Here is a 144,179-nt window from a genome sequence, read left to right as displayed (position 1 = left end):
ATACTTCTTTACTTTTTTTTAAAAAATTATTTTTTGAACTATTTTAAAATACATATATAAATTATACATATGTATTTTAAATTTATTTATTTGGCTGCACTGGATCTTGTTGCAGCTTGTGAGATCTTTTGATTGTGGGGTGGCTCAGATGATAAAGCATCTACCTCCAATGCAGAAGACCTGAGTTTGATCCCTGAGTCAGGAAGATCCCCTGGAGAAGGGAATGCCAACCCACTCCAGTATTCTTGCCTGGAGAATTCCATGGACAGAGGAGCCAAGTGGGATACAGTTTATGGGGTCGCAAAGAGTTGGACACGACTGATTGACTAACACTTCCACTTTCTATGGGATCTAGTTCTCTGACCAGGGATTGAACCTGGACCCTCTGCATTGGGATCATGGAGTCTTAACTGCTGGACCACCAGGGAAATCCTTTTTTTTTTTTTTTTTTTTCTGGTAGGGAGAGCAGAACTATTGGGAGATGATGCCATGGTAGCAGTTAATAAAGCAGAGCCTGGTTAAGTCATTGTAGCCCCCCAACCACAGGCATAGAGGCAGCACAGTTGAAATGAAGAACACAGGTCTGAATGGGAACTACAGTTCTTCTCTGCCCGCCCAACCTAGCAGCCCAGTACCAATGCTCACTTTGCACTTGTATATAGGACTGGTGACTCTGCTTTGAGACACTGTGAGATACTGTCCTTGCCTCACACCAGTAATATCCTGAGTCTTCTATCCATATTTCTGAGATCCAAAACTCTGGTGAGTCCCAGTCTGACCTCAGGGTGTAGCCACCCCTGTAGAAGGAGTAGCGAAGTTGGGTTTCTGATCTGTCTGCAGGGAGCTGGGTACCACAGAACAGGGTTACTGAGGCTCCCTCAGTGGGTTGCGAGGGTCTGGTTGTCAGTTGAGGTGTTGGAAACAGCTCTGGAGGGAAGAATTAAACAGAGGCCACCAGTCAGTGAGGTATAGAGTTCCTGTAGAGAAGTGCCTTTTCAGCCCCAGTGAGCAGGAAACAGGCCCAGACTCTAGGACACACAGCCGCCCACCATTTCTCCCTTCCTGGGTGGTCTTCTCTGCTCTGCACCCTGCTCCTTCCACACAGGCCCTACTCCTTCCCAGTCTCATCCACTTAAAAAGTGAGACCCTCACCTCGGACAGTGAGCCATACAGATCTTGTTTGTTCCGTGTCATCTATAAATAAGAACACTCTCCTTTTTGCCTTACAATAATAGGAGCCACTGTCACTGGGTCTTGCATTTGAAATGATATAGGTGTTATAATAAGCGGGTAGCCAAGCTCCATCTTTGTAGAACGTCAGTCTCTTTATTTTATTATTGTCTCTGCCAGAGCACCTCACCACCACCTGGTCTCCTTCATAGGCATAGTATGGCATATCGATAGTCAGCCAGTCTGCAAAAGATGCAAAAATATCTATGATTCCAAGGCTCCCCACTCCCATCCCAGCCCTCTAGATTCTGTTTATAAGGCAGAGGGATAATGCAAACTCATATACAGGAAGCTGGGCAGCCATAGGTCCCTTGGGACCTACTGGCTCTCTTGGCTTCTTTGCTCAGCAAAGGTGAGCTCTGTTTCACTTAGTGACATATTTTGTCTTCCATACATCCTAATAGCTTTATGTCTATTAAAAATATTTAATCCCTTTTTTTTTTCCTGGGTGCCAATACTTTTCTGGAAAATACGGATTTAAAACAGTTCCACTTAACATCCCCTAATATCCATTCAAGGTGACCTCATATCCCTGTGGCAGCCATAAATAACCTTTGCTTTTGTCATTCCTTAGAGGCTCAGCCCAGGAGTATAATTCAAAAAGCTTCCCTTTGTCATTCTCCTTGGATGAAACAGTCTGGGTCACTGAGATATCAGCCCTGGGATCTACAGCTTCAATATTCATAATTCCTCACTTGGATGCTTTTTTCAGAGGCATCTGGATGATCCCTAAGAAGAGAAATGGGCTCCTCTTCTATTCAGGTCATTGCCTCCTCATAAAAGAGAGTGGTCACTAGAGAGTGCACGAACAGCTCGGTGTTTTGGATCTGCCCCAGGAGGGAAAGAAAACAGTACAGTGGAGAGGAGCAAGAGACTATTGCCTGAAAGTTTGTGCAGAAAGAAGGGGGAGTCAACCACAACAGTGCTCTGTGACTTAACCCTGCAGCCTTGGGCCTCTTTGGGGGAAAATTTTTTGGTTGACAGTGGAACTAGAAATTCAGGTTTAAAAATCAATTTGGAATTGTAGTTCAGTTCAGTTGCTCAGTCGTGTCCAACTCTGTGAGCCCATGGATTGCAGCACTCCGGGCCTCCCTGTTCATCACCAACTCCTGGAGTTTATTCAAACTCATGTCCATTGAGTTGGTGATGCCATCCAACCATCTCATCCTCTGTCATCCCTTTCTCCTCCTGCCTTCAATCTTTCCCAGCATCAGGGTCTTTTCAAATGAGTCGGTTCTTCACATCAGGTGGCCAAAGTACTGAAATTTCAGCTTCAACATCAAGCCTTACAATGAATATTCAGGACTGATTTCCTTTAGGATGGACTGGTTGGATCTCCTTGCTGTCCAAGGGACTCTCAAGAGTCTTCTCCAGCACCACGGTTCAAAAGCATCAATTCTTCAGCATAGTACATTGGGGTATTGTAGTACATTGGGATAAACTGCAGGGAAAATATTTGTTGTTCTGATGTAAAATCTAATCCCTGGTCCGAACTTTGGATCATTCTCCTTCAGTGTCAAGAGAGGCAGTGCCAGAGATGAAGGAACAGAGTGGGAAAAGAGACTGCCCTTGAGAGGGGCTGTCTGCCCAGCTCACCCCTTCAGCCATGAGTTTACGGTGGAGGGAAAGAGTGCTAGGTCTCAGTGTCTTGTCTCGTGATGTCAAGATCGAGTCTTCAAAGTGGGATCAATGAAAACTCCAAAAAGACCCTTGCACCCCAATGTTTACAGTAGCACTATTTGCAGTGGAAGCGGCCTAGATGTTCATTGACAGATGAATGGATAAAGAACATGTATATGTATATTAATATGGATGTACACGCACAATGGAATACCATAGCTGTTGTTGTTCAGTCGCTAAGCTGTGTCTGACTCTTTGCAACCCCATGGAATGTAGCACACCAGACTTCCCTGTCCTCCACTAATAAGTGGAATACTACTCAGTCATACAAGAGTGAAATAATGCCATTTGCAGCAATGTGGATGGACCCAGAGATTATCATACCAAGTGAAATAAGTCAGAGAAAGGCAAATACTATATCCCACCTATATGTAGACTCTAAAATATGATACAAATGTACTTATTTATAAAACAGAAACAGACAGACATAGAAAGCAAATTTATGGTTATCAAAGGCAAAAGGGGAAAAAGGATAAATTAGGAGTTTGGGATTAGTAGATACAAACTATTATATATAAAATAAACAACAAGTGTTTATAGCACAGGGAAACAAATGAAAAAGAATGTATATATATATAACTGAATCACTCTGCTGAAAACCAGAATCTCACAAATATGTAAGCCAGCTATACTTCAATTAAAAAAATGCAAAGTGGGATTCGTAAGGAGGTGGAGAGAAAGCTTTCATATTATGATAAACATTTTCTCATCTTTTAAATTTTCTGTTTTTGTTGTATTTTACAACATTCACACTCAATATAGGGATCTATACTTATATAATTGGAGAAGTAAAAGGTGACCCATCCCAGTATTCTTGCCTGGGAAATCCCATGGACAGAGGAGCCTGGTGGACTACAGTCCATGGGGTTGCAAGAGTAGGACAAAACTTAGGGACTAAACCACCACCACCACCATATATATAATACATTAAAGGTACATGCTCAAATTTTTTTCCTGATAGAACAAAATGATCAAATAATTTCAGAGATGACTACTCCATATTTTTTTAGCTACTTCAAAAGCCCCACCATTAGGCTAGGAGGTTGGAGTGGATGGTGGGAGTCATAAGTATTGATAAAGAAAAAGAAGTCTTAAGTCCTTCTGGAGACCTAAAGTTTTCTTCCTCAACATTGGGCAAGGTTTTGCTTCCCTGATAGCTCAGTTGGTAAAGAATCCACCTGCAATGCAGGAGACTTCGCTTTGATTCCTGGATCTTCCTGGGTCGGGAAGATCCACTGGAGAAGGATAGGCTACCCACTCCAGTATTCTTGGGCTTCCCCTGTGGCTCAGCTGGTAAAGAATCCATCTGCAATTCGAGAGACTTCAGTTCGATCCCTGGGTTGGAAAGATCCCCTGGAGGAGGGAAAGGCTACCCACTCCAGTATTCTGGCCTGGAGAATTCCATGGACTGTATAGTCAATGGGGTTGCAAAGAGTCGAACATGAGCAACTTTTACTTTCACTTCACTTTCAGTGAAGATTACAGAAATTAAAACTTAATTAAAGAAATATTTGAAAAATAAGATTTATATGACCAACTTGGTAATATTGACAAGGGCTGGAGTTAGATAAGAAATGTGACTACAGGTTACACAGAGTCTGGAACAAAGATTGGACCCTTTTCCCTGTGTACTTACAGATCCATTCCTTTGAGGGCTTCCCAGATGGTGCTAGTGGTAAAGAACCAGCCTGCCAGTGCAGGAGACATAAGCAACTTGGGTTCAGTCCCTGGGTCAGGAAGATCCCCTGGAGGAGGGCATGGCAACCCACTCCAATATTCTTGCCTGGAGAATCCCATGGACAAAGGAGCTTGGTGGGCTACAGTCCATAGGGTCACACAGAGTCAGACACAACTGAAGTGACTTAGCATGCATGCATGCCATTCCCTTGAGGAACGTACAATTGTACATATGTACACATTATACTACAATTTCAGGGAGTTCACTGGATCCTATGAAGCTGATTCAGAGACTCTCTAATGTGTTAAGAACATTTTTGCTTAAAATAACAAAATGTAATGTAATTTAGATCACCAGATATAAAAGTACTAGATTTATAAGTATCACTTTCCATGCCTATAGCAGGATAAATACTCTCTCCAAGGAATCATTAAAGAAGAAAGTGTAACTTTCCAGGTTAATATAAAAGCAAACTTTCTTTTTCATTACATTAGAATTTTAATTAAAAAAAAGAAAGAAAAGTTAGACATGGGTAGTTTGCAATCCAAATATAAGATTGAGGGAAGTTCTTGTTTTTTACACAGCCTCTCCCTAGCCCACTGGTTTTCTATTATAAATATTTTCCATCACTGTCTCTAGTGCTTCTGGTGGAGGCAACTGAGCTCCTGTGGATGAAACCAGGAGAACATTTTCCCGATACTACATTGCATGATTTGCTTTCTCTTCATAAGTTAAATTCTTTCCTGTCCCAGGGCTTAGTAGTAAAGGTGGAGGAATTCATTGCCTTGGAGTGTCAGGGTAGGGTCTTTTGCCCATCAAGCAGGCAGGTAGCAAAGATGAATGTGACGTCAGAGCACTCCTGCCCCGGCTATGACCAAGGTGAGACACTGGCCTCCTGCTCTCTTCACCCCAGTCCAAGCCCTGATCTCCAAAACCCTCACCTAAGAGGCTGGGGGAAGTGGTATCTTCCTTGCATAGCAGAATAACTATGGTTCCTAGAGGTCTAGAAGAACACCACCACCAAAAGAGTAACTCACCTGACTGCACGCTGATAGGAGCTGTAGGGGAACAGAGTCAGAGAGGTTACTACAAGACTAGAATAAATATCTTTTTTAAAAAGGTTATAACTCTCTAAAAATATTTCCAGCAATTCTCTTTTCCCCTTTCCTCTACCCCTTCTTCCCTCTACCCCTACCCTCCCTTCCCTTCCATCCTTCTTCCCTCAGTTCCTCTATTTTCCCTCCTATCTCCCCTTCCTACCTTCACAACATTCCTGTAGAACTGAATGTTTGTTTTGTAAGACAAAACACTCTGTAAACATAAACCATCTCCTTTACCAGAAGTTGGTTATTTTGCAAGTAAATTCTCAGAAGTTTCATGACTTACTATCTCCTCTCCCACCTTCTCTCTTTAAGACTGATTTTTGTTTGTTTTGTTTTATTTTGAGATACATTGCCTGCCTGGTGGCAACACACAAACCAGGAAGGGTCGGGAAGGAAATGGAGGTGTCCTTTTGACACTGTTTCTTCTTTTCCCCCTATTTAGATCTAGTATTATATTTGCATCCATATACAAGAGCCATGGCTTGGCTCAGAGGTAAGTGCCTGCAATGCAAGAGACAGGAAATGGTGGTTTAGTCCCTGGGTGGGAAAGATCCCCTGGAGAAGGGCATGGCAACCCACTCCCAGTATTCTTGCCTGGAGAATCACGTGGACAGAGGAGCCTGTGGGCTACAGTCCATGGGTTCTCAAAGAGTTGGACATGACTGAGTGACTGAGCATGCATACGCACAAGAGTCATATTAATCAGCAAAAAACACAGTCTCATCTCTGGGTAGCAAGTATTGAAGCCTCTCCAAAACCTAAGTCTAGGAAAGTTGGAGTTTAACCAAAAATGTGGTAATTTGAAGTGGAAGTGGGGTTGGTGGCAGAGGAGGATTTAAATGGGTTAGAAATAAAATTTATCCTAACAAAATTCCTTTGATGTCCTTTTAAGAAGCTTTCCAATTTTGTTAGAGATCAAAGTAGAAATGGTTATTAAACAAAGGGAGAAGGCAGTAGTATTTAGAAAAGAAACTCACAGTCCTTTGTTTTTCCTGGGAACCCTGCTCATCAGTACTCATTTGCATATTACCTATTATTGGTCCTGAGTTATTAGAAACTGAAGCCCATTGCTACTAATCCTAGCAGAAAAAGAAGAGATTCTGGGTGCCCAGGTATAGGTGATTCTGCCGTGTGTGTGTGTGTGTGTGTGTGTGTGCGTGTGTGTGTGTGTGTGTGTTAGTCACTCAGTTAGTCACCCAGCTCTTTGCTACCCCATGAACTGTAGCCCATAGACTCCTCTGTCCATGGGATTCTTCAGGCAAGAATACTGGAGTGGGTAGCCATTCCCTTCTCCAGGGAATCTTCCTGACCCAGGGATCGAACCCAGGTCTCCTGCATTGGCAAGCAGATTCTTTACCCTCTGAGCCATGAGGGAAGCCCAGTTCTGCCCCGGCTGTCCCCAAATCCTGCTGTAGCATCCTACCCACCAAGGACCAGAAGCAAAGGCCACAGGAACATGAGGCTAGAGGTGAGAAGTTCTCCCAGTGACTGGTGCAGCTCAGGTCCCAAAGCAGAATCCACAGTCTATCTCCATGGACTGTGAAGCCAGGATTGGGCACTGTGTGGTTCAGGTTTTATTTTATAGAAATTAAAAAAAAAGGAAGTAGGAAATCTCTCTGTTTGACAATCAGCATTGTCCTCACCCCCAGCCCCACATATGCTGAGAAAGTAAATGTTGTTCTTCTGGTTTTTTTTTTTTTTGTGTGTGTGTGTTTTTTTTTTTGAGAGGAGTGGAGGCTGTGCTGGGTCTTGGTTGTGGTGTGTGGGCTCTAGAACACTCAGGCTCAATAGTTTCTGTGTGCAGGCTGAGTTGCCCTGCAATATGGGGGATCTTAGTTCCCTGACCAGGGATCAAACCCATGTCTCCCGCACTGAAAGGCAGATTCTTAACCACTGGGCCACCAGGGAAGTCTCTAAATATTCTTCTTTACAGACTTGCTCAGATATGTGTGTTTTGATTAGAAATGCTCCTTAAAATGTAAGATGCCTTCTCCATGTAGCTAAGGTCCCTCTAGAGAAGCTGTCTAACTTGTTTTGACTCTGCAGTGACTGTTGATTTAATTCTGGGCCTACTAAAATTCATATTACCTTCATGGTCTTTTTGAAAGAGAAATCCCTTTTACCGCTCAGAATGCATGGTCTGTTATGGAATTCCTAATATTGTGACACCATGCTAACACCACATGGATGCTGCTCTTTGGAGATCTGCTTTACCATATGAAGAAATAATAAGCATTTGTTAAAAATGATGGTGGATTAGAATGGTATTAGATGGTATTATGTAGTCCAGGAACTCAGGAGGATACAAATTCAGCCCAACCCAAGTCATCTCTGCCCATGAGATGTTCCAGACAGATACAAGCAGAATGGAAAAAGTAATACACTCTGTGGCATTAACCTTGAGGTATTAGCCCCAAATTACTTTACAGTGATCTGAAGGGCTTTAACACCCACAGGACAGGTCACATCTGTCTCCTCACATTCCAAAGGTCAAGAATCAATTTTGGAAGAGAGCTCTTGTATCAGGCTGGAAATAGACTCAAACTAGTCTTGAAAGAAAACGCTTTAATGAAAGGACTGACTTATAGAGATGTGGACAGGGTTGAAATAACAAACTAAAGATGATGAGTCACCTCAAGGCCAATCACAGTGGGACACTGTTTCAGCCCCTGTACTGAAGAAGCAAGGGGAGGAAGGAGAGTTACAAAAGCCCAATGTGAACTGGAGTCACCAAGGAGGGGCCACCAGGCAGAGCTGTGACTGTGGAGGATGCAGCTACTGCTGGAGATGAGGCACTGAGGCTGAGAGGGAGAGGGGATGCCCTGACCGCTCCCTGCTGCCCTGTCTTCCTTAGCATTCTCTCTTCTACTGATGGAGTCCAACTGCAAATTGGTGGGGCTGACTGATGTAGTGTGCAGGGGTCAGCAAGCCAGGGCACAGAGCAGCCAAGAAAGGCAGAGAACGAATCAGGGTGGGATAAAAGTGGTTCAAGTGGAGAATAACTTGTAGAGACCTAAATGGTGGGTGGGATTATACAAGCATTAGAAGCTCCCTCTCAGTAAAAACCTTTCTTTTTCCATGTTCCCCACTTGATGCTATCAGTGTGTGCATTGTTGAGATGAGACCAAAAACACATTTAGGTGGGGGCAAAACCTAAATATTATTATCTTGTAAGCCATACCAGGAAGGAATATTGACAATGGAATAAACATGGCGAATGAACACTTCACTAGGAATTTGTTGGTTCCTCCAAATGGCCCTCACACATAGAAGGCAAGGATAGATGAAGACCACTCCAGATTGGTATGTGGCAGGTTTAATAAGCAAGGGAACTTATGAGGTTTGTCTTGAGTGGCCACAAGTAAGTGATTTTTGCACTCACCTATGACCTGCCTTTTGAGAAACCTACAGCTCAGGAAGCAACAGTTAGAACTGGACATGGAACAACAGACTGGTTCCAAATAGGAAAAGGAGTATGTCAAGTCTGTATATTGCCACCCTGCTTATTTAACTTATATGCAGAGTACATAATGAGAAATGCTGGGCTGGAAGTAGCACAAGCTGGAATCAAGATTGCTGGGAGAAGTATCAATAACCTCAGATATGCAGATGACACCACCCTTATGGCAGAAAGTGAAGAGGAACTAAAAAACCTCTTGATGAAAGTGAAATAGGAGAGTGAAAAAGTTGGCTTAAAGCTCAACATTCAGAAAATGAAGATCATGACATCTGGTCCCATCACTTCATGGAAAATAGATGGAGAGATAGTGGAAACAGTGCCAGATTTTATTTTTGGGGCTCCAAAATCACTGTAAATGGTGATTGCAGCCATGAAATTAAAGGATGCTTACTCCTTGGAAAGAAAGTTATGACCAACCTAGATAGCATATTGAAAAGCAGAGACATTACTTTACCAACAAATGTCTGCCTAGTCAAGGCTATGGTTTTTTCAGTGGTCATGTATGGATGTGAGAGTTGGACTGTGAAGAAAGCTGAGCACCGAAGAATTGATGATTTTGAACTGTGGTGTTGGAGAGGACTCTTTGAGAGTCCCTTGGACTGCAAGGAGATCCAACCAGTCCATCCTAAAGGAGACCAGTCCTGGGTGTTCATTGGAAGGACTGATGCTGAAACTCCAATAATTTGGCCACCTTGTGCGAAGAGTTGACTCATTGGAAAAGACCCTGATGCTGGGAGGGATTGCGGGCAGGAGGAGAAGGGGACAACAGAGGATGAGATGGCTGGATGGCATCACTGACTCGATGTACATGAGTTTGAGTGAACTCCGGGAACTGGTGATGGACAGGGAGGCCTGCTGTGCTGCGATTCATGGGGTTGCAAAGAGTCGGACACGACTGAGTGACTGAACTGAACTGAACCACATTTTAAGAGTTTATTTAGAGGCTTTAGCTGGGTTCAGACATGTACCCTGTCCATATGATCTCAGTAATGCACTTCTATCTCAAGGCTGTGTCCTTGAAAGTGGCTCCCACTGTGGGAACACAGAGGAGTGATGAGCCTATAATTGTCTGAGTCCAGTTCTTGGGTCATTGACAGTCATGTGCTCTGATTACTTCCATTAACACTTTGCCTTTGGAGATTGACTCTTACAATCTCATACAGCCTTTCTTGCACAGTGTGCCCTGAGTAGTCAGCAAGGGGTCTCACCAGCCTGGAGGTGGTTTGTTTGGCCGTTATCTAGCTGCACCAGAGTCAGATACCATGGCAGTAATAGAGGTACCTGTAAGAGAAAACACAAATCAAGATAATGATTACTAACGTAAGTAACAGTTTTTTCCACTAACAAGTCTATGATCCAAGTCATGGATTTACTAAGTCCCCCAGGGTAGGGTCAGATCACTCAGAGTGTTTACTTGTGTTTTTATATGGTTTAAAGATGATCACATTAGCATATCAGCTATGAACATACAACACTGTGGATCATGGCACAACTTTCGCCTTGTGAGGCAATAATGATGTCCAAGACCATTTTATCTTGGAGCACAGCTTTTCTCTTCTATTGAGAGCATTTCAGGGTTCTGTAAGGACAGGCTTTGCTGGCTGTCATTTAAGACTTGCTGGGTGAAGTTTGTAAGGAGTTATATATATGCTGTAATGTCCTCCAGACCAATGGAGGGAACAGACAGTGCCCACATGATTACAAAATGGAAAACAGAACCTGGCCACCCGACCTTGAGGAGAATGAAATTGGTATCTAGGAACTTGACTTGGTTGTGCGCTGGGGGAGGTGGTAGTCAGGCCTGAGGAGATGGTCTGAGGGAAAAATACGCCGGAACAGAACTCTTGCCTTCTCTCCTTTCTCAATAGGGTGTATCCCATTCCAGGTATAATGTGTTTCAACAAGTCCTGTTTGTAGTGGGGCAATAGGATCCCAGTGGAGACTGAGTAGGTCCCCCTCACCCAAGTCTGCAAAGTAACTCACTCATCCTGGTGGGACTGAGACAGAAAGACAGGAGTACAGCCATTTTGGAAAAAGACCAGGGAATGCCTTGACCCAAACAGGCCTTATAAACTAAAGAACAAAGGCCCTGGGGACCCAAGTCCTAGAGACAAAAAGCTAGGTTTGCAGGAATAAAAAAAAAATTAGCTTTATCTCTGTTGCACTAATAAGTATACTTAGCTGCCATAAAACAGGAAGTTCAACTATAGATTTTAACCTTATCTGTTCCTGTACTCTTACAGTAAAGTCTCATGTATTTCTTTCCCCTCATAGAAGTGTTGCTCCCTATTCCTGAAAGCCACCCTGGTATCACCTGCTTCAGATCAAAGAAATCCGATGATTTCTGGAAAGCACCAGTGTTCATGAGACAGATTCTCCCTTTTGTTATAAAAAGGAGCTTGCCCTTTCTACTGGGGGAGCTGGTTCTCTTATCTTTCTTCTGCCTTCTCTGTTCTGCTTAAGTTATTTCTTTTAAGAAAAAGCTTTGCATGCCTAGGAATCTTGTGGAGACCATATTCATTTCTATGATATTGCTGTCCAAGATTCTGGAAAGGGCCCAGTAACAGATGTCCCATGGAAAATTCCAGAAGACAATTCCTTGCCCAGGTGTCATGGGGCTTGGTGTTCTCAGCAGCATAGCTCATTGATCCGGTGTCTGTTTCCCATGATTTCTGTACCTTCAGAGTATTTGGTGCCTCAGCAGGGCTCCTCAGTCTAGTGTATGGGGGCAGCAGGCCCTGCTGGTTGAGCATTCAAATGTATTAAAGCCTGGGACATGACTTTAGTCTTCCTGGCCGAGGTGGTTTTACCTGTTAGTAATTTAATCTGCTGTTTTAATATCCTCTCTCTCTCTTTTAAAATTAACCTGCAACTTGCAGGTGATAGGGGAGATGGAACCTCCATTTAATGTCAAATTCTTTTTCTCAATCTTCCATACCATGATTTTTGAAATGTACCCTAAAGGTCTGTTTGACAAGTGTGCCTGTATATGGTGCTGTTTCTTCAGTCTTCTAATGGTAGCCTGGTTTGCTTGGCAATAGAAAAGAGCTTGAGTTAAGCCAGACACAGTTGCCAAACAAACCAAGGCATATTTAGAATCTTTGCTCAGAGGGAGGAGGGCAACATGACCAGTTTGTCAGTCCATTACCAGTTGGGAACTCTGGGGGATGGCTCCAGACTGCTTTGGCAGTTGTCTCGGATACTTTTCAGAGCACACAAAAAATGCTGTTACTGTATTAGCCAAGTTGCTGTATTTTAAAGGCAACCTGGCATCTTTGGCACTATGCCACCCTACCCAGACATTGTGGTGGGCACCCTTTTTTATGCACTAAATCTGCTGTATCTACTGAAGGGGCAGTTGCTAGGGCTTGTACCTAAGCTAGAGCATCAGCTTCCTAATCATCAGGGGGTGTCAGCCTCTTATGAGTTGGGATGTGGAAGACAGTGAGGATGGCCTAGGCTCTTGCGAACCTAAACATCTTTCCCTTTCCAAATCCCCTGACCAAGAAGGGCATATTTATGATCATCCATCCCTGAGCTCTCTGTTATTCAAACCAAGGGTTAATCCCTATAGAAAAGCCTAACTGTCAGTAATAGGGGTTAACAGCCTGGGTTCATGAGTGATCATCAATCAAACTGCTCAAGGCTGGCCCATTGGCTGCTGTGGTCTGTGTCTGTTTCCAGGCATCTGAGTAACAGGCATGGCGGGAATTTTTTTCATTCTCTCTTTATAGGCTGCAGGGGCTACCACAGACATAGACAGTGTGGTATTTGGAGAATCTATAGTCACTAGTTTTCATTTCAGTCCCAAAGAAGGGCAATGCCAAAGAATGTTCAAACTACCACACAATTGTAGTCATCTCACACATGCAAAGTAATGCTCAAAATTCTCCAAGCCAGACTTCAACAATATGTGAACTGTGAACTTCCAGATGTTCAAGCTTGATTTAGAAAAGCCAGAGGAACCAGAGATCAAATTGCCAACATCCATTGGATCCAAGAAAAAGCACGAGAATTCCAGAAAATTATCTACTTCTGCTTCATTGACTATACCAAAGCCTTGGACTGTGTGAATCCCAAAACTAGAAAATTCTTCAAGAGATGGGAATACCAGACCATGTCACCTGCCTCCTAAGAAATCTGTATTCAGGTCAGGAAGCAAAAGTTGGAACTGGACATGGAACAACAGACTGGTTCCTAATTGGAAAAGGAGTACATCAAGGATGTATATTGTCACCCTGCTTATTTAACTTCTATACAGAGTACATCATGAGAAACACCAGGCTGGATGAAGCACAAGCTGGAATCAAGACTGCCAAGAGAAATATCAATAACCTCAGATATGCAGATGACACCACCCTTATGGCAAAAAGAAAAGGGGAACTAAAAATTCTCTTGACGAAGGTGCAAGAAGAGAGTGAAAAAGTTAACTTGAAACTCAACATTCAAAAAACAAAGATCATGGCATCTGGTCCCATCATTTCATGGCAAATAGATGGGGAAACAATGGAAACAGTGACAGACTTTATTTTCTTGGGTTCCAAAATCACTGCAGATGGTGACTGCACTCATAAAATTAAAAGATGCTTGCTCCTTGGAAGAAAAGTTATGACAGACCTAGACAGCATATTAAAAAGCAGAGGCATTACTTTACCAACAAAAGTCCATCTAGTCAAGGCTATGGTTTTTCTAGTAGTCATGTATGGATGTGAGAGTTGGACCATAAAGAAAGCTGAGTGTCAAAGAATTGATGCTTTTGAACTGTGGTGTTGCAAAAGACTCTTGAGAGTCCCTTGGACTGCAAGGAGATCCAACCAGTCAATCCTAAAGGAAATCAGTCCTGAATATTCATTGGAAGGACTGATGTTGAAGGTGAAACTCCAATACTTTGGCCACCTGATGTGAAGAACCAACTCATTTGAAAAGACCCTGATGCTGGGAGGGATTGAGGGCTGGAGGAGAAGGGGACGACAGAGGATGAGATGGTTGGATGGCACCACTGACTCGATGGACTTGAGTAAGCTCTGGAAGTTGGTGATGGACAGGGAGGCCTGGTGTGCTGCAGTCCATGGGGTCACAAAGCGTCAGACATGACTGAGAGACTGAAATGAACTGAACTGAATATCCACCACAAGGCCTGGTATCACCTGCGTTTTTAGAGACAGTGGACTGGCAGGTAGGGTGCTCCTTGGCTGAAAATAGGCTCCGTGTGTGTGTGTGCAAGTGCTTAGTTGTGTCCGACTCTGTGCTACCCTGCCAGAGCTCTGTAGCCAGCCAGGCTCCTCTGTCCATGGAATTATCCAAGCAAGAGTACTGAAGAGTGTTGCCATTTACTACTCCAGAGGTTCTTCCTGAACCAGGGATTGAACTTATGTCTCTTGCGTCTCCTGCATTGGCAGGCAAATTCTTTGCCATTGCACCATCCAGAAAATAGGCTGCTGTTTAGTTGAAGTGCAGGTTTGAGTCATGGCAGAGGTGGGTTGATGAAACATGTTTTTAATCCACCCCTTGATAGGAAGGGAAGTTCTTACTGTGTTCCTTTGTGAGCTGCTGTACCTTGAAGATTGCTGTGTACACTGCTAGGAGCTGTTGCTCTGTGGAAGTCAGTCCGGTTCTTGTTCCCTTCCAGAGTCCTAGGGGCACTCTCTCCTGTTGTCTCTGCCGCAGCTTCCAGAGTCAGAGATACATCTGTTTCAGTAGCCTTGTTTGGGAGATGCCCAGAGCTTTAATTTGTTTCAGTGAGTATTTTTGCCTTCTCAAAAATGGCTTGCTGGGACTTGCATGGTGGTCCAGTGGCTAGGACTCCAAGCTCCCAATGCAGGGGGCCTGGGTTGGATCCCTGGTCAGAGAACTAGATCCCACATGCTGCAACTAAAGATCCCTTGTGCCACAACTAAGACCCAGTGCGGCCAAATAAATAACTGAAAATTTTTTTTAGAAAGGTAGCTTACTGTTCTGACCTCCAGCTCCCCATGTGTTTCTCTTTACTATGCAGTATAAGTGACAGAGACACTGGCCAGAGAGGAGTAAAAACTTTCCCCAAACCCCAAATCTCTGCAAAAATTTGCATTTCTTTTACATTCTTAGAGGTTTGATAGGCTTGCATCTTATCAATAATAGCCCCTGGACAGTATGCATGTTAACAGAGCAAACAACTCCTCAGAACATCATGGTAGTGCCTGGGCAATGAATTTTTTGCAGCTTTACTGCTAGTCTCTGTCTTGCAGGTGTTTCAGCAAAATTTTCAGGGTGTCCTGCAGCATATGTTTGTCTTCACATGTGTTAACATTACATCATTAATATAATGGGCCGATTTTATTGACATGAGGAAGAAAAGGAGGGACTGATCTAGGGTTATCGGTCCATGACATGTTGTGGGGAAGTGCAGGTAACCTTGGGGAAGTACTTGAAAAGTCTGTTGTTGTCCCTTCCACGTTAAGGCAAATTGGTTGCACTGTACATGACATGTGGGGTCTTACCTCCCCTACCAGGAATCAAACCGGCACCCTCTGCCGGAGTGGAGTCACTGGAAGCGCAGAATCTTAACCACTGGACCACCAGGGAAGTCCTGTATAAAATAATTTTCGCATTATTCTTCAGAGATAGAAAAATATCACATATACATAACATATAGTCATATATAAATGTAACCATACACAGAAATTTAAACATAGACCCCACATTTTTTATTCAGAAACTTTAGCCATGAATCAGATACCCACTTATATGACAAATGCTTTTTATTAGTATTTTGGGGAAAGACTTTTAAGATTGATGAATAGTCTTATGGAGTCTGTGAATTATATTTTGGGCAAGGGAGCTTCTGTAGCAGTCTGTATTTCAAAAATTCTGTCCGCCTCTTTTTTTTCAGTCTTTGGATTGTGTTGGGCAGTGTTTTAGTTATCTCCTGAGATATTTATATTAATATTCAAAAGACAAGATAATGTTTACAACTTCAAGTGGATAGAGAAAGAATGCAAGTTTTCCTCCTACATATTTTGGACTATATTTGTTTATTATCAGAAGTCTAGGGTACTTGTTATTTAAAATTTTCCTTTGTATGAGGGCTCAGATGGCAAGAGGAGCTCCATCCATTTTATTGTCAATCATCATAATATCCTCCCCTTTGTTCTGATCACTTTCACAGAGATTTTTACCTCTTAGCATCCTAATCAGGCTTTGTCATGAGCACTCGGACCTTAATCTGTGGCAACGTGTGCCCTTTTAGCTTTGTAAAGCAGCATGCTAAGGTCTCCAGCTGATTATGCTTTTCTTCTGCCCTGTCTGCCAGCCCCAGGTTAGCGGGGCAGTGAACAGGAGCACATCTTTTCCTAACTTCAGCTCGCATCCCAGCTTCCTAACTCAGGCTTCCTAACTCTAGTTGGGCATTGGTGGGCATAGAACTGCCCAAGTAGAGCCCATTCTACAGCAGCAGCCATTCATTTCTCTTCTTTGCCACAGTGTACTCACTACATGTAGTTTCTCAAATGTGTTAAAGCAGCTGGCATTTTCTGGGGACCCCTCTACTCTGTTTGCAGTCCACACAACACCTAACACAGGAGCCACCCTTCCACACATAGAGGTCGTTGGCCAACTCAGGATTTCCCCCATGGATGTCTATTTCCCAAGGCCACTTACATTGATGTCCTGGCTGGCTCATCAACTGCTGGTACACAAACTGGCCCCCATACACAGAAGGCAAGGAGAGACAGAGGAAAGAGGCAGATCACTCCAGATTGGTAGGCAGCAGGTTTAACAAGCAAGAGAACTTACTTATAAGGCTTGTCTTGGGTGGCTACAAGATGAGTAAATTTCTGCACCCTTCCCCCAAATCTTTTTTTTTTTTTTTTTTAATAAACACACCATAACTGGGTTTAGTCTCTATACTGTCCAGATGCTCTCAACAACACATTGTTCTGTCAAGGCTACGTCCTGAAAACAGCTCTCACTCTAAGGACAGTGGGGAGGAGGGACACTTCAAACACAGAGGAGGGCGTGAAGAGCTTCTGATTGCCCAGGGCCAGGTCCTCGGCTCAACTGCTGGTCACGTTCTTTTGATTACTTCCTTCAATACAATTTCAGATCCAGAAGAAATTCCGTCCCTATAGATACATATACATTCTACTTTATGTGTCTTTGACATTTCAGCCTCCAGGAGGCTGGCAAATAATTGTTCTGGGTAAGCTTTCATTCAGAAGTAGATATATGAAGGTGGGTTGAAGTGAAGTGAAGTCACTCAGTCGTGTCCAACTCTTTGCAACCCTGTGGACTGTATCCCTCCAGGCTCCTCTGTCCATGGGATTCTCCAGGCAAGAATACCGGAGTGGGTTGCCATTTCCTTCTCCAGGGGATCTTCCTGACCCAGGGATCGAACCCAGGCCTCCCACATTGTAGGCAGACGCTTTAACATCTGAGCCACCAGGGAAGCCCTAAGGTAGGTTAAGTCAAAGCAATGTTTGAGAAAGAACAAGATTATGTGACAAAGATAGGAATAAATGACAGAATCAGAGTCAGAGAAGAAATGTGCCACTGGAATATTCCAACCATGAATCAAGGATTTAATAATAAGACATGACAGTTAAGCAGCAGATGAACTGCAAACTTGATGGATATTCATTATTACATATACTTCTTTGAGATCTTGCTATAATATACATGCAACTTATCCTCTCAAATGTACAAAGACACAAAGGTACAAGCTTTTTCAGACAATTTGGGAGCCTCAAAACTTTCATAAAAGATCCAGGAACATCAGATTAAGAGCCACTAGCCTACTGCTATGCAGCACAAAGGCTTGGGAAAAGAAAGATGGACTATTATACAAAGGATTAGTTCCTGAAAAATACAGTTTTCATAGTGGGTGGTAAAAGCTGCTCTTCTCTTTGTGAATTAGAATTTTGAGACATGAAAGGAAACCTGGTTTGCTTTTGCCAGGTTTGCTTTATCCAAATAAGAGAACATAGGACTTCTAAGGTTTCAGAGTTGCCATGGTTCCTGTTCTCCAGAGCATCCTTCATCCTTCCTGTTGAGGATGCCCAGATGGGAAAAAGAGATTTTTAAGCATATCTTAGCTGCATATCCTCCAGCTCCACATGCATCCTTTACTCTATGGATGTCTTAATCCTCCCAGGTTGGATGAGGAAAGCCTCACTTAAAACCAGGAGAATAGGCAAAGGTCAGAGGCAGTGACTAGTATGACCTCACAACAGTCATAATTAGAGAACAGGAGAGCTCATGTCTGTAACCTTTGGCAAAAGGTACTGGACAGTCAATGGCCACGGAAAGAGGCATCTGATAGCTCTCTGTCTTATGGTACCACAGTACCCAGAGGTTTATAAGAACCAAGAGGAGGGGAACTCATGAAACTGTATGAACACTGGGAGTTGAAGCTTGTGCAATTGGTATGAAAGTGTTAATATTTCAGTCATGTCTGACTCTGAGATCCCATGGACTGTAGCCCACCAGGCCCCTCTGTCTATGGGATTCTTAAGGCATGAAAACTGGAGTGGGCTGCCCTTTCCTTCTCCAGAGGATCTTCCCAATCCAGGGATCGAACCTAGGTCTCCTGCATTGTAGGCTGATTTGTTACTGCCTGAGCCACCATGACAATTAGTGCAGGCAGGACTTTTCAAAAGTTAAATCTTGCAACACTCTGAGAAATTTTGTAAATGTTTACTTGTCTTGCCTCTACGTCTCTAGTATGGAGGAGATTGCCAGGAAAATGAAGAGTCATGAAGGCAGTGAGTCAATTCTTGTGACAGGGAACCTTATTTGGCAGGTCTGTCACACCTACTATAGCAGAGAGACTGTGGATCTTCAGGGAAAAGATCCAATTAAATGTGAAATAATCTGCTCTCATGTTCTAGGGAAATTTGAGTGGGAAGTAATCTTTCCCAGAATCTTTAGGAATACCGTAGGCAACAGACTTTATGTCTGATATGTGTAGTCTCTAATGGTGCATTCCCTGCAATGGTCTCCTGTCTTCCACCTAACCCATATCCCTGATGCTAATATAGAAATATTTTCAAAGTCTTTCTTTTTCCTTTGGAGTGGTGTCTCAAGGTCTAGTCCAGTCTGTAAAGGGTCAGCTTGGACTCTGTAGTACATTTGACTGGTAGTTGACTGCCATGATGTATTCTAGGTTATAGTCTAGATTTGACCATTAGCCTGAAATAAACATGGAGAGAGACGTGTGCTCAGTGACTACGACAGGGTCATATTTATAGTAATATTCAATTTCTTCAACATTCTGATGTTCTTGCACTAATAGAAATTCCTGTCTTTCTCCAGGACTGAGGATGATCAGAAAAGGGTGCAGGGACAAAGACAAATGCTCTGAGTCAGGTTCCAGAAGCAGGTGTCATATTCATGCTGTCCAAGAAGATGAGACCATGTTGAACTATGGGATAGCAAAGCCCCAATTCTAAGAGTAGAGATACCAAAATCAAATTTAAACTAATGTTCAGGCCCCAACTAGAAATGAAAAAATTATGAAAGAAAAAAATCTCATTGGTTAAGGCAAAACATATAGTAAAAATAGTAAATTAATCACATATAAATCTAGTAGGAAGATGAAAAAAGTCATAAAATCATCTATATCCATAATAAGTGGTTAAGAGATACACAAAATAAAAAGATATAGAATGTGATGTCAAAAACAATAAGTGTGTGTGTGTCAGGAAGTAAAAATGCAGGGTTGTTAAAATGCATTTGAACTTAAGAGAACAGCAACTTAAAATAATTATATTTGCTATATATAAACTTCATGGTAACCACAACCCAAAGATCTATAATGATACTCAAATAAACAAGAGGAAGGAAGCCAAATAGAACACTAAAGACAGTCATTAAACCACAAACAAACAAACAAAAACCCACAAAAACAATCCCCAAACATTAACGGAGTAGCAATAGGTGCATAGCATGTGTTTTAAATTTTTATTTCTACCTGTTTGCTGTCAGTATATAGAAATGCACTTGGCTTTTACACATTGACCTTGTATCCATTGACTGTACAGAACTCATTTATTAAATGTAGGAGGTTTTTTTGTTTGCTTGTTTTTGCTTTTTTTGTTTTGGTATATTCTTGGGGTTTTCCTTCCCAGATAGCTTCCCAGGCAGCTCAGTGGTAAAGAATCTGCCTGCCAAGTAGGAGACCTGGGTTTGATCCCTGGTTTGGGAAGATCCCATGGAGAAGGGAAAGGCTACCCACTCCAGTATTCTGGCCTGGAGAATTCCATGGACTACATAGCCCATGGGTCGCAAAGAGTTGGACACGATTGAGCGACTTTCACTTGGGGATTTTCTATGTAGACAATCATATCATTCATAAATAGAGACAGTTTTTTTTTTTTCCTTTCCAATTTGCATGTTCTTCCACCTTGTCTTATTGCAGTGGTTAGAGCTTCCGGTATTCTTGAATGAGAGTGATGTTTTTGTTCCCAGTCTTGGGAGAGAAATACTGTTTTTTACTGTAGGGATTTGTAGATGCTCTTTATGAGGCCAAGTCAAATATGTTGTTTAATTTCAATTTGTTTATAAAGATTGTGGTCTTTCTTTTCTGTTATTGACTTCTAGTTTTATTCTATTATGGTTAGAAAACCTATCATGTGTGATTTAGTCATTTCTGATTTGTTATGGTTTGTTTAATAACCCAGGAAATGGGCTATATGGTGAATGTTACATGAGTGTTTGGGAAATCTGTGCATTCTGTTGTTGGATGGAGAATTCTATAAATGCTACTGAGATCCTATTTGTTGGTGGTGTCAACCAGTTCTTCTTTATCTTTGTTTGTTTTCTGTCTAATAGTTCTATCAGTTGCTGAGAGTAGATTTTTCAATTCTTCAAGTTATTGTGGATTAATTCTTATTAAAAAAAAACCAAATTTATTTACTTTTCACTGTGCTGGGTCTGCGCTGCTGTGCACAGGCTTTCTCTAGTTGCAGTGAGAAGGTTTCTCATTGTGGTGGCTCCTCATCACAGAGCACAGGCTCTAGGCTCAGTAATTGCTGTGCTTGGGCTTAGCTGCCCCACAACATGTGGGATCTTCCCAGACCAGGGATCAAACCTGTGTCCTCTGCATTGGCAGATGGATTCTTAACCGCTCGACAACCAAGGAAGTCTCCCATGGTCTTAATATTTATTGATATTTATTTATTCACTTATTCATCTCAATAATTTCTATGCTTTTAAAATGCTCTTTCACATGTCATAGGCTTATACCTTTTACTGCTCTTTTAAAATTTCTCTGACCATCGTTATAGGTTTATGTCTTCATATGAACTTAGAATGAGATTGTCTAGTACAAAAGACAAAATAATTTTTTCATTTTTATTGGTATTATATTAAACTTACATATGAATTATAAATGAATAACTGCATAAATAATATATGAAAAGCATAAATAATTAAAATACATAAATAATTAAAATTATGATATTGAGGCCCTGAGAATAGGGTTTGCATTATTATTTACATCTTATGTTACCTTACTCGTTAGATTTGAAGATTTCTTTACATGTGTTCTGCTATTTTTTTGCTTGGCTTATTCCTAGGTATATTATCATCACTTTTTCTATTTGTGAATGGGATCTTTCCTTCCATTTAAAGAAAGTCTGGCTTCCCCGTCTTCATTGTGGCACATGGCTCCTCACTGTTGTGTGCAGTCTTTCTCTACTTGTGGCACAGGGACTTCTCTTGTTGCAGAACATGGGCTCTAGAGCACAGGCTCTCTAGCTGTGGCACATGGGCTTAGTTGCCCTGTGACATCTTAGTTACCCAAATAGGGATTGAACCCACATCCCTTGCACTGAAAGGTGAATTTCTAACCAATGGACCACCAGGGAAGTCATTCTATTTTCTCACTAATGGTAGGCCCAAACTATTTCAAGGCTCTTGATTCATATTGTCAAATTACTTAATAGAACAAATATTTGTTTAATTACATGTTCACTATCAAACAACTGAACTTGGAGTGAGAATCATTACATTAGTTTTCTTTTAAAATACTCTCAGTGATTTTTCATCTCAAAGTAAAGAGTACAAAGGCTTTTGCAGTGTTCTTAGCCCCTACCAACATGATCTAGTGATCCAGATATACTTTTCTGACCTCATCTCCTAATGCTTTTCCCTCATGCTCTCAACTTTAGCCACAGAAGACTTCTTGTTATTCTGTGAAACTACTCAACACACTGTTGTCTCAGGGTCTTTGCATTGGCTATTCCCTCTTCTTAAAACATTGCCCCCTAGATAACCCATCCCTTCATTTTCTCACTTCTCTGCTTACAGGGCACCTTATCAGTGAGGCCTTGACTAACCAGCTCACAAAGAATTGCAACTCTCTCCTCCATCTGGGTCTTTTAAAAATAAAATTTATCAATATATGAAATACTATATGTTATATTTGTTTACTTTTTCTCTCCCGACTAGAATGTAAGTTCCACAAAGGCAAAGACCGTCTTTTGTTTCCTCTTATATCAGTCAGTTCAATCCCTCAGTCGTGTCTGACTCTTTGCGACCCCATGGACTGCAGTACACCAGGTTTCCTTGTCCATCACCAACTTCCGGAGCTTGTTCAAACTCATGTCCGCTGAGTCGGTGATGCCTTCCAACCATCTTATTCTCTGTTGTCCCCTTCTCTTCCTGCCTTGTACCGTACATGCCTAATAGTGCTTCCTAAGTGTAAATATTCAGCATCTGTGGAGAGAATGAATAATATTAATGTATGAAAGTGGCAGACTTTATTTTCTAGGGGCTCCAAAATCACTGCAGATGGTGATTGCAGCCATGAAATTAAAAGATGTTTACTCCTTGGAAGGAAAGCTATGACAGACCTAGACAGCATATTAAAAAGCAGAGACATGACTTTGCTGACTAAGGTCCATCTAGTCAATGCTATGGTTTTTCCAGTAGTCATGTATGGATGTGAGAGTTGGACTGTGAAGAAAGCTGAGTGCCGAAGTATTGATGCTTCTAAACTGTGGTGTTGGAGAAGACTCTTGAGAGTCCTTTGGACTGCAAAGAGATCCAACCAGTCAATCCTAATGGAAATCAGTCCTGAATATTCATTGGAAGGCCTGAAGTTGAAGCTGAAACTCCAATACTTTGGCCACCTGATGTAAAGAACTGACTCATTAGAAAAGACCCTGATGCTGGGAAAGATTGAAGGTGGGAGGAGAAGGGGACAACAGAGGATGAGTGGTTGGATGGCATCACCAACTCAATGGACATGAGTTTGGGTGAACTCTGGAAGTTGGTGATGGACAGGGAGGCCTGGCGTGCTGTAGTTCATGGGGTCACAAAGAGTCGGACTCGACTAAGCGACTGACTGAATGAAAGTTTAGTTTTATTGCGCTCTCAGTTTACTGACTTGGAAAGGAATTACACTTCAGCTTATCTCAAACTCCATGTGTTACTTCAGATGGCCCTATACAGGGTGTCTGCTTTTTTCTTTCTATCAGGGTGGTGTTCTCTGCCTAGAAAGGAGAAGAAAGTGCAGTGCATTTGAATTGCTAGCAGAGAACAGAGTAGCAAGGGCGGAGTAAATTGGACTGGAGCCACAGATGTCAGGAGGCACTGCTGAAATAACTTCCTTTTTTCTACCCCCCAGGAAGCAAATGTCTGGATACAGAACAAGTGCATGACTTCCGTGTTTCTGAATAAAGCTGCTGTCGCTTCCCAGAAGGAAGAAGGGCATTTCTCATTTGGGAGAGGCCACGTGTGAAGGGGGAAGCTCAGGGACCCTGCAACCCCTCCACTTGTTCCCTCTGTGAACTGGAACAGAAAGTAGTCATGGTGATCTTGGAGCCAGGGTTGTTGTTGGGTCAGGAATGATAAATTACCAAAGCTGTCATCTAGAGACAGAAGCCACGGTTGTACCTTTTCCTAGAATATACTTTTCATCAGGCAATTATCATTGCTTTCCCTTCATGGAAAAATATGGATTAAAAATTTGATGCTGAATACAGTGTCTTTATGTTTGCAAATTCCTAACTTAAGACATCTAAACTACTGCACTCCATCCAAATTAAAATATCCAAAATATATCAAGCTTCAGTTCAGTTCAGTTCAGTTCAGTTCAGTCGCTCAGTCGTGTCTGACTAGACAGACCTTTGTTGGCAAAGTAATGTCTGTCTCTGCTTTTGAATATGCTATCTAGGTTGGTCATAACTTTTCTTCCAAGGAGTAAGCGTCTTTTAATTTCATGGCTGCAGTCACCATCTGCAGTGATTTTGGAGCCCAAAAACATAAAGTCTGACACTTCTTCCACTGTTTCCCCACCTATTTCCCATGAAGTGATGCACCAGATACCATAATCTTTGTTTTCTGAATGTTGAGCTTTAAGCCAACTTTTTCACTTTCATCAAGAGGAAAGTGAAGTTCCTCTTCACTTTCTGCCATAAGGGTGGTGTCATCTGCATATCTGACGTTATTGATATTTCTCCTGGCAATCTTGATTCCAGCTTGTGCTTCTTCCAGCCCAGCTTTTTTCATGATGTACTCTGAATATAAGTTAAATAGGCAGGGTGACAATATACAGCCTTGACATACTCCTTTTCCTATTTGGAGCCAGTCTGTTGTTCCATGTCCAGTTCTAACTGTTGCTTCCTGACCTGCATACAGGTTTCTCAAGAGGCAGGTCAGGTGGTCTGGTATTCCCATCTATTTCAGAATTTTCCACAGTTTCTTGTGATCCACACAGTCAAAGGCTTTGGCATAGTCAATAAAGCAGAAATAGATGTTTTCTGGAACTCTCTTGCTTTTTCTGTGATCCAGCAGATGTTGGCAATTTGATCTCTGGTTCCTCTGCCTTTTCTAAAACCAGCTTGAACATCTGGAAATTCATAGTTCACGTATTGCTGAAGCCTGGCTTGGAGAATTTTGAGCATTATTTTACTAGCGTGTGAGATGAGTGCAATTGTGTGGTAGTTTGAGCATTCTTTGGCATTGCCTTTCTTTGGGATTGGAATGAAAACTGACCTTTTCCAGTCCTGTGGCCACTGCTGACTGTTCCAAATTTGCTGGCATATTGAGTATAGCACTTTCACAGCATCATCTTTCAGGATTTGAAACAGCTCAACTGGAATTCTATTACTTCCACTAGCTTTGTTCGTAGTGATGCTTTCTAAGGCCCACTTGACTTCACATTCCAGGATGTCTGGCTCTAGGTGAGTGATCACACCATCGTGATTATCTTGGTCATGAAGATCTTTTTTGTACAGTTCCTCTGTGTGTTCTAGCCACATCTTCTTAATATCTTCTGCTTCTGTAGGTCCATACCATTTCTGTCCTTTATCGAGCCCATCTTTGCATGAAATGTTCCCTTGGTATCTCTAATTTTCCTGAAGAGATCTCTAGTCTTTCCCATTCTGTTGTTTTCCTCTATTTCTTTGCATTGATCGCTGAAGAAGGCATTCTTATCTCTCCTTGCTATTCTTTTGGAACTCTGCATTCAGATGCTTATATCTTTCCTTTTCTCCTTTGCTTTTTGCCTCTCTTCTTTTCACAGCTATTTGTAAGCCCTCCCCAGACAGCCATTTTGCTTTTTTGCATTTCTTTTCCATGGGGATGGTATTGATCCCTGTCTCCTGTACAATGTCATGAACCTCCATCCATAGTTTATCAGGCACTCTATGTATCAGATCTAGGCCGTTAAATCTATTTCTCACTTCCACTGTATAATCATAAGGGATTTGATTTAGGTCATACCTGAATGGTCTAGTGGTTTTCCCTACTTTCTTCAGTTTAAGTCTGAATTTGGCCATCGGGATTTCATGATCTGAGCCACAGTCAGCTCCCGGTCTTGTTTTTGCTGACTGTATAGAGGTTCTCCATCTTTGGCTGCAAAGAATATAATCAATGTGATTTCGGTGTTGACCATCTGATGACGTCCATGTGTAGAGTCTTCTCTTGTGTTTTTGGAAGAGGGTGTTTGCTATGACCAGTGCATCCTCTTGGCAGAACTCTATTAGCCTTTGCCCTGCTTCATTCTGCATTCCAAGGCCAAATTTGCCTGTTACTCCAGGTGTTTATTGACTTCCTGCTTTTGCATTCCAGTCCCCTATAATGAAAAGAACATCTTTTTTGGGTGTTAGTTCTAAAGGTCTTGTAGGTCTTCATAGAACTGTTCAACTTCAGCTTCTTCAGCGTTACTGGTTGGGGCATAGGCTTGGATTACTGTAATATTGAATGGTTTGCCCTGGAAACAAACAGAGATCATTCTGTTGTTTTTGAAATTGCATCCAAGTACTGCATTTGGACTCTTTTGTTGACCATGATGGTTACTCCATTTCTTCTAAGGGATTCCTGCCCACAGTAGTAGGTATAATGGTCATCTGAGTATACAAAACTATATGACCCTTATTCCTATGATGCTTAGAGTCTAAGGCAGGAAGACAGGTATTAAAAATTGTGATAAAGTGATTAAAGAGACAATATAGGGTGTTAAGAACAAATCCAATCTTGTAAAAATTTTTGCTGGGCTTATAGTTTGCTGGGTTCTTGATTCCAAGTGACAAAAAATCCACCTCAAGTTGGCTAAGATAAAAAGAGAGAACACATAAAAAAGGGTATAATGGCTGTTTTAGCTTGAGTTTTCTAGAAAATGGAACTGGAGGCAAGGATTAAATTGTTGACACTATTTGGGCAGTGAAAACCGAAGTGGACAAGGGCCTGGAAGAAGGGCATGAGAGCAGTGGAGATCTGAGATCTGGCAGTGGTCTAGTTCTAGTGAGATTCTGTCTCTGATTGGAGCAAATGATATCAACTAAAAGTATTAAGGTGGTTCATCCACCTCTGTACAACTGACTCAGATTCATTCCTTTTTATGGCTGAGTGGTATTCCATTGTATATATGTACTACATCTTCTTTATCCATTCATCTGTCAATGGACATTTAGGCTGCTTCCATGTCCTGGCTATTGTAAATAGTGCTACAATGAACACTGGGTACATGTGTCTTTTTGAATTGTGGTTTTCTCAGGGTATATATACCCAATAGTGGAATTTCTGGGTCATATTGTAGTTTTGAGGCTTTAGAGACAGGGGATCAGTTCAGTTCAGTTCAGTTCAGTTGCTCAGTCATGTCCGACTCTCTGTGACCCCACGAATCACAGCACGCCAGGCCTCCCTGTCCATCACCATCTCCCGGAGTTCACTCAAACTCAGGTCCATGGAGTCAGTGATGTCATCCAGCCATCTCATCCTCTGTCGTCCCCTTTTCCTTTTGTCCCTAATCCCTCCCAGCATCAGAGTCTTTTCCAATGAGTCAGCTCTTCACAGAGAAAGGGGATATATGTACGTAATTATGACTGATTTACATTGTTGTATGGCAGAAACCAGACTTCCCTGGTGGCTCAGATGGTAAAGCATCTGTCTACAATGTAGGAGACCTGGGTTCTATCTCTGGGTTGGGAAGATCCCCTGGAGATGGAAACGGCAATCCACTCCAGTACTATTGTCTGGAAAATCCCATGGACAGAGGAGCCTGGTAAGCTACAGTCCATGCGGTCACAAAGAGTCGGACATGACTGAGCGACCTCACTTTCTCACTTTTCACTTTCTATGGCAGAAACCAACACAACATTGTAAAGCGAGTATCCCCAAATTTAAAAAAAAAATGGTTGAGAAGTATTGCTAGTTGATCCTGATATTTTACTTAATATTGTGGTTTCCAATATTATAGCTCACTGACAGCTTTTTGGGAACTGGGAACTGCCAAGTCTTATCAAAACAAATCTACAAATGATTCTTTTGGACTCCTATTGAGAAGAACTAGGCCATGGCATATTCCTTCTATTATATGTTGAATCTTGTTTGCTTACATCTCACATCATGAGAGCACTTTATTTTTAGTCAAATTCTGGGCCTGGATCCTTTATAGGCAGCTCCTATTATTATTTTGATTGTGAATCAGGTATAGTGTTTATGACACCCTCTGTTACCTCCCTTCACAGTGCACGGCTTCAAACATCTTTATACATTTTGATGCTTGCTTTCCTCTTGGGGGCATATTTCTGAAATGGAATTACTGAATCAGAAAGAATTTGAATGGATCTTTTCACATATTGTAAAATGACTTTCTGAAAAACTACCATTTTCCAATGCCACTCGTAATATACTCATTTCCAAACAATCTACTATCACTGCAATGTATCTTTATGTTGATTTTTGTTCATTTAACTGTATTGTGCCTGGAAAGATATTGAAATATAAATATCATGCCCTTCCTCTGGTTCCTCTTTCTATGCAGAATTCATTGCTTGCTTTGCTCAGTGTCCAGGCCTGATCAAGGTAACAGGAACTGGGAGAAGCTGAGAAAGGAGTGATTGATTTCCAGAGAAAGAAAACAGCAGAAAAAAAAAAATTCTGAGCAAAAGAGAGCAGAAAGCTAAAGATAAGCGAAAAGGAGATGAAAGAGGAGAGCTAGGGAAAACAGAGTGTTGAAAGAGATTTTTGAAAAGTATTGGAAGGAATAGCTGTTACGCTGAGTGCAATTTTGAGGAAGAAAGATATAGAAAAAAGATATGGAAGAAAAGTTCGCTTTGTGTTGTGCAATGAGGTTTCTTTTTAAATGTAGTTGGAAAAGTGATAACCTTCACCATGACACCGCCACTCTTTGGCTTATGGCACAAATAAGTAGAAATATATTCCCATTGAATTATAATGGTCTCCAGAATACACCCTCAAATCTAAAAGGATACTGTAGAGAAAATTGTAGTACCTTGATAGTACTTACTGAGGAATTAAAGCAGTCTAGATCTGGGTATATTAGATAGCTCACCAGAATTGCAGTGTTCAGTGAGTTCTTTCGTATGAAGTCTTTGCGACCCATGGACTATTGCCTGCTAGGCTCCTTAGTTCATGGAGTTCTCCAGGCAAGAACACTGGAGTGGTAACTATTACCTTCACCAGGGGATCTTCCTGACCCAGGGATCAAACTGGGCTCTCCTGCATAGAAGGCAGATCTGAGCTACCAGGGAAGCCCTCATATGAAGTCTAAGCAACTCACATTACAGGTCAGACTTTTTTTAACCCAACTTTCTTCTAAATACAATTTTCTAATAAATTAGAGTCTTTCCTAGAAGGAGAAGTGTTTTAGTAGCCCTTTGCCCTCCTCCACCATGTAAGACAAAGCCTTCTGGGGACTGAATGGCTGTTATGTGCACCATTAAACAAATATTAGAAACACGATTAAAGGACGTGTGCTACCATAAACAAGAGAAACTCATGGTAGAGGAATACATTAAGTAGTGGTAAAAGCAAGAGCCTGAAGTTTACATGTTGACCAGTCTGCAATCTGCAATACTGCACATTGAGTGAGATTTCTGCAAGGCCCAATAGATGCTTGCAATGCCTCCCATGAGTGGCACAAACTTGGCAACAAGTCCAGGACGGCCCAGGATTTGGGAAGCTAAAGGTACTTCGTTGTTGTTTGGTTGGTAAGTTGTGTCAAACTCTTTGCGACCCCATTGGACTGCAGCGCCAGGCTTCCCTGCTCTTCACTATCTCCTGGAGTTTGCTCAGACTCATGTCTATTGAGTCGGTGATGCTATCCAAACATCTTATTCTCTGTTACCCACTTCTCTTGCCTTCAATCTTTTCCAGCATCAGGATCTTTCCAAAAGACACTGATGCTTTTCCATTTCCTACTTACTGTTCTTGGAGTCCTCAAGGCAAGCATACTGGAGCGGTTTGCCATTCCCTCCTCCTGTGGACCACATTTTGTCAGAACTCTCCACTGTGACCTGTCTGTCTTGGGTGGCCCTGCACTACATGACTTATAGCTTCATTGAGTTACTCTAAGCCCCTTCGCCACTGTAGGCTGTGATCCATGAAGAAGAAGGGTACTTACCTTAGCACTGATCTAAGTTTTGGAGAACAGTGACACCTGGTGGCATCCATGAAGAAAAACGAACACAACATTTCCTCACTCACCAAGAGGCACAATACTGTCAGACATTCCCGGTAATGCATTTTCTTCAGGACGGTTGCAAATCTCCAAAATATAAAATTTTCTAAGATGGATTTTGACAGACAAATCTGGGCTGAGCCAGACAAAACCACCCCTAAAGATGGTTAGAGAAGGAGAAGAAGAAGCCACAAGAGCACAGTAAGAGCAGCATAATATTACAGACGAGGATGAACTGTGAAAATGAAGGGACTGTAACAGAGTCAGTGAGATTTTTAAAACCTCTTTTAAAAGATCACAGTAATTTTCCAGAGTAGAAAATTTGTGGGGACAAAAACTAAAATGTTGAGTTTTCAGCATTTTCCTCATCCTTGCCTTTTGTGAAAAATTCCTTGTTTGCACTGCTCTGTTGAGCTGGTCAATATAATCCAAGGAGGACTTACCTGCTAGTACAGTGGATAAGAATCTGCCTGCCAATGCAGGGAACAGGGGTTCGATCCCTGGTCCAGGAGGATTCCACATGCCACAGAGCGACTAATCCCGTGTGCCACAACTACTGGAGCCCGAGAGCCACAACTGTGGAGCGCATGTGTTGCAACTGCTGAAGCCCATGCGCCCAGAGGCCGTGCTCTGCAGCAAGAGAAGCTGCCGAGTGAGAAGCCCACGCGCCACAATGAAAATTAGCCCCTGCATAGCAGCAAAGACTCGGCGCAGCCAAAAAATAAGTAGATAATTTAGAAGAATAATCCAAGGACAGTGTTAATGTGAATTCTGGAATTTATTGAAAGTGGCTTGAGGACTCATAAAATACTTTGTATATATTTACAATTAGATATTTTTAACGCATTGAGTAATAGCAACAATAAAACCCCAAACAACAGAAGAAAAATCACAGAAAGAAAAAAGGTACTTCATAATGTAACTTTATATTACTGAAAATTTAGCAAGTATTTTAAAGGGGATTTTTATAGCTTAGTTAATTAAATTTCCTAGAAATTTTCAACTGCATTTATAAATTTAATGTACAATTTTCTATTTCCTTTCCTAGTAAGTTGTCAGTCTAACAAAGCTTCTCATATATGTAAGTAATCACAAATCAAATAAATGGCTCTTAAAAGTATGGTGATTATAATGTTCTCCTCCATGATGCTTACAAACAGTAAAATTCTCTTATAACTTTCAACTTAAAGCAACAATTCTATTAGACAAATTTCCCCTTAACCATCTAGTGGCTTGGCTTATTTAACTGGTCTTCCAGAAGGTCTGACCAAGGAACTAGATGGTTGTGCTGTGGTTTCTCTTAATCCAGAGCATTATCGAGCTGGGCTGGTTAGATCCCATGCTGCCACTTATCATGCTTGCCCTATGTTTGCCTGAAGAATCTTTCTATTAGAGGTTTGGTGCTCTGACACACTTGGTTATGCTACTTGTTTCTGTAACAGTTCCCTGATTCCCCTGCATTGAGTCTATCTGGCAAGTTGGTTGCTGGTTGTATTCCACTAGGTACTCTTATAAATTCAGACATAAGGTTTATGCTCTTGATGAATTTGGCTGTTCTATGGATTCTGTTCTTTATGATATAAAACAGAAAAATGACAGCTTATATAGATTATTAAATGAAGAGAACAATTAGAACAATGAAAAAACACACACGAGTCATCACTTTCAGATTATCGGATTAAACCCATGGAGTATTAGAAAAAAGGTGCTATCTTCAAGAAAATATGCCAGTTATTTGTGATATTTGAAGCTGTTTCCTAAGATTATAATGAAAACATTTTCTTAATTAGGAAATGTTTAGAGAATTAGGTGCTAAACACATATTAAAACTCAAATAAATACTGATTTTTTCTCATTACTCCCAATTCAAAATCATTTACTTATTACACATTTAAAAAATTGAAACCTCATAGCTAAGTTATTAGGCATTCAATATCCATATTATCTTTTTACATATTATAAATATTTTAAACACAAAATATTTAAAGATCATTTTTCAACATAGTAGAGAAATATTAATAATATATATTTGAACTTTACCACATCAATTCTTACTTCTTTTTTTTACTGGAATAAAGCCCTTTAAAGAAACAATTTAACATTTTGATATAAGTTGGAATGACTAAATATTAGGAATTTGATTAATTGCCGTCACAGAAACCTAAGTGAGATGGTTTAAAAATGTTAGAAATTTGTTTTTGTTTCATCTAAAAGCAAAAATTGAGTCTTTTCAAAGAGATTCACAAAATTTAATTGAATCATGCAGAGTCCCTACCACTTCAAGTTCTACCCTTCACTCATGATATTATCTTCCTCCGGTTGAATTTGACATTAATTTTTTTTTCAGTGTTTTGGGTTCCTTCTGGCTTTCTTTTCTGTCATGCTTAGCACGTAGATTGCACCCTAACAGTTGTCTCAATGTTGTAGCAACAATGTTCCCATTTGAAGTAGGCAGAAAGAACAGAAAGCCTTCCCTGCTGAGTCAGCCTCATCCTCTCTGAGTTCTCCCAGAAGCACCACCACCCAACAACTTCTGCCTGCATACCATTGCCCAAAATGCAGTCACATGCCTACCTTTATCTAGGGATAAAGGGAGTGGCTGCAGAATCTGGGTGATCACGCGGTCACATTATTGCCTCCTGTTGTTACTCAAGGAGAGAGTGACTGTTTGGTGAGCATCCTGCAGTCTCTGGCACACCCTGTCAATCACCTTGGCTTTATGGTGCAGATGAACTGATATTGCCTATGGAACAAAGATTTTGTTTGAGGTGTGGGGTCTTGAGCTGCAGACCTCTAGGTTAAGTTTTCTCAAAACCATGAAGAATAAGTCAAACCTTGTTTTGCACACTCCATTCCAATAAATATTTCAAATCTATGCCCTATAAATGGGATAGTCTTGTAGCTCACTGTCCTTGAATTTATCCCGACAAAATTTCAAGCCTAATTTGAGCTTAGGCTCACCCCTCAGCCACTGGTTCCCCATCAGATCTCTTTGCCATTAGATTGGATTCAACTAATTTCATTCCAAGTTCTCTTCATATTTTTAACTGGCAGGAATACAATTTTAATTGATATTTGCAATGCACAGGATTATAATCAGCATATCTTACATGTCAGCTTCTGGACCTAAAGCCATAGTTACTTGGGTCTTCCTAAGGAAAAGAGGAGACTTGAAGACACACAAAGGTAAGATATAGAAAAAAGCTCAAGAAGGTAGGATGAGGGGCAAGAGAAGTAAGGAGATTGGAAAAGGCAGTTGGGAAAGAGATCAGGAAACTGGAGATCTAGGAAAAATAAAAAAATTGGGGGGTAGGCAGATGCTGTGGTTAATGCAGTTTGTGGAGAGACATCTCTAAAGGGGAACTTTGGAAAGTTTTACTGTGTGCTGTATGTTACAATATCCATCATGCCTTATCACTCCCCACTCTTGCCACCTCCTTATCTATCTATAAAGGTCTGTATTATCTATAAAGGTCTGTATTATTGTTTACTATTTTGGAGGGTTAAATTTCTGTATTTTTTGAAAGTGCCAAATTGCCAAGATGGATTTTGAGAGATATTAGAGACCTAGTTTATTGGGGTTCACTAGTGTCCTGACTTGTAGTATCCAACATCTCTTCTAGGAGTTTAGTGAGGACACAATTATGGGGTAGATTACATAAATCTCCAGATAAGTTGTGGGAAATCTAATACTCATGGCTGATTCATGGCCAGATATATAGGCATTAGTAATATGATAGAAATTCTCTATTTTACCAAAACATGGAAGTGAGTTAAAGATGACTGTGTAGATGTCAAGAAATAAAAGTCCCTGTCAACAAACATTTATTGAACATGTATTTTATTTGAGATGCTATTCTATACACAGAACAAGAATGAACAAGATAGAGAGCGTTTCTTCTCCTAAAGAGCTTGAGGCAGAACCCCAAGTCTCCTGCCAGGGCTGTGCTTAAGACAAGGAAGTAAGGACATGGAATGTTGCTCTCAGACTTAGAGAAGTATGGAAGCCTTAAGAGATGCCAACAAGCAGAGGGATGATCTTGCCTGTAGGCCAGATGCATGACCAGATGTCTGCATGGAAAGAAAGGAACTTCTGAGGACCAGATATCCAACATACGCCTTTCTGCACTGTGTCCCCCACACAGCCGATCCTGAAATTACTCTCAGAGATAGGTGGAAAGGGGAAATATTGGATAGAGTGAGAAAATTCTGATACATCTGAAATTAATCTGAGTTGGCAAAATTAAGACTATTATTTGGCTGGTTAATAGGCAGAATGGAGATTAGGGATATAAATTAAATTATAAAAAAAATGAGAAAACTACCATTTCTGTACATTTCAGTTTGTGGCTTATTCTTATTTTATTCCATACATCCAGTTACAATCTAATTGATCAGATTAGAAATCACTTTGGTGTGGTGTCAGTATGTTTCAAGTATTGTCATCCTGCTTATTTGACTTATATGCAGAGTATATCATGAGAAACGCTGGTCTGGAAGAAGCACAAGCTGGAATCAAGATTGCTGGGAGAAATATCAATAACCTCAGATATGCAGATGACACCATCCTTATGGCAGAAGTGAAGAGGAACTAAAAGCCTCTTGATGAACGTGAAAGAGGACAGTGGAAAAGTTGGCTTAAAGCTCAACATTCAGAAAACGAAGATCATGGCCTCTGGTCCTGTCATTTCCTGGCAAATAGATAGGGAAACAGTGTAAACAGTGTCAGACTTTATTTTTTCTGGGCTCCAAAATCACTGCAGATGGTGATTACAGCCATGAAATTAAAAGACACTTACTCCTTGGAAGAAAAGTTATGACCAACCTAGATAGCATATTGAAAAGCAGAGACATTACTTTGCCAACAAAGGTCCCTCTACTCAAGACTATGGTTTTTCCAGTAGTCATGTATGGATGTCATGTTGGACTGTGAAGAAAGCTGAGCGCTGAAGAATTGAGGCTTTTGAACCATGGTGTTGGAGAAGACTCTTGAGAGTCCCTTGGACTGCAAGGAGATCCAACCAGTCCATTCTAAAGGAGATCAGAGAGATGTTATGGGGAGGGAGGTGGGAGGGGGGTTCATGTTTGGGAACACATGTAAGAATTAAGGATTTAAAATTAAAAAAATAAAATAAATAAAGGAGATCAGTCCTGGGTGTTCTTTGGAAGGAATGATGCTAAAGCTGAAACTCCAGTACTTTAGCCACCTCATGTGAAGAGTTGACTCATTGAAAAGACTCTGATCCTGGGAGGGATTGGGGGCAGGAGAAGGAAAAAGGGATGACAGAGGATGAGATGGCTGGATGGCATCACCAACTCGATGGACGTGAGTTTGAGTGAACTCTGGGAGTTGGTGATGGACCGGGAGGCCTGGCGTGCTGCAATTCATGGGATCACAAAGAGTCGGACATGACTGAGCGACTGAACTGAACTGAATTGAAGATTAGCATTTGGATTGGCATCAAAATATATTCTAAAAGATATTAATAACCAGGATCATTAGAAAGTTTTCCACATGATTTTGAATTAAGTGCTTCTAGTATTAAACTCACTTTTATGTTGCTGACAATTTAAGGATTGCTGCAGATGTAAGAATGGAGTTTCAGTTTTTCAGTGAGATTCACGTAAGCTCGGGTAAAAGAGTGAGGATTGCATCTGTGGCAGTTTTAGAGTTATAACCAAGTGTAGTGTAGGAAATGTCAATTATATCCTTGCTTTAGGATTGATATCTTGAGATGTGAGTATATATGAGATGGTTGGATGGCATCACCGACTCGATGGACCTGAGTTTGAGTAAGCTCCAGGAGTTGGTGATGGACAGGGAAGCCTGGCGTGCTGCAGTCCATGGGGTTGCAAAGAGTCAGACACAACTGAGCAACTGAACTGAACTGAACTGAGTATATATGAAACACTTGCCTCCAATTTAAGGGTAGGAATGATGAGTGAGTGCCAGGTTTGAGCTCCATCAGGGTTTGAATCAAGAGAAAAAGAGTCTAGGACTTTCCTGGTGGCACAGTGAATAAGAATTTGCCTGCCAATGCAGGTGATATGGGTTCAGTTCCTGGCCCAGGAAGATTCCACATGCCTTGGAGCAGCTAAATCCATGTGCCACAGCTACTCAGGCCAGCTACGAGGGCCTGTGAGCCACAACTAATGAGCCGCTACGCCGGAACTACTGAAGTCCACAGACCTAGAGCCTGTGCTCCGCAATAAGAGAAGCCAGCACAATGCGAAGCCCATGCGCTGTAACTAGAGAGAGTAGCCCCCTGCTTGCTGCAACTAGAGAAAGACTGCATGCAGCAGCAAAGACCCAGCACAGCCAAAAATAAGAAAATGAAAAATAAAAAATAAACATAGTGGTGTGTATATAAAAAAAAGTAAAAAAGTACAGATGCATATGTTTACTTTATTGTCTTCTTGAGGATGTTAAAAGGCAGGATGCCACATAATTAAATACCCAATAAGTTGGAATCAAGTCGAGAGAGCAACTCAAGTTGCCTACTGTGGGTTCAGGCTTAGAAGATCAGGAAATGGACTGATGAAAAATGGAAAAAGAAACAAGTCATGGGATAAAGGACCTCAATGAGAAATAGTTGGAGGAGAAGAAGGAGTTTCAGGAACTGGAAACTGTGTCAGAGGTTTGGGTGGTGGCATTTAATATTTTAGAGGAGAAACAGTTCTGAGGAGTGACAAGGCTCACGGCATAAGACTGCAAGAGAGAAAAGGGGGAAGTTTCAGAAGATGAGGAGTTTAGGGAACTGAGGTGAGGTTATCAGTAAGAGGCTTATCCAGAAGGGGGAGATGGGATGAGATTCAGGGGGTGGGGAAGCCAAAGCTGGGCAGAGATAGACAGTTGTGTGGAGAATATTGATATCTGACATATATCAGAGGCTGCAAGGTATTCTTTGGAGGTACTCCAATGAGGGATGAGCTTCAGTTAATGTTTGGCATCAAAGTGGACCTTCCTGTCCTTACCTCAGCCTGATTGAGTAGGTCCCAAAGTTCCAGTCTACAGGGGCTCACCCTGGCCCACACTTGGGATGAGATGATGTTATTGCTCTTCTGCCAGTAACCTAAAGGGATGGGAGTCTCACAGTCTCCATAGCACTCTTCCTTTCACCAGAATGTCTATGGACTGTTACTAAGCTATGGACTTTATAAAAGGAGAGAACCATCTGGATTGCTCACCATTACATTCTCAGTGTTTGGTGTGCAACTGGTTGTTGTATCAGCAGTTAAATGAGTGAATGGACGATTGTATTGGCTGCCAAAACCCATCAGTGAGCCTTTAGACTCACCAAAAATTCCATCTTTTGACTCTACTCCTTGTTCACATTGCCTTGTATGGGCTGCAGGATAGTGGCTGTAGGATTTCCAAGAGGGGTAACTAGCAGAAAATATATGCTCTGTCAATCTGTGCTTTGCACAGTCAAAGGGAGATCTAAAGAGCTAAGAGGATAGCAGATCATTCAGGAGAATCATAGGCATAGTTATGGAATACAGGGATACCTAATTTCCTGGTGCTTCCCTTTCCTGCACTTTGTAGATGCAGCACTTATTACAAATTGCAGGTCTGTGGAAACCCTGAGTGGAGCAAGACTATCCATGCCATTTCTCCAACAGCATTTGCTCACTTCACGTCTTTGTGTCACATTTTGGTAATTCTCATAATATTTCAAGATTTTCAACTGTTAGTATATTTATTATGATATGTGATCAGTGATTTTTGATGTTACTATTAAAGTTGTTTTAGGGTTCCCATATAAGACTGTAACATTCAATAAATGTTGTGTGTGTTCCGACTGCTCCACCGATCAGTGTTCCCCCCTATCTCTTTTCCTCTTTTGGGGCTTCCCTATCCCTTGAGACACACAACATTGAAATTAGGTCAGTTAATAACCTTACCATGCTGTCAATTGTTCAAGTGAAAGGAAGAGTCTTATATCTCTCAGTTTAATCTTAATCTTTAGTCTTATAGCTCTCAGAAATGAGGAAGGTATGTCTAAAGCCAAGGAAAGCATGTCTAAAGCCAAGCAAAGCATGTCTAAAGCCAAGGAAAGCATGTCTAAAATGAAGAAAGGCTGAAAACTAGGTCTTTTGTGCAGAAATTAGCAGGGTTGTGAATGCAGAAGAAAGCTTCTTAAAGAAAAAAGTGTTACTCCAGTGAACACACAAATGATAAGAAACTGAAACATATTCTCCATATTATTGCTGATACAGAGAGAGTTTCAGTGGTCTGGCAGAACATTGAACCAACTATAATTTTCCCTTAAGCCAAAACCTAATCCAGAGCAAGGCCCTAACTGTATTCAATTCTATAAGGCTGAGAGAGGTGAGAAAGCTGCAGACACTGTCTGAAAGCTGGCAGAAGTTGGTTCATTAGGTTTAAGGAAAGAAACCATCTCAGTAACATAAAGTATACAGTAAAGTAGCAAATGTTATTGTAACAACTGCAGCAAGTTATCCAGAAGATCTAGCTAAAATAATTAATGAAGGTAGCTACATCAAACAACAGAATTTTTAAAATGTAAAAAAATTACCATATTAAAAAATTGAAGTTTAGTTGATTTACAGTGTTGCAGGGATATAGGTTTTTGTTGTATAGTAGTGTGTATTTGTTAATCCCCAAATCCTAATTTATCCCTTCTCCTGCCCCACTATTCCATTTGGTAACCATAGTTTGTTTTCTGTGAGCCTATGTCTGTTTTGTAAATAAGTTTATTTGTAGGTTCCAAACATCATAATATATGATATCAATAATATATTTGTCTTTTTCTGTCCGAATTACTTCACTTAGTATGCTAATCTCTAGATCCATCCATGTTGCTGCAAATAGCATTATTTCATTATTTTTTTGGTTGAGAAATAATCCATTATCTATATATATATAGATAGAGAGAGAGAGAGAGAGAAAGAGAGAGAGAGAGAGAGAGAGAGAGAGACAGACAGACAGACAGACAGAGACAGAGACAGAGAGACAAAGAGAGAAAAGACATATATAACATATCTTCTTTATCTTTTCATCTGCTGATGGACATTTAGGTTGCTTCCACGTTTTAGCTATTGTAAATAGTGCTGCCATGAACTTTGGGGTGCAGATTTCTTTTCAAATTAGTTTTATCCAGATACATGCCCAGAGTGGGACTGCTGGATCATATAGTCTTGAGTCTTGCGTCCAGCTCTGTGACTCCCTGGACTGTAGCCCAGCAGGCTTCTCTGTTCATGGGATTTCCCAGGTAAGAACAATGGGGTGAATTACCACTTTCTTCTCCAGGGGATCTTCCTGACTCAGGGATTGAACCCAAATGTCCTGCTTGGCAGGCAGGAGATTCTTTACCACTGAGCCACCAGGTAAGCTCCTTCTCCCTCCTTTTTAAGCACAGTTAGTGGATCATTTGGTAACTTTATTTTTAGCCAAACAGATTTTTGACGTAGATGAAACAGCCTTATATTAAAAGAAGATGCCATCAAGGAATTTCATAACTAGAGAGGAGAAGTCAATGGCTGGCTTCAGAATGTCAAAGAACAGGCTGACTCTTTTGTTAGAGGCTAATGTAACAGATGATTTTAAGTTGAAACCAATGCTCATTTACCATTCCAAAATCCTAGGGCCTTTAAGAATTGTGATGAATCTATTCTTCCTATGTTCTGTAAATAAAACAACAAAACCTGAATGACAGCATATCTGTTTACAGTATGGTTTACTGATTATTTTAAGTCCACTGCTGAGACTTATTGTTCAGAAAAAAAAGAGTCATTTCCAAACATTATTGCATATTGGCAATACACCTGGTCAATCAAGAGCTGTCATGGAAATGTACACTAAGATTAACATTGTTTTCATGCCTGCTAATACAACATCCATTCTGCATCCCATGGATTTAGAATTAATTTTTACTTCCAAGTCTTATTCTTATAGAAATACATTTTTGAATGATATAACTACCATAGATAGTTATTCCTTTTATAGATCTTGGCAAAGTAAATTGAAAACATTCTGGAAAGAATTCATCATTCTAGATACTATTGAAACGTTCATGATTCAAAGAAGGAGGTCACAATTTCAACACTAGTAGGAGTTTGGAAGAAGCTGATTCCACCTTTCATGGATGACTTAGAGGAATGCAAGACTTCTGCAGAGGAAGTAACTGTAGATATGATAGAAAGAGCAAGAGAACTAGAATTGAAACTGGAGCCTGAAGATATGACTGAACTGCCACAATCTCATGATAAAAGTTGAGATGGCTGCCTATTGGTGAACAAAGAAAGCGGTATCTTGAGATGATATCTACTCCTGCTACAGATTCTGTGAAGATTGTTGGAATGACAACACAGGATTTAGAATATTACACAAACTTAACTGATAAAGCAGTAATAGTATCTCCAATTTTGAATGAAGTTCTATTGTGAGTAAAATGCTATCAAAGACATAATGCTACTGTACACTTAATAGATTAAATTGTAGTATAAATATAACTCTTATATACACTGCTGCTGCTGCTGCTAAGTCGCTTCAGTCGTGTCCAACTCTGTGACCCCATATACAGCAGCCCACCAGGCTCCTCTGTCCCTGGGATTCTCCAGGCAAGAACACTGGAGTGGGTTGCCATTTCCTTCTCCAATGCATGAAAGTGAAAAGTGAAAGTGAAGTCGCTCAGTCGTGTCCGACCCTCAGCGACCCCATGGACTGCAGCCTACCAGGCTCCTCCGTCCATGGGATTTTCCAGGCAAGAGTACTGGAGTGGGGTGCCATCGCCTTCTCCTTATATACACTAGAAAGCTAAAAACTCCTGTGACTTGCTTTATCACAATGTCTGTTTATAGCAGTGTCTGGAGCCAAACCAACAGTATCTCTGAGGTATGCCTGTAGATCATTTGGTCAGGAAGACTCATTCCAGTCACTTTTTGCTGAGACAAGGATTTTCAATGTGCACCTATGTTATACAGGATTGCCTTTAGAGCTGGGAGGTACTGAAGCCACAAGATAAGTCACTGGGGTGTGCTTCCTGGATGAGAGAAGGTGAAGACTGACATTCTGAGTTGATTGTCAGAATGACTGGGGCTCTCTCAGGCTGCCTTTCTATAGTAATTGATCTACACGTTAGGATCCTGGTGGGATTGGCTGTGTACATCTGTGCTGCTGTGCTATGCTTAGTCACTCAGTTGTGTCCTATCCTTTGTGACCCCAGGCTCCTCTGTCCATGGGATTCTTCAGGCAAGAATCCTGGAGTGAGTTGCCATGCCTTCCTCCAGGTTATCTTCTCAACCTAGGGTCGAACCCACGTCTCCTGCATTGCAGGCAGATTCTTTACCATTTGAGCCACCAAGGAAACCCAAGAATACTGGAGTGAGTAGTCTATCCCTTCTCCCTTCTTCCTGATTCAGGAATTGAACTGGAGTCTCCTGCATTGTAGGCAGACTGTTTACCAGCTGAGCTATCAGGGAAGCCCATGTTCATCTGTAAACACCTGTAAATATAATAACATGGTGGATTCCTTCTGTTGCTTTTATTTGTTTACCTGCCTCCTCTCCCCATAGTGACCAGGATGAAGAGGAGCTCAGAATAAGGAAGATCCAGGACTTGGGATTCAGGAAATGTTAGCATAGTCTTCAGGTATTAAAAAACAAAACAAAACAAAACTATTTTGTGGTACTCCTGAGGGGATAATAAGACTTACATATGGACACTTCCTGAAAGCATTTATTTTCAACTCATCATGCGAAAAATCTGAAGACAAAGTAAGTTGTTTCAGAAGACCTATAATTGCAGGTGTTTTTTAATATGGTCTCTTAATAGATTCCATTATTTATGGTTAGATGATTATTATTAATTATTTTCTTGTCACCAAGTCTCAAAATTGCAAAAAACATTCTAAAAACAGACAGGAAAAAGATCCTAAGACTTTCTTAAAATATCAGTGTTGCCTCTGTCAGGCTGAGGACGGTTGTGCATGCTAAGGGACAGGGAGGAAACCAGGGCTGTGTCCTCCCTCAGGACATGACAAAGAAGTCTTTTTTAAAAAATATAAATTTATTTACTTTAATTGGAGGCTAATTACTTTACAATATTGTATTGGTTTGTCATACATCAACATGAATCTGCCACGGGTGTACACGTGTTCCCCATCCTGAACCCCCCTCCCACCTCCCTCCCCATCCCATCCCTCTGGGTCATCCCAGCGCACCAGCCCTGAGCATCCTGTGTCCTGCATTGAATCTGGACTGGCGATTCATTTCATATATGATATTATACATGTTTCAGTGCCATTTTCCCAAATCATCCCACCTTCTCCCTCTCCCACAGAGTCCAAAAGAGTGTTCTATGCATCTGTGTCTCTTTTACTGTCTCGCATACAGGGTTATCATTACCATCTCTCTAAATTCCATATATATGCATTAGTATACTATCTTAATGGCCTCTCACTCCCCAGGTGCCTGAAGTGAGAAATCCAAGAGAGAGGAGAATGGGTGATGGCAGTCCATAGAGTAGAGTGCACAGGGAGGAAACCCAGTAAACTTGACTCTCCTGTGTGCATCCTTCCTGGCTGTCCATGTCCTGCTGGTAGAAGACTGGCCCTGGCTGTCCTTATGGCCTTGATATGCTATCTGCCCAGGGTACTTAAACCTGCTTTTCTGGACTTTCCTGGAATTGTCTTACAACAGGGAATCACAGTGCAGAGGCCAAGAAGGTGTGCTCTGGAGGCAAGTAAACTTTGTCACAATTCCAACTCAGTCACTTACTTAAAAGCCATGTGATCTTGATCAAGATATTTTGGCCTTTGGGAAACAGTTGTTTTTCCTTCTTTCACTGAAGTATAGTTGCTGTACCATATAAGTTACAGGTGTACAATACAGTGCTTCACAATTTTTAAAGGTTATACTCCATTTATAGTTATTAGGAAATAACTATATTCCCCTTGTTGTACAATATATTCTTGTAGCTTATTTTATACCTAAGGGTTTGTACCTCTTAATCCCCTACTTATATATTGTTCCTCTGCCCTCCCTTGTCCCCAGTGGAAATCAATAATTTGTTCTCTGTAATTGAGTCTGCTTCTTTTTATGTTATATTCACCAGTTTGTTGTACTTTCAGATTCCACATATAAGTGATATTATACAGTATTTGTCTTTCTCTGTCTGACTAGTTTCACTTAGCACAGTACCCTCCAAATCTATTCATGTTGCTGCAAATGGCCGCATTCTGTTCCTTTTCATGACTGAGTAATGTTCCATTGTATAGATATATCACATCTTTTTTCACCCATTCATTTGCTGATGGACACAATTGTTTCCATGTCTTGGAAATAGTAAATAATGCTGCTATGAATATTGGGGTGTGTGTATTTTTTCGAATTAGTGTTTTTGATTTTTTTTTCTGGTATATACCCAGGAGTGGAATTGCTGAATCATATGATAATTCTGAGAGAATCTATTCAAGAAAATTAGACATACCAAGGGAATATTTCATGCAAAGATGGACTTGATAAAAGACAGAAATGGTATGGACATAACAGAAGCAGAAGATATTAAGAAGAGGTGGCTAGAATACACAGAAGAACTATACAAAGGAGATCTTCATGACCAAGATAATTACGATGCTATGGTCACTCACCTAGAGCCAGACATCCTGGAGTGTGAAGTCAAGTGGGCCTTAGAAAGCATCACTATGAACAAAGCTAGTGGAAGTGATGGAATTCCAGTTGAGCTGTTTCAAATCCTGAAAGATGATGCTGTAAAAGTGCTGCACTCAATATGTCAGCAAATTTGGAAAACTCAGCAGTGGCTACAGGACTGGAAAAGGTCAGTTTTCATTCCAATCCCAAAGAAAGGCAATGCCAAAGAATGCTCAAACTGCCACACAATTGCACTCATGTCACATGCTAGTAAAGTAATGCTCAAAATTCTCCAAGCCAGGCTTCAGCAATATGTGAACTGTGAACTTCCAGATGTTCAAGCTGGACTTAGAGAAGGCAGAGGAACCAGAGATCAAATTGCCAACATCCGCTGGATCATCAAGAAAGCAAGAGAGTTCCAGAAAAACATCTATTTCTGCTTTATTGACTATGCCAAAGCCTTTGACTATGTGGGTCACAATAAACTGTGGAAAATTCTGAAAGAGATGGGAATACCAAACCACCTGACCTGCCTCTTGAGAAATCTGTATGCAGGTCAGAAAGCAACAGTTAGAACTGGACATGGAACAACAGACTGGTTCCAAATAGAAAAAGGAGTATGTCAAGGCTGTATATTGTCACCCTGCTTATTTAACTTCTATGCAGAGTACATCATGAGAAACGCTGGACTGGAAGAAACACAAGCTGGAATCAGGATTGCTGGGAGAAATATCAATAACCTCAGATATGCAGATGACACCACCCTTATGGCAGAAATTGAAGAGGAACTCAAAAGCCTCTTGATGAAAGTGAAAGAGGAGAGTGAAAAAGGTTGCTTAAAGCACAACATTCAGAAAACGAAGATCATGGCATCTGGTGCCATCACTTCATGGGAAATAGATGGGGAAACAGTAGAAACAGTGTCAGTTTATTTTTGGGGTTCCAAAATCACTGCAGATGGTGATTGCAGCTATGAAATTAAAAGATGCTTACTCCTTGGAAGAAAAGTTATGACCAACCTAGATAGCATATTGAAAAGCAGAGACATTACTTTGCCAACAAAGATCTGTCTAGTCAAGGTTATGGTTTTTCCTGTGGTCATGTATGGATGTGAGAGTTGGACTGTGAAGAAAGCTGAGTGCCGAAGAATTGATGCTTTTAAACTGTGGTGTTGGAGAGGACGCTTGAGAGTCCCTTGGACTGCAAGGAGATCCAACCAGTCCATTCTGAAGGAGATCAGCCCTGGGTGTTCTTTGGAAGGAATGATGCTAAAGCTGAAACTCCAGTACTTTGGCCACCTCATGTGAAGAGTTAACTCACTGGCAAAGACTCTGATGCTGGGAGGGATTGGCGGCAGGAGGAAAAGGGGACGACAGAGGATGAGATGGCTGAATGGCATCACTGACTCGATGGACGTGAGTCTGAGTGAACTCTGGGAGGTACTGATGGACAGGGAAGCCTGGCGTGCTGCTATTCATGGGGTGGCAAAGAGTTGGACATGACTGAGCGACTGAACTAATCTGAACTGATGATAATTCTATTTTTAATTTTTTTGAGGAAACTCCATACTGTTTTCCACAGTGGTTGCACCAATTTGCATTCTCGCCAACAGTGTTTGAGGGCTCTCTTTTCTTCATATCCTTGCTAACATTTGTTATTTGTGTTCTTTTCGATGATAGTCATTCTGATAGGTGTAAGGTGATATTTCATTGTGTTTTTGATTCATATTACCCTCATGATTAGTGATATTGATTGTCTTTTTATATACTTGTTTGTCTTTTGCATATATTTGGAGAAATGTTTATTCAAGTCTTTAGCCCATATTTTGACTGGGTTGTTAGGTTTTGTTTTTTACTACTAAATTGTAGGGCATTCTTATATGTTTTGGAGGTAACCCTTTATCAAATATACAGTTTGCAAATTTTCTCTGTCATTCCAGAGGTGGCTTTAAAATTTGGTTGATTGTTTTCTTTGTTGTACTGAAGTTTTCCAGTTTGAGGTAGTTCCATTTATTTTATTTTGATTTTGTTGCTTGTGTTTTGGTGTAATACCCATGAAATCATTAGCAAGACAGATGTCATGAAGATTTTCCCCTGTGTTTTCATTTAGGGGTTTTACAGTTTGGGGTGTTTAAATATTTTAACTCATTTTGAGTTTATAAGCATCCAATTCATCTCTCTCTTTTTCTTTCTTTCTTTTTAAACGTAGATATTCAATTTTCCCAACATCATTTACTGAAAGGACTTTCCTTTCCCCATTGTGTATTCCTGGCATCCTCATTGAAATCAGTTGACTGTGTATGTGTGGAGCTACTTCTGGACTATCTATGCTGTTCCATTGATCTACATGTCTGTCTTCATAGAAGTACTATGCTGTTACACTTACTATCAGTTCAGCTCAGTTCAGTTCAGTCGCTCTGTTGTGTCCGACTCTTTGCGACCCCATGAATCGCATAGCTTTTGTAATATATTTTTCAATTAGGATGTGTGATGCCTCCAGTTTTATTCTTCTTTCTCAAAATTGCTTTGGCTATTTGTGGTTTTTTGTGTTCCCACATGAAATTCAGAATTGTTTTTTCCTAATTCTATTTCTGAAAAATTGCCATTGGAATTTTGCTAGTGATTACATTGAATCTGTAGATCACCTTGAGTAGTAAGGACATTTTAACTCTATTGTCTTTCAGTTCATGAACATGATGAAATAGGTTTCCATCTGTTTATGTCTTAATTTATTTCACCAATACTTTGTAGCTTTCTGTAGAAAGTTTTTCACCTTTTAAAAGTTAAATTCCATGTGTTTTATTTCTTTTGTTGCTATTTTAAGTTGGATTGTTTTCCTAATTGCATTTTCAGATAGTTTATTCTTAGACTACAGAAATGCAACTGATTTTTGTATGTTGACTTTGTATACTACAACTGTGCTGAATTGGTGTATTAGTTTTAACATGTATGTTGATAGCTGATATATCTTCAGTGTCCACAGTAGTACTTGTGGACATGTAGTAGATAATAAATAAACATTTGTGGAATTAATTTATTATTTCAGATATAAATTATAAGTCTATCTATAAAATGAATTTTCCTAAGAGAAATTGTTGGGGTAAATATATATCTTAAAATGAATATTAGCTCTTTCTGCCATCTTTCCATGTCACCAGAATGGTGTACATGAATGTCCTGGCTAATGCTCTCAAAAGTATCAGCAATGCCAAAAAGAGAGGCAAACACCAGGTTCTTATTAGACCATGCTCCAAAGTCATCATCAGCTTTCTAACTGTAATGATGAAGCATGGTTACATTGGCAAATTTGAAATCACTGATGATCACAGGGCTGGGAAAACTGTTGTGAACCTCACAGGCAGGTTAAATAAGTGTGGAGTGATCAGTCCCAGATATGATGTGCAACTCAAAGATCTAGAAAAATGGCAGAATAACCTGCTTGCATCCTGTCAGTTTGGTTTCATTGTACTGACAACCTTAGCTGGCATCACGGACAGTGAAGAAGCAAGACAAAAACACACAGGAGGGAAAATCCTTGGATTCTTTTTCTAGGGATGTAATACATGCAAATAAAATGCCTCAAAGGACAAAATAAAATGAATACTAGAATATCATCCATGGAGCTGTACAATTTATGGGAATACTCTTTCCTCCCACAGCCTTAGCAAAATATTGTTATCTTTGCAAATCTGATTTCAGTGTATTTTAATTCACCTTTTTCCTAATATGAGTAAAGCTGAGTGCCATCGATATTTTTATTTTTTAAACTGTCTCCTAATATTTGTTGCTCCCCCTACCCTGTTTAGACCCGATTTTATTCTTTCCAGGTCTCCATTAAATTTTCCAGTCCGACTAGTTGAGCAATCCTTCTTTCCCCCATTAATATTTATCTTATTACCATGTACTAAATTCTCATGTATTTGATTACTTACTTTGTAATTAGTGACATTTATATATCAACACAGTTCCGTTTTAGTGATGAGAAACTACAAAAACTCCTTTAGATTGAAGTCTTATTAGAAAAGAATAAGATGAGCAGATTTTGAATGTTCAGTTTGATGTATTTTCACAACTGTATTTACTTAATTATTATCTCCCCTCCAACATAGAACATATACATCACCCCAAGAAATTCCCATAAATTTCTTTCTGATCAGTGTGCAATACCCACCTTAAACAAATCTCTTTCTGATTTACCACTTCTAATTACTTTTGCCTGATACTGGATATCATACAAATAGAATCATACATTATCTCCTCTTTTGTTCCTTTTTTAAAAAAACTTGACACAATATTTTTGAGAATAAATGAATAAATTTTGCTTATACACTACTTTGTGTTTTTTAATTGCTGAGTATTTTACCACTATATGAACATATTATAATTTATTTCTTCATCCTAAGTACCTCATGAGAAACGCTGGGCTGGAAGAAACACAAGCTGGAATCAAGATTGCTGGGATCAATAACCTCAGATATGCAGATAACACCAGCCTTATGGCAGAAAGTGAAGAGGAACTAAAAAGCCTCTTGATGAAAGTGAAAGAGGAGAGTGAAAAAGTTGGCTTAAAGCTTAACATTCAGAAAACTAAGATCATGGCATCTGGTCCCATCACTTCATGTGAAATAGATGGGGAAATAGTGGAAACAGTGTCAGACTTTATTTTTTTGGGCTCCAAAATCACTGCAGATGGTGATTGCAGCCATGAAATTAAAAGATGCTTACTCCTTGGAAAAAAAGTTATGACCAACCTAGATAACATATTCAAAAGCAGAGACATTACTTTGCCGACTAAGGTCCGTCTAGTCAAGGCTATAGTTTTTCCAGTAGTCATGTATGGATGTGAGAGTTGGACTGTAAAGAAAGCTGAGTGCCAAAGAATTGATGCTTTCGAACTGTGGTGTTGGAGAAGACTCTTGTGAGTCCCTTGGACTACAAGGAGATCCAACCAGTCCATCCTAAAGGAGATCAGTCCTGGGTGTTCATTGGAACGACTGAGGCTAAAGCTGAAACTCCAGTACTTTGGCCAGCTCATGTGAAGGGCTGACTCATTGGAAAAGACTCTGATGCTGGGAGTGACTCGGGGCAGGAGGAGAAGGGGACGACAGAGAATGAGATGGCTGGATGGCATCACCGACTCGATGGACATGAGTTTGAGTGAACTCTAGGAGTTGGTGATGGAAAGGGAGGCCTGGGGTGCTGCAATTCATGGGGTTGCAAAGAGTCGGACATGACTGAGTGGCTGAACTGAACTGAACTGATTGACAAACATTTGGGTTGTTGTTAGTTTTTGGCTATTATGAATAGATCATTAAAAACATTCTTGTACAAGTCTTTTTGAGGACTTTTTTTTATGGGTTATAGGATAAATATCTAGGAATGTAAATTCTGGATCACCAGGTAGATGTGTTTGTAAATTTAGAAACTCCTGAGGAGTCCTTTGAAGTGATTATACCAATTTATACTATCACTAGCAATGTATGCAAGTTCCAGTTGCTTCACATCCTTACCACCATTTAATATTACCAGTTTTTAAAAACTATGAGCATTCTGATAATCATCTCATTACGTGCTTTACTGTGGTCTTAGTTTACTAGATGATTAACGAATAGTCTTGAGCATATTTTCATGTCTATATTGATCATTTGTATATTTTCTTTTGTCAAAGCATGCTCAAAGATTTTGCTCAGTTTTAATTGGATAGCTCATTTTAATTTTTTTTGTAAACATTCTTCATGAGTCTAGGTACATTTTCCCCCTATTCTGCTCTCTCTAGTTTTTCTTAATTGTGTCTTTTTGCAAACAAAAAATTAACTTTGACAAGGTCTAATTTATCAGATTTTTAAATAAGCAAAGCATTTTGTGTCCTGAGAAGTCTCTTAGCAGATATTAGATCATGAATATATTTTCCTGAGTTTTCATTCAGAAGTTGGACAGACTGTACTTTCTGTTTAGGCGTGTGACATATCTCAAGTTTTTATTTCTTTATGAAGAATAGGCATCTTAACAGTGTTAAGCCTATACTTCCACTTTCTAATTCTATTTACTTAGTCTTTAATTTCCTTTAGCAATACTCTGTAGCTTTCGGTATACAGGTATTGTATGTATGATGTATGTATTTCATTAGATGAAATGTACGTATGTATGTACGAAATGATGTATGTATTTCACTAGGTACTTAATGTATTTTGATATTGTAAACGATGTTGTTAAAAAAATTTTTTTTCCTTTCTGTTGTGTTGAGCCACTTGCAGGATCTTAGTTCCATGACCAGGCTTTGTACCTGGACCGACAGTGGTGAAAGTGCTGAGTTCTAACCACTGGACCTAACCACTCCGTGAAATTTTATTTTCTGTTTTTTGGTTCCCAGTATATTGAAGAGCAACTGACTTTGTATTTTGACCTTGAATCCCCAGTATTGCTAAATTGTTAGTTCTAATAGTTTACATAGGGTTACTATGGACACAATCATGTTGTAAAAAATAACATAAGTTTTACTGATTTATTTTTTAAAATGTGCATACCTTTTATCATTTTTGTCATATTGCACAAAGGCTAGGACAATGGTACAATGTAGAATATAAGTGGTGAGGGTAGACTGTAAGAACAGCCTTCTGTACTTCTTCAAAGTTATTGTTTATCAGCTTAAGGAACTTTTCTTTCATTTCTAGTTTACTGAGAATTTTTTGTATATTTTGAATCAGGTATTCAGATTAAATGGAGCTCTTGAGAGGCTTCCACTCTCTGGGTCTTAGTCTCTTAGAGTTAGTGGGAATAAAGTTTCTATAGTTTGTGGGAATAAAGAGTACTTGAATTATGTTCCCTGAACCCCATATGGGTCATTCATGTGAGAGATTTGACTGGAGGAGAGAAGTGAACAGACCTTGGCAGAGAGAAGCTTCAAGAACTTTTCTGTTTGTATTAGTTGTCATTTTTTTTTTTTTAAATGAGAAAACTAAGGTCCAAAGAGATCCTCTAACTTGTTCAAGATCATACATGTTAACATAATAGCTGTTAATAGTTGATATGGCTTTAGAAGAAGGAGTGTAAAGGCAAGATTTTAATGCACAGAGAAAAGTCAAAAGTGGGCATTTGTGGTTGCTACCTGACAAATCTACATAAAAGTGCACCCTGACCCAGAACTTTCCCTCCGTGTTAGGATCATTACTTTGGGCCAGTTCATGAAAATCTGGGGAAGACCCACCTCAGTTATGTGCTGTGACAGGGTGTGTGGAACAGGTACCACAGTGTGCTAGAAGAAATCAGGATCCAGTGTTCTCCTGGCAACTCTGCCATTGCTGCATTATGTGACCCCTGCCACTGTTATTTCACATCTATGGCTTTCAGTTTCCATTTGAAGAGAAGGGGCTTGCATTAGACCAGGAAGGAGACCTTAATGGATGGTTTCTTTATAGGCTAAAAGCCACCATATGGTCCCCCTCAAAGAAGTAAAACAAAAATGTATAAGCAACGGGAAGAGCTCTCTGACTCAAAAATCTCTTCTATTCTTCCCTTCTTTCTTTGCCTACTTCCAAAATATAAACAGTGCTTTCTTACCTACAAGACTAAACTTGGTCATTTTTTGTACAGTAGGATAAAACCCCTGGACCTCTTGGTTTCTAAGTTTCCTTCAAGCTCCAGTATTCAAATGATCTTCTCTTTGGTCTTAGGTTTGAAATTCTTTCATCTAATTAAGGTTTGTTAGTCACTACACCAAGTTTGCTTATCAATGGGTAATAAAATGACCCATATGAGTTAGTTCATACAGAACTCCTAGAAAACTGTCTGGCATTTGTTAAGGGCTCTGCAACTGTGGCAGGAACGGGGACCCCTTCCAGGACCCAAGAGTGGGCTCTTGTCTAACACTCGGAAATGAGGTGTCCAATGAGACACATTAGCTGACAAAGCAAAAGACTTTGCTGGGAAAGGGTTTCCGATAGGATCATATGATTAACTGCTTAATAGAGGGTATAATAAACTTACAGTAAAATTTATGAAATTATGAAAATTATGAAAAGGTCAAAGAGGTACAACAGGGACAGGATGAAAATACTGCACTCTTCCAAAGAGATTAGTGGAGACTTTTAGGAAGTATATAAGCATGGATCCCTCCTCCCTTGAGGGACAGGCCCTTTGGCTATGCATTTCTTAGCCCAGTCTGCCCTAGACATCAGGTGAAAAATTCAGAAAGCAACTGCTGGGACTCAAAGTCCAATGAATGATTTGCTCCAATTGGCGTATTTGGTTTTCAGTAATAGGGATATGGCCCAAAAGGCTGAATACAGAGAAATATGCAAAAGACCCAAATGATTAAAATGCCTTTGTCCCTCAAAGACCACCAATTAGGAGGCTGCCCTCTGGGCCTGGCAGACAAGGCCCATGGGTACCCGTACAAGGCCAGTGTATCCTGTGTGGACAAAAGGGGGTGCTGGAGGAAGGATTGTGATTGATGTGTCCTTTGCAAACAGCCAAGGCATTGGCAGAGGGAATGCCCCAGATGCCAGGGAGCAATGGGGGCCCCTCAGCCATTGATAGTTTCACAATCAAAAGAAGATTAATGGGGCCTGAGGCTTAAAGTGGCTCTGCCTACAAATATTATCTACATAACTAATGTCCAGCCTCAAGCCATCATTGATGTGGCTGGCCATTTGATAGAATTTCTTATAGACATGGGTGTAGCCTTCTCAGTCTTAACCAAAAGGACTGGAAACCGTAGCAATCATAAGGAATATGTAATACAGTTGTCAGAAAGAAACAGGGGCCCAGTTTTCTGGAGCCCATTTTGTGCAATGCTAATGGTCAGTTTTTACATTTGCTTCTGTTTGTGCCTGATTGTCCCATTCCTTTAATGGGAAGAAATTTATTAACTAAGTTAGACGCCACTGTTTCTTGAGGGGCAAAGGAACCATCCTCCTTTCCAAATAGTTCTTATAGAAAGGGACAGATTGCATTTGAAGTTGAGATATACCTTAGTATACCCTGGAATATGTAATATCAAGGTTCCAGGCCTGGTCAAAGGTATCCAATGGTTACGAAACAAGATTCTTAAAAAAAAAAAAAAAAAAATAGCTGTAGTTCACCATAGGGGACATCAGTCTCAGATTCCCAGGTCCAAATTGAAAAAAAAAAAAAAAAAATTGCTGAGCTGACCAAAAAGCAAAGAAAGCAGCTCAAATACCAACAGATAAAATACAAGCAGTTTTAATAGTCCCAGACTTGATAGAGGAAATGCCACAACCTTGCTATACCAAGGAGACTGGGGTAAAAATAGGTTAATAACTCAAGAGAGAAGCCATAGGATTATTTGGTATGCTATGTTAAACATAATCATTTGTAATTCTGATTACTGTAACCAATCTTTATTGATTACATTAGCCATGTCTTTTAAGGCTTTTGACATTTATACATATTTTTTGTACCCTGGTGCTGGTTCAAAAAGTGCTTTATCATCAAGAAGATTCATAAGAAAGCTAAGAAACAGTTACAACAGTTTCACATCAAGATGATGGCTATGTGGGGATTCCAGCCCATATGGATTAAAACAAGGAGCTGCCCTGCCCTTGGGGCCCCTGGATCAGGTATCAGAGATTTTTATTCCCTGACAGACAGGGTTGATGCCCCTACTCAGCCTTGAAGCAATTACAGAAAATGAATCATCCCCCTTCTGCTTCCCATAAGAATATGGGAGTAAAATCTCTGAGGTGGGGATTGAAACAGAGGTAAGGGGGCAGGGTACAACTTTTGAAAGAATGACATAGCCCAAGGATACAACATAAACAGATTAGAATCAAATGGGTCCAAAATGGCAGACAAATCAATTTAGACTAGACCTTGATCCTCAATCAGCAAGCTAAATGACACACCCAGAGGTGCCATGACAGTTCCAAGGCACAATCAAAAGACAAAAAGTGGGCAGAGGCCCAACTTCTGGAGATCTCCACCTATTCCTCAAAATAGTTGGAATAATTCTCCCACTCATTAGCCTATGAAATTACCCAGCCCATAAAAGCGAACCACAACACATTTTGGGGCTGCCGTAGTTGCTCTCTGAGATGGGCTAAGCTCTGTCTTTGGAGTGCGTTCTCGCTAAAAAATCCACTTCTTCAGTTCAGTTCAGTTGCTCAGTCGTGTCCGAGTCTTGGTGACCCCATGAATCACAGCACGCCAGGCCTCCCTGTCCATCACCGATGCCCGGAATTCACTCAGACTCACGTCCATCGAGTCAGTGATGCCATCCAGCCATCCCATCCTCCGTCGTACCCCTTCCTCCTGCCCCAAATCCATCCCAGCATCAGAGTCTTTTCCAATGAGTCAACACTTCGCATGAGGTGGCCAAAGTACTGGAGCTTCAGCTTTAGCATCATTCCCTCCAAAAAATCCCAGGGCTGATCTCCTTCAGAATGGACTGGTTGGATCTCCTTGCAGTTCAAGGGACTGTCAAGAGTCTTCTCCAACACCACAGTTCAAAATCATCAATTCTTTAGCGCTCAGGTTTCTTCACGGTCCAAATCTCACATCCACACATGACCACAGGAAAAACCAAAGCCTTGACTAGATGGACCTTTGTTGGCAAAGTAATGTCTCTGCTTTTCAATATGCTATCTAGGTTGGTCATAACTTTTCTTCCAAGGAGTAAGCATCTTTTAATTTCATGGCTGCAGTCAGCACCTGCAGTGATTTTGAAGCCCCCTAAAATAAAGTCTGACACTGTTTCCACTATTTCCCCATCTATTTCCCATGAAGTGATGGCACCAGATGCCATGATCTTCGTTTTCTGAATGTTGAGCTTTAAGCAACCTTTTTCACTCTCCTCTGTCACTTTCATCAAGAGGCTTTTGAGTTCCTCTTCACTTTCTGCCATAAGGGTGGTGTCATCTTCATATCTGAGGTTATTGATATTTCTCCTGGCAAGCTTGATTCCAGCTTGTGCTTCTTCCAGTCCAGCGTTTCTCATGATGTACTCTGCATATAAGTTAAATAAGCAGGGTGACAATATACAGCCTTGACGTACTCCTTTTCCTATTTGGAACCAGTCTGTTGTTCCATGTCCAGTTCTAACTGTTGCTTCCTGACCTGCATACAGATTTCTCAAGAGGCAGGTCAGGTGGTCTAGTATTCCCATCTCTTTCAGAATTTTCCACAGTTTCTTGTGATCCACACAGTCAAAGGCTTTGGCATAGTCAATAAAGCAGAAATAGATGTTTTTCTGGAACTCTCTTGCCTTTTCCATTATCCAGCAGATGTTGGCAATTTGATCTCTGGTTCCTCTGCTTTTTCTAAAACCAGCTTGAACATCAGGGAGTTCACAGTTCACGTATTGCTTAAGCCTGGCTTGGAGAATTTTGAGCATTACTTTACTAGCGTGTGAGATAAGTGCAATTGTGCGGTAGTTTGAGCATTCTTTGGCATTGCCTTTCTTAGGGATTGGAATGATAACTGACCTTTTCCAGGCCTGTGGCCACTGATGAGTTTTCCAAATTTGCTGGCATATTGAGTGTAGCAATTTCACAGCATCATCTTTCAGGATTTGAAATAGCTCAACTGGAATTCCATCACTTCCACTAGCTTTGTTCATAGTGATGCTTTCCAAGGCCCACTTGACTTCACATTTCAGGATGTCTGGCTCTAGGTGAGTGATCACACCATCATGATTGTCTTGGTCATGAAGATCTTTTTTGTATAGTGTTTCTCTGTATTCTTGCCACCTCTTCTTAATATCTTCTGCTTCTGTTATGTCCATACCATTTCTGTCTTTTATCGAGCCCATCTTTGCATGAAATGTTCCCTTGGTATCTCTAATTTTCTTGAAGAGATCTCTAGTCTTTCCCATTCTGTTGTTTTCCTCTATTTCTTTGCACTGATCCCTGAAGGAGGCTATCTTATTTCTTCTTGCTATTCTTTGGAACTCTGCATTCAGATGCTTATATCTTTCCTTTTCTCCTTTGCTTTTCACCTCTCTTCTTTTCACAGCTATTTGTAAGGCCTCCTCAGACAGCCATTTTGCTTTTTTGCATTTCTTTTCCATGGGGATTGTCTTGATCCCTGTCTCCTGTACAATGTCACGGACCTCATTCCACAGTTCATCAGGCACTCTATCTATCGGATCCAGTCCCTTAAATCTATTTCTCACTTCCACTGTGTAATCATAAGCGATTTGATTTAGGTTATACCTGAATGGTCTAGTGGTTTTCCCTACTTTTTCAGTTTAAATCTGAATTTGGCAATAAGGAGTTCATGATCTGAGACATAGTCAGCTTCTGGTCTTGTTTTTGTTGACTATATAGAGGTTCTCCATCTTTGGCTGCAAAGAATATAATCAATCTGATTTCAGTGTTGACCATCTGGTGATGTCCATGTGTAGAGTCTTCACTTGTGTTGTTGGAAGAGGGTGTTTGCTATGACCAGTGCATTTTCTTGGCAAAACTCTATTAGTCTTTGCCCTGCTTCATTCCGTATTCCAAGGCCAAATTTTCCTGTTACCCCAGGTGTTTCTTGACTTCCTACTTTTGCATTCCAGTCCCTTATAATGAAAAGGACATCTTTTTTGGGTGTTAGTTCTAACAGGTCTTGTAGGTCTTCATAGAACCATTCAATTTCAGCTTCTTCAGTGTTACTGTTTGGGGCATAGACTTGGATTACCGTGATATTAAATGGTTTGCCTTGGAAACGAACAGAGATCACTCTGTCATTTTTAAGATTGCATCCAAGTACTGCTTACTCCTTGGAAGAAAAGTTATGACCAACCTAGATAGCATATTCAAAAGCAGAGACATTACTTTGCCAACAAAGATCTATCTAGTCAAGGCTATGGTTTTTCCTGTGGTCATGTATGGATGTGAGAGTTGGACTGTGAAGAAGGCTGAGCACTGAAGAATTGATGCTTTTGAACTGTGGTGTTGGAGAAGACTCTTGAGAGTCCCTTGGACTGCAAGGAGATCCATCCAGTCCATTCTGAAGATCAACCTTGGGATTTCTTTGGAAGGACTGAGGCTAAAGCTGAAACTCCAGTACTTTGGCCACCTCATACGAAAAGTTGACTCATTGGAAAAGACTCTGATGCTGGAAGGGATTGGGGGCAGGAGGACAAGGGGATGACAGAGGATGAGATGGCTGGCTGGCATCAGTGACTTGATGGATGTTAGTCTGAGTGGACTCCGGGAGTTGGTGATGGACAGGGAGGCCTGCCGTGCTGCGATTCATGGCATCGCAAACATTTGGACACGACTGAGTTACTGAACTGAACTGAACTGCATTTTGGACTCTTTTGTTGACCATGATGGCTACTCCATTTCTTCTAAGGGATTCCTGCCCGCAGAAGTAGATATAATGGTTATCTGAGTTAAATTCACCCATTCCAGTGCATTTTAGTTCACTGATTCCTAGAATGTCGACCTTCACTCTTGCCATCTCCTGTTTGACCACTTCCAATTTGCCTTGATTCATGGACCTGACATTCCAGGTTCCTATGCAATATTGGTCTTTACAGCATTGGACCTTGCTTCTATCACCAGTCACACCCACAGCTGGGTATTGTTTTTGCTTTGGCTCCATCCCCTCATTCTTTCTGGAGTTAGAAAACTCTGTCTTTGGAGTGTATTTCTCTCTAAAAAAAATCCACTTCTTAGCTATCAGTTTGTCTTTCACTGAATTCTTTCTGCAATGAGACATCAAGAACCTGAACTTTATTAGGTCCTCATACCAGGTACTATGGGTTTTGGCTGGGTTTGAGTCCCAACAATGTGGATTAGAGTCCCAAGTAGGGTTTTAGCTAGTTTTGAGTCCCAGATACATGGGTTAGAGTCCCAAACTGGGTTTTGGCTGGGTTCAAATTCCTGCCATATGGGTTTGAACCTACTGGGACTTGAGTCCCAGTTGAAGGTAAACAGTTTCACAGCTATAAGTTATTTCCAGTAATATTTCTTTCACTGTGGCAGAAATTTATGGAGAGTTGTCCAAGTGTTGCACAAATTTGTAGAATTGTTCATGTTGCACAACATCTGGGGAAAAGATCCAAAGGAGAGAAGTCTCATGGTGTGGGTGGGGACTTGGTCAGTTCTTAGAAACAGTCTTCTGGGGGTTCACAGTTGGATCCTGCCCTGGGTGTGGTTCTTATTAATACATTGGTATTTTTCACTTTGAGTGAGATTTGAGCCTTAAATGGACTTTGGCAGTTCCAGTTGTTAATATCAGAGCCTCCAAGATTGGATAGAAGTTTTCAGATTTGAACCCCCATTGTTTGCTGAATAACCTGAAGGCAGGCAGCAGGGAGGCTTTGTAGTTTTCCATACAAATGAGGTAAAAACAATTACCCTTTGTTACCAGCTGAAAGCTGCAACAAAAATATCTCCATTATCTCCCGTGGATCTACAAGTCACATCAAGCCCTAATGGGGTGAAAATGTATTGAATTTCTTTCAGTAGAAATTTCTCCCAAGATTTCCCTAGTAGCCATTTGCTTTGCTTAATTGCAGAAACATGTAAATCTTTAGAAGACAGTGTTCACTGTAGGCTTATTCTCACCAAACCACACTGACTTTCAGATCAAACACAATTTTTTTTCTTATGAATCAGCAAGGGTCAGAACTCAAAATTAAGATGTGATTGGTTATGAAGATAAAAAAGAAAGTTTAAATTCTTTCACATCTGAGTTGTGGCATGAAAGTTTAATGTATCCTTCACATATGTCTGATATTGAAATATAAAGTACCCAATATCAGACCATTCGTGTTTTCAAAACAAACATTCATTGGCATAAACCAGAGTTTTCATTTTGAATGGGAATCACATTATGATCAGCATGCCCTTTGTACCCTGTCCTTTTCTCCCCTGTGACCTGGATAGTGTTTTGGTCACCAGTATTTTGGTCTCCTAATGCAAACAGCCCACTCATTGGAAAAGTCCCTGATTCTGGGAAAGATTGAGGGCAGAAGGAGAAGAGGGCATCAGAGGATGAGACGGCTGGATGGCATCATCAATGCAATGGACATGAACTTGGGCAAGCTCCAGGAGATGGTGAGGGACAGCGAGGCCTGGCATGCTGCCGTCCATGGAGTTGCAAAGAGTTGGACATGACTGAGTGACTGAACAGCAACAACCTGGATAGTAGTCATCTCTGCTGCAAACTTTGTTCTCCCAATGCCCAATTTTATAGTACTCATCTCTTCTTATTTCCAAAGTGAACCTCTCTTCACAAAGCATTATTGAGTTGTTAAAGTTCAGTTTATTAGGTTTCTTCTTTTTCTGAAATTAATTTTATTATTTTTAGTAACTTACCCTTTATTGAATCTTTTTGCTTTTTACCATTAAAAGGAATCTGTAGGACATCATCTAAAATTTCCAGTCACTTTTATGTAGCAATAAGTAGTCATCAACTCAAATAAAGAAAAAAGAAAGGAAAGAAAATGATAGGGAATTCCCTGGAAGTCCAGGGAACACAGAGTCTTAGCCATTGTAGCACCAGCAAAGTCCCTGTGTCATTTCGTTTCTGCGTTGTATCACATTTATTGATTTGTGTAAGGTTGTGCTATCTTGCACCCCAAGAATAACTTCCACTTGATTGTGGTTTATGATCTTCTAATATGCTGTTGAATTCTGTTTGCTAGTATATATTGTCGAGGATTTTTGCATCTATGTTTATCTGGGTTAAGCGTGTACTTGTGTGCTCAGTCGTGTCTCGGATATCGGCTGGTAATTTTCTTTTCTTTTAATTTCCTTGTCTGTCTTTAGTCCAAGGGTAAAGTGAAGTTACTCAGTTGTGTCACACTCTTTGTGACCCCATGGACTGTAGTCTACCAGGCTCCTCTGTCCATGGGATTTTTCAGCAAGAGTACTGGTATGAGTTGCCATTTCCTTCTCTAGGGGATCTTCCATGCTGGTATTATAAAATGAATTTGAAAGAGTTCCTGCCTCTTTGATCTTTTGGAAGATTTTGGGGAGGATTGGTATTAATTCATCCTTAAATGTTTGGAAGCATTTTCCTATAAATCCATCTGGTCCTCAACTTTTCTTCTTGGGGAGTTTTGATTACTGATTCAATCTTTTCCACTGTTGATTTTTTAAGGGTTTCTGTTTCTTCATGATTCAGTCTTTATAGCTTGTGTGTTTCAGGAATTTATCCATTTCTTCTGGGTTTCCTAATCCATGCATGCATACTAAGTCTCTTCAGTCATGTCCGACTCTGTGCAATCCTATGGACTGCAGCCTGCCAGGCTCCTCTGTCCATGGGATTCGCCAGGCAAGTGTACTGGCGTGGGTTCCCATGCCTTACTCTGGGGGATCTTCCCAACCCAGGAATGGAACCCATGTCTCTCACATCTACCTGCACTGGCAGGCAGGTTCTCTACCACTAGCTCCAATCCATTGTCATGTTATTGTTCATAGTAGTTTCTTATGATCCTTAGTATTTCTGTGATATTAATTGTAATGTCTTCTCTTTCATTTGTGTTTTTATTTATTTGAACCCTCTCTTTTCCTAGTCTAACTAAAGTTTTGTCAGGTTTTGTTTATCTTTTTATAAAGCTAGCTCTTAGTTTCACTGATCTTTTCTATTACCTTGCTAATCTCTATTTCATTGATTTTTTTTTTTTTTTTTTTTTGCCGTGATCTTTGTTATTCACTTCCTTCTACTAACTTTGGGTTTAATTTGTTCTTTTTCCAGTTCTTTAAGTCCTAATATATGTTCTATTCAGGAGAACAATCTATATGCACTTGAGAAGAAAATATTTTTTTTCCCTCTGTTAGGTTTGGTTTATTTGGTCTAATGTGTAGTTTCATCCAATATTTCCATATTGTTTTTCTTTATTGATGATTATCCACAGTTGAAAGTGGGATATTGAAGTTTATTATTATTATTAGTTATCATTGGCTGTGCTGTGCTGCATGGGGGATTTTAGCTCCCTGTCCACAGATCAGACCTGTGCTCCCTGCCATGGAAGTGCAGAATGCTAACCACTGGACTCCTGGGGAATTTCTATTATGGTTCTGCTGTCTAATCCTTCTTTTGTATCTGTTGATATTTACATTATGTATTTAGGTGCTCTGATGTTGGCTGCATAGATATTTACAATTTCTATGAGTTGGACACGACTGAGTGACTTCGCTTCACTTCACTTCATACACTTAAAAAATTTATTGTTTTATTGAAGCATTGTAATGAGGCAGCATAGTGCAGTGACATCCAGTAACCCCTGGGAAACTTTCCAATCTGGGGTTGGTTCATCAGACAGCTCCTCTTGCTCTCTTCTCAGAGGTCACATCAGTTCAGTTCAGTTCAGTTGCTCAGTCATGTCCGACTCTTTGCAACCCCATGAATCACAGCACACCAGGCCTCCCTGTCCATCACCAACTCCTGGAGTTCACTCAGACTCATGTCCATTGAGTTGGTGATGCCATCCAGCCATCTCATCCTCTGTCATCTCCTTCTCCTCCTGCCCCCAATCCCTCCCAGCATCAAGGTCTTTTCCAATAAGTCACATACTTTTATTTCTGCATTACCAGAATAGGGTCTTTTTAAACATGGGAATGTCTGTCTTTACGAAGGACTAGATTTAGGATCAGGGATGTCCAGCCAACTTTGGAGCACAGAAAAACTAATGAAGGCATTAAGAAATGAGCTGGCTTATCTGAGGAATCACTCTATAAGCTACTTGCTTTGCTGTCATTTTTGATTTCCCATTTTAAAAAGGAACATGAAAGTGGATTAAGCAAGATTAAACTAGTTAAATATTTATTCAATAAAAGGCAGAAATGAAAATTGATCATTCTAGCAAAAAGGTATAAATACTCTTTAACAGAACTACCCAAAGTAACTTGCTTAAGGTCATATGGCTATTAAGTGACTGAACTGGAATTGTAATGAGGTTAGCTTCCCTCCAAAGCACAAGCACTTAGCCTTCACACTGTAATGCCTGTTTGTAAGTAGAGCTGTAGGGATGTCCAGAAAAGCAGGTTTAAGTACCCTGGGCAGACAGCGTATCAAGGCCATAAGGACAGCCAGGGCCAATCTTCTACCAGCAGGACATGGACAGCCAGGAAGGATGCACACAGGAGAGAGAGTCAAGTTTACTGGGTTTCCTCCCTGTGCACTCTACTCTATGGGCTGCCATCACCCATTCTCCTCTCTCTTGGATTTCTCACTTCAGGTACCTGGGGAGTGAGAGGCCATTAAGACTTTGTCATGTCCTGAGGCAATGCTGATATTTTAAGAAAGCCTTAGGATATTTTTCCTGACCATTTTTAGAATGTTTTTGCAATTTTGAGACTTGGTGACAAGAAAATAATTATCTAACCATAAGTACGGAGAAGGCAGTGGCACCCCACTCCAGTACTCTTGCCTGGAAAATCCCATGGACGGAGGAGCCTGGTAGGTTGCAGTCCATGGGGTCGCTATGAGTCGGACACGACTGAGAGACTTCACTTTTACTTTTCACTTTCATGCATTGGAGAAGGAAATGGCAACCCACTCCAGTGTTCTTGCCTGGAGAATCCCAGGGACGGGGGAGCCTGGTGGGCTGCTGTCTCTGGGGTCGCACAGAGTTGGACACGACTGAGGTGACTTAGCAGCAGCAGCAGCAACCATAAGTAATGGAATCTATTAAGATACCACATGAAAAAACACCTGCAATTATAGGTCTTCTGAAACAACTTACTTTGTCTTCAGATTTTTCTCATGGCGGGTTGAAAATAAATGCTTTTAGGAAGTGTCCATATGTAAGCCTTTTTATCTCCTCAGGAATACCATAAAATAATTATCTTCTAAATATCTGAAGACTGCGCTAACATTCCCTGAATCCCAAGTCCTGGATCTTCCTTATTCTGAGCTCCTCTTCATCCTGGTCACTATGGGGAAGGGAGGCAGGTAAACAAATGAGAGCAACAGAAGGAATCCACCATGTTATTATATTTACAGGTGTTTACAGATGAACACAGGAAAGAGCAGCCAATCCCACCAGGATCCTGTTTTCTAGATCAAAAAAAAAAAAAAAAAATCATATGACCTGCCTTACTATAGAAAGGCAGCTTGAGAGAGCCCCAGTCATTCTGACAACAATCTCAGAATGTCAGTCCTCACCTTTTCTCACCCAGGTAGCAGACCACAGTGGCTCTTACATGTGAGTTCAGTCCCACCCAGCTCTAAAGGCAATTCTGTGTAAGATACGTGCATGTTAAAAACCTTGTCCCAGCAAAAGTGACGGGAATGAGTCTTCCTGGAAAAAGAGCCTATCCCGTTATTATGGTTGTGGATACCTGATTGACTTAGTATCCTATTAGCTGTTCAGATTGTCTTTTCATAATACACAAACCCCAGATAGACAGAATACTTATTTCCTGTCAGGTTTTTCCTCTTAGAGACCCTAAAGCCCCTGTCTCCCAGCCCATGTAAAGACAGCGTGGACATGATGGACAAGAGATGATGTTTCTTATGATTTTAAAGGCTCACTGATCTTCTTTGGTTGTCAGTATAATCGTTTATTCATTCACAGAGTCAACAATAATTTATTGCATGTCAAACATTGGGAATTCCTGGGCAACAGCTCAGGTGATTTCCTGTTCTCATAGAGGCCACTAATAATTGACAGACTCAGTTATATTTCAGAGGGATTTCACCTTGATGCTAAACCAGCTGAACTTGTAGCTTATCCTTCACTAGAGTACTCAGAGAGAGTCTTCTGTATTCTTATGTTGTTATATACTGATGTTCTCCTGACAATTATCTACTTCCACATAGGCTTACCACTCCCTGCATCCCACTCCATCTCCCTCACCTGGGTAGACCTCACATTGATAACCCTTTCTCAATTCCGTAAACTCCTCAGCTTCTGAAACTTCTGCTTTCACTCTCTTTCAGTCTCCTGACTGGAAACTTGTCATTGCCTGGAACTGCTTCTCCTCTAAAACCATAAACACCACTCTCCAAATCTCTGAAAACTTTCCATGCCTTGAACTTTCTAACATTTTCCTTTCCCCAGCCCCCCTTAGTGAGATCCTCTCTCCTACCACTTATTTTTGTTCTCACTTTTCATCAGCCCATTTCCTGATATCTAAGTCTTGCAGGCCGCTTAAGTTGCTTCCTCATTTCAAACTCCCTGACTGTGTCAGACTCCCAACATACTTTTCTTATACAGCTCCAACTCTGAATCAGGCAGGCTGATAATCTCTCACCACCCCTCTGACTGCTGCTTCAAAGGACCTTGCAGCAGGGCATATTGATGCCTCTTAACAAATGCAAGTTTTCGGTCCAATGCTTGTATTTACCCAGGGCCTCCTTTCCTCACAGGTGATTATATTCAGAAGCTTACCAACCTTCAGAAGCTTCCTGTCCAATCCAAGCTCTCTGGCTCCTGTTAAGCAACTCATCCTCCATTTCACCCCCAAAACACTAGCAGATGTAGTGTCTAGATTCTACCTACTATTGCTGATATTTATCTTTATTTTCACCTCTGTCACATTTCTTTTCCTTTCAGAAATCTGAAAATCATCTTAAATGATCATTTACTCCTCAAAGAGCAAAGTCTTCTTGTAGATTTTATAATGAACTCTCTCTCTTATCCATCCCTTCCCCTGGACACCCCTTACCATCCTGTTGGTTTAGACTCTCTTCTGTAGTTTCTGGACTGGTGCAGTGGTTTCTTCATGAATCTTCCCGGCTCCAGACATTCCCCATCCCAATTCCTCCTCTACATTACAGTCAGAATGAATGTTCTAAAATGCATGCTGCTGTGCTGTGCTAAGTCACTTCAGTAGTGTCCAACTCTTTGGGACTCAATGGACTGTAGCCTGCCAGGTTCCTTTGCTCATGGTGAGAATATGGGAGTGGGTTGCCACGCTCTCCTTCAAGGGATCTTCCCAACCCAGGGACTGAACCTACATCTCTTATGTCTCTTGCATTGGTGGGTGAGTTCTTTATCATTAGCACAACCTGGGAAGCCCTTTAAAATGCATATCATCCTTCATTTTCTTTGTGTGTGTGTGTGTGTGTGTGTGTGTCCTTAGCATAGTGCTCTTTCTGGCCAAAAAAAGCTTCGTTTTTCTTTCTTCATGTTCTTGACTCTGTTAATAAAATACTATAGTCTGGAGAAAACTTTATCTTTAGTTTTCTCTCCTTTTCTTTCACTTAATTTTCTGTATGAGTTGGGGAGAAATATATCTCAGTCTTGAAGCTTGAGCTCTCTGGTGGATTTGTCTGCCCACAGGATATATGAAGTCTTTTCTCCTTCATGTGTGATCAGTAGGGCAGGTGTGACCCCTGAAGGATAAAGATAAATGCATAGGGTCTTGGATCCCAGTTGCAACCTAATGTAGATTCCTCAACAGTAAAGCTAATATTCTGAGCCTTTTCTGAATTCTGCGTCTGTTACTGCATCATTTCAGAATCTGCAGAAGACAGAATGTGAGTAATAGGCATTTATAAAGCTATTTATAACATTTCATCATCCGGATCCTACTAATACTTTTATATCATCTAGTGTTTTTAAAATTCAACATCAGTGTCTCCTGACATCTGACCACCACACAGGCTGTGATTCAGTCATTCCATAGTAGTTCTTATTGCTTAAACAGGTAATGCTCTTTCATTTGTCTGCATATGTACAACAAAGTTTTTCTCATTCTGATTCTCCATTCTATTTATTCTTTAATTCCTGTTCATCATCTCTCTGAAGTCTATTATTAGCTCCAAGTAAAGGTGATCATTTCTTCAATTGTGTTCCCAAAGTTTCTTATACTTTCCTTTCTTATATCTGTGTTTACATGCTATTGCAATTAGTTCAATTCAGTTCAGTTGCTCAGTCATGTCTGACCCTCTGCAACCCCATGGATTGCAGCACACCAGGTTTCCCTGTCCATCACCAACTCCCGGAGCTTGCTCAAACTCATGTCCATCAAGTCAGTGATGACATCCAACCATCTCATCCTCTGTCATCCTCTTCTCCTCCTGCCTTCAATCTTTCCCAGCATCAGGGTCTTTTCCAATGAGTCAGTTCTTTGCATCAGGTGGCCAAAGTGTTGGAGTTTCAGCTTCATCATCAGTCCTTCCAATGAATATTCAGGACTGATTTCCCTTAGGATGCTCCAGTTTGATCTTCTTGAAGTCCAAGGGACTCTCAAGAGTCTTCTCTAGCACCACAGTTTTAAAGCATCAGTTCTTTGGGGCTCAGCCTTCTTTATGGTCCAACTCTCACATGCCTACTGGAAAAACCGTAGCTTTGAATATAAGAACCTTTGTTAGCAAAGTGATGTCTCTGCTCTTCAATATGCTGTCTAGGTTTGTCACAGCTTTTCTTCCAAGGAGCAGTTCAGTTCAGTTCAGTTCAGTTGCTCAGTCATGTCTGACTCTGCAACCCCATGAGCTGCAGCATGCCAGGCCTGTTCATCACCAACTCCCAGAGCCCACCCAAACTCATGTCCATTGAGTTGGTGATGCCATCCAACCATCTCATCCTCTGTCTTCCCCTTCTCCTCCTGCCCTCAATCTTTCCCAGCATCAAGGTCTTTTCAAATGAGCCAGTTCTTCACATCAGGTGGCCAAAATATTGGAGATTCAGCTTCAGCATCAGACCTTCCAATGAACACCCAGGACTGATCTCCTTTAGGATGGACTGGTTGGATTTCCTTGCAGTGCAAGGGACTCTCAAGAGTCTTCTCCAACACCACAGTTCAAAAGCATCAATTCTTCAGTGCTCAGCTTTCTTTATAGTCCGACTCTCACATCCATACATGACTACTGGAAAAATCATAGCCTTGACTAGATGGACCTTTGTCGTCAAGGTAATGTCTCTGCTTTTTAATATGCTGTCTAGGTTGGTCATAATCTTCCTTCCAAGGAGCAAGCGTCTTTTAATTTCATAGCTTCAGTCACCACCCACAGTGATTCTGGAGCCCAAGAAAATAAAATCTGTCACTGTTTCCACTGTTTCCTCATCTATTTGTAATGAAATGATGAGGCCGGATGCTATATTAGTTTTTTTAAAGTTGAATTTCAAGCCAGCTTTTTCACTCTCCTTGTTCACCCTCATCAAGAGGCTGTTTAGTTTTTTCTTTCCACCATTATTATTATTGAAGTATAGTTGATTTACAATGTTGTGTTAGTTTTCACTGTATAGCAAAGCGATTCGGTTATACACACACATATATTTTCAGATCCTTTTCCCTTATAGGTTATTACAAATGTTGAATATAGCTCCCTGTCCTATACTAACTGTTCCTTCTTGACCTGGATACAAGATTCTCAGGAGACAGGTAAGGTGGTCTGGTACTTGCACTTCCGAATTTTCCAGTTTGTTGTAATCCACACAAAGGTGTTAGCATAGTCAATGAAACAGAAGTAAATGTTTTTCTGGAACTTCCTGTCCATCATATCTTAGACTTAAGAACAACCTGATTTCGTTATGACAAGAATATGCTTCCATTCAGTTTCCAAAGATGGGCATAATCCAGGAAAAACACAGAAGAGCAGATCCATGTATTAGGCCCTCTACTTAGCACTGGAGAAGCTGGTTTGAGAGAAATACATCAAGCCATATTTGCAAAGATTGGCACCTTGACTCTGGATTGCCCTCTTGATTCTGAATTATGGTGACTTCAACTTTGGAATTGTTCTATGATCTTTGGCCTCTATATTTTCTAGTCACTTCCATCTGGAAGGAAAGAATTGAAATTGGCTAATTAACCCCCACAAACCATACATGAGGATCAAGTATTGCTTGATCTTCTAATGTGAAATGGCCATTATTCTTGGTACTTGCCTTTCCTTATGTGCATTGTTTTCCTTGTTTACATAGTGAGGGGACTAAAGCAGAGCTCGATGGAGCTGGGATTACAGCAGAACCAAAGCATAGCAGCTTGGGGTTTTTTGTTTTGTTTGTTTGTTTTCTTTTGTTTTCATCATCTTTCTGCCAGTTCCGGCCACCTCCCTTCCTCTGGGGCATGCTGATTTCAGCAAGTCCAGCTCTATCAGTCCTGACCTCTGAGCCCATTGGTTTCTAGTCATCTGATAAAGCCTCTGCTGCAGACAAAACCTGCCTCTTTCCCTCCTCACAGCACACTTGAAACCAAAGCTGCATATTCCTGTTGCGGGGCCTCCTTCCAGCCTTACATTTCAGTTCACTATCTTCAGCCATCTGGGACATGGCTCTGTTTTTCTTCTTGATCTTTGGTGAGTATTTCTGCTCCTTTGGGTCCAGGCTTCAGAGTACTCTGGAACTTTGATTGGGGGAAGCCTTTCCTTGCCCATCTGGTACAGATCTAGGTATCTTTCAAGGAAAGTCTCTACTCTCCTTTCTCTATATCTGGTAATTATTCTAAATCCCCAAAGCCACTTAATCTATACTCAGTTTATAATCCACCTTGATTACCAGAAAACTTTCTATTTCCCTATATTCACATTATCAATTCAGTAATAATTTATACTATTGCTTTTTCACACAAATTTTCCTAAATGCACTATTTATAATAAGACAAATAAATGGACCATGGGTAACAGCAAGAAAAGGAAGTAGAACTGCAGCACAATCACCTTTCATTGATCATATTGATTCTTCTCAAATGTATTTCATGTGTTTCCCTAGTTTTTCCCAGTTTCTTATTACTCAGATTAATTTAGAGTATTTGAGGATTTTGGAATCAAAGAGATATGGATTTCAATTTTTGCTCTTTGATTTCTTAGCTATCTGAATTTTAAAGTTATCATAGCCCTCCAAAATCTCATTCTCATATCTATGAAGTAATGTTATGTTCCTCAGAGGTTTGTTAAGAGCCTTTCCATAAGATAAAAGAGCCTGCTAGGTCCCTCCCTTAATCAGTCACATCCATTTTAATTTTCTTGATGATCTAGTATACCACTGAAACCTACCGGTCTCTCAGTTGGGCATTTGTGTGTTCTATGCACAGTGCTGGTCACATTTCTAAACACCCATACACCCCTTATGTTACCTAGCAGATAGTTCCCCACCTCCTCTTGTGAAGTTACTATTGAATCTCTTAGGCTTATCTTCAGTTGCATCTCCTTCATGAGTCTTTCTGACCTGTGATACTCATGGTGATCAACCCCACTACAGAGTTCTCAAGTTACCTTTGGGCTATGTCACTTTCACACCTGTCAGGCTCATCACATTCAGTTTCCTTTGCATATATACATGGTTTGTGTTCTTTATTAGACTTGTAAGGTGCTATTCATGATGTAACCTTGAGTTTTAGGCAATTGCAGACAAAGTCTTTTTGAGTCATGTTGCAAAGCAAATATTTGGAAGAAAATATTCCAGGACAAGTCAATGAAATACATGGATTTGCCTAAAAAGCTCTAGGCTGGAAGTCCAATGATATTAACTCCTTCAGAAAGATCCTATAAGATGGGGTGGTATTGGGGGATGAGTTTTGCAGTTCAAAATACTGGGTTTCAGAGACCACTGATAGTCACAGGACTCTCTCTATAGCATTTGCTGTTGTTTAGTAGCTAAGTCGTGTCTGTCTCTTTGCAACCCCCTGGACTGCAGCATGTCAGACTTCCCTGTCCTTCACCATCTCTCAAAGTTTGCATTAGGCTGGAGCCTAATGAGTAGATGAGTCTGATTACACAGAGATCTTGTAGGAAGAAACTCTGATCATTCAAAGATGTGCTGATACTTAAACCTGGAAGTTTGGAAATTAGCCTAGAACTGCTTTCTGAACTCTTAACCAGGTTCAGCAAACCACAGCCTAGAAACTAAGAATGGATATTACATTTTTAAACTATGGGAAAAGTGAAAGGAATAATATTTTGTGACACATGAGAATGACATGAAATTTAAATATAATTGTTCATAAACAAAGGTTTATTGGAACACAGCCAGGCTTATTCATTTACATGTAAGTGGTTGCATTGACAGAGCTGATTGGTTATAACAGAGACTGTATAGCCCATGAAGCCTCAAATATTTGCTATTTGGCCTTTCACACAAAAGTTTGTTGACCATTGTCTGAATGCAGTGTCAGTGAACACAGAAAAATACTGCCATTTTCCTCTATGTGAAAGGTTGCTGCTATGAACAGCAACCTGTGAATGATGCTGGGATTCTTGGCCTCTGGAGGAGAGACATTCAACCTGTGGCCAGTGATGAGGCTGGGTTGCCAGAGCTTTAAAAGTATAAAAGAGATAGAGAAAGCTTCTGATATAGACATCAGAAGAGGAACACTTCCATGAGTAAAACATACTGATGTGTTGAGCCATTATGGGTTCTGAGTCTTCGGTGAACAGACTTGAAGAAAGGTAAATAAGGTGAATACATTAGCATAGCTTAAGGAAAACATTTCCATAAGAAAAATGCATTGGTGAGCTCAAGGTTTGAGAAAAATTAAGTTCAGGTGGAACCAGGTATTGTCATGGCAACACAGAATTTTAAAAGAACCCTCCTTTTAATTTTGTATAGAGAAGGAAAAAATAAAATTGACACTTGTAGTTTGTTTCCCTCAATTGGGGACCCCTAGCCTTCCTGCCTGTTACCCTCTCATATGCCTTTAAAGACATCTTTATCCTCCCCAGCTGTGCATCTGTTGTGGAATCCGGAGTTGCAAAACATACCTCAGAGGACACTCAAGACAGTGGAGTACAGTTTATTATGCCAGCGGATCCAAGGGGAATAGTTCCCAACAAGGACCCTGATGTTTCTGAGAGGCCCAGTTTTATACTCCCACCCTCTCCACCTCCGCTATGTGACTGGTTACATGTTAGCAATCTCTTTGTTGTATATGACTGAATTTTACAACAATTAGGTGCTAGGAGAACAAATAATTAAGATTAAGGGTGGCGTGGGGGGACAATGATTATACATCAAGGGGGATATCTCCATGGTTAATCTTACAGGGGCAGCTTGACCTCAAGTACAATCTCCGTTTGTCATCTGTAGGGAGGGAAGTCTCCAGCAGACCTGGTTTTCACTAGCAATGGTTTTCTCACTCTTGGGCAGGGTTCAGTCCCAGTTCACATCCAGTCTTTAAGATGCATGACAGGCTTCAAGATGGAGTCGCTCTTGCTTCTCTCACACTGGTCCCAACACATCTTCCCAGAAACCTCCAACATGTTTTCCTGTTGGACTCAGATACTACATCACCACACTTCTAGTTTAGGTGGTCATCACCGATCAATCTAATAGATTAAAATAGAAAATCAAATATATCCATGCCAGGGGTAGAGCCAACATCAGATGGAAAGGGAACATGATAGATCTAATTAGGCATGGTAGAATGGGCCTTTTTGGCTCTTAGTTGCCATGTGTTTTTTTAGGCTGGTCATTCTAGGAGGAGAAGGAGGAGAAGGAGAATGTCTCAGCCATGTCTAACCTTGGAGGCTGTGTAATTACCTCTCTGTCCCACAAAGTTCAACAAAACTTTCTAGAGAGTTGTGATTTTGAACAAAGCCTTGGCAATTGACTACTTGATCTCATTCACTTCTTTCTTTCTTTCTTTTTTATTTGCTCAGGCTTTTGCACTGGACCTGGACTTCTAGGTAAGATTTTTTGGGGTCCCAAGAGGGTGGGCTTTCAGCTCTGGAGAGTGGAAATTTTGATTTCCCAGGGCCAGGGAGAGAGGCTGTGGTTCAAAAGAGCCAAAGTAGAATTTCTTTCTGGTTTCACAACCCACCAGTCTAATATGGGTAGATTTCCACTTCCAAAACTTAGATAAAATCTGAGTGGTTTATACTGCAAAGGGATTCCTCTCCATTTGGCCTTTGTGACCCAAGACACTAGCCCAGCTCTAGCTCCATCACCTAACAAAGCAAATGGCTTTCTTTCAGGCTCAGAAGACACCTCACCTCCTGGGAAATAAACTTTCTTTTGCCCTTCTATATTCTACTATTTCCTGGTCCCTCTACCAATTTTAATGTTATCTTTGAACTAGAAATGCACCAGCCTCTGTGCACTTCATGGTTTCATCAGCAGAGTGCAGGCTGGATTTCAGTGGTCACTGGCCACCTATTAAGGATTCTTCCGGCAGAGCACAAACAGTTCAACTGAGGAGAGAATGGGAAGGCACAAAGAGAATTAGTCTGTGGAAGAGGAAGCCTCTGATGGTCCAAAAATCAAAGGGACTGGTTGAGGATTATGAGTTTCTTTGACATTGTCTCTTCAGCCTATTCTTTCTCTTGATAGTAGAGGCTTTATGAGAAAGGGGCAGCTGAAAACTCTGCTATGAATGTGGAGGATCTTGCACCCTGCTGGTTCAATTTGCTTCCTAAAAGAAATGCTGCTTCTGGGTCCCAGTCCAATGCTCCAGATGACCTGGTTTTTCTTCTCTGGCCTCCAGAGTTATGTCTTGCTGCAAGTGCCAGGAGACAGCTGCTCTCTTTATACTCAGAGAGGGAGGACTCACCCCGGGTCCTTGTCTCTCAAGCCCTCAGCTAGTAAAGTAGGCTAAAATGCTGTCTAGGACACTACTGCCCTGATGAGCTCCTTTGTTCTTTTCTCTAGCTTTTAAATCTTTTCAGCCCTTCTTTTCCCTTTAGCTGCACTTCGTTCTCTTTCTGCACTTATTCTCTTTCTCTGTCTTAAACATATTTCTTCTCTCCTACAATGTGATCTAGTCCTCTACTCCATGGAAAAGGAAAACTTATTTAAAACCCGAATTTGAGGGCTTCCCTGGTGATCCAGCAGTTAAGATGCCATGCTTCCAATGCAGGGTGGTGGATTTGATCCCTGGTTGAGGAAGTAAGATCCCACATGGCATGTGGCGTGGCCAAATAAAAAAATAAACCCAGAACTTTATAACTCAAAGTAAAATAAAATAGCCTGAGCATGATCTTGGTATCGAATGTTTGCTAGGGCAAACAATAATGCCTATCCAAACCCTAATCTTAGTTACAATGATCCAGAAGTTATTTCTAGATGGCTTTTCTTGAATTATATATACATGCCTTAAACTTCAGAGTGCAACAATGGGAACTTTTCTTAGTTTTTTATAGTTCAATTTTAATTTTTGTCTCTAACCTCCATTCCTCATGTCATTTTCCTCAAAAAATTATAGAAGAAGAGGAGAGAAACAGAACAAATCAATAAATCAAATAAAAACTTCTCAATGGAGCTTAAAATCAACCAGGTCAGACATTTTTCACCCAACTGCTACTTCTGGGGTTGATGCCAAGTTCTAGGGAGTTTGTGCAGAGTTGAGACAAAGTAGTCAGTAGAAATTTGGGTCTAAGAAATTGTATTTCATTCACAGAGGTGCCTGAGTTGTTCCAGGTAGCCCATATTGTCATATACTGTTCATAGTCTGATAGACCACAGGCCACAAACACAGATCCAAAGGTAATGATATTAAGCCTGTTTTTCCAAGTTTCACCAAGGGCCAAATAAAAATACAGTTTAAATCATCATCATAATAATAAGAGAGTGTAGCAGAACTAGAACTCAGAGATGGGGTCCTGGAGCTCCTCTTCCTTGTCTTCCCTTTTGACCCCTACTTTTTCACCCTTCAATTCTCCACATCTTGAAAATGGTAGTAGAATTCCAAGAAGACTGCATATATGCCTGAGTACTCTCTGGGCCACTACTAATCTGCAGCCAATATCTCCTTTCTTTGCAGAGTCTTCACCCAAAGTGCGACTGGTGAGAGGTCCCCATCACTGTGAAGGGCGGGTGGAAGTGGAACGGAATGGCGAGTGGGGCACTGTGTGTGACGACGGCTGGAACATGAAAGACGTGGAAGTGGTGTGCCGGGAGCTGGGCTGTGGAGCAGCCAAGGGGACACCCAGTGGTAATTTATATAAGCCCCTGGCAGATGAAAAACAAAAGATCTTCATCCAAGAAGTCAACTGCAGTGGGACGGAAGATAAGTTGAGTAAATGTGACCTGCTGGAAGACGTTTATGATTGCTCCCACAGCGAGGATGCAGGGGCAATATGTGAGAGTGAGTATGGCGGGACTTAAAGACTATAAGCCAACTGTCCATACCTCACATGACCACTCTTTGTCCTCTTTATCTTTATTCTCCACCATGAATTAATGGTTAACTGATTCCTTGTCCTTTGCTTCTCACCCTTTTTCAACTGTGGACCCTAGAGACAAAAATATCCTCATCTAGAACTGTTGCTCCTCTTGGTTGAACAGTGGGACTGGTGATAAAGAACCCGCCTGCCAATGCAGAGACTTAAGAGACGTGGGTTCAATCCCTGGGTGGGGAAGATCCCCAGCAGGAGGGCACAGCAACCCACTCCAGTATTCCTGTCTGGAGAATCCAATGGACAGAGGAGTCTGGTGGGCTACAGTCCATAGGGTCACACAGAGTCGGACATGACTGAAGCGACTTAGCACACAGGCTTGGCTGACCTAATGATTTTCTCTTAGTTTCAATCTTAGTTTTTCTTTGTTTCAATCTATCCAAGAACCTGATTCTCTTCTTCACACACACAAACATGCACAGATGTAACAACCACTAAACATTTGTATCTAAAGCTCAGTTAGAGTTGTGGAGAAGAAATGAGCTCCCCAATTATAGTGTAAGTTATTCAGGTCTCAAGGAGCCTATCATCTAGTTAGGCAGACAGGAGATGCTCATAGGAAACCAACACACAACAACTGTGTATATATATGTATGCATGAGTGCATGCTCAGTTGCTTCAGTTGTGTCTGACTCTTTGTGCCTCTATGGACTGTAGTCTGCCAGTCTCCTCTGTCCATGGGATGCTCCAGGCAAGAATACTGAAGTGTGTTGCCATGCCCTCCTCCAGGGGATCTTTTCCATCCAGGGATTGAACCCAGGTGGATTCTGAACTCACTGAGCCACCTTGGAATCCTATATATATACACATTCATATACAGCAATTATGTATATAATATATATGTATTATATATATATTATATATATATAATATATATATATATAATAGACTAGTCCATTAGCCAAATCGCAGTCTAATTGAAAAGGACACAGACACACAGAAAATTATTAATGTATAGAAAGCAAATATATGAAAGGAATAAAGGAATACAACAACAATTTTATATATATATATATAAATATATGCCTATATATATAGGCAGTAGAAATTTGGGTCCTGAGAAATTGTATTCCATTCATATAGGTATCTGAGTCATTCCATGCAGCCCATGTTGTCATATACTGTTCATAGCCTGACAGACCACAAGCCACACATCCAAATGTTGTCCCTCCAGGTACAACAGACTTCTCCCTGGAGGCCTGGCAAACTTAGATCTTCTTTATCACTATATCTCTCTGGGCTGAGAGGACTTGATGGTATTGCTTCAAGCCTATTAAATAGAATCATCTTGAGGACAGCAATGCTAACTATCTTGATCATCACTGTTTTGTGTGTTCATAAAACAGTACTTGGAATGTAGTATCCAGAAGTTTGTTTCCTGATAGGCTCTTCCCTTGTCTCCCTACACAGTCGTCTATACTCCTTGTCTAAGTCTTGGTTTCTTCAGAACTTACCTGGAGACTCTGTGAAGCCCATCTCCCACTCCCAACACATAGAATCTTCTAGACCCAGTTTTAGGGCTCTGAGACTTTGAGGCTCTGACTCTTCCCTTACTCAGCACTCTCTGTATTTCTTCTGAGCTAGGTTCTTGGACATGGGAAAATGTCATAGGAAGTAGCAAAGATGGTTGAGAGTGGATCATTGATATTGAGAGAGAGTCAGGTTGTTAGCCCAGATTATATCTAGACATCTCCATGCTTTCAGTGCAGGGGAAATGGGTTCAATCTCTGGTCAAAGAACCACAATCCCACAGTGGCTAGAATGAAAACCACATTACAGAAGGTTAATCAGGATGAAAAATGACAGGGTTATGTCCCAGATTAAGGGCCAAGATAAAGCCCCAGAAAAGCAACTATGTGAAGTAGAGATAGGCAACCTTCCAGTAAAAGAATTCAGAATAATGATAGGAAGATAATGATAGTAAAGATCATAGGATCTCAGAAATAGAACGAAGGAAATGGAAGAAATATTTACCAAAGACCTGTAAGAACTAAAAAACCGACAGAGATGAACCATGCATTAGAAGGAATCAGTAGCAGAATAACTGAGGCAGAAGAACAGATAAGGGACCTGGAGGACTGTATGGTGAAAATCACTGCCACAGAACAGAATATAGAAAAAAGAATGAAAACAATGAAGACCAGACTAAGAGGCCTCTGGGACAATAGTAAACACACCAGCATTTGCATTATAGGGGTTCCAGAAGGAGAAGAGAGAGAGGAAGGACCCAAGAAAATATTTGAATAATAGATGAAAATTTCCCTAACATGGAAAAGAATAATTGAACAAGTCCAGGAAGTGCAGAGTCCCAGGCAGGATAAATTCCAGAAGGAACACAATGAGACACACACATGGTAATCAAACTGACAAAAGTTAAAGACAAAGATAAAATATTAAAAGCAAGAAGTGAAAAATGACAAATAGCATATAAGGGAACTCCCATGAGGTTGTAAGCTGATTTCTCAACAGAAACTCTACAAGCCAGAAGAGAATGGTATGATATATTTTAAGTGAAGAAAGAAAAACCTGCAACCAAGAATACATTACCCAGCAAGACTCTCATTCAGATTTGATGGAGAAATCAAAAACTTTCCAAACAAGCAAAATTTAAGCGAATTCAGCAGCACCAAACCAGCTTTACAACAAATGCTAAAGAAACTTCTCTAGGCAGGAAACACAAGAGAAGGAAAAGGCGTACAGAAAATAAACCTAAAACAATGAAGAAAATGGTAATAGGATCATATATATTGAAAATTTACTTATATGTAAATGAATTAAATACACCAACCACAAGACTTAGACTGACTGGGTGGATGAGAACATGTGTATGTATGCACTTACACTTATCACAGCACTCTACTTAACTCCCCAAAGTGTATGTAATTATTTTATATTGCTAGCTTAATCATGTTGCCATTATGGCTTGCAGTTGTAGCTATCTTTCATTTTTTGTCTTGGTATTTATTGTGAAACTAACACATCTTTTACTACTGTGATTATGTAACTAGTGGCTGCTTAATACCATTGACCACTTTTCTGGTCAACAGAAAAATAAAAGAATTCCATATCACTATAACTACCTTTTAATAGAAAAACCCATAGTCACTTTTCAAAATCCAGATGCATATTAGAATTATCCTGGAAATTTTTGAAAAATGCAAATGCTGAGGGATTGCTTTTTATCTCCAAAGCTCGAGATGCATTTCTAATGAGCCACCATGTTTAAAAACAACTGGACATATGATGACCTTTTACTTTCATCTAGTCTGTTTCAATTTTTCTATTTCATGTTCAGTGCTTCATGTTTTAGGTTCATTTAGCTTATGTTTCCCAGTTTCTCCGTCATTTATTTGATGTTCTTTCTCAAGCCTTTATCGAGCATAATAGAAAAGCTTTTGTGTACATATATATATAGTTTGTATAATACATGTATTTTAGAAAACATATGATTTTTTGCTAAGCTAAAACACTTATGACATTTTGACTTCACTTGTTTGACCTAGTATGACTAGAATGCTAGATTTCTAATTTATATTCACTCAAAACCTTGGCTTAGTTCGAAATATTTTGGCCTCTAGGATTACTGCTGGTAATCTAGAAAGTTTACTATCTTAGTGATTTAAAAAAAAAAAACAACTGAATGAGGCTTGAAAGTTCTAATCCAATTCTGAAAATATAAAGGAATACTATGTTGTCAAAACAACAACAACAACAACAACAAAAAAAAAACAAAGAAACAGGGAAATACAGATTTTGTTCAAATTTCACACAAAAATGAATATATATATGCCATACTTTATTTGGGAGGAAGGTAATTACAAGACAAACTAAAATTTTATACAATGTATTTATTGATATGAATATTATAACACTGTGCATCTTAATTCCTGTTAGAGAGTGTACTTTTGAAATAATCATATTAAGCACTTATTTGTACCACATCCAAAGGTAGGGATATTAAGCCTGATTTTCCAAGTTTCACCAAGGGCCAAGTAAAAATACAGTTTAAATTATAATAATAATAAAAGAGTGTAGCAGAACCAGAGCTCAGAGATGGAGTCCTGGAGCTCCTCTACCTTGTCTTCCCTTTTGATCCCTATTTTCTCACCCTCCAATTCTCCACATCCTGAAAGTGATAGAAGAATTCCCAGAAGACTGCATATATGCCTGAGTACTCTCTGGGCCACTGCTAATCTGCAGCCAATATCTCTTTTTTTTGCAGAGTCTCCTCCCAAAGTGCGACTGGTGGGAGGTCCCCATCACTGTGAAGGGCGGGTGGAAGTGGAACGGAATGGCGAGTGGGGCACTGTGTGTGACGACGGCTGGAACATGAATGATGTGGAAGTGGTGTGCCGGGAGCTGGGCTGTGGAGCAGCCAAGGGGACACCCAGTGGTAATTTATATAAGCCCCTGGCAGATGAAAAACAAAAAATCTTCATCCGAGAAGTCAACTGCAATGGGATGGAAGATGAGTTGATTAAATGTGGCTGGCTGGAAGACGTTTATGATTGCTCCCACAGCGAGGATGCAGGGGCAATATGTGAGAGTGAGTATGGCAGGACTCAATGACTATACGCCAACTGCCCATAGCCCGCATGACCACTCTTTGTCCTCTTTATCTTTATTCTCCACCATGAACTGTTAATTGATTCCTTGTCCTTCACTTCTCACCGTTTTTCAACTGCGGAAGCCGGAGACAAATATATCCTCATCTAGAACTGTTACTCCTCCTTGAGCAGTGACACTAGTGATAAAGAACCCGCCTGCCAATGCAGAGACTTAAGAGACGTGGGTTCAGTCCCTGGGTGGGGAAGATCCCCTGCAGGAGGGCACAGCAACCCACTCCAGTATTCTTGCCTGGAGAATCCAATGGACAGAGGAGTCTGGTGGGCTACAGTCTATAGGGACACACAGAGTCGGACATGACTGAAGCAACTTAGCACGCACGCTTGGCTGACCTAATGATTTTCTCTTAGTTTCAATCTTAGTTTTTCTTTGTTTCAATCTATCCAAGAACCTGATTCTCTTCTTCACACACACAAACATGCACAGATGTAACAACCACTAAACATTTGTATCTAAAGCTCAGTTAGAGTTATGGAGAAGAAATGAGCTCCCAAAATGTAATGTAAGTTTATCAGTTCTCGAGGAGTCTATCATCTAGTTAGGTAGACAGGAGATGCTCATAGGAAACCAACACACAACAACTGTGTATATATATGTATGCATGAGTGCATGCTCAGTTGCTTCAGTTGTGTCTGACTCTTTGTGACTCTATGGACTGTAGTCTGCCAGTCTCCTCTGTCCATGGGATGCTCCAGACAAGAATATTGGAGTGGGTTGCCATGCCCTCCTCCAGGGCATATTTCCACTCAGGAATTGAACCTAGCCAGGTCTTCTGAGTCTCCTGCATTGCAGGTGGATTCTGTACCCACAGAGTCACCTGGGAAGCCAATATATATAGACACACACACACACACACATACAACAATTATATGCATATAATTGCTGTATTTGTTTATTCCATTCATATATTTGCTGTGTATGCATTAATGATTTTAGGTGTGTCTATCTACTTTTCCATTAGACTGTGATTTGGCTAAGGGACTAGTTTATGTTTTCTTTGTTATCCCACAGTTTTTTATCAGACAAACAGTCACCAAATATTTGTGCCTGATGCTGAAGTCTCATTCTTATTTCTGAGAAAGATTCAGAGTTAGGAGCCCCCTTATGTGGGAAGGCTGTGTTCTTGCGGGGAGCAGAGACTTAATCTTTCTTTTCCCACAGTTCCAGAGACCGTGAGGCTCGTTGGTGGCCCTGGGCGCTGCAAGGGGCGCTTGGAGGTGAAGCACCAAGAGCAATGGGGCACTGTGTGCAAAACAGGCTGGAATCTCTCAGCTGCGAAGGTGGTGTGCCGGCAACTGGGGTGTGGGAAGGCCACACTGATCAAGAGATGCTGTAACAAGGATACCCAGGGCCAAGGACTTATCTGGCTGAGCAATGTATCATGCTCAGGACGGGAAGGATACCTTCAATACTGCCTTTCTGGGCTTGAGGGGAGTAATAACTGCACCCATGATGAGGATACATGGGTCGAATGTGAAGGTAATGCCTATAAGTCCAGGGACTAGGATTATTCATGAATTTGATTAAATAGAGTTCTATTCAATCATTGTTTATAAAGAACTACTCTGGTAGCTGAGCTGGTAAAGAATCTGACTACAATGCAGGAGTCTGGTTTGATTCCTGGGTCTGGAAGATCCCCTGGAGAAGGGATAGGCTACCTACTTCAGTATTCTTGGACTTCCCGGGTGTGTCAGATGGTAAAGAATCTGCCCGCAGTGTGGAAGACCCGGGTTCAATCCCTGGGTTGGGAAGATCCTCTGGAGGCGGTCAAGGCAACCCACTCCAGTATTCTTGCCTGGAGAATCCTCATGGACAGAGGAGCAGAGTCAAACAGGACTGAGTGACTAAGCTCAGCACCCATGCATCAAATAACCATGGCAAAGCTATTTAATTGTGCTGCTCATCAATTCTCTTGTTTTTATTTTTATTTATTTTTTTTAAATTCTCTTGTTTTTTTTTTAATTTTATTTATTTATTTTTTTAATTTAAAAATCTTTAATTCTTACATGCGTTCCCAAACATGAACCGCCCTCCCACCTCCCTCCCCATGGAGCTAATGATACTTACCTTTGTACATGAAAATGCTTTAAGCAGTATTAACTGCTAGATTAATATAAAATATTATTATATTGAATTGTATATAATAAGGATAAGACACACAATTCCATGTACTTGTTGAACTCTTCAATTAAAAAAAAAACTACTAGAAAGTCGTTCATAAGTATTAGACTTTTATAAACTAGATGGGAAAGTAAAATGCCTTAGTTAAGGAAACAGACCTGGGATACATGGATTGGAAATTAGAGCAAGGGCTATGATCACAGAAAAACAGGCAGGTAGAGAGCTTCAGAAGTGTTGATGGGATTTGAATGAGGATGTAGATAATGTGTTTTTTTTTTTTTTTTTTCTTCTTTCCATGCCCTACTCCATCTCCTGACCCTGCAGATCCCTTTAAATTGAGGCTGGTAAATGGAGACACCAGCTGCTCTGGGCGACTGGAGGTGCTGCACAAGGGCATATGGGGCTCTGTCTGTGATGATGGCTGGGGGACAAAGGAGGAGCAGGTGGTGTGCCAGCAACTGGGCTGTGGAAAGCCAATCTTTGTACCTGCCAAAGCACGGAGAAAGTTTGTCCCTGGAGATGGGCGCATCTGGCTAGATGATGTCCATTGCAAAGGGCAAGAGCAGTCCCTGGAGCAGTGTCAGCATAGGTCCTGGGGGTATCATGACTGCAACCACAAGGAAGATGTGGTCGTATTCTGCTTGGGTAAGCCCTGTAGATTGGGTAGTCCCCATGGGGACTGGTATGGAGGGTGGTGAAGAAGCGGGTGGTGGGGTGTGAACTCTGAGGGTAAGGGTCATTCTACTAGTGCTGCACAGCTGCCCATAACTGTCACCTATTTTGTGTTACTTCAAGGAATTACTTGAGAATCCTAGTCATGGATAGAATGATAATAACAGTTTAAAAATCCTGTGCTATACAGTTATTGAGTGTGAGAACAAAAGAGGTTTTGAAAATTATTGAATTGACACCTTATTTTAAATCTGAAGAGAGTAAGAGTCAGAGGAAATAAGCAACTTTCCAAAATCATAAAAATTGTTTTCAAACGATGGAGCAGAACTAAAATGATCAGTCTTGGCTTAGCTCAGGATTAGTTGACTTAGAGGACCCCAGGCCTCAAACAGTAAGTTAAAACTGTAGAAGATGGTTCCACCCCCTTCTACCTATTGTCACTAGCCAGATTTTAAATTAATCTGTGGGAATGAGGCTGGAGGAGGGGCTCTTTGTGGATATCCATGAGAGTGTCTTTTCAGAGAAGCCAGGATTCCAGCTGTAAGTTGTAGACCTCCCACTATTGTTGGGCTTCCCTGGTGGCTCAGCTGGTAAAGAATCTGCCTGCAATGTGAGAGATCTGGGTTTGATCCCTGGGATGGGAAGCTCCCCTGGAGAAGGGCAAGGCTACCTACTCCAGTATTCTGGCCTGGAGAATTCCATGGACAGTATAGACCATGGGGTCTCAAAGAGTTGGACACGCCTGAGTGACTTTCACTTTCACTTCACAGGAGGGTAAAGGAAGAAATCTTGTCCCTATATGAGTCAGGAAATTCAAAACACAGCCCTTGAGTGGCTGACTCAAGAGAGTCACAGCTCTGAAGCCCAGCTTTGTGGCATGCAGTGTGGGATGAGGCATACAGGGCTGCCTGGTTACCTACTCAGGGAATTGTGTAAGAGCTGAGAGATGATCAAAAATATGAAGAGCAGCTAGTGCCCAGAAAAGGGGGGCTTTATTGATGGAAGACTAGTGTTTGAGTCAAGTCTGCCATACTGAGGCTAGTTATTCTTAGCTAGTCCAAAGGAGATACTTGCTCCGTTTCTCTCGAAGAGTTTTGTGATTGTGGAGGGTGAGTAGTGCTAATATAAGTGAATATGGTTTGTGACTCACATGGGAGCTGGTTGAATAAGTCTAGGGCACTGAACTAGACTCTGACGTGGTTCATATCAGTGTGAGATAGGTACGTAATTAGGATCTGGGAGGGTCTCCCTTTCCTATTCTGGGAACCAGTCTTCTTTCTTGACTGTACAGGAATGGCGGAGAGGAGCTACCCTGTGTCCAAGGTCAGTGGCGTCCGGGAAGAGCTACCCAGCGTCCGAGGTCAGGGGCGGCTGCCGGGAGGAGACACCCCGCATCCGAGAGGAGACACCCTGCATCCAAGAGGAGACACCCCGCGTCCGAGGTCAGGGGCGGAGGCGGAGAAGAGTTAGCCCACATCCGAGGTTAGTGGCGGCCGGGCGGAGACACCCCAGGTCCGAGGTCAGGGGCAGCCGAGAGGAGCTACCCCGCGTCCGAGGTCAGGGGCGGCTGGGAGAAGCCACCTCATGCCCGAGGCCAGGGGCAGTGACCCTGAGGAGCCACCCCGAGCCCAAGGCCAGGGTCGGCAGCTGGGAGGAGCCACCCAGGCCTGAGGCCTGGGCCACTGGAGAAGGGAATGGCAAACCACTTCAGTATTCTTGCCTTGAGAACCCCATGAACAGTATGAAAAGGCAAAATGATAGGATACTGAAAGAGGAACTCCCCAGGTCAGTAGGTGCCCAACACGCTACTGAAGATCAGTGGAGAAATAACTCCAGAAAGAATGAAGGGATAGAGCCAAAGCAAAAACAATACCCAGTTGTGGATGTGACTGGTGATAGAAGCAAGGTCCAATGCTGTAAAGAGCAGTATTGCATAGGAACCTGGAATGTCAGTTCCATGCATCAAGGCAAATGGGAAGTGGTCACACAAGAAATGGCGAGAGTGAACGTCGACATTCTAGGAATCAGTGAACTAAAATGGACTGGAATGGGTGAATTTAACTCAGATGACCATTATATCTCCTACTGCGGGCAGAAATCCCTCAGAAGAAATGGAGTAGCCATCATGGTCAACAAAAGAGTCCGAAATGCAGTACTTGGATGCAGTCTCAAAAACGACAGATCTCTGTTCGTCTCCAAGGCAAACCATTCAATATCACAGTTATCCAAGTCTATGCCCCAATCAGTAATGCTGAAGAAGATGAAGCTGAACGGTTTTATGAAGACCTACAAGACCTTTAGAGCTAACACCCCAAAAAGATGTCCTTTTCATTATAGGGGACTGGAATGCAAAAGTAGGAAGTCAAGAAACACCTGGAGTAACAGGCAAATTTGGCCTTGGAATGCAGAATGAAGCAGGGCAAAACTAACAGAGTTTTGTTAAGAAAATGCACTGGTCATAGCAAACACCTTCTTCCAACAACACAGGAGAAGACTCTACACATGGACATCACCAGATGGTCAACACTGAAATCACATTGATTATATGCTATGCAGCCAAAGATGGAGAAGCTCTATAAAGTCAACAAAAACAAGACCAGGAACTGACACTGGCTCAGATCATGAACTCCTTATTACCAAATTCAGACTGAAACTGAAGAAAGTAGGGAAAACTGCTAGACCATTCAGGTATGATCTAAATCAAATCCCTTATGATTATACAGTGAAAGTGAGAAATAGATTTAATGGCCTAGATCTGATAGATAGAGTGCCTGATGAACTATGGAATGAGGTTCGTGACATTGTACAGGAGACAGGGATCAAGACCAAGAAATGCAAAAAAGCCAAATGGCTGTCTGGGGAGGCCTTACAAATAGCTGTGAAAAGAAGAGAGGTGAAAAACAAAGGAGAAAAGGAAAGATATAAGCATCTGAATGCAGAGTTCCAGAGAATAGCAAGAAGAGATAAGAAAGTCTTCTTCAGTGATCAATGCAAAGAAATAGAGGAAAACAACAGAATGGGAAAGACTAGAGATCTCTTCAAGAAAATTAAAGATACCAAGAGAACATTTCATGCAAAGATGGGCTCAATAAAGGACAGAAATGGTCTGGACCTAAGAGAAGCAGAAGATATTAAGAAGAGGTGACAAGAATACATGGAAGAACTGTACAATAACGATCTTCACGACCCAGATAATCATGATAATGTGATCACTAATCTAGAGCCAGACATCTTGGAATGTGAAGTCAAGTGGGCCTTAGAAAGCAACACTAGGAACAAAGCTAGTGGAGGTGATGGAATTCCAGTTGAGCTGTTTCAAATCCTGAAAGATGATGCTGTGACAGTGTTGTACTCAACATGCCAGCAAATTTGGAAAACTCAGCAGTGGCCACAGGACAGGAAAAGGTCAGTTTTCATTCCAGTTCCAATGAAGGGAAATGCAAAAGAATGCTCAAACTACCACACAATTGCACTCATGTCACATGCTAGTAAAGTAATGCTCAAAATTCTCCAAGCCAGGCTTCAGCAATACGTTAACTGTGAACTCCCTGATGTTCAAGCTGGTTTTAGAAAAGGCAGAGGAACCAGAGATCAAATTGCCAACATCCACTGGATCATTGAAAAAGCAAGAGCGTTCCAGAATCACATCTATTTCTGCTTTATTGACTATGCCAAAGCCGTTGACTGTGTGGATTACAATAAACTGTGGAAAATTCTGAAAGAGATGGGAATACAGACCACCTGACCTGGCTCTTGAGAAATCTGTATGCAGGTCAGGAAGCAACAGTTAGAACTGGACATGGGACAACAGACTGGTTCCAAATTGGAAAAGGAGTACGTCAAGGCTGTGTATTGTCACCCTGCTTATTTAACTTATATGCAGTGTACATCATGAGAAACGCTGGACTGGAAGAAACACAAGGTGGAATCAAGATTGCCTGGAGAAATATCATTGACCTCAGATATGCAGATGACACCACCCTTATGGCAGAAAGTGAAGAGGAGCTAAAAGCCTCTTGATGAAAGTGAGAGGAGAGCAAAAATGTTGGCTTAAAGCTCAACATTCAGAAAATGAGGATCATGGCATCTGGTGCCATCACTTCATGAGAAATAAATGGGGAAACAGTGGAAACAGTGTCAGACTTTATTTGAGGGGGGCTCCAAAATCACTGCAGATGGTGATTGCAGCCATGAAATTAAAAGACGCTTACTCCTTGGAAGAAAAGTTATGACCAACCTAGATAGTATATTCAAGAGCAGAGACATTACTTTGCCGACTAAGGTCCATCTAGTCAAGACTATGGTTTTTCCAGTGGTCATGTATGGATGTGAGAGTTGGACTGTGAAGAAGGCTGAGTGCCGAAGAATTGATGCTTTTGAACTGTGGTGTTGGAGAAGACTCTTGAAAGTCCCTTGGACTGCAAGGATATCCAATCAGTCCATTCTGAAGGAGATCAGCCCTGGGATTTCTTTGCAAGGAATGATGCTAAAGCTGAGGCTCCAGTACTTTGGCCACCTCATGCGAAGAGTTGACTTATTGGAAAAGACTCTGATGCTGGGAGGGATTGGGGGCAGGAGGAGAAGTGCACGACCGAGGATGAGATGTCTGGATGGCATCACGGACTCAATGGACGTGAGTCTGAGTGAACTCCGGGAGTTGGTGATGAACAGGGAGGCCTGGCGTGCTGCGATTCAGGGGGTCGCAAAGAGTTGTACACGACTAAGCAACTGAACTGAACTTGAGCTTGAATGAAATAATCCCTTCTTGACATGTCCCCATCCTTACTGTACATTCTTCTTCTCTTTACAGAAGAGCTGCCTGACATTTGATGTTTGGCCTGACTCCAGCAGTGCCTGAGTGTCCTTTGCTTTCTCCTGTTCTCAAATGGCTTAGTGCAAGCACTGGGCCTGCAGGCTCAGCTACCACTCCCTCAGCCCCTCAGCAAGAATCTGAACACTCTTTGCTCTGAGTCAAGCACCCCCATCATCTCCCGGAGATATGAGTTGTTGAATTTTGTCTCGCCAAGGAAGATGACCTCCCAGTCACCTGCTCCTCACTGTCGACCCTCTGGCATTGATTCTGGCCCCTCCTGCTTTTTTTCAACCAGCCTGGGATCCCCAGGTCTGTTCCTTTGACCACTATAGGACATTTCTAAGACCAAACCTACATGTCTATAAAGAACACGAAAGGAAGGAGACAACAAAAGGAAAATTTGAAGGGGAATATGGGTAAATAATGAGCTGAAACTTGAGGGAAAGCTCTTTGAATGTTTTTTTCTCAAGCCTTCAACACTTTTTCTTAACCTTCAACAATTAACATCTCACTATTCTGTTTTCTGATAAAAGAAGACACATTCTTTCAAGAGCAGAGCAGTATCCTATAATCCTACACCCTTTCATGACACTTGGAAAAGAAATATTACACCCTTTGAATGCCCATAATAAAATACCTTTGTTGACTATCCATATACAACTTGCCAACATGGTGTGCATTTAACATTAATCCCACAAATGTATTGTAATTTTCCCAAGGAAAAATGTATGGACCTGTGACTAGAAGGGAAAGGAAGAGATGCAGAAAGAATTTGGGGGAATCCATCGTTGTGCTTCATGCCAATCGGATGATATCATTTTAATTTTGTCAGCTCAGATTTCAGGGTGTGTAAGTCAGATGCAAGACAGGATGATACTAAGGAGAGAATCATGGCTTGGTTCTAAAAATTGACAACATCAGGCTCTGAGACTGAGTTGAGTACCTGTTATGTGTCTGCATTTATGGTGGCTCAGATGGTAAAGTGTCTGTCTACAATGCGGGAGACCTGGGTTCGAGCCCTGGTTTGGGAAGATCCCCTGGAGAAGGAAATGGCAATCCACTCCAGTACTGTTGCCTGGAAAATCCCATGGACAGGGGGCCTGGTACACTACAGTCTATGGGACCGCAAAGAGTCGGTCACGACTGAGTGATTTCACTTCACTTCTTTCACTTCAAAGTCTCAAGAGTTGCCTCTCTGTGTGATACGCTCTTTCTACCCAAGGGGAAAGCAGGTGTGTCAGTTTTACAGGGGTGGCCTTTCAGGTAGGATTAGGTAGAAGAGAACCTGCTGGCAGATGCAGTGATGTGTGTAATACAGCTCTCTCCTCTGGATGGAGAACTTTCTCTCTATTTCCTATCATGGGAAAAATAGGGAAAATTAGCTTCATAAAAGAGAAGAAGATGACCTAACAGACACTTTGGTATCTATCATGTCTACTCAAAGAGATTTTGCCTCTGTTTGATCAGTTATCTCAGGTCTTCCTGATTTTCCCCACAGATTAGTATCATGTTCCCTAAACCATGTAATATCAATTGAGTTGGCAAAAAGTTCATTTGGATTTTCCCATAACATCTTATGGACAAATCTGAATGAACTTTTTGACCAACCCAGCAGAATCTAGAGACCTGCTGAACTGCCTTGATTGAGTCATTGAAAAGCTCTTTTATCCTAAGTAGAGTAGAACAAGGTTGGAATTTCACAAAAGAAACTTTGATTTCCTTTAAATTTTACATTAAAATTTCTTTTGTAAAATTCTAACCAATAAGACACCCGAGAACCAATCAGATAAAAGCAACAGCTGTTGGAGTAAGCCAACTGATCCAAAAAAGCAATAAGGCAAAACATGACAAAAGCCTAAAAGGTAGTCTTAGAGGTCTAATTAGAATGTGTCATTAAAGAGGAAATTGAGAAGCTGAAGGACAAGGTTGACACTGGCCTGCTAGCACAGTGCAGGAGAAAAGTGTCCCCTGGCCCAAGAATATGGCTGTTATCTTGATTTCTAAAGTGGACATGTGTAAAAACAGTGTATCAGAGCCTGAAGAAATTAGCATAGTGACAACAACCTTGTGCTCACGAACAGTCATGTGTTTCTTCTTCCTGGACATGCCACGAGTCTATCCCAGGTTTGTCTTACTAGAAGGTGCCCCTGCCCTGGCAAGGCAGTGGAGTAAAGTGGAGCTCTGCATTCAATGAAAATGTTACCCCTTGAGTATTTTAGGAGTTGCCAGTTGGCATATGCGTTATGCCCAAAGAACCTGTTCTGTAATTGGCATCTCCTGACCCTTGCCCCATTCCAGATTCTAGCAACTGCCAAACTGCTCAGCACGCACATGCTCACTACACATTCCTACAGGAGTCCTGGGCAGCTGTGGGCCTCCAGGCCTGTGGAGCTGGAGCCAAACACCAAGCACCTACATCATCTCCAGTAGGGAGGGAGACACTTTTCTCCTGGACTGGAAATTTACCCTGAGGCTGCAGCTGCAAATTGGCCCCACTCAGTCCCCATCAGGACTTGTTTCCTTGTGGTCCCAGGCTTCTCCAGCCACCAGGGCTGCCAGGTGTCCTTTTGTCTAGGTGGGGCCATTCTTACAGTGGAAATTATTTACGCCACCTTCACATCAAGGCATTTAACAACAATATGCCTTCTCCATGCTGTTTCTCTTCCTAACTGACTTGTTAGAGAAGATCCCAAGGTTCTCAGTTCAGTTCAGTGGCTCGTACTTGTGGGTTCAGTCCCACCCAGCTCTAAAGGAATTCTATATAAGATAGGTGCACATTAAAATCCTTGTCCCAGCAAAGTCCTGGGAATGAGCCTTCCTGGAAAAATAGTCTATCTCATTATTATGGTTATGGGTGCCTGATTGACTTAGTATCCTATTAGCTGTTCAGATTATCTTTTCATAATGCAAACTCCAAATAGACAGAATACTTACTTCCTGCCAGGTTTTTCTCTCAGAGACCCTAAAGCCCCTCTCTGAGTACTATAGTGAAGACTCAGAGAGGGTCCCTCCTTCAAGGGATCTTTGCAACCCAGGGATTGAACCTATATCTCTTATGTCTCCGGTATTGGCAGGTGAGTTGTTTGCAACTAGCACCACCTGGAAACCCCTCTAAAATGCATATGCTCCTTCATTTTGTGTGTCTATGTGTGTGTGTCCTTAGCACAATGCTCTTTCTGGCCAAAACAGCTTTCTTTTTCTTTCTTCATGTTCTTGACTCTGTTAATAAAATACTATAGTCTGGAGAAAACTTTATCTTTAGTTTTCTCTCCTTTTCTTTCACTTAATTTTCTGTATGAGTTGGGGAGAAATATATCTCAGTCTTGAAGCTTGAGCTCTCTGGTACCCACAAGATATATGAAGTTTTTCTCCTTCATATATGGTCAGTAGGGCAGGTGTGACCCCTGAAGGATAAAGATAAATGCATAGGGTCTTGGATCCCAGTTGCAACCTAATGTAGATTCCTCAACAGTAAAGCTAATATTCTGAGCCTTTTCTGAATTCTGTGTCTGTTACTGCATCATTTCAGAATCTGCAGAAGATAGAATGTGAGTAATAAGCATTTACAGAGCTAATTATAACTTTTCATCATCCAGATCCTACTAATACTTTTATATCATCTAGTGTTTTTAAAATTCAACATCAGTGTCTCCTGACATCTGACCACCACATAGGCTGTGATTCAGTCATTCCATAGTAGTTCTTACTGATTAACAGGTAATACTCTTTCATTTGTCTGCATATGTACGACAAAGTCTTTTGTCATTCTGATTCTCCATTCTATTTATTCTTTAATTCCTGTTCAACTGTCATCATCTCTCTGAAGTCTATTATTAGCTCCAAGTAAAGGTGATCATTTCTTCAACTGTGTTCCCAAGGTTTCTTATACTTCCCTTTCTTACAGCTGTGTTTACATGCTATTACAATTAGTTCAGTTTAGTTCAGTCATTCAGTCGTGTCTGACCCACTGCAACCTCATGGATTGCAGCACAACAGGTTTTCCTATCCATCACCAACTCCTAGAGCTTGCTCAAATTCATGTCCATCGAGTCAGTCATGCCATCCAACCATCTCATCCTCTTCTCCTCCTGCCTTCAATCTTTCCCAGCATCAGGGTCTTTTGCAATGAGTCAGTTCTTCAGCATCAGTCCTTCCAATGAATATTCAGGACTAATTTTCTTTGGGATGGAACAGTTTGAACTTCTTGCAGTCCAAGCGACTCTCAAGAGTTTTCTCTAGCACTACAGTTTTAAAGCATGAATTCTTGGGACTCGGCCTTCCTTATGGTCCGACTGACATATCTGTACATGACTATTGGAAAAACCATAGCTTTAACTATACGAACTTGGAAAAGCCATAGCTTTAACTATACAAACCTTTGTTGGCAAAGTGATGTCTCTGCTGTTCAATATGCTGTATAGGTTTGGCACAGCTTTTCTTCGAAGGAGCAAGTGTCTTTCAATTTCATGGCTTCAGTCACCACCCACAGTGGTTTTGGAGCCCAAGAAAATAAATTCTGTCACTATTTCCACTGTTTCCCCATCTATTTGTCATGAAGTGATGGGGTCAGAAGCTATGATGTTAGTTTTTTTAAAGCTGTATTTCAAGCCAGCTTTTTCACTCTCCTTGTTTACCCTCATCAAGAGGCTGTTTAGTTTTTTCTTTCCACCATTATTGTTATTGAAGTATAGTTGATTTACAATGTTGTGTTAGTTTTCACTGTATAGCAAAGTGATTCAGTTATACAAACGCTATTTTCAGATCCTTTTCCCTTATAGGTTATTACAAATGTTGAATATGTTATGCACCGAGCCCGTATCTCCGAACCGACCAAGAGAGCGAACAAGTCCACCATGGTAATGCAAAGGCAAGAAGGGAATTTCATATTTCTAGCGTGCTAGGGCTCAAGCCTCATCCGACGCAGCGGAATCAGACGAGAGCCCCAAACAAAGCAGTATGGTGGTTTATATACAGTTAGCTCTTTGTCTCAGTTACAGGGTACTTGGCGATACCTGATTGGACAGGCAGAATGAGCTCATGCAATGCCTTCCTTATGCTATCGCATATAGAAATCTTTCCTAATTTGGTTAAGGAATGTTCTTCAAGAAAACAGGAAACATGACTCAGGTCCCCGGGGCTGTTATGCACCTCATTGAGCCGACCACCCTGCCTAACATTCCCCCCTGTTCTTAGATTATACAGAGGAATCCTCCTCAGGGTCCTGAGACACTGTTTGATATTGCTGTCAAAGCACGAACAGCTGTACTGTATTAATGTACTCTTTTACAAAGGCTACGAGTCTATTGATAATACAAGGGCCAAACGTAAGCATTATTAGAAGGATTATCAGGGGTCCTAGCAGGGTAGAGATTAAAGTAGTCAGCCAGGAGGATTGTTGAAACCAGGACTCAAACCATCCCTGTTGAGCCTCATGCTCTCGTTTACGCTGGGCTAGCCCCTCTCTCACTTTGGCCATGGATTCCCTAACTATTCCAGTATGGTCTGCATAAAAACAACATTCTTCTCCTAGGGCGGCACAAAGTCCCCCCTGTTGCAGAAATAGCAGATCTAGCCCTCTTCTATTTTGCAAAACTACTTCAGACAGGGAAGTTAAAGATGACTCTAAATGACTAATAGACTGTTCTATACGAGTGATCATATACTGATCTATACGAGTCTTCATCTATGGCTGCTCTTAAAGAGTTAAATCCTTGACTTTGCATGGACAAAGCTGTTATTCCAGTTCCGGCCCCGGCTATTCCCAGACCGAACATAGTTGCTATGGTTATGGCAGTAACGGGCTCTCTCTTAACTTTATAAGCTCTTTCTTGTTGATTAAGAGTCAATTTGTGGGCCCAATAATCATATACAGCTTCTTCTGGTCGATACAGTATCTTTGGTATCACAGCCACCATAACACAAAATTCTTTTTTAGGATCAAAAATGGAGCTATGTACACAGGGAGTCAACCCAGTGTGAGAGCACACCCACCATCCTCCCATCTGTGGAACTGACCACCTGGCTACAGGCAGACTCATGAGTTCAACAGTAAGGGCACACAATGAGGATCTGTCTGGCGGCACTTTGCCCATACCTAGTCCCTTTCCCCACACTTCTCTCATTGTAAGGCCTACTTTTCGTTCTCCCCATCAACACTGGGGAGGATCGGTGCCTTGGCCAGGTCGTAAGAGGCGTTGAGGTCTACTGCCTCATAATAAGGGGGAATTAAGTTGTAACATAACCAACAGGATTTAGTTGCCTCAGGATGGGTTTGATTTAAGGTAGCATAAGCTGCCTTTACTAATTTCCATAGTGGATCTGTTTGTCCAAGTTTAGCAAGGGGGCCCGCCTCTGGGTCTTTTGTTGGTCCCTGGGATGTAGGTAGGGAGGTTGTCGGGTAGAGAGTTGCATGGACCTGTTCAATGGGGTTTGGACCGATACTATACATTTGTACTGGTTCTAAAACTTGACTCACAACAATGATCCCGTTATAAGTAGTCAGGTCATTTCTGGTCTGAAGTCCCCTTGATATCCCGTTGACCCAGGTCTTCTCTTTTTTTTTTTTTTTTTTGCTTTGTCAATGTTAAACCTTATTTTAACCTGGGCAAAGTTATGATCCTTTTCCCAATTGGAGTACGGAGGTACGGGTCCTACAAATGAGAAGTTAAACAAGTCCTGATTTCCTACATCCCACCGTCTATACCCTGGAGTCTCCGACCCATCATTAGAAGTTACACAGTCCCAAGATTTACAATAAGAGTCCTGTATCCCCCCACAGATCTTCCAGTTGTGCCTGGGTGCACCTGGACATGCCCAGAATGCATGATTCCGGAGGTAGCCCCTTTTCCAAGGCACATTTACCACCAGCTTAAGGTCAAAGTATAAGTCTGGCCACCAAGTATTTGGTGGATGTATTGTGGTGGTGGAGTTAACCATCTCACATGTTAGTCCATTTTGCAGTTTCCAGGAGATTTTGATGGGTTGGTGCGGGTTCACGCTAGCAGCTTCGGAGCAGAGTAACATGGTCATCCATAAGATGGTCCAGACAAGTTGCCTTGGTCCTGTCAACGACGCCGGAGCTTCAGCCTCAGGGGGTTGGACGGGTGCAGAGACGCTTCCCATTCTTTTCTAGCATCTTCCTGCTCTGCTGAAGTAGCTGGGCGTACGTGGTTGCAATGCACCCAAGGCCCAATACCGTCGACCTTTAGGACAGTTGGGGTGGTGAGAAGAACAACATAAGGACCCTTCCATATAGGTTCTAGTGCCTTGGTGTGGTGCCTTTTGAACCACACCCAATCTCCAGGGCCGATGTTATGTGAGGGGATAGTCCCCTTGTTTTGACCCTCATGGATTTCCCGGAGCAGTTTCCAGATGCAAGAATGCACTTTGCCCAAAGCCATCAAAGCCTCCTGGAATTGCCCCAAAGTAGGAGGTGGAAATTTCTTTCCTTCAAATATTGGACATACAGTGGGAGGTCGCCCATACAGAATTTCAAATGGGGTCAGATTAAGCTGATAAGGAGTATTACGTGCGCGAAAGAGGGCGAAGGGAAGGAGAGTCACCCAGTCCCCGCCAGTCTCTATAGCCAATTTAGTTAAAGTTTCTTTTAGGGTCCGATTCATTCTTTCAACTTGCCCCGAGCTCTGTGGGCTGTATTCACAATGTAATTTCCATTTGGTCCCTAGAGCCCAGGCAAGGTTCTGAACTATTTGGCTCACAAAAGCAGGTCCATTATCAGAGCCAATAGTCACTGGCAGGCCAAACCTGGGAACTATTTCTTCTAAAATCTTTTTAGCCACTACCATTGCAGTTTCTCCCTTAGTAGGAAAAGCTTCTACCCACCCTGAGAAGGTAGCTACCAACACTAACAAGTACCGGTAACCATACTTGCCTGGCCTTACCTCGGTGAAACCTATTTCCCAGTGCTGCCCTGGCCCTTTTTCCCAATACCTCAGTCCTGCGTGTTGCCTCTTTCCTGGCCTCACCTGTTGACATGCCTTACAAGCATGTACTATGTTCTTCACAGTTGTTTGGTGCCGGGGGAATTGCAGGCGTGCAGTTTGAAAAAGCATCAGAGTCTTTTTCTCTCCCAGATGAGTAGACGAGTGTAGATGCTCACACAGTTGCCATCCCAACTGAGCAGGGAGTATCAAGTAACCATTGGAGTCTCGGTACCATCCATCCTCTCCTTGTTGGAGGTAGGGACGTTCCTGGATCCGGGCAAGGTCTGTGGATGAATACTCAGGGGTTGGGGGCAAAGTTCCCATACCTGGGGGTGGAAGTCCGATCGCCAACACCGGAGCGATGAAATCTTCATTAGCTGCTTTTTGAGCCACCAGATCTGCGGCACGATTTCCTCGTGCTGTGGGGATGTCCCCTTTCTGATGTCCAGGTACACAGCCCTGACACAGCCCGAGGCAACTGCACAGCCTCCAGAAGTCGATGGATTTCTGGCAAGTTTTTTAATCTCTTTTCCTTCAGCTGTCGAAAACCCCCGTTCCCGATATATCGGGCCCTGGATGTGTACCGTGCCAAAAGCATAGCGACTGTCAGTAAAAATAGTTATTCTTTTTCCTTTAGCTCTCTCTAATGCTTGAATCAGGGCAATTAACTATGCTTTTTGTGCTGAGGTGTCTGGGGAAAGAGTCTCTGCCCATATCGTCTGTCCAGAATCATCTACCACTGCGGCCCCCACCCGTCTCTGTCCATCTTTTGCATAACTGCTTCCATCTGTAAACCATATTAGCTCACTGTTATCCAGTGGCGTATCTGTTAAGTCCTTCCGTATTGCCGTTACCCCGGCCAATATCTCATCGCAATCATGGAGGGGGCTATCCCCCTCTGGATTGGGCAAAAGAGTAGCCGGGTTTAGAGTGCAGGGAGTTTGAAAATGAATCCGTGAGGTGTCAAGTAGCAGGGCCTGGTAGTGTGTCAAGCGGGCATTGGAAATCCATTTACCCGGGGGTTGTTTCAGAACTCTCTCTATAGCATGAGGAGTGTAGACCAAGAGTCTCTGTCCGTAAGTCAGTTTATCAGCATCATGGACTAGGAGTGCGGTGGCCGCGATGATTCGGAGGCAAGGTGGCCATCCGGCTGCCACTGGGTCCAATTCCTTGGAAAGGTAAGCTATGGGACGCTTCCAAGGTCCCCACTTCTGTGTTAGTACCCCTTTTCCTATCCCTCGCCTTTCATCTATAAATAATTGGAAAGGCTTAGATGGGTCAGGAAGGGCAAGGGCAGGAGCTTCCAGCAAGGCACGCCTGAGCTCCTGAAAGGCCGTTTTCATTGACTCAGTCCATTTCCAGTCTTTGTTTTCTTTGGTCCCTTCATACAGGGGCCTGGCCTTTTCTGCAAACCCCAAGATCCATAATCGGCAATATCCCACAGTTCCCAGAAATTCTCTCACTTGTCTAGGGTTGGCCGGCTCAGGGATCTGGAGGATGGTTTCTTTCATAGCCTGTGTTAGCCACCTCTGGCCCTGTTTTATCTTATAACCAAGGTATGTAACCTCTTGCTTGGCAATCTGGGCCTTTTTGGCATCGGCCCTATAACCTAAAGTCCCCAAGGTTTGGAGAAGGTCACCTGTTGCCTCTTGGCACTCTTTTTCCGTAGTCGCTGCCAGCATAAGGTCATTAACATATTGTAATAAAACAATGGTAGGGTGTTAAACCTGATACTCACGGAGGTCTTCATCCAAGGCCTCGTTAAACAACGTGGGTGAGTTTTTGAAACCCTGTGGTAAGCGAGTCCATGTCAGCTGCACCGGAGTCTGACCACCGTCTTCCTGCCATTCGAAGGCGAAGATCTCTTGGCTTGCAAGGGCAAGAGGCAGACTGAAAAAGGCATCTTTTAAATCTAAAACAGTGTACCAAACGTAGCTTGGTGGCAAGCTGCTTAGCAATGTATAAGGGTTAGGAACCATAGGATGAATGTCACTCACCCGTTTGTTGACTTCTCGCAGGTCTTGAACCGATCTAAAATCAGTTCCCCAAGGCTTCTTTACGGGAAGCAGGGGAGTGTTCCATGGGGACCGGCACTTTCTCAAGACCCCAGCGTCTATGAGGTGTTGTATGTGAGGAGTAATTCCTTGCCGAGCCTCTTGGCTCATGGGATACTGCCGCACTCTCACCGGTGTGGCACTGGCTTTCAGTTCCACAATAATAGGGGGCCTCTGTTTGGCCAGTCCCATTCCTGCTATTTCAGCCCAGGCCTGAGGGTATCTCTGAACCCATGGCTGTACTTTGGGACTTATTGTCGCTGGGGCCTCTGGCAAGTACAGTCTGTATTCATCCTTTAATGCCAGAGACAAGACCTGAAGAGGATGCCCGGTTCCATCTAAAACTGACACTTGCCCGTGGTCGAAATGAATTTGGGCACTTACTTTAGACAGTAAATCTCTTCCCAGCAAGGGCGCTGGACACTCAGGTATCACCAGAAAGGAACGGGTCACTTGGTGGGTCCCCAAGTTCACATGTCGTTTTGTAGTCCATCCATATCGCTTAGTCCTGGTTTCTCCCTGCACCCAGCTACTTTTCTTAGACATGGGTCCATCTCTTTGGTTTAAGACTGAGTATTGAGCTCCTGTATCCACCATGAAGCCAACCGGTTTCCCCTCCACATTTATAGTTACCCAGGACTCGGGGAGGGGCATCGAGCCCTGACCCCCCTAGTCACTATCCTCACCCGTGTAGAGGATATGACTGTCAGGAGAGGGAGTCTCGTTCTTGGGATTTTGGGGCCCCTCTTTTAGGTTTTTCTTGGGGCATTTATCTTTCCAATGTCCAATCTCCTTACAAAACGCACATTGGTTTTTTCCAAGCTTGTGCCTTGCAGGTTTTTCCTCAGTCTTTGAGTCTAGCTTTTTCCCTTTTTGGAACCTATTTTTGTTTTAAATTCTGGAGAAAAATATCTGAGCCAGCTCTTGTTGGTTCTTATGGTATTCTTCAGCTCTAAATTCTCTTTCTTCCCTTCTAATGCGGTCCTCTCTCCCCTCTGGGGTCTCTCTATGATTGAAAACTCTCTCTGCTGCCCTCACTAGATCTTGCAGGGACTGTTCACCCAACCTCTCTATCTTTTGTAACTTTCTCCTAATATCAGGGGCTGCCTGATTCACAAATGCTAGCATAACTGCTGCTCGAGGCTCATCTGCCTGTGGGTCCATAGGAGTATACTGTCTAAAAGCTTCCATTATCCTTTCAAGGAAGGCTGCCGGGCTCTCATTTGGCTCTTGCCTCACTGAATTTACCTTGGCCAAATTAGTTGGCTTTCTGGCAGCCACTCTAAGGCCAGCCATGAGAGTCTGACGGTACACTCGGAGACGCTCCCTGCCTTCGGCGCGTTCGAAGTCCCAGTTGGGTCGCACCAAGGGGAACCCCTCTTCAATGAGGTGAGGCTGTATTGTGGGCCTCCCATCCACCCCTGGCACATTTTTCCGGGCTTCTGACAGGATCCATTCGCGCTCTTCTGTAGTAAAAAGTACCTGTAACAGTTGCTGACAATCATCCCAAGTGGGATTGTGAGTAAAGAGGATAGATTCTAAAAGATCAATAAGACCCTGCGGTTTCTCAGAGAAAGAGGGAGTTTGAGTCTTCCAATTGTACAAATCACTAGTGGCAAAGGGCCAATACTGATTTGTCCATTCTGCACCCTGTCTGGCTGGCCCCGCCCAGACCGGAAACGCGTGAACAGTGGAGAAGGGAATTTCAGGGCCTTCTTCTTCCACTCTGCTGGTCATTTCCTTTGCTCTTCCCCAAGTTCCCTGGGCGGGGCCCCCTTCTCTAGGAGGAGCCGAGGGCTCGGCCCTCCTCCGGGCTTCTCCCGATGAAACTTGTGGAATCTGTGGAAGCAAGGGCGGATGTGGATCCGCGTACGGGGGTGGGAACAACTCGGTTTCCAGGTCAATCAGATTAGGATACGGAGAAGATTCCTGGAACACAGGCTTAGGTCGTTTTTCGTCCTGTTTTTCTTCTTTTTCTTCAGAAGCTTTCGTGACTAGCACCTGTGGGTTTAGCGAGGTTGGAGTCGGGGAAGAGGGACGGGGAGGTTTAGGAGGTTTAGAAGGAGCAAGAACAAAGGGTTTAAGCCATTCCGGCGGGTTTCTCACTAGATCCTGCCAGACCAGAATGTAGGGAGTCTGGTCTGAGTGCCCGGCAGGACTAGGGGTAAGCACCCTCTCTTTAACTGCCTGGATAATTTGGGGATTGAAGGTTCCCTCTTGTGGCCATCCGACGTCAAAGGTGGGCCACTCAGCAGAACAGAAAGTCACCAATTTGCTCTTCTTTACCAGTAACGAAAGATTCTGAGCTCTAGACTTAAAATCAGAAAAATGGTCAGTCATCAGAGACAGCGGAGTAGAAGTAGATTGCCCCATGGGTACAGAGAACACGGACAATGACAACAAGACTCACATGGACAGTGCCGGCACACAGAGTCACAAAAACGACACAACAAACAGATTCCAGCTCTCAATATTACTTTCAGTCTCCTTTATAGCACTAGAGACCCCTTCTCTACTTGCAAGTGTCTTACCGTCAGGACGTCCTCAGTGCCAGCTGCCCTCCCGGTTCGCTACCGGGGACCCGGCCTTACGCTGGACTTGCCTCTGCACTTTACACCTAGATGCCTCCCCAGTACGATACTGGGCCCCGGACTTAATCTAGGCCTCTGCACTGCTAGCACCGGTGCTCAGAGCTCTCAATTCCTAACGAGGTTATTCCCTTCTACCAGGAGAGTTGTCCTCCCTGGTAGGCTGGAGATCCCAGACGAGTCCCTAAATGTTATGCACCAAGCCCGTATCTCCGAACCAACCAAGAGAGCGAACAAGTCCACCGTGGTAATGCAAAGGCAAGAAGGGAATTTTATATTTCTAGCGCGCTAGGGCTCAAACCTCATCCGACGCAGCAGAATCAGACGAGAGCCCCAAACAAAGCAGTATGGCGGTTTATATACAGTCAGCTCTTTGTCTCAGTTACAGGGTACTTGGCGATACCTGATTGGATAGGCAGAATGAGCTCATGCAATGCCTTCCTTATGCTATCGCATATAGAAATCTTTCCTAATTTGGTTAAGGAATGTTCTTCAAGAAAACAGGAAACATGACTCAGGTCCCTGGCGCTGTTATGAACCTCATTGAGCCGACCACCCTGCCTAACAGAATACAGCTCCCTGTCCTATAATAATTGTTCCTTCTTGACCTGCATACAAGATTCTCAGGAGACCGGTAAGATGGTCTGGTACTTGCATTTCAGAATTTTCCAGTTTGTTGTGATCCACACAAAGGTTTTAGCATAGTCAATGAAGCAGAAGTAAATGTTTTTCTGGAACTCCCTGTCCATCATATCTTAGACTTAAGAACAACCTGATTTCGTTATGACAAGAACCTGCTTCCATTCAGTTTCCAAAGATGGGCATAATCCAGGAAAAGCACAGAAGAGCAGATCCATGTATTAGGCCCTCTACTTAGCACTGGAGAAGCTGGTTTGAGAGAAATAAATCAAGCCATATTTGCAAAGATTGGCACCTTGACTCTGGATTGCCCTCCTGACTCTGAATTATGGTGACTTCAAGGGCAACTTTGGAATTGTTCTATGATCTTTGGCCTCTATATTTTCCAGTCACTTCCACCTGGAAGGAAAGAATTGAAATTGGCTAATTAGCCCCCACAAACCATACATGAGGATCAAGTATTGCTTGATCTTCTAATGTGAAATGGCCCTTATTCTTGGTACTTGCCTTTCCTTATGTGCATTGTTTTCCTTGTTTACATAGTGAGGGGACTAAAGCTCGATGGAGCTGGGATTACAGCAGAACCAAAGCATAGCAGCTTGGGGTTTTTTGTTTTGTTTGTTTGTTTTCTTTTGTTTTCATCATCTTTCTGCCAATTCTGGCCACCTCCCTTCCTCTGGGGCATGCTGAATTCAGCAAGTCCAGCTCTATCAGTCCTGACCTTTGAGCCCATTGATTTTTGGTTGTCTGATAAATCCTCTACTACAGACAGGACCTGCCTCCTTCCCTCCTCACAGCACACTTGCAACCAAAGCTGCATATTCCTGTTGCGGGGCCTCCTTCCAGCCTTACATTTCAGTTCACTATCTTCAGCCATCTGGGACATGGCTCTGTTTTTCTTCTTGATCTTTGGTGAGTATTTCTGCTCCTTTGGGTCCAGGCTTCAGAGTACTCTGGAACTTTGATTGGGGGAAGCCTTTCCTTGCCCATCTGGTACAGATCTAGGTATCTTTCAAGGAAAGTCTCTACTCTCCTTTCTCTATATCTGGTAATTATTCTAAATCCCCAAAGCCACTTAATCTATACTCAGTTTATAATCCACCTTGATTACCAGAAAACTTTCTATTTCCCTATATTCACGCTATCAATTCAGTAATAATTTATACTATTGTTTTTTCACACAAATTTTCCTAAATGCACTATTTATAATAAGACAAATAAATGGACCATGGGTAACAGCAAGAAAGGAAGTAGAACTGCAGGACAAACAACTTTCATTGATCATATTGATTCTTCTCAAATGTATTTCATGTGTTTCCCTAGTTTTTCCCAGTTTCTTATTGCTCAGATTAATTTAAAGTAAATTGAAATTTTGGAATCAAAGAGATCTGGATTTCAATTTTTACTCTTTGATTTCTTAGCTATCTGAATTTTAAAGTTATCATAGCCCTCCAAAATCTCATTCTCATATCTATGAAGTAATGTTATGTTCCTCAGAGGTTTGTTAAGAGCCTTTCCATAAGATAAAAGAGCCTGCTAGGTCCCTTCCCTAATCAGTCACATCCATTTTAACTTTCTTGATGATCCAGTATACCACTGAAACCTACCGGTCTCTCAGTTGGGCATTTGTGTGTTCTATGCACAGTGCTGGTCACATTTCTAAACACCCATACACCCCTTATGTTACCTAGCAGATAGTTCCCCACCTCCTCTTGTGAAGTTACTATTGAATCTCAGGCTTATCTTCAGTTGCATCTCCTTCGTGAAGTCTTTCTGACCTGTGATACACATGGTGATCAACCCCACTAGAGTTCTCAAGTCACCTTTGGGCTATGTCACTTTCACACCTATCAGGCTCATCACATTCAGTTTCCTTTGCATATATGCGTGGTTTGTGTTCTTTATTAGACTTGTAAGGTGCTATTCATGATGTAACATTGAGTTTTAGGCAATTGCAGACGAACTCTTTTTGAGTCATGTTGCAAAGCAAATATTTGGAAGAAAATATTCCAGGACAAGTCAATGAAATACATGGATTTGCCTAAAAAGCTCCAGGCTGGAAGTCCAATGATATTAACTCCTTCAGAAAGATCCTATAAAATGGGGTGGTATTGGGGGATGAGTTTTGCAGTTCAAAATACTGGGTTTCAGAGACCACTGATAGTCACAGGACTCTCTCTATAGCATTTGCTGTTGTTTAGTAGCTAAGTCGTGTCTGTCTCTTTGTGACACCCTGGACTGCAGCATGTCAGACTTCCCTGTCCTTCACCGTCTCTCAAAGTTTGCATTAGGCTGGAGCCTAATGAGTAGATGAGTCTGATTACACAGAGATCTTGTAGGAAGAAACTCTGATCATTCAAAGATGTGCTGATACTTAAGCCTGGAAGTTTGGAAATTAGCCTAGAACTGCTTTCTGAACTCTTAACCAGGTTCAGCAAACCACAGCCTGGAAACTAAGAATGGATATTACATTTTTAAGCTGTGGGAAAAGTGAAAGGAATAATATTTTGTGACACATGAGAATGACATGAAATTTAAATATAATTGTTCATAAACAAATGTTTATTGGAACACAGCCAGGCTTATTCATTTACATATAAATGGTTGCATTGACAGAGCTGATTGGTTATAACAGAGACTGTATAGCCCATGAAGCCTCAAATATTTGCTATTTGGCCTTTCACACAAAAGTTTGTTGACGATTGTCTGAATGCAGTGTCAGTGAACACAAAAAATACTGCCATTTTCTTCTATGTGAAAGCTTGTTGCTATGAACAGCAACCTGTGAATGATGCTGGGATTCTTGGCCTATGGAGGAGAGACATTCAACCTGTAGCCAGTGATGAGGCTGGATTGCCAGAGCTTTTTGTGTAATCTAGTTTTATTAAAGTATAAAAGTGATAGAGAAAGCTTCTGACATAGACATCAGAGGGGGCAGAAAGAATATCCCCTTGATAGTTTTGAGCAAGGAGTTATATAACTATTATCAAGCTGCTTATTAAAGAGAGAGAGAGAGAAAAAAGTCTCAAAGCTGAGAGTGACACCAGGCCCTTCACCGAGAACATGCATTTTGAGATAGCCTTGACACAAGGTGAGTCATCCCAAGCCATAGAACAACTGACATTAATCTTGAAGAAAGGCAGATTTCCAAGCAAATACATAGTTTCATTAACATAGCTTAAGAGAACACTTCCATGAGTAAAACACACTGATGTGTTGAGCTATTATGTGTTCTGAGACAGGCAAATCGACTTGAAGAAAGGTAAATACGGTAAATACATTAACATAGCCTAAGAAAAACATTTCCATAAGAAAAATGCTTTGGTTAGCTCAAGATTTGAGAAAAGTTAAGTACAGGTGGAACCAGGTGTTGTCACGGCAACACAGAATTTTAAAAGAACTCTCCTTTTAATTTTGTATCAATTCAGTTCAGTCACTCAGTCGTGTCCGACTCTTTGCAACCCCATGACAGCAACACGCCAGGCCTCCCTGTCCGTCACCAACTCCTGGAGTTCACTCAAACTCACGTCCATCGAGTCAGTGATGTCATCCAGGCATCTCATCCTCTGTAATCCCCTTTTCCTCCTGCCAACAACCATCCCAGCATCAGGGTCTTTTCCAATGAGTCAACTCTTCGCATGAGGTGGCCAAAGTACTGGAGTTTCAGCTTTAGCATCATTCCTTCCAAAGAAATCCCAGGGCTGATCTCCTTCAGAATGGACTAGTTGGATCTCCTTGCAGTCCAAGGGACTCTCAAAAGTCTTCTCCAGCACCACAGTTCCAAAGCATCAATTCTTCGGCGCTCAGCCTTCTTCACAGTCCAACTCTCACATCCATACATGACCACTGGAAAAACCATAGCCTTGACTAGATGGACCTTAGTCGGCAAAGTAATGTCTCTGCTTTTGAATATGCGATCTAGTTTGGTCATAACTTATCTTCCAAGGAGTAAGCGTCTTTTAATTTCATGGCTGCAGTCACCATCTGCAGTGATTTTGGAGCCCCAGAAATAAAGTCTGACACTGTTTGAACTGTTTCCCCATCTATTTCCCATGAAGTGATGGGACCAAATGCCATGATCTTCGTTTTCTGAATGTAGAGCTTTAAGCCAACTTTTCCACTCTCCTCTTTCAGTTTCATCAAGAGGGTTTTTAGTTCCTCTTCACTTTGTTTCCTAAGGGTGGTGTCATCTGCATATCTGAGGTTATTGGTATTTCTCCCAGCAATCTTGATTCCAGCTTGTGTTTCTTCCAGCCCAGCGTTTCTTATGATGTACTCTGCATATAAGTTAAATAAGCAGGGTGACAGTATATAGCCTTGACATACTCCTTTTCCTATTTGGAACCAGTCTGTTGTTCCATGTCCAGTTCTAACTGTTGCTTCCTGACCTGCATATAGGTTTCTCAAGAGGCAGGTCAGGTGGTCTGGTATTCCCTTCTCTTTCAGAATTTTCCACGGTTTCTTGTGATCCACACAGTCAAAGGCTTTGGCATAGTCAATAAGGCAGTTTTTTCTGGAACTCTCTTGCTTTTCCCATGATCCAGCGGATGTTGGCAATTTGATCTCTGGTTCCTCTGCCTTTTCTAAAACCAACTTGAACATCTCGAAGTTCATGGTTCATGTATTGCTGAAGCCTGGCTTGAAGAATTTTGAGCATTACTTTACTAGCATGTGAGATGAGTGCAGTTGTGCCGTAGTTTGAGCATTCTTTGGCATTGCCTTTCTTTGGGATTGGAATGAAAACTGACCTTTTCCAGTCCTGTGGCCACTGCTGAATTTTCCAAATTTGCTGGCATACTGAGTGCAGCACTTTGACAGCATCATCCTTCAAGATTTGAAATAGCTCAACTGAAATTCCATCACCTTCACTAACTTTGTTCATAGTGATGCTTTCCAAGGCCCACTTGACTTCACATTCCAGGATGTCTGGCTCTAGGTGAGCGATCATACCATCGTGATTATCCGGGTCATGAAGATCTTTTTTGTACAGTTCTTCTGTGTATTCTTGCCACCTCTTCTTAATATCTTCTGCTTCTGTTAGGTCCAGACCATTTCTGTCCTTTATCGAGCCCATCTTTGCATGAAATGTTCCCTTGGTATCTCTAATTTTCTTGAAGAGATCTCTAGTCTTTTCCATTCTGTTGTTTTCCTCTATTTCTTTGCACTGATCCCTGAAGGAGGCTTTTTTATCTCTCCTTGCTATTCTTTTGGAACTCTGCATTCAGATGCTTATATCTTTCCTTTTCTCCTTAGCTTTTTGCTTCTCTTCTTTTCACAGCTATTTGTAAGGCCTCCCCAGACAGCCATTTTGCTTTTTTGCATTTCTTTTCCATGAGGATGGTCTTGATCCCTGTCTCCTGTACAATGTCACGAATCTCCATCCATAGTTCATCAGGCACTCTATCTATCAGATCTAGGCCCTCAAGTCTATTTCTCACTTCCACTGTATAATCATAAGGGATTTGATATAGGTCATACCTGAATGGTCTAGCGGTTTTCCCTACTTTCTTCAATTTAAGTCTGAATATGGCAATAAGGAGCTCATGATCTGAGCTACAGTGAGCTTCCCGTCTTGTTTTTGCTGACTGTATAGAGCTTCTCCATCTTTTGCTGCAAAGAATATAATCAGTCTGATTTCAGTGTTGACCATCTGGTGATGTCTATATGTAGAGTCTTCTCTTGTGTTGTTGGAAGAGTGTGTTTGCTATGACCAGTGTGTTCTCTTGGGAAAACTCTATTAGCCTTTCCCCTGCTTCTTTCTGTATTCCCAGGCCAAATTTTCCTGTTACCCCAGGTGTTTCTTGACTTCCTACTTTTGCATTCCAGTCCCTTATAATGAAAAGGACAGTTTTTTGGGTGTTAGTTCTAAAACGTCTTGTAGGTCTTCATAGAACCATTCAACTTCAGCTTCTTCTGCCTTACTGGTTGGGGCATAGGCTTGGATTACTGTGATATTGAGTGGTTTGCCTTGGAAACAAACAGAGATCATTCTGTCATTTTTGAGATTGCATGCAAGTACTGCATTTTGGACTCTTTTGTTGACCATGATGGCTACTCCATTTCTTCTAAGGGATTCCTGCCCGCAGTAGTAGATATAATAGTCATCTGAATTAAATTCACCCATTCCAGTCCATTTTAGTTCACTGATTCCTAGAATGTCAACGTTCACTCTTGCCATCTCCTGTTTGACCACTCCAATTTGCCTTGATTTATGGACCTAACATTCCAGGTTTCTATGCCTTGCTTCTATTACCAGTCACCTCCACAGTTGGGTATTGTTTTTGCTTTGGCTCCATCTCTTCATTCTTTCTGGAGTGATTTCTCCACTGATCTCCAGTAGCATATTTGGCACCTACTGACCTGGGGAGCCCCTCTTTCAGTATCCTATCATTTTGCCTTTTCATACTGTTCATGGGGTTCTCAAGGCAAGAATACTGAAGTGGTTTGCCATTCCCTTCTCCAGAGGACCACATTCTGTCAGACCTCTCCACCATGACCGCCAGTCTTGGGTGACCCCATAGGGCATGGCTTAGTTTCATTGAGTTCGACAGGCTGTGGTCCTAGTGTGATTAGATTGATTAGTTTTCTGTGAGTATGGTTTCAGTGTGTCTGCCCTCTGATGCCCTCTTGCAACACCTACCGTCTAATTGGGTTTCTCTTACCTTGAGTGTGGGGTATCTCTTCACGGCTGCTCCAGCAAAGTGCAGCTGCTGCTCCTTACCTTGGATGAGGGATATCTCCTCACCGCCCCTTCCTGACCTTGAACATGGAGTAGCTCCTCTAGGGCCTCCTGCGCCTGTGCAGCCACTGCTCCTTGGGTGTGGGGTTGCTCCTCTCGGCTGCCACCCCTGACCACAGGAGTGGGGTAGAGAAGGAAAAAACAAACAAACAAACAAACCACATTTGACACTTGCAGTTTGTTTCTTCCACTTGGGGGCCCCTAGCCTTCCTTCCTGTTACCCTCTCATATGCTTTTGAAGACATCTTTATCCTCCCCAACCGTGCATCTGTTGTGGAATCTGGAGTCACAAAACACACCTCAGAGAACACTCAAGATAATGGAGTACAGTTTATTATGCCAGCAGGTCCAAGGGGAATCAGTTCCCAACAAGGACCCTGATGTTTCTGAGACACCCAGTTTTGTAGCCACCTCTCCAACCCCCCACTATGTGACTGGTTATATGATAGCAACCTGTTTGTTGTATGACTGAGTTTTACAACAAATAGGTGCTAGGAGAACAAACTATGGTTAAGGGTGGTGGCGGTGGTGGTGGGGGCAATGATTATACATCAAGGGGGGTATCTCCATGGTTAATCTAACAGGGGAAGCCTGACCTCAACTACAATCTCCATTTGTCATCTGTAGGGAGGAAAGTCTCCAGCAGACCTGGTTTTCACTAGCAACAGTTTTCTCACTATTGGACAGGTTCAGTCCCAGTTCACATCCAGTCTTTAAGATGGATGACAGGCTTCAAGATGAGAGTCTCTCTTGCTTCTCTCACACTGGCCCCAATACATCTTCCCAGAAACCTCCAACATGTTTTCCTGTTGGACTCAGATCACCACACTTCTAGTTTAGGTGGTCATCACCGATCAATCTAATAGATTAAAATAGAAAATCAAATATATCCATGCGGGGTGGGGGGGGGGGGGAGCCAGCATCAGATGGAAAGGGAACATGATAGGTTTAGTTAGCAATGGTAGAGTGGGTCTTTTTGGCTCTTAGTCAGCATCCATGTGTTATTTTAGGCTGGTCATTCTAGGAGGAGAAGGAGGAGAAGGAGGAGAAGGAGAAGGTCTCAACAAGGTCTAACCTTGGAGGCTGTGTAATTACCTCTCTGTCCCACAAAGTTCAACAAAACTTTCTAGAGAGTTGATTTTTGAACAAAGTCTTGGCAATAGACTACTTGATCTCATTCACTTTTCTCTCTCTTTCTCTCTTTTTTATTTGCTCAGCCTTTTGCACCGGACCTGGAATTTTAGGTAAGATTTTTGGGGGTCCTAAGAGGGTGGAATTTCAGCTCTAGAGAGTGGAAATTTTGATTTCCCAGGGCCAGGGAGAGAGGTTGTGGTTCAAAGGAGCCCCAGTAGATTTTCTTTCTGGTTTCACAACCCACCAGTCTTATATGGGTAGATTTCCACTTCCAAACTTAGAGAAAGTTTGAGTGGTTTATACTGCAAAGGGATTCCTCTCCATTTGGCCTGTGTGACCCAAGACACTAACCCAGCTATAGCTCCATCATCTAACAAAGCAGATGGCTTTCTTTCAGGCTCAGAAGACACCTCACCTCCTGGGAAATAAACTTTCTTCTGCCCTTCTATATTCTACTACTTCCTGGTCCCTCTGCCAACTTTAATGTTATCATTGAACTAGAAATGCACCAGCCTCCGTGCACCTCATGGCTTCATCAGCAGAGTGCAGGCTGGATTTCAGTGGCCGCTGGCCAGCTCTTCAAGGGGTCTTTCAGCAGAGCACAAACGGTTCAACTGAGGAGAGAACGGGGAGGCACAAAGAGAATTAATCTGTGGAAGAGGAAGCCTCTGATGGTCCAAAAATCAAGGGGACTGGTTGAGGATTATGAGTTTCTTTGACATTGTCTCTTCAGCCTATTCTTTCTCTTGATAGTAGAGGCTTTATGAGAGAGGCACAGCTGCAAACTCTGCTATGAATGTGGAGGACCTTATACCCTGCTGGGTCAATTTGCTTCCTTAAAGAAATGCTGTTTCTGGGTCCCAGTCCAATACTCCAGATGACCTGGTTTTTCTTCTCTGGCCTCCAGGGTTATGCCTTGCTGCAAGTGCCACGAGACAGCTGCTCTCTTTATACCCAGGGAGGGAGGACCCACCCCGGGTCCTTGTCTCTCAAGCCCTCACTAATAAAGTAGGCTAAAATACTGTCTAGGACACAACTGCCCTGATGAGCTTCTTTGTTCTTCTCTCTAGCTTTTAAATCTTCTCAACCTTTCCCTTCCCTTTAGCTGCATTTCTTTGATACTTATTCTCTTTCTCTCTCTTAAACATATTTCTTCTCTCCTACAATGTGATCTAGTCCTCTATTTCATGGAAAAGGAAAACTTATTTAAAACCAGAATTTGAGGGCTTCCCTGGTGGTCCAGCAGTTAAGATGCCATGCTTCCAATGCAGGGTGGTGGATTTGATCCCTGGTTGAGGAAGTAAGATCCCACATGGCATGTGGCATGGCCAAATAAAAAGTAAACTGAAAATTTTATAACTCAAAATAAAATAAAATAGCCTGTGCATGATACTGATACTGAATATTTGCTAGGGCAAACAATAATGCTTATCCAAACTCTAATCTTAGTTACAATGATCCAGAAGTTATTTCTTGATGGCTTATCTTGAATTGTATATACATGCCTTAAACTTCAGAGTGCAACAATGGGAACTTTTCTTAGTTTTTTTATACTTCAATTTTAATTTTTTTCTCTAACCTCCCATCCTCATGTCATTTCCCTGAAGAAAGTATAGAAGATGAGGAGAGAAACAAGAACAAATGAATAAACCAAATATAAACTTCTCAATGCAGTTTAAAATCAACCAGGTCAGACATCTTTCACCCAACTACTTATTCTGTAAATTAATGCCAAGTTATAGGGAGTTTGTGCAGAGTTGAGACAATGTAGGCAGTAGATATTTGGGTCCTGAAAAATTGTATTTCATTCACAGAGGTGTCTGAGTCGTTCCATGCAGCCCATGTTGTCCTATACTGTTCATAGTCTGAAAGACCACTGGCCACATATACAGTAGTTGTCCCTCCAGGTACAACACAGCTCTCCCTGGAGGCTTGGCAAACTTAGATCTTCTTTATCACTATTCTCTCTGGGGCTGAAAGGACTTGATGGGATTGCTTCAAGCCTATTAAATAGAATCTTCTTGAGGACAGCAGTGCTAGCTATTTTGAACATCACTGCTCTGTGTGTTCATAAAACAGTACTTGGAATGTAGTCTCCGAAATTTGTTTCCTGATAAGCTCTTCCATTATCTCCCTACACAGTCTTCATCAGTTCAGTTCAGTTCAGTCACTCAGTCGTGTCCGACTCTTTGTGACCCCATTAATCACAGCACGCCAGGCCTCCCTGTCCATCACCAACTCCCGGAGTTCACTCAGACTCACGGCCATTGAGTCAGTGATGCCATCCAACCACCTCATCCTCTGTCATCCCCTTCTCCTCCTGCCCCCAATCCCTCCCAGCATCAGAGTCTTTTCCAAGGAGTCAACTCTTCTCATGAGGTGGCCAAAGTACTGGAGTTTCAGCTTTAGCATCATTCCTTCCAAAGAACACTCAGGGCTGGTCTCCTTCAGAATGGACTAGTCGGATCTCCTTACAGTCCAAGGGACTCTCAAGAGTCTTCTCCAGCACCACAGTTCAAAAGCATCAATTCTTTGGTGCTCAGTCTTCTTCACAGTCCAACTCTCACATCCATATATGACCACAGGAAAAACCATAGCCTTGACTAGACAGACCTTAGTCGGCAAAGTAATGTCTCTGCTCTTGAATATACTATCTAGGTTGGTCATAACTTATCTTCCAAGGAGTAAGCGTCTTTTAAGTTCATGGCTACAATCACCATCTGCAGTGATTTTGGAGCCCCCCTCAAATAAAGTCTGACACTGTTTCCACTGTTTCCCATCTATTTCCCATAAAGTGATGAGACCAGATGCCATGATCTTCGTTTTCTGAATGTTGAGCTTTAAGCCAACTTTTTCACTCTCCACTTTCACTTTCATCAAGAGGCTTTTGAGTTCCTCTTCACTTTCTGCCATAAGGATGGTGTCATCTGCATATCTGAGGTTATTGGTATTTCTCCCGGCAATCTTGATTCCAGCTTGCGTCTCTTCCAGTCCAGCGTTTCTCATGATGTACTTTGTATATAAGTTAAATAAGCAGGGTGACAGTATACAGTCTTGATGTACTCCTTTTCCTATTTGGAACCAGTCTGTTGTTCCATGTCCAGTTCTAACTGGTGCTAACTGGCCTGCATACAGATTTCTCAAGAGGCAGGTCAGGTGGTCAGGTGTTTGCCGGGGTCCAGCCCCGGTGGATCCAGGGTGATTCGAAGGAGGGGGGACGGCGTCAACGTCTTTGGAAAAATACATATTTAATTACAGATATATAGAGAGATTAGAAACGGATAGTGTAGTAGGAGATAGTGTAGTGGAGAAAAGGAGGCTGAATCCGGATGGGAATTCAGCCAGAGAAACGGGAGCAAGAAAGAAATGGATAGTGTAGTAGGAAGATTAGTGGAGAAAAAGAGGCTGAATAGCTTGGATTACGTGGAATAGCATCCATGCTCCAGATGGGAATTCAGCCAGAAAAACGGGGACAAGAAAGAAGCGACATGGGGGAATTAGTCTTTCTGGAAACTGAATCGATTTCTTTATTTTGGGGTTTGCTTATATATACACGGGGGTCAGCATTCCCTACCTTTATCAAAATCAGGTGCTTCGCATAAAAAGGTCTTAGGGATTTTATGATTCTTTCTTTCTGATAACTGGAACACTTATTTCTTCCAAAGGTGTTTTTTCTTAAACCAGGCACCACCTTCCAAATAAAGTTACATTCCTATAGGGTGAGGGTGTAGTGAGTTACAATCAAGAAAGGAATTTATTTAACCCAAGGTTAACATGATTAATCTTAAAGGTTAATGCTTATTTTTCCTATATGCTTAAAGGTTAATACTTACTTCTTCCTATATGCTAGTTATATTCATTATAAGGGTAGGGAACATGGAGATTTAGCAGCAAACATCAGCCCAACAAATGAAAATCCTTTCACCAATGCTCCCCTTAAGATCTATTTAGTCTTAAGATAGTGATAAAGTTACATTTTTACATAGCAAGGACACAGTGATTTATAACAAAGTACAGTGATCTATTACAAAAGAGAAAATCCATTAACTCAAAAAGTTTAGTATTGCTAACATCAAAAACTACTATATTTCCTTTACTATATTCCAAATACATTGATTAATATATTCCCAGGTGCCTAGGGATATGGAGGCCTGGCGGCAATCATTGACTCAACAAGAAGAAAAAGCCCTATGCTAATTAAGACTCTCAAAATACTCCAAAACTCTCTGTGCTGTTTATGGTTGAGAGGTAGTAAACAATCATGTGTGTAGTGGCAGGAGTATGGCTAATCCTGTCACACAAGCCAGTCTGTCAGCAGAGAGGTTTGACCTGAGACACCCTTGTCCCACCCAGAGCAGGGAATTAGCAGCAATTATTGACACAACAAATGAAAAACCCTTCACCAATATAATTCCTAACCAACCCACTATACTAATAATTTCTAACTCCCCCAAAGAATTTGCCTTTAGTAAATCTAAAACATCTCGTGCCTCTCAGATTGGGAGGCTGTAAACAATCACATGTGGCCAGATGAACCTATACAGGCAGGCTAGATAACCTTCAGAGGAGTCCGTAATCTGAAACACTCTTGTCACGCCCAATAATTTTTATTGCCTTGGAGCTGCACGTTTACTCCTTCTCCAAGAAAAACGGTTATGGAGGAGAGCATAAAGCAGACTCTGGTTTTGGGGTTAGATGCTCAGGAATAGGGAGTTTCCTGAGGCTTGATCATGCCTTTGCGTATGCCAAGCCTCCTTCCTCATGACCTTTGCCATGGGTGGAGTTCCTCACGCTGGCCCTGGCAGGTATTCCGTCTCTCTCAGAATTTTCCACAGTTTATTGTGATCCACACAGTAAAAGGATTTGGTATAGTCAATAAAGCAGAAATAGATGTTTTTTCTGGAACTCTCTTGCTTCTTCCATGATCCAGCAGATGTTGGCAATTTGATCTCTGGTTCCTCTGCCTTTTCTAAAACCAACTTGAACATCTCGAAGTTCACAATTCACGTATTGCTGAAGCTTGGCTTGGAGAATTTTGAGCATTATTACTTTACTAGCATGTGAGATGAGTGCAATTGTGCAGTAGTTTGAGCATTCTTTGGCATTGCCTTTCTTTGGGATTGGAATGAAAACTGACCTTTTCCAGTACTGTGGCGACGGCTGAGTTTTCCAAATTTGGTGACATGGTGAGTGCAGCACTTTGACAGCATCATCTTTCAGGATTTGAAATAGCTCAACTGGAATCCCATCACCTCCACTAGCTTTGTTCATAGTGATGCTTTCCAAGGCCCACTTGACTTCACATTCCAGGATGTCTGACTCTAGATGAGTGACCATAGCATCGTGATTATCTTGGTCATGAAGATCATTTTTGTACAGTTTTCTGTGTATTCTTGCCACCTCTTCTTAATATCTTCTGCTTCTGTTAGGTCCAGACCATTTCTGTCCTTTATCGAGCCCATCTTTGCATGAAATATTCCCTTGGTATCTCTAATTTTCTTGAAGAGATCTCTAGTCTTTCCCATTCTGCTGTTTTCCTCTATTTGTTTGCATTGATCACTGAAGAAGGCTTTCTTATCTCTTCTTGCTATTCTTTGGAACTCTGCATTCAGATGCTTATATTTTTCCTTTTCTCCTTTGTTTTTCACCTCTTTTCTTTTCACAGCTATTTGTAAGGCCTCTCCAGACAGCCATTTTGCTTTTTTTGCATTTCTTTTCCATGGTCTAAGTCTTGGTTTCCTCAGAACTTACCTGGAGACTCTGTGAAGCCCATCTCCCACTCCCAACACATAGAATCTTCTAGACCCAGTTTTAGGGCTCTGAGACTTTGAGGCTCTGACTTTCTCTTACCCAGCACTCTCTGTATTTCTTCTGAGCTAGGTTCTTGGACATGGGAAAATGTTATTGGAAGTATCAAGAATGGTTGGGAGTGGATCATTGATACTGAGAGAGAGAGTCAGGTTGTTTAGCCCAAATTATATCTAGACATCTCCATGCTTTCAGTGCAGGGGAAATAGGTTCAATCTCTGGTCAAAACCCCACAATCTCACAGTGGCTAGAATGAAAACCACATTACAGAAAGTTAATCAGGATGAAAAATGACAGGGTTATGTTCCAGATTAAGGGAGAAGATAAAGCCCCAGAAAAATAACTATGTGAAGTACAGATAGGTAACCTTCCAGTAACGTAATTCAGAATAATGATAGTTAAGATAATGATAGTAAAGATCATAGGATCTCAGACATAGAATGGAGAAGATGGAAGAGATGTTTACCAAAGGCCTGTAAGAACTAAAAAACCAACAGAGATGAACCACACACTAGAAGGAATCAGTAGCAGAATAACTGAGGCAGAAGAACAGATAAGGGACCCGGAGCACTGCATGGTGAAAATCACTGCCACAGAACAGAATATAGAAAAAAGAATGAAAACAATGAAGACCAGACTAAGAGGCCTCTGGGACAACATTAAACACACCTGCGTTTGCATTATAAGGGGTCCCAGAAGGAGAAGAGAGAGAGAAAGGACCCAAGAAAATATTTGAATAATGGATGAAAATTTCCCTAAGATGGAAAAGAAATATTTAAACAAGTCCAGGAAGTGCAGAGTCCCAGGCAGGATAAATTCAAGGAAGAACACAATGAGACACACACATAGTAATCAAACTGACAAAAGTTAAAGACAAAGATAAAATATTAGAAGCAACAAGGGAAAAATGACAAATAACATATAAGGGAACTCCCATGAGGTTGTAAGCTGATTTCTCAACAGAAACTCTACAAGCCAGAAGAGAATGGCGTGATATATTTAAAGTGAAGAAAGAAAAACCTGCAACCAAGAATACATTACCCAGCAAGACTCTCATTCAGATTTGATGGAGAAATCTAAAGCTTTCCAAACAAGCAAAAGTTAAGAGAGCTCAGCACCACCAAACCAGCTTTACACAAATGCTAAAGAAACTTCTCTAGGCAGGAAACACAAGAGAAGGAAAAGACATACACAACGTAAACCTAAAACAATGAAGAAAATGGTAATAGGATCATACATATTGAAAATTAACAAATGTAAATGAATTAAATACACCAACTACAAGACTTAGACTGATTGGGTGGATGAGAACATGTGTATGTATGCACTTACACTTACCACAGCACTCTACTTAACTCCCCAAAGTGTATGTAATTATTGTATATTGCTAGGTTAATCATGTTTCCATTATGGCTTGCAATTGCAGTTATCTTTTATTTTTTGTCTGTCTATTGATTGTGAAATTAATAAACATCTTTTACTATTGTGATCATATAACTAGTATCCACTTAATACCATTGACCATTTTTCCGGTCAACAGAAAAATAAAAGAATTCTGTATCACTAAAACTACCATTTAATAGAAAAAGCTGTAGTCACTTTTCAAAATCCAGATGCATATTAGAATTATCTAGGAAGATTTTGAAAAATTCAAATGCTTCAGTTTCATTTAGTGTATGTTTTCCAGCTTCTCAGTCTTTTTTTTTTTTTTTTTCTGATGTTCTCTCTTGTTGGTTACTACGAGTGAAATGACACAGAACATACAAGACACACAAGAGACAGACAGGACACCACTCTGGCCAGAGGAACAGAACTGGGCAAACTAATTGCCGTTTATTATTATAAAGCCCTCCTTAGGCAGAATTCCAGACTGTAAGAATAAGCCTTTTCAGTACAGTGCAGGTGCATACATGTTATCGTACAGCAAAGGGGAGTGAAATCTCTGTCTACTGCAGAGTCTGCACAAAGCCCTCATCTCCCTCTTATCTCAAGAAGGGAATGCTCCCTCGTTTGCAAGGGACCATTAAACTCAAGGCTGTATCCAGACTCTTTGGCAGAACGCCTCGTATGCAAGGACGCTCAGCCTGAGCAGAGAGACCCGTTTGCAGGCACATCTCTGCTACCCTATTAACCCTTCATCTCTCAAGCCTTTATTGAGCATAGTAGAAAAGCTTTGGTATACATATATATATATATATAGTTTGTATAATACATGTATTTTAGAAAACATACGATTTTTTGCTTAGCTAAAACACTTAATGACATTTTGATTTCACTTGTTTGACCTAGTATGAATAGAATGCTAAATTTCTAATTTATATTCACTCAAAACCTTCAATTAGTTCCACATATTTTGGAATCTAGGGTTACTGCTGGTAATTTAGAAAGTTTATTATCTTAGATTTTTAAAAAACTGAATGAGGCTTGAAAGTTCCAATCCAATTCTGAGAATATAAAGGAATACTATGTTGTTAAGAAAAACCAAACAAACAGCAAGCTAACTTGTGATACAGTACAATGGCAACCCACTCTAGTACTCTTGCCTGGAAAATCCCATGGACGAAAGTGCCTGGTAGGCTGCAGTCCATGAGGTCGCACAGAGTCAGACATGACTGAAGCGACTTAGCAGCATTATTAACTGAAATACAGATTTTGTTCAAATTTCACACAAAAATGCATGTATATATGCTATACTTTGTTTGGCTGGAAGGTAATTACAAGACAAACTAAAATTTTATGCAACGTATTATTGATATGATCATTATAGCATTGTGCATCTTAATTCCTGTAGGAAATATACTTTTGAAATAATCATATGAAGCACTTATTTGTACCAAATCCAAAGGTAGGGATATTAAGCCTGATTTTCCAAGTTTCACCAAGGGCCACGTAGAAATACAGCTTAAATTATAATAATAATAAAAGAGTGTAGCAGAACCAGAGCTCAGAGATGGAGTCCTGGAGCTCCTCTTCCTTGTCTACCCTTTTGACCCCCACTTTCTCACCCTTCAGTTCTCCACATGCTGAAAGTGGTAGAAGAATTCCAAGAAGACTGCATACATGCCTGAGTACTCTCTAGGCCACTCCTAATCTGCAGCCAATATCTCATTTCTTTGCAGAGTCTTCACCCAAAGTGCGACTGGTGAGAGGTCCCCATCGCTGTGAAGGGCGGGTGGAAGTGGAACGGAATGGCGAGTGGGGCACTGTGTGTGACGACGGCTGGAACATAAAAGACGCGGAAGTGCTGTGCCGGGAGCTGGGCTGTGGAGCAGCCAAGGGGACACCCAGTGGTAATTTATATAAGCCCCTGGCAGATGAAAAACAAAAGATCTTCATCCAAGAAGTCAACTGCAGGGGGACGGAAGATAAATTGATTAAATGTGACTGGCTGGAAGACGTTTATGATTGCTCCCACAGCGAGGATGCAGGGGCAATATGTGAGAGTGAGTATGGCAGGACTTAAAGACTATAAGCCAACTGCCCATATCCCTCATGACCACTCTTTGTCCTCTTTATCTTTATTCTCCACCATGAATTAATGGTTAACTGATTCCTTGTCCTTCACTTCTCACCCTTTCTCAACTGTGGACCCTGGAGACAAATATATCCTCATCTAGAACTGTTACTCCTCCTTGGTTGAACAGTGGCACTAGTGATAAAGAACCCGCCTACCAATGCAGAGACTTAAGAGACGTGGGTTCAATTTCTTGGTTGGGAAGATCCCCTGCAGGAGGGCACAGCAACCTACTCCAGTATTCCTGTCTGAAGAATCCAATGGACAGAGGAGTCTGGCGGGCTAGAGTCCATAGGGTCACATGGAGTCGGACATGATAGAAGCAACTTAGCACACACACTTGGTTGAATTAATGATTTTCTCTTATATTCAATCTTAGTTTTTCTTTGTTTCAATCTATTCAAGAACCTGATTCTCTCTTCATGCACACAAACATGCACAGGTCTAATAACTGCTAAACATTTGTATCTAAAGCTCAGATGGAGTTATGGGGAAGAAATGAGCTCCCAAAATGCAATGTAATTTTATCAGCTCTCAAGGAGTCTATCATCTAGTTAGGTAAACTGGAGATGCTCACAGGAAACCAACACACAACAACTGTGTGTATATATGTATGCATGAGTGCATGCTCAGTTGCTTCAGTTGTGTCTGACTCTTTGTGACCTTATGGACTGTAGTCTGCCAGTCTCCTCTGTCCAAGGGATACTCCATGCAAGAATACTGGAATAGGTTGCCGTGCCCTCCTACAGGGGATCTTTTCCACCCAGAGATTGAACCCAGGTGGATTCTGTACCCACTGAGCCACCTGGGAAGCCTATATATATGTACACATATTCATATACAACAATTATATATAGATTATATTAGCATATATATATTATGTATGTATATATGTATACTAGTCCCTTAGGCAAATCACAGTCTAATGGAAAAGGAGATAAACACATAGAAAATTATTAATGCATAGAAAGCAAATATATGAAAGGAATAAAGGAATACAACAACAATTATATATATATATGGAGTAGAAATTTGGGTCCTGAGAAATTGTACTTAATTCATATAGGTATCTGAGTCATTCCATGTAGCCCATGTTGTCATATACTGTTCATAGTGATAGACCACAAGCAAAGAGTGCAAATATTGTCCATCCAGGTACAACAGACCTCTCCATGGAGTCGTGGCAAACTTAGATATTCTTTATCACTATATCTCTCCTGGGCTGAGGGGACTTGATAGGATTGCTTCAAGTCTATTAAATAGAATCTTCTTGAGGACAGCAATGCTAACTATCTTGATCATCACTGTTCTCTGTGTTCATAAGACAGTGCTTAGAATGTAGTGTTCAGAAGTTTCCTGATAGACTTGTCCCTTGTCTCCCTATGCAGTCCTCTATACTCCATGTCTAGGTCTTGGTTTCCTTAGAACTTACCTGGAGACTCTGTGAAGCCCATCTCCCACTCCCAACACATAGAATCTTCTAGACCCAGTTTTAGGGCTCTGAGACTTTGAGGCTCTGACTCTTCCCTTACTCAGTACTCTCTGTATTTCTTCTGAGCTAGGTTCTTGGACATGAGAAAATGTCATGGGAAGTAGCAAGGATGGTTGGAGTGGATCATTGATATTGAGAGAGGGAGTCAGGTTGTTTAGCCCGAATTATATCTAGACATCTCCATGCTTTCAGTGCAGGGGAAATGGGTTCAATCTCTGGTCAAAAACCCACAATCCCACAGTGGCTAGAATGAAAACCACATTACAGAGAGTTAATCAGGATGAAAAATGACAGGGTTATGTCCCAGATTAAGGGAGAAGATAAAGCCCCAGAAAAACAACTATGTGAAGCAGAGATAGGTAACCTTCCAGTAAATGACAGTTAAGATAATGATAGTAAAGATCATAGGATCTCAGACATAGAATGGAGAAGAAGGAAGAGATGTTTACCAAAGACCTATAAGAACTAAAAAACCAACAGAGATGAACCACACACTAGAAGGAATCAGTAGCAGAATAACTGAGGCAGAAGAACAGTAAGGGACCCGGAGGGCTGCATGGTGAAAATCACAGCCACAGGAGAGAATATAGAAAAAAGAATGAAAACAATGAAGACCAGACTAAGAGGCCTCTGGGACAACATTAAACACACCAGCGTTTGCATTATAGGGGTCCCAGAAGGAGAAGAGAGAGAGAAAGGACCCAAGAAAATATTTGAATAATGGATGAAAATTTCCCTAAGATGGAAAAGAAATATTTAAACAAGTCCAGGAAGTGCAGAGTCCCAGGCAGGATAAATTCCAGGAGGAACACAATGAGACACACACATAGTAATCAAACTGACAAAAGTTAAAGACAAAGATAAAATATTAAAAGCAACAAGGGAAAAATGACAAATAACATATAAGGGAACTCCCATGAGGCTGTAAGCTGATTTCTCAACAGAAACTCTACAAGCCAGAAGAGAATGGCGTGATATATTTTAAGTGAAGAAAGAAAAACCTGCAACCAAGAATACGTTACCCAGCAAGACTCTCATTCAGATTTGATGGAGAAGTCAAAAGCTTTCCAAACAAGCAAAAGTTTAAGAGAGCTCAGCACCACCAAACCAGCTTTACACAAATGCTAAAGAAACTTCTCTAGGCAGGAAACACAAGAGAAGGAAAAAACATACACAACATAAACCTAAAACAATGAAGAAAATGGTAATAGGATCATACATATTGAAAATTAACTTAAATGTAAATGAATTAAATACACCAACCATAAGACTTAGACTGATTGGGTGGATGAGAACATGTGCATGTATGCACTTACACTTTCCACAGCACTCTACTTAACTCCCCAAAGTGTATGTAATTATTTTATATTGCTAGGTTAATCATGTTTCCATTACGGCTTGCAATTGCAGTTATCTTTTATTTTTGTCTGGCTATTGATTATGAAACTAATAAATAAACATCTTTTACTATTTTGATCATATAACTAGTAGCCACTTAATACCATTGATCACTTTAGCAGCATTATTAACTGAAATACAGATTGTGTTCAATTTCACACAAAAATGCATGTATATATGCTATACTTTGTTTGGTTGGAAGGTAATTACAAAAACTAAAATTTTATGCAATGTATTTATTGATATGATCATTATAGCATTGTGCATCTTAATTTCTGTTAGAAAATATACTTTTGAAGTAATCATATGAAGCACTTATTTGTACCAAATCCAAAGGTAGGGATATTAAGCCTGTTTTTCCAAGTTTCACCAAGGGCCAAGTAGAAATACAGTTTTAATAATAATAATAATAATAATAATAATAATAAAGGAGTGTAGCAGAACCAGAACTCAGAGATGAAGTCCTGGAGCTCCTCTTCTTTGTCTTCCCTTTTGACCCCCACTTTCTCACCCTTCAGTTCTCCACATCCTGAAAGTGGTAGAAGAATTCCAAGAAGACTGCATACATGCCTGAGTACCCTCTAGGCCACTCCTAATCTGCAGCCAATATCTCATTTCTTTGCAGAGTCTTCACCCAAAGTGCGACTGGTGAGAGGTCCCCATCGCTGTGAAGGGCGGGTGGAAGTGGAACGGAATGGCGAGTGGGGCACTGTGTGTGACGACGGCTGGAACATGAAAGACGCGGAAGTGCTGTGCCGGGAGCTGGGCTGTGGAGCAGCCAAGGGGACACCCAGTGGTAATTTATATAAGCCCCTGGCAGATGAAAAACAAAAGATCTTCATCCAAGAAGTCAACTGCAATGGGACGGAAGATGAGTTGATTAAATGTGACCAGCTGGAAGACGTTTATGATTGCTCCCACAGTGAGGATGCAGGGGCAATATGTGAGAGTGAGTATGGCAGGACTCAATGACTATATCCAACTGCCCATAGCCCGCATGACCACTCTTTGTCCTCTTTATCTTTATTCTCCACCATGAACTAATGGTTAACTGATTCCTTGTCCTACACTCGCCCTTTCTCAACTGTGGACCCTGGAGACAAAAATATCCACATCTAGAACTGTTACTCCTCCTGGAACAGTGGCACTAGTGATAAAAAACCCGACTGCAAATGCAGAGACTTAAGAAACGTGGGTCAATCCCTGAGTGGGGAAGATCCCCTGCAGGAGGGCACAGCAACCCACTCCAGTATTCTTGCCTGGAGAATCCAATAGACAGAGGAGTCGGTGGGCTGCAGTCCATAGGGTCACACAGAGTCGGACATGACTGGAGCAACTTAGCACCCACAGTTGGTTGACCTAATGATTATCTCTTAGTTTCAATCTTAGTTCCTTTCTTTCTTTCTTTTTTTTTCAATCTATCCGAGAACCTGATTCTCTTCTTTACACACATCCACATGCACAGATCTAATGACCACTAAACCTTTGTATCTAAAGCTCATTTGGAATTATAGGGAAGAAATGAGCTCCCAAAATATACTGTAACATTGTCAGTTTCAAGGAGTCTATCATCTAGTTAGGTAGACAGGAGATCCTCATGGGAAATTAACACACAACAACTGGGCATATATATGTATGCATGAGTACATGGTCAGTTGCTTCAGTTGTGTCTGACTCTTTGTGATCGTATGGACAGTAGCTTGCCAAGCTCCTCTGTCCATGGATACTCCAGGCAAGAATACTGGAGTGGGTTGCCGTGCCCTCCTCCAGGGGATCTTTTCCATCTAGGGATTGAACCCAGCCAGGTCTCCTGAGTCTCCTGCATTGCAGGTGGATTCTCTACCCACTGAGCCACCTGGGAAGCCAGTACATACACACAGACACAGACACAGACACACAAACACACACACACATACACACACATATTCAACAATTGTATATATACAATTGTTGTGTTTCTTATTACATTCATGTATTTGCTGTCTATGCATTAATAATTTTTTGTATGTCTATCTACTTTTCCATTAGACTGTGATTTGGCTAAGGATCTAGTCTATGTTTCTCTTTGTTATTCCAGTTTTTTATCAGTTAGTTCAGTTCAGTTCAGTCACTTAGTCGTGTCTGACTCTTTGCGACCCCATGAATCACAGCACGCCAGGCCTCCCTGTCTATCACCAACTCCTGGAGTTCATTCAGACTCACGTCCATTGAGTTGGTGATGCCATCCAGCCACTTCATCCTCTGTCATCCCCTTCTCCTCCTGCCCCCAATCCCTCCCTGCATCAGAGTCTTTTCCAATGAGTCAACTCTTTGCATGAGGTGGCCAAAGTACTGGAGTTTCAACTTTAGCATCATTCCTTCCAAAGAACACCCAGGGCTGATCTCCTTCAGAATGGACTGGTTGGACCTCATTATAATCCAAGGGACTCTCAAGAGTCTTCTGCAACACCACAGTTCAAAAGCATCAATTTTTTGGTGCTCAGCCTTCTTCACAATCCAACTCTCACATCCATACATGACCACAGAAGAAACCATAGCCTTGACTAGAACGACTTTAGTCGGCAAAGAAATGTCTCTGCTTTTCAATATGCTATCTAGGTTGGTCATAACTTTTCTTCCAAGGAGTAAGCGTCTTTTAAGTTCATGGCTGCAATCACCATCTGCAGTGATTTTGGAGCCCCCCAAAATAAAGTCTGACACTGTTTCCACTGTTTCCCCATCTATTTCCCATGAAGTGATGGGACTGGATGCCATGATCTTCGTTTTCTGAATGTTGAGCTTTAAGCCAACTTTTTCACTCTCCACTTTCACTTTCATCAAGAGGCTTTTGAGTTCCTCTTCACTTTCTGCCATAAGGGTGGTGTCATCTGCATATCTGAAGTTATTGATATTTCTCCCAGCAATCTTGATTCCAGCTTGTGTTTCTTCTAGTCCAGTGTTTCTCATGATGTACTCTGCATATAAGTTAAATAAGCAGGGTGACAACAAACAGCCTTGACGTACTCCTTTTCCTATTTGGAACCAGTCTGTTGTTCCATGCCCAGTTCTAACTGTTGCTTCCTGACCTGCATACAGATTCTCAAGAGTCAGGTCAGGTGGTCTGGTATTCCCATGTCTTTCAGAATCTTCTACAGGTCATTGTGGTCCACACAGTCAAAGGCTTTGGCATAGTCAATAAAGCAGAAATAGATGTTTTTCTGGAACTCTCTTGCTTTTTCTACGATCCAGCAGATGTTGGCAATTTGATCTCTGGTTCCTCAGCCTTTTCTAAAACCAGCTTGAACATCAGGAAGTTCATGGTTCACGTATTGCTGAACCCTGGCTTAGAGAATTTTGAGCATTACTTTACTAGCATGTGCTGCTGTTAGTCGCTTCAGTTGTGTCTGATTCTATGCAACCCCATAGATGGCACCACCAGGCTCCCTAGTCCCTGGGATTCTCCAGGCAATAACACTGGAGTGGGTTGCCATTTCCTTCTCCAATGCATGAAAGTGAAAAGTGAAAGGGAAGTTGCTCAGTCGTGTCTGACGCTCAGCGACCTCATGGACTGCAGCTCACCAGTCTCCTGTGTCCATGGGACTTTCCAGGCAAGAGTACTGGAGTGGGGTACCATTGCATGTGAGATGAGTGCAATTGTGAGGTAGTTTGAGCCTTCTTTGGCATTGCCTTTCTTTGAGACTGGAAAGAAACCTGACCTTTTCCATTCCTGTGGCCACTGCCGAGTTTTCCATATTTGCTGGCATATCAAGTGCAGCAGTTTCACAGCATCATCTTGCAGGATTTGAAATCTCAACTGGAATTCCATCATCTCTGTTAGCTTTGTTTGTAGTGATGCTTTCTAAGGCCCACTTGACTTCACATTCCAGGATGTCTGGCTCTAGATTAGTGATCACACCACCGTAATTATCTGGGTCGTGAAAATCGTTTATGTATAGTTCTTCTGAGTATTCTTGCCACCTCTTCTTAATATCTTCTGCTCTGGTAGGTCCATTCTATTTCTGTCCTTTATCGAGCCCATCTTTGCAGGAAATGTTCCGTTGGTATCTCTAATTTTCTTGAAGAGATCTCTAGTCTTTCCCATTCTGTTGTTTTCCTCTATTTCTTTGCACTGATTGGTGAAGAAGGCTTTCTTATCTCTTCTTGCTATTCTGTGGAACTCTGCATTCAGATGCTTATATCTTTCCTTTTCTCCTTTGTTTTTCACCTCTCTTCTTTTCACAGCTATTTCTAAGGCTTACCCAGGCAGCCACTTTGCTTTTTTACATTTCTTTTCGATGGGGATGGTCTTGATCCCTGTCTCCTGTACAATGTCACGAACCTCAGTCCACAGTCCATCAGGCACTCTGTCTATCAGATCTAGGCTGTTAAATATATTTCTCACTGCCACTGTATAATCGTAAGGGATTTGATTTAGGTCATAACTGAATGGTCTAGCGGTTTTCCCTACTTTCTTCAGTTTCAGTCTGAATTTGGTAATAAGGAGTTCATGATCTGAGCCACAGTCAGCTCCTGGTCTTGTTTTTGTTGACTGTATAGAGCTTCTCCATCTTTGGCTGCAAGGAATATAATCAGTCTGATTTCGGTGTTGACCATCTGGTGATGTCCACGTGTTGAGTCTTCTCTTGTGTTGTTGGAGAGGGTGTTTGCTACGCCCAGTGCATTTTCTTGGCAAAACTCTATTAGTCGTTGCCTTGCTTCATTCCGCATTCAAGGCCAAATTTGCCTGTTACTCCAGGTGTTTCTTGACTTCCTACTTTTGCATTCCAGTCCGCTATAATGGAAAGGACATCTTTTTTGGGTGTTAGTTCCAAAAGGTCTTGTAGGTCTTCATAGAATCTTACACTTCAGCTTCTTCAGCGTTACTGGTTGGGTCACAGAGTTGGATTGCTGTGATATTGAATGATTTGCCTTGGAAACGAACAGAGATCATTCTGTTGCTTTTGAGATTGCATCCAAGTACTGCATTTCAGACTCTTTTTTTTTTAACAGTCATAATCAACTTTTATTGTTTACATAAATAGATTAGACAATACCTTTGCAAACATGTTTTCTCAACATACTTATATTACAACACATGACATTTCTTAATGAAAGTTATCTGTTAAATCTTTCCACAGAGGGAGTGGGAAGAAGTAAAGAAACAGGAGGGTGTCAAAATAAGATTTCTAAACTAATCTTCAGTGATAGGCCTAAAACATTTGGCAATTATTTCCTTTTATAGAGATCACAGGATTGTAAGTTTGAAACATATCAAAAGTGCAGTGCATCAATTTAATTAAAAACACCGGTAGTGTTAAATACATTACCTGGGCATCAAATTTCCCTTTCTACATATATTCAGAGTCACGTCATTTTACACCTATTAAATAACAATTGAAAACAATAACCATCAAAATTTTAAATCCCGGATCTGGATTAAATCAAGGTAGTAATAATGTTTTCTAAAATCCCAATGTATCTGTTCATCAGTAAAACATAATAGTTGACGATGTCACCAGAGAGTAAGTTTTTCATGTTTGGAAAGACAATAATCTTGTAACACCTGCTATTAATCAGGTTACTGAGCTGATAATACATTATGATTTTTTTCAAACCTATGTTTCTACTTGAACAAAGCACAAGTTGTCATATCAACACAGTAAGTCCCCTACATACAAAACTTCACGTTTCTAACCTTCAAAGATGAGGATATGTGCTCGCATGTCCCATCAGGTAAGCTCACATATCTAGTGTACACTGTCACATGCGTGCACCCTGTACAAGTGGCTGCACTTTCGTGTACTTTACTGTACAGTGCTATAGAGTATGGTATTTTTATTTCAAGCCCAGGATGTCTGAAGCAAGCAGAAAAGCAGTGGTGATTTAGCTGGTATCCCCTATTGCTGATGATCTGGAGGTCTTCCATCTCCCACCTCCTTGAGTTAGTAACTCTCCTCGCCTGTTCAGTCGATGACAGCCCGTGTGCCATCTGCTATACTATATTACTGTACTTTTCAAGGTACTGTACTATACAAGTAAAGATGTTTATTTTTTGTGTTTACATATTATTTGTGTGAGAAGTCTTATAAATCTATTACAGAACAGTACTATATAGCCAATTGTGTTGGTTGGGTAGATGAGCTAATTTTGTTGGACAAATTTGACTTACGAACGTGGCTCTCAGAAGGGAACTTGTTTTTACATAGGGAACTTTCTGTACCAAATACTTAATCATTCCTGATATGAGGAATCATCTTCATATTAGTACTTCTTTGTTGTGCCGTTTAGTCTTGATATCATTAAACACAATGAATTTTACTTTAATGAATATGCACAAATTAAAGCAAAAGGACATAGCCCAGTCCCCTCAATAATCTATCCTCTTACTTCAAAAAACTGCTGTTGAGGCTATGCAAATTACAGATCTGCTGGCTAGAAAGACACAACTTGTCCCTTAGAGCAACATCCAGTATTTGGAGCCTGAGGTTAAAATAGTGGTACACATGGCATGTTCCCTTGATCTACCATTATGAGCATTCCTCAGCTATACCCACAATACTGATTTTTCAAATGATCCTGTTCACTTGCTATGCCTCCTAGTGGTAACATATGTAGATTATTTTTCCTTGATTAAAATTTTTTAATAATTGGGAAATAATCTGCTCAGTCTTTGTGCACTCTCCGTTGAATAATTTTTCATTTTTATAACCATTTCCTCCAAGGCTATTGTGCTTTTCTTCTGCTATTTTCTTCACATAATTAAGAGGTCCAGTCCCCTCAAAGGAGGAGGGATTTCTGAATAAGCCTCCAATTCTATCCCACAAGGTGAAGTACTGTCCATAATTATAGTCAAAGAGCATATGGTGGTCTGTGTGATGAGCCGAGCCATTAATAAAAAGGTTTTAAGAGCTGGGGAACATGAAAATCACCATCATGAATGGAAATTGTCCAGATATTGACCAAGATGTACAAGCTTAAATAAACTACCTTGTGTAACGGGAAGATAAAAGGGTATATGTGGTAAGGCAGACTCTGAAGGAAGCCGTCCAGAGGGTGAAACGCGTGACTCACAAATGGAGTTGGAATCTTCCAGACATGATGAGGTTTGTGTAAGCGCTTATAAACAAGTCTATGATGAAGGCCTCTGTGAATCCAGTAGATCAGCATGTCAGTGAAGAAGAGAAAGGACAAGACACTAGCAGCGAGCTGAAACCAGCCATATGGAAACTCTCCTATGCCGTCATAGAGTCTGCTGTAACCTCTCACCTCTAGTAGGAACAGTAAAATCGTGGGGATGCTCATCCATGGCATTGACTGGACAGAATGTGCAATCTCTCGAGAGACTTGATTCTTTAAAAATTGTGGGTGTTTCATTAATAAATGATCATAGACAAAGTAATAACTCAGTGTTGCAAAGAAATACAGTATAAAAGCACCAAGATTTGTTACAATCAGGAGAGTGATAGCTTGTCGGAAGATGTTGTCCTCTGGCCATGTGGCTGGATATATGTACGGTGTAAAAACATAATAATCTGCAATACTGAGTACAATATCCATCTTAGCCCCTAGAAAGAATTGGCCGCCCGGGCCCAGCCGCCAACTTGGTTCCTCCAGGGCACCTGCAGTTCCAGCTAGTGGACCGCCGCGGTCAGCCAAGCAGCCGAAGTCTGCATTTCGGACTCTTGTTGACCATGATGACTACTCCATTTCTTCTGAGGGATTCCTGCCCACAGTAGTAGATATAATGGTCATCTGAGTTAAATTCACTCATTCAGTCCATTTTAGTTCGCTGATTCCTAGAATGTCGATGTTCACTCTTGCCATCTCTTTTTTGACCATTTCCAATTTGCCTTGACTCATTGACCTGTCGTTCCAGGTTTCTATGCAATATTGCTCTTTACAGCATTGGATCTTGCTTCTATCACCAGTCACATCCACAGCTGGGTATTGTTTTTGCTTTGGCTCCATCCCTTCATTCTTTCTGGAGTTATTTCTCCACTGATCTCCAGTAGCGTGCTGGGCACCTACTGACCTGGGGAGTTCCTCTTTCAGTATCCTATCATTTTGCCTTTTCATACTGTTCATTGGGTTCTCAAGGAAAGAATACTGAAGTGGTTTGCTATTCCCTTCTCCAGTGGACCACATTCTGTCAGACCTCTCCACCATGACCCGCCCATCCTGGGTGGCCCCTCAGGGCATGGCTCAGTTTCATTGAGTTAGACAAGGCTGTGGTCCTAGTGTGGTTAGATTGACTAGTTTTCTGTGAGTATGGTTTCAGTGTGTCTGCCCTCTGATGCCCTCTTGCAACACCTACCATCTTACTTTGGTTTCTCTTACCTTGGACGTGAGGTATCTCTTCTCGACTGCTCCAGCAAAGCACAACCACTGCTCCTTACCTTGGATGAGGGCTATCTCCTCACCACTGCCCTTCATGACCTTGAACATGGAGTAACTCCTCTAGGCCCTCCTGCCCCCACGCAGCCCCTGTTCCTTGGACGTGGAGTGGCTCCTCTTGGCCGCCGCCCTAACTCAGGTGTGGGGGAGAGAAGGAAAAAAAAAAGAAAAAGAAGAAACAACATTTGACACTTGTAATTTGTTTGTTCCCTAGCCTTCCTGCCTGTTACCCTCTCATTTGCTTTTCAAGACATCTTTATTCTCCCCAACCGTGCATCTGTTGTGGAATCTGGAGTCACAAAACACACCTCAGAGGACACTCAAGACAGTGGACTACAGTTTATTACACCAGCGGGTCCAAGGAGAATCAGTTCCCAACAAGGACCCTGATGTTTCTGAGAGGCCCAGTTTTATACCCCCCTCCCCATCCCCTGCTATGTGACTGGTTACTTGTTAGCAACCTATTTGTTGTATATGACTGAGTTTTTACAACAAATAGGTGCTAGGAGAACAAACAATTAAGTTAAGGGTGTGTGGAGAGTGGACAATGATTACACATCAAGTGGGATATCTCCATGGTTAATCTAACAGGGGCAGCCTAAGCTCAACTACAAGCTCCGTTTGTCATCTGTAGGGAGGGAAGTCTCCAGCATACCTGGTTTTCACTAGCAACAGTTTTCTCACTCTTGGACAGGGTTCAGTCCCAGTTCACATCCAGTCTTTAAGATGGATGACAGGCTTCAAGATGGAGTCGCTCTTGCTTCTCTCACACTGGTCCCAACACATCTTCCCAGAAACCTCCAACATGTTTTCCTGTTGGACTCAGATACTGCATCACTACACTTCTAGTTTAGGTGGTCATCACCGATCAATCTAATAGGTTAACATAGAGAACCAAATCTATCCATGCCTGGGGTAGAGCTAACATCAGATGGAAAGGGAACATGATAGGTCTAGTTAGCCATGGTAGAGTGGGTCTTTTTGGCTCTTAGTCAGTGTCCATGTGTTTTTTAAGGCTGGTCATTTTAAGAGGAGAAGGAGGAGGTCCCAACAAGGTCTAACCTTGGAGGCTGTGTAATTACCTCTCTGTCCCACAAAGTTCAACAAAACTTTCTAGAGAGATGTTTTTGAACAAAAATTGACTACTTGATCTCATTCACTTCTTTCTCTCTTTCTCTCTTTTTATTTCCTCAGGCTTTTGCACTGGACCTGGACTTCTAGGTAAGATTTTTTTGGGTCCTAAGAGGGTGGACTTTCAGCTCTGGAGAGTGGAAATTTTGATACCTGGGGCCAGGGAGAGAGGCTGTGTTTCAAAAGAGCCACAGTAGATTTTCTTTCTGGTTTCCCAACCCACCTACTCAGTCTTATATGGGTAGTTTTGCATTTCCAAAACTTAGAGAAAATTTGAGTGGTTTATACTGCAAAGGGATTCCTCTCCGTTTGGCCTGTATGACCCAAGACGCTAGCCCAGCTCTAGCTCCATCATCTAACAAAGCAGATGGCTTTCTTTCAGGCTCAGAAGACACCTCATCTCCTGGAAAATAAACTTTCTTCGGCCCTTCTATAGTCTACTACTTCCTGGTCCCTCTGCCAACTTTAATGTTATCATTGAACTAGAAATGCACCAACCTCTGTGCACCTCATGGCTTCATCAGCAGAGTGCAGGCTGGATTTCAGTGGCCGCTGGCCACCTCTTCAAGGGGTCTTTCAGCAGAGCACAAACGGTTCAACTGAGGAGAGAATGGGAAGGCACAAAGAGAATTAGTCTGTGGAAGAGGAAGCCTCTGATGGTCCAAAAATCAAGGGGACTGGTTGAGGATTATGAGTTTCTTTGACATTGTCTCTTCAGCCTATTCTTTCTCTTGATAGTAGAGGAATTACGAAAGAGGAGCAGCTGCAAACTCTGCTATGAATGTGGAGGACCTTACACCCTGCTGGGTCAATTTGCTTCCTTAAAGAAATGCTGTTTCTGGGTCCCAGTCCAATACTCAGATGACCTTGTTTTTCTCCTCTGGCCTCCAGGGATATGTCTTGCTGCAAGTGCCACGAGACAGCTGCTCTCTTTATACCCAGGGAGGGAGGACCCACCCCGGGTCCTTGTCTCTCAAGCCCTCAGCTAATAAAGTAGGCTAAAACACTGTCTAGGACACAACTGCCCTGATGAGCTCCTTTGTTCTTCTCTCTAGCTTTTAAATCTTCTCAGTCCTTGTCTTCCCTTTAGCTGCATTTCTTTGATACTTATTCTCTTTCTCTTAAACATATTTCTTCTCTCCTACAATGTGATCTAGTCCTCTACTCCATGGAAAAGGAAAACTTATTTAAAACCAGAATTTGAGGGCTTCCCTGGTGGTGCAGCAGTTAAGATGCCACACTTCCAATGCAGGGTGGTAGATTTGATCCCTGCTTGAGGAACTATGTCCCACATGCCATGTGGCATGGCCAAATAAAAAGTAAACTGAAAATTTTATAACTCAAAATAAAATAAAATAGCCTGTGCATGATCCTGATATCAGATATTTGATAGAGCATAAATAATGTCTATCCAAACTTTAATCTTAGTTACAATGCTCCAGAAGTTATTTCTAGATGACTTTTCTTGAATTATGTATACATGGCAACCCACTCCAGTACTCTTGCCTGGAAAATCCCATGGATGGAGGAGCCTGGTAGGCTGCAGTCCACGGGGTCGCACAGAGTCGGACACGACTGAGGCGACTTAGCAGTAGCGGCAGCCGTAAACTTCAGAGTGCAACAATGGGAACTTTTCTTAGTTTTTTATAGCTCTATTTTAATTTTTGTCTCTAACCTCCAGTCCTCATGTCATTTCCCTCAAGAGAGTATAGAAGAGGAGAGAAATAAGAACAAAATAATAAACCAAATATAAACTTCTCAATGCAGTTTAAAATGAACCAGGTCAGACGTCTTTACCCAACTACTTCTTCTGGAGTTGATGCCAAGTTTTAGGGAGTTTGTGCAGAATTCAGACAAAGTTCAGTTCAGTTCAGTTCAGTCGCTCAGTCTTGTCCGACTCTTTGTGACCCCATGAATTGCAGCACGCCAGGTCTCCCTGTCCATCACCATCTCCCGGAGTTCACTCAGACTCACGTCCATTGAGTCTGTGATGCCATTCAGCCATCTCATCCTCGGTCGTCCCCTTCTCCTCCTACCCCCAATCCCTCCCAGCGTTAGAGTCTTTTCCAATGAATCAACTCTTCGCATGAGTTGGCCAAAGTACTGGAGCTTCAGCTTCAGCATCATTTCTTCCAAAGTAATCCCAGGGCTGATCTCCTTCAGAATGGACTGGTTGGATCTCCCAGCAGTCTGAGGGACTCTCAGAGTCTTCTCCAGCACCACAGTTCAAAAGCATCAATTCTTCGGTGCTCAGCCTTCTTCACAGTCCAAAGCTCACTCCATACATGACCACAGGGAAAACCATAGCCTTAACTAGATGGACTTTAGTCGGCAAAGTAATGCCTCTGCTTTTGAATAAACTATCTCGGTTGGTCATAACTTTTCTTCCAAGGAGTAAGCGTCTTTTAATTTCATGGCTGCAGTCACCATCTTCAGTGATTTTGGAGCCCCAAAAAATAAAATCTGACACTGTTTCTACTGTTTCCCCATCTGTTTCTCATGGAGTGATGGGACCGGATGCCATGGTCTTAGTTTTCTGAATGTTGAGCTTTAAGCCAACTTTTTTGCTCTCCTCTTTCACTTTCATCAAGAGGCTTTTGAGTTCCTCTTCACTTTCTGCCATAAAGGTGGTGTCATCTGCATATCTGAGGTTATTGATATTTCTCCCAGCAATTTTGATTCCAGCTTGTGTTTCTTCCAGTCCAGCGTTTCTCATGATGGACTCTCTATATAAGTTAAATAAGCCGGTGACAATATACAGCCTTGACGTACTCCTTTTCCTATTTGGAACCAGTCTGTTGTTCCATGTCATGTTCTAACTGTTGCTTCCTGACCTGCATACAAATTTCTCAAACAAGGTAGGCAATAGAAATTTGGGTCCTGAGAAATTATATTTCATTCATACCAGTGTCTGAGTCATTCCATGTAGCCCATGTTGTTACTGTTCATAGTCCGATAGATTACAAACCACAAGTCCAAAGTTGTCCCTCCAGGTACAACAGACCTCTCCCTGGAGGCTTGACAAACCTAGATCTTCTTCATCACTATATCTTTCTGGGGCTGAGAGGAATTTATGGGACTGCTTCAGGCCTATTAAAAGGAAACTTTTTGAGGACAGCAGTGTTAGCTATCTTGATCATCGCTATTCCCTGTGTTCGTAAAACAGTACTTGGAATGTAGTATCCAGAAATTTGTTTCCTGATAAGCTCTTCCCTTGTCTCCCTACACAATCTTCTATACTCCATGTCTAAGTCTTGGTTTCCTTAGAACTTATCTGGAGACTCTGTAAAGCCTATCTCCCACTCCCAACACATAGAATCTTCTAGACCCAGTTTTAGGGCTCTGAGACTTTGAGGCTCTGACTCTTCCCTTACTCAGTACTCTCTGTATTTCTTCTGAATTGGGTTCTTGGACATGGGGAAATATCATGGGAAGTAGCAAGGATGGTTGGGAGTGGATCATTGATACTGAGAGAGAGTGTCAGGAGGGCTAAATTTGTTTAGCTCAAATTATATCTAGACATCTCCATGCTTTCAGTGCAGGGGAAATAGGTTCAATCTCTGGTCAAAAACCCACAATCTCACAGTGGCTAGATGAAAACCACATTATAGAAAGTTAATCAGGATGAAAATCACAGAGTTATGTCCCAGAAAAGGGAGAAGATAAAGCCCCAGAAAAACAACTATGTGAAGTACAGATAGGTAACCTTCCAGTAAATGATAGTGAAGATAATGATAGTAAAGAGCATAGGATCTCAGACATAGAATGGAGAAGAAGGAAGAGAGGTTTACCAAAGACCTGTAAGAACTAAAAAACCAATGGAGATGAACCTCACACTAGAAGGAATCAGTAGCAGAATAACTGAGGCAGAAGAACAGATAAGGGACCCGGAGCACTGCATGGTGAAAATCACTGCCACAGAACAGAATATAGAAAAAAGAATGAAAACAATGAAGACCAGACTAAGAGGCCTCTGGGACAACATTAAACACACCAGCGTTTGCATTATAGGGGTCCCAGAAGGAGAAGAGAGAGAGAAAGGACCCAAGAAAATACTTGAATAATAGATGAAAATTTCCCTAAGATGTAAAGGAAATATTTAAACAAGTCCAGAAAGTGCAGAGTCCCAGGCAGGATAAATTCAAGGAAGAACACAATGAGACACACACATAGTAATCAAACTGACAAAAGTTAAAGACAAAGATAAAATATTAAAAGCAAGGGAAAAATGACAAATAACATATAAGGGAACTCCCATGAGGTTGTAAGCTGATTTCTCAACAGAAACTCTACCAGACAGAAGAGAATGGTATGATATATTTAAAGCGAAGAAAGAAAAACCTGCAACCAAGAATACATTACCCAGCAAGACTCTCATTCAGATTTGATGGAGAAATCAAAAGCTTTCCAAACAAGCAAAAGTTAAGAGAGCTCAGCACCACCAAACCAGCTTTACACAAATGCTAAAGAAACTTCTCTAGGCAGGAAACACAAGAGAAGAAAAAGACATACACAACATAAACTTAAAACAATTTCTTTAAAAATTACGAAAATGGCAATAGGATCACACATATTGAAAATTAACTTAATTGGGGGAATGGCATTGAAACATGTATACTACCATATAAGAAATGAATCGCCAGTCCAGGTTCGATACAGGATGCTTGGGGCTGGTGCACTGGGATGACCTGGAGGGATGGTACAGGGAGGGAGGTGGGAGGAGGGTTTAGGATGGGGAACATCTGTATTCCCGCAGCGGATTCATGTTGATGTGTGGCAGAACCAATACAATATTATAAAGTAACTAGCTTTGAATTAAATAAATTTAAATTAAAAATAAAATAAAATATATACAATTTAAAAGATAAAAGAAAAAAAAAGAAAATTTACTTAAATGTAAATGAACTGAATATACCAACCACAAGACTTAGACTGGCTGGGTGGATGAGAACATGTGCATTTATGCACTTACACTTACCACAGCACCCTGCTTAACTCCCCAAATTGTATGTACTTATTTTATATTGCTAGGTTAATCATGTTTCCATTATGGCTTGCAAACTGTAGTTATCTTTCTGTTTTTGTCTGGCTATTGATTATGAAACTAATATACATTTTTTTACTATTGTGATCATGTAACTAGTAGCCAATTAATACCATTGACCATTTTTCTGGTCAACAGAAAAATAAAAGAATTCTGTATCATTAAAACTACCATTTAATAGAAAAAACTGTAGTCACTTTTCAAAATCCAGATGCATATTAGAATTATCTTGGAAGTTTTTGAAACATGCAAATGCTGAGGGACTGCTTTTTATCTCCAAAGCTCCAGATGTATTTCTAATGAGCCACCATGTTTAAAAACAACTGGATATATGATGACCTTTTACTTTTATCTAGTCTGTTTCAGCTTTTCTATTTCATGTTCAGTGGCTTCATGTTTCAGTTTCATTTAGTGTATGTTTTCCAGTTTCTCAGCATTTTTTTTGGATGTTTCCTCTCAAGCCTTTATCGAGCATAGTAGAAAAGCTTTGGTATACATATATATATAGTTTGCATAATACATGTATTTTAGAAAACATACGATTTTTTGGTTAGCTAAAACACTTATGACATTTTGACTTCACTTGTCTGACCTAGTATGAATAGAACGCTAGATTTCTAATTTATATTCACTCAAAACCTTGACTTAGTTCCACATATTTTGGCATCTAGGGTTCCTGCTGGTAATCTAGAAAGTTTATTATCTTAGATTTAAAAAAACTGAATGAGGCTTGAAAGTTCCAATCCAATTCTGAGAATATAAAGGTATACTATGTTGTTAAGAAAAACCAAACAAACAGGGAGCTAACTTGTGATACAGTATTATTAACTGAAATACAGACTTTGTTCAAATTTCACACAAAAATGCATGTATATACACTATACTTTGTTTGGCTAGAAGGTAATTACAAGACAAACTAAAATTTAATGCAATGTACTTATTGATATGATCATTATAGCATTGTGCATCTTAATTCTTGTTAGAAAATATACTTTTGAAGTAATCATATGAAGCACTTATTTGTACCAAATTCAAAGGTAGGGATATTAAGCCTGTTTTTCCAAGTTTCACCAAGGGCCAAGTAGAAATACAGTTTAGATAATAATAATAATAATAATAATAATAATAATAATAATAATAAAAGAGTGTAGCAGAACCAGAACTCAGAGATGGAGTCCTGGAGCTCCTCTTCCTTGTCTTCCCCTTTGATCCCCACTTTCTCACCCTTCAGTTCTCCACATCCTGAAAGTGGTAGAAGAATTCCAAGAAGACTGCATACATGCCTGAGTACTCTCTAGGCCACTCCTAATCTGCAGCCAATATCTCATTTCTTTGCAGAGTCTTCACCCAAAGTGCGACTGGTGAGAGGTCCCCATCGCTGTGAAGGGCGGGTGGAAGTGGAACGGAATGGCGAGTGGGGCACTGTGTGTGACGATGGCTGGAACATGAAAGACGTGGAAGTGCTGTGCCGGGAGCTGGGCTGTGGAACAGCCAAGGGGACACCCAGTGGTAATTTATATAAGCCCCTGGCGGATGAAAAACAAAAAATCTTCATCCGAGAAGTCAGCTGCAATGGGACAGAAGATGAGTTGATTAAATGTGACTGGCTGGAAGACGTTTATGATTGCTCCCACACCGAGGATGCAGGGGCAATATGTGAGAGTGAGTATGGCAGGACTCAATGACTATATGCCAACTGCCCATACCCTGTTTGACCACTCTTTGTCCTCTTTGTCTTTATTCTCCACCATGAACTAATGGTTAACTGATTCCTTGTCCTGCACTCACCCTTTCTCAACTGTGGACCCTGGAGACAAAAATATCTTCATCTAGAACTGTTACTCCTCCTGGAACAGTGGCACTAGTGATAAAGAACCCACCTGCCAATGCAGAGACTTAAGAGACGTGGGTTCAATCCCTGGGTGGGGAAGATCCCCTGCAGGAGGGCACAGCAACCCACTCCAGTATTCTTGCCTGGAGAATCCAATGGACAGAGGAGTCGGGGGGCTGCAGTCCATAGGGTCACACAGAGTCAGACATGACTGGAGCGACCTAGCACCCACAGTTGGTTGACCTAATGATTATCTCTTAGTTTCCATCTTAGTTCCTTTCTTTCTTTCTTTTTTTTCAATCTATCTGAGAACCTGATTCTCTTCTTTACACATGCACAGATCTAATAACCACTAAACCTTTGTATCTAAAGCTCATTCGGAATTATAGGGAAGAAATGAGCTCCCAAAATATACTGTAACTTTGTCAGTTTCAAGGAGTCTATCATCTAGTTAGGTAGACAGGAGATCCTCATAGGAAATTAACACACTGGGCATATATATGTATGCATGAGTGCATGCTCAGTCGCTTCAGTTGTGTCGGACTCTTTGTGATCGTATGGACAGTAGCTTGCCAAGCTCCTCTGTCCATGGATACTCCAGGCAAGAATACTGGAGTGGGTTGCCGTGCCCTCCTCCAGGGGATCTTTTCCATCTAGGGATTGAACAGCCAGGTCTCCTGAGTCTCCTGCATTGCAGGTGGATTCTCTACTAACTGAGCCACCTGGGAAACCAATACACACACACACACACACACACACACACACACACACACACACACACATGCAACAATTGTATATATACAATTGTTGTATTTCTTTATTCCATTCATGTATTTGCTTTCTATGCATTAATAATTATCTGTCTGTGTATCTACTTTTCCATTAGACTGTGATTTGGCTAAGGGTGTAGTCTATGTTTCTCTTTGTTATTCCACAGTTTTTTATCAATTAGTTCAGTTCAGTTCAGTCGCTCAGTCTGTCTGACTCTTTGCGGCCCCATGAATCACAGCACGCCAGGCCTCCCTGTCCATCACCAACTCCCGGAGTTTGCTCAGACTCACGTCCATCGAGTCAGTGATGCCATCCAGCCACCTCATTCTCTGTCATCCCCTTCTCCTCCTGCCCCCAATCCCTCCCAACATCAGAGTCTTTTCCAGTGAGTCAACTCTTCGCATGAGGTGGCCCAAAGTACTGGAGTTTCAGCTTTAGCATCATTCTTTCCAAAGAAATCCCAGGTTGACCTCCTTCAGAATGGATTCATGGGATATCTTTGCCTTCCAAGCGACTCTCAAGAGTCTTCTCCAACATCACAGTTCAAAAGCATCATTCTTCGGCGCTCAACCTTCTTCACAGTCCAACTCTCACATCCATACATGACCACAGGAAAAACCATAGCCTTGACTAGATGGACCTTAGTCGGCAAAGTAATGTCTCTGCTTTTCAACATGCTATCTAGGTTGGTCATAACTTTTCTACCAAGGAGTAAGCGTCTTTTAAGTTCATGGCTGCAATCACCATCTGCAGTGATTTTGGAGCCTCAAAAATAAAGTCTGACACTGTTTCCACTGTTTGCCCACCTATTTCCCATAAAGTGATGAGACTGGATGCCATGATCTTCGTTTTCTGAATGTTGAGCTTTAAGCCAACTTTTCCACTCTCCTCTGTCACTTTCATCAAGAGGCTTTTGAGTTCCTCTTCACTTTCTGCCATAAGGGTGGTGTCATCTGCATATCTGAGGTTATTGATATTTCTCCCAGCAATCTTGATTCCCCTTGTGTTTCTTCTAGTCCAGTGATTCTCATGATGCATATAAATTAAATAAGCAGGGTGACAATATACAGTCTTGACCTACTCCTTTCCCTATTTGAAACCAGTCTGTTATTCCATGCCCAGTTCTATCTGTTGCTTCCTGACCTGCATACAGATTTCTCAAGAGGCAGGTCAGGTGGTCTGGTATTCCCATCTCTTTCAGAATTTTCCACAGTTTCTTGTGATCCACACAGTCAAAGGCTTTGGCATAGTCAATAAAGCAGAAATAGATGTTTTTTTCTGGAACTCTCTTGCTTTTTCCATGATCCAGCAGATGTTGGCAATTTGATCTCTGGTTCCTCTGTCTTTTCTAAAACCAGCTTGAACATCAGGTAGTTCATGGTTCATGTACTGCTGAAGCCTGGCTTGGAGAATTTTGAGCATTACTTTACTAGCATGTGAGATGAGCGCAATTGTGCAGTAGTTTAAGCCTTCTTTGGCATTATGTTTCTTTGGGATTGAAGGAAAACTGACCTTTTCCAGTCCTGTGGCCACTGCCAAGTTTTCCAAATTTGCTGGCATATCGAGTGCAGCACTTTCACAGCATCATCTTTCAGTATTTGAAATAGCTCAACTGGAATGCCATCACCTCCACTAGCTTTGTTTGTAGTGATGCTTTCTAAGGCCCTCTTGACTTCACATTCCAGAATGTCTGGCTGTAGATAAGTGATCACATCATCATGATTTTCCGGGTCATGAAGATCTTTTTTGTACAGTTTCTCTGTGTATTTTTGCCACCTCTTCTTAATATCTTCCACTTCTCTTAGGTCCATACCATTTCTGTCCTTTATCAAGCCCATCTTTGCATGAAATGTTCCCTTGGTATCTCTAATTTTCTTGAAGAGATCTCTAGTTTTCCCCATTCTGTTGTTTTCCTCTATTTCTTTGTACTGATCCCTGAGGAAGGCTTTCTCATCTCTTTTTGCTATTCTTTGGAACTCTGCATTCAAATGCTTATATCTTTCCTTTTCTCCTTTGCTTTTTGCCTCTCTTTTCACAGCTATTTGTAAGTCCTCCCCAGACAGCTATTTTGCTTTTCTTTTCCATGGGGATGGTCTTGATCCCTGTGTACTGTACAATGTCACGAACCTCATTCCATAGTTCATCAGGCACTCTGTCTATCAGCTCTAGGTCCTTAAATCTATTTCTCACTTCCACTGTATAATCATAAGGTATTTGATTGAGGTCATACCTGAATGGTCTAGCGGTTTTCCCTACTTTCTTCAATTTCAGTCTGAATTTGGTAATAAGGAGTTCATGATCTGAGCCACAGTCAGCTGCTGGTCTTGTTTTGTTGACTGTATAGAGCTTCTCCATCTTTGGCTGCATAGCATATAATCAATGTGATTTCGGTGTTGACCATCTGGTGATGTCCATGTGTAGAGTCTTCTCTTTTGTTGTTGGAAGAGGCTGTTTGCTATGACCAGTGCATTTTCTTGACAAAACTCTATTAGTCTTTGCCTTGCTTCATTCCACATTTCAAGGCCAAATTTACCTGTTACTCCAGGTGTTTCTTGACTTCCTACTTTTGCATTCCAGTCCCCTATAATGAAAAGGACATCTTTTTTGGGTGTTAGTTCTAATAGGTCTTATAGGTCTTCATAGAACTGTTCCACTTCCGCTTCTTCAGCATTACTGGTTGGGACATAGACTTGGATAACTGTGATATTGAATGGTTTGCCTTGGAAATGAAGAGAGATCATTCTGTTGTTTTTGAGATTGCATCCAAGTACTGCATTTTGGACTCTTTTGTTGACCATGATGGCTACTCCATTTCTTCTGAGGGATTCCTGCCCACAGTAGTAGACATAATGGTCATCTGAGTGAAATTCACCCATTCCAGTCCATTTTAGTTCGCTGATTCCTAGAATGTCGATGTTCACTCTTGCCATCTCTTGTTTGACCAGTTCCAATTTGCCCTGATTCATGGACCTGACATTCCAGGTTCCTATGCAATATTGCTCTTTACAGCATCGGATCTTGCTTCTATCACCAGTCACATCCACAGCTGGGTATTGTTTTTACTTTGGCTCCATCCCTTCATTCTTTCTGGAGTGATTTCTCCACTGATCTCCAGTAGCATATTGGGCACCTACTGATCTGGGGAGTTCCTCTTTCAGTATCCTATCATTTTGCCTTTTCATACTGTTCTTCAAGTCTCAAGGCAAGAATACTGAAGTGGCTTGCCATTCCCTTCTCCAGTGGACCACATTCTGTCAGACCTCTCCACCATGACCCACCAATCCTGGGTCGCCCCACAGGCATGGCTTAGTTTCATTGAGTTAGACAAGGCTGTGGTCCTAGTGTGATTAGATTGACTAGTTTTCTGTGAGTATGGTTTCTTTGTGTCTGCCCTCTAATGCCCTCTTGCAACACCTACTATCTTAGTTGGGTTTCTCTTACCTTGGATTTGGGGTATCTCTTCATGACTGCTCCAGCAAAGCACAGCCACTGCGCCTTACCTTGGACGAAGGGTATCTCCTCACCTCTGTCCTTCCTGACCTTCAACGTGGGATAGCTCCTCTATGCCACCCTGAGCCCGCGCAGCCACTGCTCCTTGGATGTGGGGTTGCTCCTCCTGGCCACAGCCCCTAGCCTCGGGAACGGGGTGGCTCCTCCCAGCCGCCCCTGACTTTGCTCCTCTAGCCCATTCTTAGTGCGCCAGTTGCAGCCACCCGTGCTTAGTGTGCTGGTTTGGCTTATTGTCACTAGCCAGATTTATATTAATCTGTGGGAATGGGGCTGGGGGAGGGGGCTCTTTGTGACTATCCATGAGAGTGTCTTTTCAGAGAAGCCAGGATTCCAGCTGTAAATTGTAGACCTCCCACTATTGTTGGGTTTCCCTTGCGGCTCACCTGATAAAGAATCTGCCTGCAATGTGGGAGACCTGGGTTTGATCCCCTGGATGGGAAGATCTCCTGGAGAAGGGAAAGGCTACCCACTCCAGTATTTTGGCCTGGAAAATTCCATGGACAGTATAGACCATGGGGTTTCAAAGAGTTGGACACTACTGAGCGACTTTCACTTTCACTTCACGGGAGGGTAAAGGCAGAAATCTTGTCCCCATATGAGTCAGGAGATGCAAAGTATAGTCCTTGTGTGGCTTACTTAAGAGAATTACAACTCTGCAGCCCAGCTTTTAATTAGCGTGGGATGCTGGCATGCAGGGCTGCCTGGTTACATACTCAGGGAATTGTATAAGAGCTGAGAGATGATAAAAAAATATGAAGAGCAGCTAGTGCCCAGAAAAGGAGGGCTTTATTGATGGAAGACTAGTGTTTGAGTCTTGAGCCTGCCATTCTGAGGCTAGTTAATCTTAGCTAATCAAAAGGAGATATTTGCTCCATTTCTCTCGAAAAGTTTTGTGATTGTGGAGAGCGAGTAGTGCTAATATAAGTGAATATGGTTTGTGACTCACATGGGAGCTGGTTGAATAAGTCTAGGGCACTGAACTAAATTCTGACGTGATTTACATCAGTGTGAGATAGGTATGTGATTAGGATCTGGGAGGGTCTCCCTTTCCTATTCTGGGAACCAGTCTTCTTTCTTGACCTCTTTGAGCTTGAATGAAATAATCCTTTCTTGACATGTCCCGGTCCTTACTGTACATTCTTCTTCTCTTTACAGAAGAGCAGCCTTATCTTTGATGTTTGGCCTGACTCTGGCAGGGCCTGAGTGTCCTTTGCTTTCTCCTGGTCTCCAATGGCTTAGTGTAAGCACTGGGCCTGTAGGCTCAGCTATCACTCCTTCAGCCCCTCAGCAAGAATCTGAACACTCTTTGCTCTGAGCCAAGGACCCCCATCATCTCCTGGAGATATGAGTTGTTGAATTCTCTCTTTCCAAGGAAGATGATCTCCCAGTCACCTGCTCCTCACTGTCGACCCTCTGGCATTGATTCTGGCCGCTCCTGCTTCTTTCCAACGAGCCTGGGATCCCCAGATCTGTTCCTTTGACCACTACAGGATATTTCTAAGACCAAACATACATGTCTGTAAAGAACATGAAAGGAAGGAGACAACAAAAGGAAGATTTGAAGGGGAATATGGGTAAATAATGAGCTGAAACTTGAGGGAAAGCTCTTTGAATGTTTTTTCTCAAGCCTTCAACACTTTTTCTTAACCTTCAACATTAACATCTCACTATTCTCCTGTTGTTTGATTAAAGAAAACACATTCTTTCAAGAGCAGAGCAGTGTCCTGTCATCCTACACCTTTCCATGACACTTGGAAAAGAAATATCACACCCTCTGAATGCCCATAATAAAATGCCTTTGTTGACTATCCATATACAACTTGCCAACATGGTGTGCATTTAACAAGAAGAATCCCACAATGTATTGTAATTTTCCCAAGGAAAAATGTATGTACCTGTGACTAGAAGGGAAAGGAAGAGATGCAGAAAGAATTTTGGGGAATCTGCTGTTGTGCCTCATGCCAATTGGATGATATCATTTTAATTTTGTCAACTCAGATTTTAGGGTCTGTAAGTCTGATGCAAGACAGGATGAAACTAAGGAGAGAATCATGACTTGGTTCTAAATACCAACAACTTCAGGCTCTGAGACTGAGTTGAGTACCTGTAATGTGTCTGCATTTATGCTTGCTAATAAAGTAGATCTCACAGACTCAAGAGTTGCCTCTCTGTGTGATACGCTCTCTCTACCCAAGGGGAAAGCAGGTGTGTCAGTTTTACAGGGGTGGCCTTTCAGGTAGGATTAGGTAGAAGAGAACCTGCTGGCAGATGCAGTGATGTGTGTAATACAGCTCTCTCCTCTGGATGGAGAACTTTCTCTCTATTTCCTATCATGGGAAAAATAGGGAAAATTAGCTTCATAAAAGAGAAGAAGATGACCTAACAGACACTTTGGTATCTATCATGTCTACTCAAAGAGATTTTGCCTCTGTTCGATCAGTTATCTCAGGTCTTCCTGATTTTCCCCACAGATGAGTATCATGTTCCCTAAACCATGTAATATCAATTGAGTTGGCCAAAAGTTCATTTGGATTTTCCCATAACATCTTATGGACAAATTTGAATGAACTTTTGACCAACCCAGCAGAATCTAGAGACCTGCTGAACTGCCTTGATTGAGTCATTGAAAAGCTCTTTTATCCTAAGTAGAGTAGAACAAGGTTGGAATTTCACAAAAGAAACTTTGATTTTCTTTCAATTTTACATTAAAATTTCTTTTGTAAAATTCCAACCAGTAAGACACCTGAGAACCAGTCCTATAAAAGCAACAGCTGTTGAAGGAGGCCAAGTGATCTAAAAAAGCCAGAAGACAAGGCATGACAGAAGCCTAAAAGGTAGTCTTAGAGGTCTAATAAGAATGTGTCATTAAAGAGGAAATTGAGAAGCTGAAGGACAAGGTTGACACTAGCCTGCTAGCACAGTGCAGAAGAAAAGTGTCCCCTGGCCCGAGAATATGGCTGTTATCTTGATTTCCGAATGCACATGTGTAAAAATAGTGTATCAGAGCCTGAAGAAATTAGCATAGTGACAGCGACTGAGTGCTCACGAACATTCATGTGTGTTTCTTCTTCCTGGACATGCCGCAAGTCTATCCCAGGTTTGTCTTACTAGATGGTACCCCAGCCAGATTCCTGCCCTTGCCCTGGCAAGGCAGTGGAGTAAAGTGGAGCTCTGCATTCAATGAAAATATTACTCCTTTAGTATTTTAGGAGTTGCCAGTTAGCATATGCGTTATTCCCAAAGAACCTGTCCTGTAACTGGCATCTCCTGACCCTTGCCCCATTCCAGATTCTAGCAACTCCCAAACTGCTCAGCACGCACATGCTCACTACACATTCCTACAGGAGTCCTGGGCAGCTGTGGGCCTCCAGGCCTGTGGAGCTGGAGCCAAACACCAAGGCACCTACATAATCTCCAGTAGGGAGGAAGACACTTTTCTCCTGGACTGGAAATTTACCCTGAGGCTGCAGCTGCAAACTGGCCCCACTCAGTCCCCATCAGGACTTGTTTCCTTGTGGTCCCAGGCTTCTCCAGCCACCAGGGATGCCTCCTTTTGTCTAGGTGGGGCAGACAATGGAATATTAGTACTAAAAAGAAATAAGTGATCAAGAAACATAAATAGATAGCACTAAGTGAAAAATCAATCTGAGAAGCATATATACTGTACAATTCCAATGATATAATTTTGTCCATTGTCTCACAGTGGAAAGGATGCCACTTCACATCAAGGCAGTTAACAACAGTATGCCTTCTCCATGCTGTTTCTCTTCCTAACTGACTTGTTAGTGAAGACCCCAAGGTTCTAGGGAAGGGCCTACTGAGAAGATTAAAAGGAGCCTGGATCTTTGAATGATTATGTGAATCTCTGAATAGTCATACTCTGCTGACTGTGTTATGAATAAAAAATAGACTTTATTTGTATTAAGTCAGTGAGATGTTGGGGTGGTTTTTACAACAGTTTAGTCTGAATAATAAAGACATAAACAGTATTTAAAAATATCTGTTGCATTCCTTTAAAGTTCACCAGAAAAAAAAATTTTTCTTAATATCATGCATTTTATTTTAATTAATTTTTAGTCTAGTATAGTTGCTTTATAATGTTGTTAGTCTCTGCTGTACCGCAAAGTGAATCAGCTATATGTATACATATATCCCATTTTTTGGATTTCCTTCCCATTTGGGTCACCACAGTGCACTGAGTAGAGTTCCCTGTGCTTACAGTAGTTTCTCATTAGCCATCTGTTTTATACATAGTACTGTATATATGTCAATTTCAATCTCTCAATTCATCCCATCCCCTTGTTCTTCCCTTGGTGTCTATATGTTTGTTCTTTACACCTGTGTC

General features: G+C 41.6%; 6 protein-coding genes across 8 annotated transcripts in view; 3 read left to right on the top strand and 3 right to left on the bottom strand.

Annotated features, from left to right (window-relative positions):
* LOC121817794 (Fc receptor-like protein 2) overlaps positions 1-7,244 on the bottom strand; it is a 17,602-nt gene extending 10,358 nt beyond the window's left edge. For 2 of the 3 annotated variants that reach the window (XM_060403227.1, XM_060403234.1), the window contains exons 1-4: positions 7,119-7,244; positions 5,626-5,646; positions 1,153-1,413; positions 646-927 (exon numbers count right to left, since the gene is read on the bottom strand). In XM_060403227.1, the coding sequence (XP_060259210.1) occupies positions 646-927; positions 1,153-1,413; positions 5,626-5,646; positions 7,119-7,149 (595 nt within the window). In that variant the 5' untranslated portion in view covers positions 7,150-7,244. Of the gene's footprint in view, positions 1-645; positions 928-1,152; positions 1,414-4,546; positions 4,694-5,625; positions 5,647-7,118 lie in introns of all 3 variants that reach the window. The other variant, XM_060403232.1, reaches the window with a different exon arrangement.
* Positions 7,245-46,831: 39,587 nt separating this feature from the next.
* LOC101109575 (small ribosomal subunit protein uS8-like) lies at positions 46,832-47,286 on the top strand. The gene has a single exon (XM_042239684.2). It carries the CDS (start codon positions 46,832-46,834, stop codon positions 47,222-47,224), a length of 393 nt encoding a protein of 130 aa, XP_042095618.1. The 3' UTR covers positions 47,225-47,286.
* A 20,403-nt stretch (positions 47,287-67,689) lies between these two features.
* On the top strand, positions 67,690-86,518 carry LOC101113122 (CD5 antigen-like). The gene is made up of 8 exons (XM_027976731.3): positions 67,690-67,822; positions 71,120-71,146; positions 73,219-73,542; positions 77,856-78,179; positions 79,421-79,738; positions 80,705-81,025; positions 82,344-82,534; positions 85,863-86,518. Exons 1-7 carry the CDS (start codon positions 67,795-67,797, stop codon positions 82,520-82,522), a joined length of 1,521 nt encoding a protein of 506 aa, XP_027832532.1. The 5' UTR covers positions 67,690-67,794; the 3' UTR covers positions 82,523-82,534; positions 85,863-86,518.
* A 5,477-nt stretch (positions 86,519-91,995) lies between these two features.
* LOC114117898 (uncharacterized) lies at positions 91,996-98,541 on the bottom strand. Its single transcript, XM_060396956.1, is given in 4 exon segments — positions 91,996-92,069; positions 93,061-94,262; positions 94,264-94,328; positions 94,330-98,541. Coding segments are annotated over 4 exon segments (5,247 nt in total). The 5' UTR covers positions 98,236-98,541.
* Positions 98,542-99,882: 1,341 nt separating this feature from the next.
* On the top strand, positions 99,883-141,991 carry LOC114117576 (CD5 antigen-like). Its single transcript, XM_060415078.1, has 7 exons — positions 99,883-100,001; positions 107,046-107,072; positions 115,890-116,213; positions 119,800-120,123; positions 128,742-128,768; positions 135,061-135,384; positions 140,990-141,991. The coding sequence occupies exons 1-7, from the start codon at positions 99,974-99,976 to the stop codon at positions 141,007-141,009; spliced, it is 1,074 nt and encodes a 357-aa protein (XP_060271061.1). The 5' UTR covers positions 99,883-99,973; the 3' UTR covers positions 141,010-141,991.
* On the bottom strand, positions 124,372-126,821 carry LOC101109313 (lathosterol oxidase). Its single transcript, XM_012183905.5, is given in 2 exon segments — positions 124,372-126,049; positions 126,051-126,821. Coding segments are annotated over 2 exon segments (960 nt in total). The 5' UTR covers positions 126,711-126,821; the 3' UTR covers positions 124,372-125,749.
* Positions 141,992-144,179: the final 2,188 nt, after the last annotated feature.

The sequence above is a fragment of the Ovis aries genome, chromosome 1, assembly GCF_016772045.2.
Source record: "Ovis aries strain OAR_USU_Benz2616 breed Rambouillet chromosome 1, ARS-UI_Ramb_v3.0, whole genome shotgun sequence".
Lineage (NCBI taxonomy): Eukaryota > Metazoa > Chordata > Mammalia > Artiodactyla > Bovidae > Ovis > Ovis aries.
Note: the sequence above shows the minus strand (reverse complement) of the source record. Positions and strands in the feature narration are given on the sequence as shown.

Coding starts and splice junctions, on each gene's coding strand:
- LOC114117576 (XM_060415078.1), top strand. CDS start 99,974: ATGGCTCTGTTTTTCTTCTTGATCTTTG. Junction 128,769..135,060: donor CACTGGACCTGGACTTCTAG/GTAAGATTTTTT, acceptor ATTTCTTTGCAG/AGTCTTCACCCAAAGTGCGA. Junction 135,385..140,989: donor TGCAGGGGCAATATGTGAGA/GTGAGTATGGCA, acceptor TTCTCTTTACAG/AAGAGCAGCCTTATCTTTGA.
- LOC101113122 (XM_027976731.3), top strand. CDS start 67,795: ATGGCTCTGTTTTTCTTCTTGATCTTTG. Junction 73,543..77,855: donor TGCAGGGGCAATATGTGAGA/GTGAGTATGGCG, acceptor TTTTTTTTGCAG/AGTCTCCTCCCAAAGTGCGA. Junction 81,026..82,343: donor TGTGGTCGTATTCTGCTTGG/GTAAGCCCTGTA, acceptor TTGACTGTACAG/GAATGGCGGAGAGGAGCTAC.
- LOC101109575 (XM_042239684.2), top strand. CDS start 46,832: ATGGTGTACATGAATGTCCTGGCTAATGCTCTCAAAAGTATCAGCAAT.